The 128,986-nt window shown below is 44.5% G+C and overlaps 2 protein-coding genes across 3 annotated transcripts; both read right to left on the reverse strand.

Annotated features, from left to right (window-relative positions):
• Positions 1–2,762: 2,762 nt before the first annotated feature.
• Positions 2,763–72,797, reverse strand: YPEL2 (yippee like 2). The gene is made up of 5 exons (XM_038758932.1): positions 72,670–72,797; positions 41,932–42,247; positions 12,819–12,862; positions 10,989–11,097; positions 2,763–7,453 (listed from the first exon to the last, which is right to left on the reverse strand). Exons 2-5 carry the CDS (start codon positions 42,046–42,048, stop codon positions 7,364–7,366), a joined length of 360 nt encoding a protein of 119 aa, XP_038614860.1. The 5' UTR covers positions 42,049–42,247; positions 72,670–72,797; the 3' UTR covers positions 2,763–7,363.
• A 20,010-nt stretch (positions 72,798–92,807) lies between these two features.
• GDPD1 (glycerophosphodiester phosphodiesterase domain containing 1) lies at positions 92,808–120,102 on the reverse strand. Of its 2 annotated transcripts, XM_038759115.1 has the most exons (10): positions 119,905–120,102; positions 109,384–109,426; positions 102,537–102,672; positions 101,942–101,987; positions 100,344–100,462; positions 99,707–99,796; positions 97,794–97,927; positions 96,456–96,515; positions 95,083–95,134; positions 92,808–94,007 (listed from the first exon to the last, which is right to left on the reverse strand). In XM_038759115.1, the coding sequence occupies exons 1-10, from the start codon at positions 120,032–120,034 to the stop codon at positions 93,885–93,887; spliced, it is 933 nt and encodes a 310-aa protein (XP_038615043.1). In that variant the 5' UTR covers positions 120,035–120,102; the 3' UTR covers positions 92,808–93,884. The 2 variants fall into 2 exon arrangements, with proteins under 2 accessions (XP_038615043.1, XP_038615044.1); XM_038759116.1 differs by lacking the exon at positions 96,456–96,515.
• Between the last annotated feature and the right edge of the window lie 8,884 nt (positions 120,103–128,986).

Genomic DNA, 128,986 nt, shown 5'->3' on the forward strand with positions numbered 1-128,986 from the left:
GATCATCTTCATTCATTAATGAATATTTGAGGTATCCCTGGGCTCAGTACAGACTATCCAAAGGAGAACCTGGACCGTATTTTCAGCTTCTCCTGGATTCTTTGTGAGAGCACACTGCAACTAGATTGATCAAAGAAGCACAGAGACTAGATTAAGCCAAACCCAACAAACATTCTGGAGGTACACGTTCACTTTGGGAGCCCCCGTTATTCAACTCATTAAACAACCCCCAGGCTGGATAAATGAATATCGCTGGACTTCTGGATGCAGAAACAGAGAAATAGTTCAGAGTAGAGAAGCAGCGTGGCCTAATGCACAGAGCACGAGCCTGGGAGCCAGAAGCAGTATGTTAGAGCTAACTTGCTAATTTTAGGGTTTTGGATGCTAATGCTCATCCAAGACCTAGCAATAGTCACTCCTTATTTGTTGGGTTTTTTAATGGCATTTATTAAGTGCTTACTATGTGCCAGACACTGTACTAAATGCTGGGGTAGATACAAGGTAATCAGGTTGGACCCAGTCCATGTCCCACGTGGGGCTCACAGCCTTTTCCCCAGTTCACAGATGAGGAAACTGAGGTACAGAGAAGTAAAATGACTTGCCCAAGGTCACACAGCAGACCAGTGATGAAGCTTAGAATTTAGGTCTTCTGAGTCCCAGGCCCCTGGCTCTTTCCTGTAGGCCATGCTGCTTTGGTTTTGAGATGAGGACTCAATATGAGGAAAGAGAGACCACACACACAAGTGAGGCAAAAACTTATTTTGAGAGTCAGTTACGCAAAGGGAATCCTCCAGGGGAATATATATATATATATATATATATATATATATATATACTGCATTTTAACAGGGTCAAGTCTTCCCATTATCCTTTGATCCTTTGATTCATGTGGATTCTTTTGAAGGCACTGGTCATACCAACAAGTTGATTCGGAGCATTTGTACCATGATTTCAGTCAACCATGCCAAGGTTAGGACGGATGTGTACATAACCTTAAGCCCACTTTAGCACCAAAATTACTGAGGAAAAGGTATCCATTTTTTTTAAAAAAATTACAATATTCCTATTTGCTATAAAGCTACTTTTTTTTTCAAACCAAAGAATCTTCGCTATTCCTAAGAGGAGGTATGTAGGAGGAGGGTCCCCAGGGAAATCTCCATGAGCTGGAATGTTCACATTTGCTATAAAGTAAATCAGCACCCACAGTCCATTTCTTTCCTGGAAGCGGCCCTGCCTGGAGCAGAACTAGCCATTTGGTGGCCTTGGGCAAACCAGAAATCCATGACTGTGAAAAGGGCTAAATGAGCAGAAATACCTGCCCCTCCAGCAGCTCTGCTCCTTACTTTTTGCCCCTTTCCTCTAGACTACAAGTTCATTGTGGGTATTTTAGACTGTGAGCCCACTGTTGGGTAGGGACTGTCTCTATATGTTGCCAACTTGTACTTCCCAAGCGCTTAGTACAGTGCTCTGCACACAGTAAGCGCTCAATAAATGCGATTGATTGAGTGACTGATTGTGGGTAGGGTACGCGTCTACCAACTCTGCTATGCTGTACCCTCCCAAGTGCTTAGTACAGTACTCTGTACATAGTAAGCGCTCAATAAATACATTTGATCGATTGATTGACTCAGTCCTGGATCCGTCACCCCTGGACATGGAGGAGGCTGTTTAATCAGTCGATGCATTTACTGAGTGCTAACTGTGTGCCGAGCACTGTATAAAGAGCTTGGGAGAGTATAACGGTATTGGGAGGGAGCGTGGGCGGAACCAGAAAGGGACCCCCTCACCAGTGATCAATCAATCAATCAATCGTATTTATTGAGCGCTTACTGTGTGCAGAGCACTGTACTAAGCGCTTGGGAAGTACAAGTTGGCAACATATAGAGACAGTCCCTACACAACAGTGGGCTCACAGTCTAAAAGGCGATCACCTTGCTTCCCCAGCCCCCAAAGCCAGTTTTATGTCTGCCTTACCAATTAATACAGACATTCCTCCCCTTATATAATACTCTTCTCTTAGCATTTTTTTGTGATGGCACTTCTGAGTTGTCATGCCGATATTTCATTACAGTTCTCTTCGCTTACAGAGAGCACTTTGGTTTTCTAGGACACGCGCCGAGCCGTGTATGTGTGTTCTGTGCGTGCATACATGGGCTCACCGGGCAGCGACCCGGCACCGACACATATAGCTTACAGCTGCTCATTGGCATTGAAGTTATGCATATGTTTATTAACATGCAATTACTTAAATTCATAACCTTTTATTACAGGGACAACATATATTGCTATTTGATCGCGTGAGTGAAATGGGTTAAATATGTTGAGCGTTTTTGTCACTGAACATATTTGTACTGTTTTGGTCAATATTTGGGGATCTTGGGAACAAATAATGCACTTGACATTATTTCCTATGGGAAACTATATTTTGTTTAGCACTCCTTTCTCTAAAACTCCATTTCAATATACCAGTTAAAGAAGGCTGAGGTGGATCAGTGTTTTTCGTGTTTCTTCACCTGATTACCCAAATCTGGCCTTGACTAAGATGGAGTTGCTGGTTTTGGAAAATGAAAAACATTCATCTCAATATTCTTCTAGGCTGGGAAACAGAACGACAGAAGAGAAGAGTGTTAGAAGGGGAATATTTCCAGAATAGCAGGATCTAATTTTATTTTCAAACTATCGCATTTCCACGAGGGCTCAGGCTTGCCTTTCTTTCAGAGTTAAGGAGGTCGGAAGATGGACAGACAAGCCAAACTCTCCCCTTAATATTTGAAAACTTTATTTTCTCAAATGAGCACCAACACAGATTGGAACTGACAGAAACAATGCACTTTCCACTAATACTGAATCACTGTGTACCAGTACAGAAAAAGGTGAAGACAAATCATCTGAAAACAATTACCTTTGTTACTGAATCAAGGTGACATGAAAGAATGGCCCCCTCCCCTGCCAACCCCTTAACAATTAACACAATTTGTAAACACAAGAGCATTAACAGATTAAAGAAAATCTCTGAGGGTTGGGAATGGAGAGCGATCCCACTCACCCAAATTCTGAACAAAAAAATTAAAATCGTGAAGAATTTGGTCAGGTGGGAATAATTTATGTCCCCTCCTTCATTACCCCAAGACGCCAACGGGCTTTAATGTATACATTTTAATTTAACCCCATTCCCACTTCTGCAGTGTTTTCTCACTTTGGATAGTGCTGTTAAAGGTGATAGAAGTTCATCGTTTCGAGGATTTGATTTCTCAGGTCTCTTCCTGACCCTGAGGTTTCTGACATTTTAAAAAGCTGTTTACCCGCAGGCATGTGTTCCATAAATGTTCACATAAGGAATACACTCACGGCGCAATTAGAAAACATCTAGGTTTGACTTCTTTGATTTTTACACGGACAACAGATTCCATCATTATGTTTAGAAGTTGTGCACAAAGAAAAAAAGAAAAGAGCGTGCAGCGGCAACGCAACAGAGCAAACGGCTCCACATCCAGCAGAACGCATCCCAATGGTTTGTGCTGTTGGTCCACTTGGAGACAGAGGATGAACAATCAAAAGAGAAAGCAAAAAATAATAATAATAAAGAAAACCTTACTGCTGGAGGTGTAAACTTCACTGTAGCTACCAGAGTGTCCCCTGTGAAAAGGAAAGTGGGAGCCACATCCAAAAATACTTCTAAAACACAGACGGTTAAAAATGAGATTCCAATGTGTCGGAAATTGCCTCAAATAGAGAAAACATTCTGAGTCGCAACTTAATGCATGTCAACAGATTTCATCTTTCTTTGTCTTTTCTAGCCAATCCTGGTGCAAGAGAGAATTCAATGCACAATCTGGCGATGGACCACCGATGTCAGTTCTACTGGAATAAAGAAAGCAGAAGCACTGCTCTTTCGCATCCTCCGAACACAACAACAGCATTAGAGAAAACAGAGTTCACCGGTGGTCGGTGTTTCCCTTAAAACGTCTCTCAAGAAATGCCAAGGATACAGGAGAATTTCAAAACAAAAGAAAAAGTGCTCTCAGGGTATCTGAGAAAACAGCACCAAATATATTATTTAAAAAATTAAATATTATTTACAAAGGTAGATTTCAAAAGCGGGCGTTCCTGTTCTGCACACGTTACCGGCGGAAACTTGCATCGAGAGGACCCGTGTTCGGCAGACCGCTCTCCCAGCACGGGTGACCCGCCTCATTTTAATTTTAGCCCATCCTGTTCCCCTTCGTTTGAGATGCGAGGAGCAGACTCAGGTGACAGGCTCCGGCCCTCAGCGTCTCAGTCCAGGCCGAGGCAGGCCACGAGCGCCCGGTGAACTGAAAACTGGACACTTTTGGTTTGAAAATGAAGGCAGCCATTCCCTTCTTCCCTCTCCCTCCCCTACCTTCCCCCCACAGCTCCACATACTCACTCCAGTGAGCTGGATCTACCAGTGGCCTGTGCGGGTGAGGTCTTTAGTTATACTCTGAGTAGGTTATGGCAGACTGCAAGCTTGTTGTGGGCAGGGAACGGGTCTGCCAACTCTGTTACACTGTACTCTCCCAAGCACTTGGTACAGTGCTCTGCGTGAAGTAAGCGCTCAATAAATACGACTGACTGAAAGAAAGAATGAACTAACTGAGCCCGCCAGCTGATGCCGTTCGATTTCCCGGCTGCGGTCGCCAATGCTTCCTGCACACAGTAATCGCTCAATAAATACGAATGAATGAAGGCTTCCAGACGTTAAATGGAAGGGCCATGGGTGGACCGCGAGTTATAAGAAGCACTTTAGGTTTAGTTGACAAAGGGAAGTAGGCCTAAAGAGGGAGGTTATCTGCATTTGGGACAGAAAGCATCATCCTATTGGCTTTTTAGCACATCGGGCACCCGATAAGCGCTCAATTTTTACAGAATTGGATGGAACAGGAAAGAGAATCTGGTCATTGGCTTGTCAGACTGAAGCAGAAGTCAGGGCCTGCTCCCTCAGGAACTCATGAACAGCAAAACTGGTCTTCCCCTGGACCTCACGGAACTCAAATACACATCCTGACAGCTCCAGTTCAAATTAAATCTCAAAAAATATCCTCAGCTTCCAAACATTTTAACAAAGCAACTCCCAAGGGATCAAGTCCCTTAGGGTTGAGAAAACTCCAGTCCCTGCTTAAGGGAGTCTATGCAAAAGGGATTTTCCTTGAGCAAATCCAGTGGCCCTAATCTATGGGTTGCCCAGTGGGAATAGATGGGGATACGACTAGTTGTGAACGGGGGGGCTCACTCAGAATTGTTGGAGCTTCAAGGGTTTTTTGGATGGGACCGGGGAGCTGATCAGATGGCCAGAAGCTAAAATCCGGTGCCAATCTGTCCATTCTGACAGGATCTACCTCTGGCGGCCAGAACCGACTACTCTCATCTCCCCATGCCTCAGTTTCCCCTGTGAAACTTGCCAGGGCAATTTTGAGACTGGCTGCATTCTGCCCAGTGTTGGAAGAGCACGGAAAGGTGCTGGCATTTTGCTGGGAGCAAATAAGATGCCAGAGACTAAATGCTCTTTCACAAGCCAGCCCAGTCCTACCCTGGAGCAACTCAGCTTCCAGAGCCGATAAAAGTCTCCTTGTCGGTCAGAACTCTATGTTTTCAAATTGATTTTACCACATCTGAGTGAGTGACCAGGGAGACCACCTCCCATTCCTTTACACCCTTCCACTGCCCCCGATCGCCCACCCTGAGTGGAAATCTGATTCCATTCAATCCAGAGTCAATCCTAAAAACTTCTTGAATCCACTGATCTACACATCAGACAGCGGAACATTGGATTTCAGATTCCCACTTTCATCAACACACTATCTGTGACACCGAGGTGGATTTTCCTACTGGATCGATCTACTTGAAGAACGAGATGCTGAGAATCACACGCATTTAAATAATAACAGTAACAAGAACAACAACAGTAACAACAATATTTTTCAAGCTAAGAAACGAACTTAACTCAGTTAAATAAGTTTTATGTCATGCACCAGATTCTGGCTGGATTTGCTGTAGAACAAATTTCACAGTGTTGATAAAACATAACGAACTTCTCTTTCCCTCACGAACCCTCCTCCTCCGTTATCATGGAGTTTGGGGAAAAGATGATATTTGATTTGTTATTTCTAGTTAGTCATCCAACTCACTCACTCTCCTTTGCTGCCCCGATTCACCCGTCTAAATAACAACAAGGGAAATTGCAGGGCTTCATTATTTGATCTTCAATGGCCTGGAAAGACAGGTCTGCAGGCCAAGGGATCCATTCTCCACTGCTGTTTCCATCGAAGGATACCCCACTCTCTGGGAGGAATGCTGACTTCTAGCTCATCCTGGAGTCAACGCTAAGACTAGCTGCTCTCAGGGAGGAACGGGAATGAGAGAACCATCTCCAAATTGGTTTCTCTGACCCCTTTTCGGCCGCGATTTAACCCACCCGAGATCCGAACTGTTCCTGGAGCATCTTCTAAGCTTCCTCTTCAGTCTGGGCTATTCTCTCACCTTCCCTATTTATTGGGCCCCTTGTCCCAGGCTTTGGTCCCCTTCCTTTCTTGGGAAAATTGGGTCTTGGGCGTTTGACGGATGCAAGGCAGTTTTCCCTCTTGCAGAAGGGGCAGAGGAGAAAACAACTCGGGGATTGGTTGAGACGTGAGCAAGTCATCAAAACCCCACGCGCACTCACCACAGCCATTGGTTTCCACCCGGGGAAACCAGCCACCTGCCCCTGAAGCAGGTGAAAGGGACCGGGGCCACAATCGCGCTCAGTTTGATACCCACACACGCCGGTGTCAGGAACAGAAATTTCTGGTCAAAGAGAGAACGTGATCATGAGGTATTTTTTCTTTTGTTGTTTTTTTTGTCCTCACAGACAAGTTGATCTTTTCAAACCTGGACAACCAGGACTTTAGGAGCAACAAAACCTCGTCCTTGCCTCCACCCTCCCACCCCCCAGCCCCAGGATGTTCAGGGGTCTCTTTCCTTCTCCAGTCCCTGTACCACCGCTATCCGGCTCAAATGCTGCCTCCCCCCACCCAGCCCCCGGCGGCCTGTTTCGGTGGGTTCTCACCCCTTCGTCGGAGTGGAACGTGGCCGAGCTTACGGTGCATTCGTTCTTTTTAGCCAACACTAGAACAGAGAGAGAAGCCAGGGTCAACTCACACAACAGACACAAAGCGTAGAGACAGAGAGACGGCAGCTTAGAGGCTAGTCACCAGTCAAGATGGAGTTAGGGTGGGAGGATGCCCCCGGGTGGGGAAAGCCTCTAAATGGGTGGAACCAAACGTTCAGTCACTCTCTCATTCTTGGGTATAATGTTCGGTTGGATGGCATTCGCTTAGACACAGGTTTGGGTGGACTCTGCCTCCGTTCAATCCCAGCCATTATCCTTGATCATGTGCGCTAGTTCAATGATGTATTTGCCTTCTTTATACTTCTGGCTGCTCTCAAAGGCATGTTCCTAGCCAACACAGAGAGAAAAGGGGTTTAGCGACCACAGGACAAGCAGGCTGGAGTCCCTGAGGAGCGGAGGGGTCAAGGAGGTGGTGGGGAGACTACAGTTCCTAGCTGGACCGTGGGCTCGCGGAGAGCTCGAGGCAAATCGCGTCCACCTTTGGGCCTCCGTTGACCGGCTTTTTACGCTCACTGGGCTGGAAATGACTCAGGGCCTGGGACCCTTCCCCTCTACTATCATCATCATCATCAATCGTATTTATTGAGCGCTTACTATGTGCAGAGCACTGTACTAAGCGCTTGGGAAGTACAAATTGGCAACATATAGAGACAGTCCCTACCCAACAGTGGGCTCACAGTCTAAAAGGGGGAGACAGAGAACAAAACCAAACATACTAACAAAATAAAATAAATAGGATATGTACAAGTAAAATAAATAAATAAATAAATAGAGTAATAGATATGTACATACATATATACATATATACTTCCACGGGCCAGTGGGCCTCCAGTGGAGTTCAGTGATGATGATTTGGGATGGATGGAAATGAACCTATTCTATACTACACTAGCCAGTTATATTGTGTCTGGCACTTATTATGCTCATTATCACAGTTGAAACTGCTTTGTACTTCTAGAGGACCAGAATTCATGAAAAAATTTCTGAGGGCTTGTTTTTTTTTAATTATTATTTTTTATGGTATTTGTTATTTGTCAGACACCGTCTCAAGCGCCGGGGTAGGTACAAATTAATTAGGTCGGACACACTGCCTATCCTGCATGGGGCTCAGAGTCAAAGTAGGAGGGGAACAGGTATTTAATCCCCATTTTGCAGTTGAGGAAACTGTGGCACAGAAAATTTAAGTGACTTGGACAAGGTCACATAGCGAGCAATTGGCAGAGCCGGGATTAGAGCTCAGATCTTCTGACTCCCAGGACTATGTTCTATCCATTAGGCTACACTGCTTCTCTTGTTCCCATGAAATGGCCCAGCGTAAGGTCAGTCAGGAGGGCAGGGAGATTTGATGTTTTCTAGAAGGCTGAGACCTTCAGAGGAAAGACACTGACTTGTGATGTAAAGGACTGTGGGAAAATACAATTTGCTAACCATTTCACTTCATTCCTCCTGCCTGGGCCTACCTCTCCAATTCTCCTCTACTGAGTCTCCTGCATCCAAAATGAGGAACTGCCCTATACTAAGAAGAGGGAGAAACTTTCCTGGAGTTTGGCACTGAAAAGTAAGTGTGAGAATAAGCCCATTTTATCTGGACTCTGGAGGGGGAAGAGTCAATTCACAACACCTTACGGATTACTTTCAGAGCTGGGGAGCTTCCTACCGAGAAACTAAGGACTTAACAGTGATTTTATTAATAGCTCATGAAGAATAAAATCTTTGTGGCCTTAATATATACCAGTCGCCAGTTTTTGTGTTTGCCTAAAATCTTAAATTATTAGATCAGTACAATCCCCTCCCTTTCACTCCCTCAGAATTACCAAGGAACAGAATCCCACTGATAATAGGGGGTTGTGAGGGCAGAATTTCTCTGAAATTTGTCCTTTATTCTGGGCCAGGGTGAAGCTGTAGCTCTGGTGCTTTTAGTCTCAGAACAGAATTTCAGGGCTGAGGTGTTTGGCCTTTTGCTTTTAAATCACTTCACAAACCAGCTGGGAAAGCAGGGAATGCTCAGAGCTGGCGGCTTTTTGGTAACTTTCTCGGCCACTCTGCTGTAATAAAGGAAAGTATTAGAGACACAATTGGCTGATGCGTAATTGTGTTTTCAGGATAAAAGGAGGTTACAAAACAAGACCTGGTTAAATGTTCAGGAAGATTTCTCTTTTGCTTTCTCTGACTTTGTTATGCACCCGACATGAAGGAAGTATCAAGGCATAAAGGGTCAAAAAAGGTTGTGAGGCAAAAAATAAAGGGAAAGATTCAGCCATCCTTTATTATTTGTGGTAGTAAGGGAGGAGAAAAACTTCCATAACTGAAATCCACTAATAATTTAAATTTGTGCTAGCCACTGTAGTTTCCCACCACTTACTAAAACCACCAAATTGAAAGACTGTCTCATTTGTTTCGCCTCCTCCTTCTTCGCACATCCCCTGGTTGAAGGTGCTTACTGACAAAGAAGAGATCGGAGGGTGGGAAGGCAGGACAAGTAGTAGGGAACCTGGATAATTCAAAATACCTGGATAATTGAGGAGAGGTTTTATTAAGCTGTTAAGTGGAACAACCAGCATAGGTCTCTTCCACCTCAAGCACTCATCCCATGGGCCGGGTCTGACCAAAGAGACTCAGAACAGATGCCAAGCACCTTGCTCTGTTAACATGGCTCCTAAAATGGGAATTTGTTTCCCCAGTTATTTCAGCGTGGGGTCAAAACATTGATATTTTGCTTGCCGGTGATGCCAATTTCTCAGTCAGTGCTGCTCTGAATAACCCAGTTGGCTTTCACCCCTGTGGCAGACCAAGAGCAATGACTGCAAACTCCCTGAAGGCAGGCCTGTGCCTTTTGCTTCTGATGTACTCTCTTAGGTACAGTGGTATAAACACAGTAGGTGCTCAATGAATGCGTACTATAAATACTGTCTGTACCAAATAAATCAGTGATGTCTATAGACGGGGCCCAGCAGATGCATTGGTGGGATCTGGCTGATAATGGTTCTCTCTTTGGGAGAAGCTCAAAGCACTTAAACACTATAAATCACAGTGGGTAGGAGAGGCTGGGGGAAACAGAGGAATGGGAAGGGTAGGAAAGCTGCTTCTCATACATGCTGACTCCCTCAGAACCCCAGGGGTGTAGGTAGGAGAAAAACATACACAAACGTGCACACATATACACACTCTCTCTCTCTTTCTCGCTGTCTCTGAACATTTGAAACAAATTACTAAAAGTGAGCCAGGAGACATGGGGGAGGGGGAAAGGAAGGGGAATGGTATGATCAAGGCCTCCTCAGACTCAGTTTCCTGCTCCTATTCAGGTTAGATCTACCCACAGAGGTTAGAGGATTCAGCTCTGTCCTTGGCCTCTCCCAATTTGATCCCCCCCAGGATGTACCGGTGGCAACTGCAGCTCAGCTCCTGTCTGAGCCGAGGGGCATGATGACGAGGTGGCCGATCCAATCAATTGCCCCAAGTTCTGCACCTGAGAGGGGGCCTGCCCCTTTCCTGGACTGAACAGCAGAACTCAGACTCTAAACAGTATAAGCTCACTATGGCAGGGAACGTATCCACTAATTCTGTTGCAGCGTACGCTCCCAAGCACTTAGTACAGTGCTCTGCACATAGTAAGTGCTCAAGAAATACCAGTGATCGACTACATTTGCCCTCCGAACCAAAGGTCATGGCCTCAGTTGGAGAGGTGGGAGAGAAAGGGTTGAAGGAGGAGAATTCCTAGAAACTAGTTTCACTCTATAAACTCCCCTCCCTCCCCTCAGTCCAGTGCTATCGGGTTGGATGAGGGAGGAGGGACGGGGAGACACACACACACACACTCACTCACTCTGTTCCTGCCTCCACGTTCAGACTTCACCATACTTACATATTTCCAGCCCAGGGTGGTTTTGCAGTTTTCACAGTAAATATCTGCGACCGCGTGGAGTCCTGTGAGCAACACCCGTTCTTCTGCAGGTCCACAGCCCACATTAACTCTGTGCCAGGGACAGAAAACAGGAGATGGCTGCCAGGTACACGTGACACCCTGAGTCATTCATACTGAGTTGCCAGCAGAAATGAACAGCATGGGTTCTCCAAGAGAACTATTCTGGGGAAGGGATTGGATTCAAACGAGAATAGCCAGAGGCCAATAGTTGAGGCGGCGGTGGGGGCAGGGGGGGAGTGTGGGGAGAAGAAAGGGCTCCATCCACCTGGAAATCTTTCAGGTCAAATGATTTTCAGATCTGCCTATCCTGGACCAACGCTAAAAGGCTAATTTTCTGCCAAGCCTAATGAATGTTTAGAAGGTTTCAGCCTTTTGGGGAAAAAATGATATGTGAGCTGTGAAATCCCCAGCCGAGCAGGGAGCAGCCGGTGGTCAAAGCGGAACTCTACAGATCAAGTCTGGTGGAACGGAGCGGCCCAGATCGCAGGAATGGACTCCGGTCCCCAGGAAGAACAGGGTGCCTGGCTGCCATTAGAAATGGAGAGGCTCCAGTCAGTTCCTGTTCAGGACTCATCTTACCATCCTTTATTCCAGCACTTTCTAAGGAAAATTTCCAATTTTAGAAACATGTCCCCGGGGGGGCCGAGAAAGCTGAGCCTCCGGGAACTGCTGGGTGAGGTGTAAACTCGCAGATACCCTCTCTCTCTTCTTTCTAGCCTTCTTTGCATTACACCCTCTTCAGAACATGCACTCCACCCCAGCCTGGGTCCAGGATTCAGAATCCTCCACTTCTACTCCAATGACAACTCTGAAGCAGTCTTGCTTATTAACAACAATAATAATAATAATTGCAGTATTTGTTAAGGGATTACAGGCATTGTATTAAGTGTTGGGGTGGATACAAGCAAATCGGGTTGGACACAGTCCCTGTTTCATAAGGGGCTCACAGTCTTCATCCCCATTTTATAGATGAAGTAATTGAGGCCCAGAGAAGTGAAGTGACTTACCCAAGGTCACACGACAGACAAGTGGAGCCATGATTAGAACTCAGGTCCTTCTTACTCCCAGGCCCATGGTCTATCCACTAGACCCCGCTGCTTCTCCCACTTATAAACTCACTTCCCCAAAAGAGGCAACTTGGGAGGCTCCCAGCCAGGCAATACGCTAAACTGCACCCTATGGTTACATCATAGTTTGATGGGGAAAGTAGGGAAAGGGTGGGGACGACAGGTGGGATTGTTGTTTTATCCGGGGATAAGAGGGGTCTTGGTTCTTTTGTTAGAAGACCGGCTTCTTAAAAAACCAAAACAAAAACCCCCCACCTGGACCTAACTCCGGAAACAAATCGGAGAATGGAAGTCTGTGGCGTTGGCTTCCTGTTCCCCAGTTTAGGAAACACCCATCAAAAAGGAAGGCAGGTTCTGCTGCTTAATGACTCTCTAGGGTTGCTATCTTGGCCCCCTAAAGCAGCCCCGAACGATCTAATCCCATTTCAGAGCGAGACCACGCACCTAGATCTGTGACCTTTGCACACTGGATAGTCACCCCACCCCTAACCCCACAGCACTTATGTATATATCTTTAAATGATAGATTATAAATTATTTATTTATATAAAAATCAGTCTCCCCCTCTAGACTGTAAGCTAATTACAGGCAGGGAACCTGTCTGCTAATTGTCTCGTATTGTACTCTCCCAAGCGCTCAGTAAAGTGCTCTGCACATAGTAAGCGCTCAATAAATACCATTGAGTGATTGATTGAGACACTCACACTGAATTAAAGAGGTAAGCTCGTCCTTGGCTTCCTTGGAACGACTGAAAAACAAGAAAACAAACCAAACATTAGAGATGAATGGTGCTCCCCCGCGGGGAAACCAGGACCACCTGGACCAGAGGGCACAGAACCAACCAAGTTTAGCCCACTTGGTGTCTGGAGAGGAGGAGGAGGAGGAGAAGGAGGAAGCTCAGTCGAGATCTCATCAAATCCTAGAGCCCTAATGCTAGGAGAAACCCTGAGAGGTCATCAGGTCCAGCCCCCTGCCTCCAGACTGGTCACTGACCAAACCACCCAGGACAAATGGCTAGTACATATTTGAATTTTAAAAAATCGCTAGAGACGGACATGCCACAACCTCCTTCGGTACCCTGCTGAGATATTTTATCACTGCAGTAGTAGAGGACATCTTCGTAAGGGTCCCCTGGGATCATAACTATGTATTCATTTCCTCTTGTTTGGTCCTCAGTGGGCATGGACACGGAAAGAACTAGCTTTTTGTTGTTGTTTTTTTTTTACTGATGTTTATTAAGTGCTTGCTATGTGTCAAGCACCGTTCTAAGCTCTGGGGTAGATACAGGGAAATCACACCAGGTACAGCCCCTGTCCCACATGGGGCTTACAGTCTAAGTAGGAGGGAGAACAGGTGTGGAATTTTGCAGACGAGGAGACTTAGGTACAGAGAAGTGAAGTGACTTGCCCAAGCCAGAACAGCAAGCAAGTGGCAGAGCCGGGATTAGAACTCAGATCCTCTGCCTCCTAGGACCATGCTCTTTCCATTATGCCACGTTGCTTCCCACAGTTAGACAGTTCATGGTGATGGACAGTTCATATTCACTTCATAAAATCCCTTATAAAAACCAAAGACATTCATTAAGGCATCCCTTAACCTCTGCTTCTCTCTAGGCCAAATAACCCTAATTCTTTAACCTTTCTTGGCCGGTTCTGGTTTCCAGCCTTTTATTCATTTTTGACACTGTTCTCTGAACCTTCTCCAGCATCGCTACATCTTTTTAAAAATATGGTGGAGATGAAATTTTTATGAATCTCTGACCAATCTAAGAAGGGTTACTTCTTGACCCTTGTAGGTCACATTCCTTCTGATGGACATTCCACAGCCATGTGGTTTTTACTAGAGGCACAACTATGAAATATTATTTTTCACAGTAATAATAATAATGATGCCTCCAAGTTGTATTCCAAAGTGCCTTCACAATAATTTTCTCATTTTGTTTTCACATCATCTCCGTGAGTGGCTAGCTTTATTAACCCTGCTTGACAGAGGAGGAAAGGCCTAGAGAGGCTAGGCTACTTCCCCAAGGTCACATACCAGGTCAGTGGAAGAGCTGGGATTAGAACCCAGATCCTCCGACACAGACCCGTGCTCGTTCCGTCAGTCCTCAACTGCCTTTGGATGCAGTCTCACATTCGGCTTCTGTTGAACTATGTCCTCCCCCGATCTTTCGGACTATGTTTGATCCCAGCCCATCTTTCTCCATCCTGAATTTGTGCTACCTTGCTTTTTGTCACAAATGGACCATTTGTACTTGTCCCTACAGAATTTGATCATATCCTTGTAATACCATTTTTCCCGGTTTGTCCAAGTCACTCCAAAATCTATCCAGTCTTCCAAAGCGTTTACAGCTCCATCGATCAATTATCTCATCCAGATCATCGAAATGGACTCCGGCTAAGGGCTCCTCCTGGAGAATACTGTTGTGTAGGTGACGTCAGTTGACACCAACGCAATTAGGACTAACCACCTAAGAGTCGTAGATAATCAACGAACCAATGGCATTTTTTGTGGGCAGAGGATTGTTCTAAGTGTTTGGGAGAGTACAATACAATACAGTAGATAGACAGGATCCCTGCTCATCAGCGGCTTACAGAGTAATTCCCAAATTTGGTGATGAGAGTACCCTGAATTTATGTAGCAGTTTTCTTTTCCACAGCCTTTCAGATCACTTTTCTCATTTTATTCTCCTAAGATCCCCATGAGAAAGAGAAAGACAGATATTATCCCTGTCTTTTTAGAGAGACGGGTGACTTCCTGAGGACACGCAGCAGGCCAATGGGTGAACTAGAACCCGAACCCAGGTCTTCTGACTCTCAGATCCAAGTTCCTCTCACTGGGACAGGTTGCCTCCCATGTGGGAAAGAATCCCAAGTTTACTGAACTCTAGCAAGATTGTGTCTATTGTTTCTGTCCTACCTATGGGTTTCTGTCACTCACAAAGAAAAGATTCCATTTGTCTGGCACCATTCGGTCTTCCCACAGCTGTGTTGGTTTCTTCCTAGTACATGGGGCCCTTATTATTACATATTATTAATATATAACAGTAATAATCATCATCATGTTCGTGGTATTTGTTAAATATTTACCACGCATTAAGCACTGTAGTAAGTGCTGAGGTAGATAAAAGATAATCAGGTTGGATTACCCCCTGTCCCGCATGGGGCTCACAGTCTAAGTAGGAGGGATAAGGGGTATGGAATCCCCATTTTACTGATGAGGAAACTGAGGTAAGGGGAAGTTAAGCAACTTGCCCAAGGTCACACTGCAGACAATGGTGGAGTCCCAGTCCCCTGACTCCCAGCTCCGGGCTCTTTTCACTAGGCCACAGTGGTTCCCTTAGATGGTTGCAAATTAATCTTAGTATAGTCATAGTATCATTTATTGAGCGCCTACTTGGTGCAGTGGTTGAGGAGTACCGAATAAAGAAGTGACATGTTCCCTGCCCACCAGGAGTTTATACTCTAAATGGGAAGACAGCCATAAATTCGTTGACTAAAATAGATTAAATATTTGAGTAAGCAGACATGAGTACATATCTATTCTATTTATTTTATTTTGTTAGCATGTTTGGTTTTGTTCTCTGTCTCCCCCTTTTAGACTGTGAGCCCACTGTTGGGTAGGGACCGTCTCTATATGTTGCCAACTTGGACTTCCCAAGCGCTTAGTACAGTGCTCTGCACATAGTAAGCGCTCAATCAATCAATCAATCAATCGTATTTATCAAGAAATACGATTGATGATGATGATGATGACTGTCTCTATATGTTGCCAACTTGTACTTCCCAAACGCTTAGTACAGTGCTCTGCACACAGTAAGCACTCAATAAATACGACTGATTGATTGATTGATGAGAACATAGGCTGCGAGTACAGAAGTTTGCAGATGCTACAGCTGGCTCAACGATTGCTGGGAAATTAATCAGGGAAGGCTTCTTGGAGGAGATGAGATTTGGGGAGAGCGTTGAATGTGGAGAGAGCTAACATCTTCTCCAGTATCACTGTTACACTGACTGGCCTAGAATTAGTGGAGTTTTCCCATTCCTCCTTCCTCCAAGCAGGCACAGTATCTGCCCTTGTCCAATCCTGAGGGTTTTCTCCTTTCTTCCAGAAGCTCTGAAAAACAACAGCTGGCAGGTCCGCAGTGACCCCCAACACTTCCTCTGAGGCTTTTTCCAGTTCCCCTTGGGTATAGATAAAATGAAAGAAAATCTAAACCTTATTAAGGCCTCCTGTGTCTCCCCCGCCTCATCACCAACTCGTCCCTGATCTCATTTCCTTTTCATGTAGCCTGCCAGTGGATTACCTTGTCGCCGCTATACGGGCCAAGGAAACCAGTCGGGTAGTTTCACTTCCTATTTCTCAGACTGCAGCACTTGGAGCCCAGAGCTGCAGAGGAAGGGTTGTTCATTTCCTAGCAGCGTCGAAGTACACTAGCCCCACTATACCCCTTGAAGCCCTTCCCCAACCCGTCCCAAACTGCGGAACAGCCCGTTACAGTGCTGCCCTACGTCCCGACATGTTTCACTTCACCGTGGGAGGTTCTCCCTTGTGGCAGCGGGGAGCTGAAACCAGAGTCTGCAATGCAATTTGGCATCTCCGTCAAATAGCTCAACGTCCTCCTGGTCGGATTACACTGCAACATCTCGCAGCCACAAGCCGGTCAGTGTTCTGCATTGCCGCTTGCATTTTTAAGGACCCGTGACAACCATCCTTTGAATTAAACATTCGGTCCAGCCCAGGGACAAGGCAGACCTGTCCACGTGGCCTCGTTGGAAGGAGCGCTGGGTGATTACCGAATGCCTGGAGGACAATCACTGGCAATCAGCTAATCAGTGGTATTTACAGAGCGCTTACCGTGTGCAGAGCACTGTACTAAGCGTTTGGGAGAGTACGATACAATGGAATTGGCGGGCCCATTCCCTGCCCACAACGAGCTTACAGACCAGAGAGGGAGACAGACATTAATACAAATTACGGACGTGAATGGCTGCACACACAATACTGGGACTGGAGGAGGAGGAGAGAGAGACACGAGTCCTTGCTTTTGAGAAGCAGCGTAGTCTATGGAAAGAGCACGGGCCTTGGAGTCGGAGGGCCTGGGTTCTAATCCCGGTTCTACCACTTGCCTGCTGTGAGAACTTGGGTGAGTCGCTTCACTTCTCTGGGCTTCAATTCCCTCATCTGGAAAATGGGGAGTAAGACTGTGAGCCTTATGTGGGACAGGGACTGTGTCTAACCTGATTATCTTGTATCTAACCCAGTGCTTAGTACATAGTAAGCACTTAACAAATACCGTAATACAAATACAACCCCCGCAGTGTCGCTCAGATATCTACGACAGACTTCCCTTCATCCAGAAGGGAAACAGCTCAGTTAAGGGCAGTAGAGAAGCAGCATGGAGTAGTGGATAAGAGCGTGGGCCCGGGAATCAGAAAATCATGGGTTCTAATCCTGGTTCCACCGCTTGTCTGCTATGGGATCTTGGGCAAGTCCCTTCACTTCTCAGTGCCACAGTGACTTCATCTGTAAAACAGGGATTGAGACTGTGAGCCCACGTGGGGCAGGGACGGTGTCCAACCCAATTTGCGTGTATCCACCCCAGCGCTTAGTACAGTCCCTGGCACACGGTAAGTGCTTAACAAATATCACGGTTATTGTTATTATTACCAAGATCGCTTCTTCAAGAAGGAAGCTCTTCAGCTCCCAAACAGAGGGCATGGACAACACGCAAAGAGTTACCACGGCCATTAGAGCGAACTCTGTCTCTGGGTTTCACAAACTACTTGGGGAGCCAGAGACGCTGGACAATTCCCAAGCGCTTAGTACAGTGCTCTGCACACAGTAAGTGCTCAATAAATACAATTGATGATGATGATGACAAGAACAAGCACCACATCTTCTTTGGAAGCTGGCTAACCAGCTGAGATGGTGCTTGCAAATGGCCTTAAGCAGCATACAATCCCAAAGCCCCAGGGGTAAAGCCTCAACAAATGAGGGGCTCAACTCTTATCAATTAATCAACCAGTGGTACTTATTGAGCACTGCGTTGAAAGCACTGTACTGATCAGTCATGTGACTTGCCCAAAGTCACATAGCTACGTGGCGGAGTCGGGATTTGAACCGACGACTTCTGACTCCAAAGCCCATGCTCTTTCCGCCGAGCCATGCTGCATTAATGTCTGTCTCTCCCTCTAGACTGTAAGCTTGTTGTGGGCAGGGAAATGTGTCTGACAGCTCTTTTGCATTGTACTCTCCCAAGTGCTTAGAGCAGCATAGCTCAGCAGAAAGAGCCCGGGCTTGGGAGTCAGAGGTTGTGGGTTCTAATTCCGGCTCCGCCACTTAAGTGTGACTTTGAGCAAGTCCCAACTTCTCTGTGCCTCAGTTACCTCACCTGTAAAATGGGGATTAAGACTGTGAGTCCCACGTGGGACAAACTGATTACCCTGTATCTACCCCAGCGCTTAGAACATTGCTTGGCAAATAGTAAGTGCTTAATAAATACCATCAGCAGCATCACAGAGTAAGCACTCTATAAATATGAATGACTGACATAGATAGACATGAGGGGAAGCAACTCCTGGATAGTTCTTCTTTCAGGCTGGGCTACTGCCGTTCTGGGGTCATTTGCCAGGGCCACCTGACAGGGGACTTCGGCAATGAGGGAGCCAGCAAGGCCATGGAGAAAGCAATCGGATAGCAAAGCAAACAGAATTTCAGCTCTGGAAATGGCAAACAGACCGGCAAACACATTTGTTTGCTGTCAATACTGCCAGGCAACAAAGGCGGCTCCAATCCCTGTTGTGCATCAACTTGGGCAGGTTTTCAGGCCTCCAGGAAAGGATTTTTTAGACCTTAAAACTTTTTGCCCTTTAAAGTAATAGCTCCTGGCACAGCCCTTCCAACCAACTCAAAGGAATGGAAAGGACTTGGGGTTTCTTGCCTAACAGCCAAGTTGCCTTTTTTTTGGTCATACGGAGCCTGGCTGGAACAAGCCTCTCGAACAGCAGCGGGGTATTTAAAAAGGGTCTGTTTTTCAACTTACAATGATGCGGGTGGGGTGGGAGGGAAGGAGGGGCAGAAAGTGGCGGCCATCCTCTTCCCCGCTAGCAACAGGCACCGCAAACCCTTTTCACGCTTCCACCCCTAGCAGATCCTTGCTCCGAGGAGGCCTCGATCCTGGAATTCCCTGGCTACTTGTCAGTCAGTCAGCCAACTGTATTTACTGAGCACTTACTGCGTGCATAGCACTGTACTAAGCACTTGAGAAGGTACACTGTAACAATATAACAGATACATTCCCTGCCCACAACGAGCTTACAGTCTAGAGGGTGACTGCCAATTAACTCCAGGCCAGGGTCCATTATTCACCAGGGAAGATCAAGAGAGCCCTGCTGCCTGAATAATTAAAATAATGGCATTTGTTAAGCACTTACTATGTGCCAAGCACTGCCTGAAGGCCATTGAAACTAGGCTTAAAGACCTCAGCTCCCAAATCCTCCCTAGAGGCAGGAGGATGGACACAATGGCCACAGTGGTTTCTAACTAGCCTTATGCATTTATGACTGACTCACAGGCTAACTCCAATCCACTAGCCAGATGGTTGGGAAGGAGTGCAATCAACTGATCAATCGTATTTCTTTAGTGCTTACTGGGTGCAAATCACTGAACCAAGCAAGCGCTTGGTGCTTACAAAAGTGGCCGGCACATAGCAAACACTTAAGAAATACCATAATTATTATTCCAATTCAACAGCATTGGTAGATGCATTTCCTGCTGCCATCAAGCTTACAGTTTAGCAGGGAGACAGACAGGAATATACACAAATAAACTGCGGATTTGGGCATAAGTGCTGTGGGGCTGAAGGAGAGATGAATAGAGGGAGGAAGTGCAAGGATGACGCAGAAGGGAGTTGGAAAAAGGGAAATGAAGGGGTAAGTCGGGGAAGTCCTCTTGGAGGAGATGTGCCTTGAATAAGGCTTTGAAGGTGGGGAGAGCGATTGTCAGATATGAGGAGGGAGGATGTTCCAACCAGAGCAGGATATAATAATAATAACAATAATGGCATTTGTTAAGCACTTACTATGTGCAAAGCACTGTTCTAAGCGCTCAGGTTGCCCCACATGGGGCTCACAGTCTTAATCCCCATTTTACAGAAGAGGTAACTGAGGCTCAGAGAAGTTAAGTGACTTGCCCAAGGTCACACAGCAGATATGTGTAGGAGAGGGGATTTGATCCCATGACCACTGACTCCAAAGCCCGGGCTCTTTCCACTGAGCCACGCTGCTATATGGGCGAGAGGTCAGTGGTGAGATAGCCGAGATCGAGGTACAGTGAGTACGTTGCTATTATGATGATGATGTTGGATGCAATGAATAGATGCAATTAATTAGTAGAATGCTTAACCGGACAGTTTCTTCTCATTGGTCATGGAGGCCATTACTTCTTCTGATACCTTTCTTTTTTTTATGGTATTAGTTAAGTGCTCACCCTGTTCCAGGCACCGCACTAAGCACTGAAAGTACATTTGAAAGCACATCATTTCATCGGAAATGCAAGGAGCAAGGGTACTTCTCTTGACAAAACGCTTATACTTCCTTAAAGAACAAGAGGCAGGGAAAACGAGGAGAGATGCTCCAATCTCCTCTGTCCCCTACATCCTGCCTATCAATTCACTGTCTCATACTCAGTTCACTTAGGCAGCTTTAGGCGATGATCACAGCTTTGGGGAAGGCTTACCTAAGTGATGATGAAGGAGAGAGAAAGCAGTCTCAGTCAATCAAATCATATTTATTGAGCACTTTCTACGTGCAGAGTACTGAACTAAGCGCTTCGGAAAGTACGATACAACAGAGTTGGTAGACAAACTCCCTGCCCACAATGAGCTCACAGTCTAGAGGGAGAGACAGATATTAATATAAGTAGAGTACAGTTTTGCATGTCAGTGCTGTGGGGCTGAGGGAGCGGTGAATAAAGGGAGAAAATCAGGGTGATGCAGAGGGGGTGGGAAAAGATGAAATGAGATCTCCTCCAGAAGGATAGGGCCTTTTCCTTGGGTCTGATCTCTTGGCCTCACTTATCCACATAATAATAATAACAATGGCATTTATTAAGTGCTTACTAGGTGCAAAGCACTGTTCTAAGCACTGGGGAGGCTACAAGGTGATCAGGTTGTCCCACGTGGGGTGGGGGCTCACAGTAAATCCCCATTTTACAGATGAGGTAACTGAGACACAAAAAAAGTGAAGTGACTTTCCCAAAGTCACACAGTTGACAATTGGCGGAGCCGGAATTTGAACCCACGACCACTGACTCCAAAGCCCATGCTCTTTCCACTGAGCCATGCTGAAGCTGCTTCATCAAGAAGCAGCATAGCCTAGTGGGTAGAGCAGGGGCTGGGAGTCAGAAGGACCTGGGTCCTAATCCGACACCTGTCTGCAGTGTGACTGATTCATTTCACTTCGTGCCTCAGTTACCTCATCCGTAAAATGGGGATTAAGACTCTGAGCCCCATGTCGGGCAGGGAGTGTGTCCAACCCGATATGCTTGAATTCACCCCGGAACTTAGTACAGTGTCTGGCACACAGTAGGTACTTAGCCAATACCAAAATTACTATTATTATTATCCTCAGTATTTATACTGTGTTACAACCTTAAGGATTAGGGAGATGGGGTTGGGTAGATTGGAGGGGCGGGGGGGATTCTTCAGAATCTTATCCCCCAAAGCAAAGAGGTCAATTAAATTCATGCCCAGGGCCCACTCCCACACGATAGCCCAGGGACCAGGCCTACCTCATCTCCAACTCAGACAACTTTGCCAAGAGCTGAATTGGGGGGTAGGGTAAAACTCCCCCAGCTGCGAGAACCTGGGAGGGAAAACCAGAACAAGCACACAGCCAGCGGGCAAGAGATGGGTCCAAGTCCCTGACCACATTCTGCTCATTCTCGGAGGTCACCAGGTGAGAAAATTAAACAAGGCAGGTGCCTCCCACCAGAATTAAAAGAGAAAAAAATACTCTCACCCCATCAAGAGCCCCTTGAAGCCAGAGAAGAAAGGTGGTTTGTAACCCTTTTAGATGGATCAGGAAGCTATTTATAACAGCTTAATGGAACTGGAAAAAACAAATCGATGCTTGCTGTCGAGTGCTCAGAAAACCCAGCCCCAGATTTGGTTCTGAGTTGGGGAGGCGAAGGAGGAGGGAAGAAACAGGGAGGATCGGGGTAATCATAGCAAGCCAAGAGAAGGAGAACCATCGCTATCTTAAGAAGTAGAAATTACAGGGGAGATTCTGGCAGGGTTATATGTTACTTTGGACAGGGGTGTGGGGAAGGAGGCAGTAAATAAGGTGGGAAGTAGGCTGAAAGGGCATAGGAAGCTGACGGGATTTTATATACACACATATGAATTACTGAGTCAGAATCCAGCCTCTGATCCAACTTAGGTCACAGTCTTTAGAGAAGTGAATGCTTCAGTGAATAGAGATGACACAAATCTTCCAATTCAGAGTGGGGACTCTTCTTGCCTTTTAACACTTAAAATGCTCACCCCACAGGCTGAAACCTTAATTCCCTCCCCATATTATGGGGTTCACTAACTTCCCCACCCTAAGGGAAATGTCAGTCACCCCACCCACCCCCATTATGTGGGCATATGGCTTCCAAGCCTGGAGAGCCAGTAATCCAGAAGAAGTAAGTCTTCTCCCACTACCCTGGCCCTGGTCACACAAGGGTTCCCTTCAGCAGACTCTTTTTGAAAAAGATATTTCTTCCCAAGCTTTCTCTGAGGCAGTGAGGTTCTGCCAACAATAACATTCGGCTGTCCTTCTTCTGGGGTTGCTGGGAACGGCCATGACTGGGCACCTCACTGAGCCAGGACCAGCAGATCTGGACTTCTGAGGGTGGCACTTGACTTGGGGGGGAATTTGGAAGTGAGAACCAGCCGGGCGGATACCCGCACACTCTTTCTCAGTTGCACAGATGTGCTCTCCACGATTGTGGGGTTCACATTTGCTGGGTCACTCGGATCAGACACAATTCCTTGTCCTTCATGGGGCACACAGTCTAGGGAGGAGGAAGAACAGCACTGAATCTTCATTTTACAGGTGAGGAGCAGTGGCCTAGTGGATAGAGCACAGGCCTGGGAGCCGGAAGGATTTAGGTTCTAATCCCAGCTCTGCCACTTGTCTGCCGGGTGACCTTGGGTGAGTCACTTCACTTCTCTGGGCCTCAGTTACCTCATCTGTAAAATGGGGATTGAGACTGTGAGCCCCATGTGGGAGATGGACTGTGTCCAACCTGATTAGCCTGTATCTACCCCAGTGCTTAGTACAGTGCCTGCACATAGTAAGCCCTTAGCAAATGCCATTTAAAAAAAAAAGGAGAAATTGAGGAATGGAGAAGTGAAGTGACTTGCCCAAGGACCCATAGCAGACAAGAGGCAGAGCCAGGATTAGAACCAGGGTCCTCTTTCCACCGGGCCTTGCTGCTTATCACATCCACCACTCCCAGATTTGGGGTCCATGCTGGAAACACTGGCCACACCACTGCCTCTCACTAGTGGTTTGTGGAGGCAGAATCCTGAACCACAATAGGGAGGAGCTGTCTGAGAAGGGAGAGGCTCATTAAGAGTTTCAAAATGAATGGGAAAAACAATTAGTTGTCCCCAAGCAAATCCCAGAACTCTCGTGTGGACGGACTGGCTCGTTGTCAGGGGTCCCTGCTCCCAGCCAAGTATCTGTGATCAGGACTAGAGAAGGAACTCAATTAGCAACGGGGAAACGAGAAGGCCATTTCAGAGAGGAAAGGTCAGCTTCTTGCGAGAGCATTTGCTATCGGCCAAGCAGGAAGTGCTGCTCAGAACTATTTTTAATAAGAGCCTTGGGCTCAGGCTCCAGGGACGTTATTCCAAGACAAACACTTGATCGTTATATTTCTTCTTTTTTTTTTTTAAATAAAGGAAGTCTGCTCCTATGGCTTCAACACTGACTCATGCACTTGGGTTTCTCAGCTATCCTATTCTTGTTAACTCTCTCTTCTGACTATTTGTGAGGGTGCTAATTTTAGATGCCGGGGTTCACTGGTAGGATGGGGGACTGTGGGAGGCTGGAGGTTTAGTGGCACCTCACGCTCCACACTTCCTGCCATTTTTCTCAGCTAAGTCCATCCGTCGCTTTGATCAGCTCGCCCGGGTGTTCACCTGCTGACCGGACGGCGGGGGTCGGCTTAGTGGCCGGGAAATCCTAAGATCAACAACCCACGGTCTGTGGGAGTGGACCGAGGAACACGATACCACCCATCCTGAATCAGCTGCCCTGTCATCTCAGGCCGGGCTGGTGAATGAGGCCTCCATAAATCGGGTGGAAGATGAGCGTGGCCTGGGCCACCTATGAGGATCCAGAGGCTGACCCCATCGGCCCTGGGGGCCCTGCTCCTGACCGCACCCTAAGCATTGTGCTTCCTTGTCACTCAGCACTCGGGAACCTCCTAGTCACACCCTAATCATAATAATACTTGTGGTATTCAGTCAGCGTTCATTATGTGCGAGGCACTGTTCTAAGCACGGGGGTGGATACAGGATAATCGGGTTGGACACGATCCCTGAGCCACATGGGGCTCCATTTTATAGATGAGGGAACACAATAAGTGCTCAATAAATACAACTGAGTGAATGAATGACAAGTGGCCTGGATCCGGGATTAGAGCCCTGGTCCTTCTGACGCCCAGGCCCACGCTCTACCCACTAGGCCACACTGCTCCTCATTAATGTAAAGCTTTGTCCAGGCTCCAATCCTCCAGAATGGAAGCGTCAAGGTCAGCCCTCCACTTGGTCACTTCTCAAATCCCCTGCTGCCACTCACGCCACCCAAGAGAAATGCACAGATCTTCAAGGGCCCCATAGCCTGGGTGACAGTCAGACATCAACTCCTTCCACCCCATTCCTGCCCTAACATGTTACCAGACACCCTCCTGTCTGGTAATACGTGAAGAGCTGAGGCTGATGGACATCTACAGGAACGCTCTGGCCGAGGGCATGAAACAGGAGCAGGGCATTTGGAGTGATTTAGTACCAGGAGAGGTCTGAGTGGAGAGCAATGCCTGGACTAAAGGTCAGAGCCTCGCCTGGGTTCAAGAAGCAGACTGAGAACTGCAGAAAGTTGAGCGGGAGTAGAAGAGGTTGAGGAACTGTAAGTGGAGCCTGAGGAGAAGCTGAAATCTCCCTTTTTACCCAGGAGATCTGGCTTCTTCTGAACTGGGATCCTTGCATCCCTCGAGGCAAAAATTCTTCAGAGAGGGCAGCATCTTAAGCTGTATGTCCCTTTGGGTTCCTCTGTTTTAGGATGAAAGTGAGGTAAAAAGTAAACAGCGAAAAGAATAATTCCAGTGCTGGTCTCCCTCCTCTTCTCCCCACTGGGTGAGCCCTTGAAACTGGAAATCCACGAAGAAACCTTGAGAGGTGGGGTGAAGGGAGGAGGTCCAGACACAAGGGAGGTGGTTCTAACCGAACAGGGAACAAGACCACAGGAAAAAAGAAGTCAGATAACCACCCAGTTTGTTACTTGTCAATTTCAAAGGCGAGCAGAAGAACCAGCCCTGTTAGTTAGGACTTTACAAAAGGACAAAACAAATGACAAAGTGTGGTTGGGCTGGTTTCTCTGCCACTGGTCAATGGGTTTAGCTGATTAAAACCCATCAAGGTCTGTAAGCTTCCCCATTATCAGTTGTTTTTCTTTTTTTGCTAATGGCATTTAAGTGTTTACTATATGCTATGCACTGTACTACGCATTGGGGTAGATAATAAGAATAATAATTAAAAAATTAACCTATTTGTTAAGCGCTATGTGCCACGCACTGTTCTAAGCCCTGGGGTAAATACAAAGTAATCAGGTTGTCCCACGTGGGGCTCACAGTCAGAGAAGCAGCGTGGCTCAGTGGAAAAAGCCCGGGCTTGGGAGAGGTCATGGGTTCGAATCCCGGCTCCACCACTTGTCATCTGGGGAAGTCACCTCACTTCTCTGTGCCTCAGTTACCTCATCTGTAAAATAGGGATTAAGACTGTGAGCCCCATGTGGGACAATCTGATTACCTTGTATCTACCCCAGTGTTTAGAACAGTGCTTCGCACTTAGTAAGTGCTTAACAAATACTATCATTATTATTATTAATCCCCATTTTACAGATGAGGCACAGAGAAGTTAAGTGGCTTGCCCAAAGTCCCACAGCAGACAAGTGGTGGACCTGGGATTAGAACTCACATCCTCTGACTCCCAAGCCCATGCCTTTTCCATCAGGTTGGCTCACAGTATTAGTCCCCATTTTAAAGATGAGGTAACTGAGGCACCAAGAAGTGAAGTCACTTGACCCAGGGCAGTAGACTAGCGGAGGGGGTCAGGATTAGAACCCAAGTCCTTGTTACTCCCAGGCCCACGCACTATCCACTAGCTTTCATGTAATCCCTACTCTGGCAGGGAGTTACTCACGGGGTTAGCTGGTGGCCTAGGAGAGAGGTGATTTCATGCAGGACAAGTTCCAGCAACAAACACTTGCTCTGCCGAATCCCAAAGCTGGGTGTTCTGCCTGCACAATCACCTACTAATGAAAATTTTATGCATCAATCAATCAATCAATCGTATTTATTGAGCGCTTACTATGTGCAGAGCACTGTACTAAGCGTTTAGCATCACTGAGCAAGGCCCTACTGCAACATAAGGGATGCAGAAAACGCATGTGACGCCCTTAGGCTTGCCCTGTCGGACTCCTCCGGGCTACCGTACAGCCAACTTAAATTCCTTCGAACTTGCTTCTCCCTGCAAAAGTAATGGAAACGCTCAAGAAAACGGAGTGGCAGCCGCAAAGCTTTCCCAAATAATAATAATAATTCAGCGAGTTCGCTACGCTGGATCAGTTTGAGAACTGGCTGATGTGATCCACCTCAGGACGAGCCCCGACCGAGGGAAACACCAACAGAAGGGTCTGGGTGGGGGAAACCCCCCAAAAACCTCCCACCACCCCCAGCCTGGAGCTGCTTAGTCTTCACGAGCAATGTGCCTGACACCCTTATTTAGACGGTGAGCTCACAGCTGAGGCATTGAATCAGAATCTAGATTCCATGTGATACCTCGTTGTCATGCTTCTCAAATTCTGACTGGACCCTCCATTGGGTTTGACCGCAGACACTGCTTATCTTTGAAACGAAAAAAAACCAAACCCACAGTCCGCATTGGTTTGGTATTACAGAGTTTTTTACCTCCCGGAAATCACACTACACTACTGTGACACTTTGCTACTCTGTGGGAACTGGCCTCCATCACAAGTTTACAGATGTGTTTTCTGGGAACAGAAGCTGTGAGCCCCGTGTGGGCCAGAGACTGTGTCTCACCTGATTGTCTTTATCTACTCTAGCGCTTGGTACAGTGCTTGGCACATAGCACTTAACAAATACTATCTTAAAAAAAAAAAAATAGCCCAGGGAGGAGGGGAGCAGGAGAGGCTTCCAGACTGCAAGCTTGCTGTGGGCCCAGAATGTGCCTTTTTATTGTTATATTGTACTCTCCCAAGCGCTGAGTACAGTGCTTTGCACACAATAAAGCACTGAATAATAATAATAATAATGGCATTTATTAAGCGCTTACTCCGTGCAAAGCACTGTTCTAAGCGCTGGGGAGGTTACAAGGTGATCAGGTTGTCCCACTTGGGGCTCACATTTAATCCCCATTTTCCAGATGAGGTAACTGAGGCACAGAGAAGTTAAGTGACTTGCCCAAAGTCACACAGCTGACAAGTGGCGGAGCCAGGATTTGAACCCATGACCTCTGACTCCAAAGCCCGGGCGCTTTCTCCTGAGCCATGCTGCTTCTCGAATAAATAAATAAATAAATAATAAAGAATAAATATGTCTGAATGGATGAATGAATGAAGGCAAGACCCTCCCTCCTTCACTCTGCCTTGCTTCGTTTCCCTGATAGCTTGATGATGAGTTCTGAAGGGCCAATGGAGTGACGGCCTGTTGAGGTATTTCACTGGTGCTTGCTGTTCTAAAATAATAACAATAATTATGGCATTTGTTAAGCGCTTACTATGTGCCAAGCACTGTTCTAAGCACTGGGGTAGCTGCAAGGCAATCAGGTTGTCCCACGTGGGGCTCACAGTCTTAATCCCCATTTTACAAATGAGGGAACTGAGGCACCGAGAAGTTAAGTGACTTGCCCAAAGTCACACAGCTGATAAGTGGCGGAGCTGGGATTAGAACCCACAACCTCTGACTCCCAAGCCCAGGATCTTTCCACTAAGCCACGCTGCTGATTCTGATCCTCCCAGACCCTAAATCCAGGAGGTCTTTTTGCTTTGTAGTTTTCGGACTGTGCCTAGAGGTGAAGCAGAGACATGTCCATTCCCTTCCCCCAACCAACCAGGACAAGGGATGATGATGATGATGTTGGTATTTGTTAAGCGCTTACTATGTGCCAAGCACTGTACTAAGCGCTGGGGTAGATACAAGGTCATCAGGTTGTCCCACATGGGGCTCAGTCTTAATCCCCATTTTGCAGATGAGGCCTAGAGAAGTTAAGTGACTTGTCCAACATCGCACAGCTGACAAGTGGCGGAGCCGGGATTAGAACCCACGACCTCTGATTCCCAAGCCCAGGCTTTTGCCACTAAGCCACGCTGCTGATTCTGATCCTCCCAGACCCAAAATCCAGGAGGTCTTTTTGCTTTGTAGTTTTTGGACTGTGCCTCGAGGTGAAGCAGAGACATGTCCATTCCCTTTCCCCATCCCCATTATTATTTATCATTATATTTATTTTATTTTGTTAGTATGTTTGGTTTTGTTCTCTGTCTCCCCCTTTTAGACTGTGAGCCCACTGTTGGGTAGGGACTGTCTCTATATGTTGCCAATTTGGACTTCCCAAGCGCTTAGTACAGTGCTCTGCACATAGTAAGCGCTCAATAAATACGATTGATGATGATGATCCAGGGCAAGGGATGCAAGAAAGCTCTGGTTTCAGTCAATTTCTGGGCTGAGCAGCTCACTGAATTCTCCCACTGGCCCAAAAGCTAGCTGCTGGCTCATTTCAAGGTGACCACGGCTACCCAGGAGTTTTAGGTTCCAGCCCTCTGGATTGCATTTCCAAGCCTTCATCTTATCTCATTCCTTCTGCATGTGTTGACACAGCTCCCTCGGCTCAGTGGATCCGGCAAACCGGCTGGACGGAGTGTGGGGGGAAATTTTGGAAAGGCCTCTTTTCCTAAACTACACCTTCCAACTGCAGCTCTGCAATATCCGGGCTCCTGTCCAATCAGCCGTGACGCAGATCGCAGGGGAATCTCCCCCATTCTCCCCATCACTGGGGAAACTCTCCCCAAGGAAATAATAGTAAACAGTAATACAATCACGGACTTTGCGAAGCACTTGCTGTGTGCCAAGCCCTGTGGTAAACACAAGATAATCAGGTCAGACAGTCCCTGTCCCACATGGGGTGCTCTCAATCTGATGGGGAAGGAGAGTGCATCTAGCTTTATTTCTATTTATTCTGATGACTTGACACCTGCCCACATGTTTTGTTTCGTTGTCTGTCTCCCCCTTCTAGACTGTGAGCCCGTTGTTGGGTAGGGACCGTCTCTGTATGTTGCCAACTTGTACTTCCCAAGCGCTTACTACAGTGCTCTGCACACAGTAAGCGCTCAGTAAATACAATTGAATGAATGAAAGGGATTGAATCCCATTTCTAGACTGTGAGCCCGTTGTTGGGTAGGGACCGTCTCTTATGTTGCCAACTTGTACTTCCTAAGTGCTAAATACAGTGCTCTGCACACAGTACGTGCTCAATAAATACAATCGAATGAATGAAAGGGATTGAATCCCATTTCTAGACTGTGAGCCCGTTGTTGGGGAGGGGCCGTCTCTATATGTACTTCCCAAGTGCTTAGTACAGTGCTCTGCACATAGTAAGCGCTCAAAACATACACTTGAATGAATGAATTTTCCAGATGGGGAAACTGAGACACAGAGCAGTCCCAGCCTGTGTTCCTTCCAATCATCATCAATCGTATTTATTGAGCGCTTACTGTGTGCAGACCACTGTACTAAGCGCTTGGGAAGTACAAATTGGCAACATATAGAGACAGTCCCTACCCAACGGTGGGCTCACAGTCTAAAATAGGCTATGGGATCTGTTTTGGCCCTTAAAAATAAGGTGGGCGGGGGTGGGGGGGGGAAATGACACAAAGCTATGGTTTGATGAGGGACTGGATGGAAGTCCCCATGCGTCAAACCAGTCCCACCCCCTAGGCTCCTTTTTGAGCCCAGAGAGGGTGAGCCTAAATGTCAGCTTTTCCAGGCCAGGGCAAGGGCATTAAACAGGGGGAAGGAGCAAGGGCTAAGAGGCTTTCAGTGTTTTTGATAATAAATGAGCGGCACACCACAGGGGTTGTAAAACAATACTCAAGTGAGCATTGCTTATGTTTTTCTGCACTCGAGGCACTTTTTGTAATAGAGCTGCAGCCCCGGCGGACAGCTCAAGGAGACAGTTCTTGGCCGCCTCAGGATGCACTGCAGCAGTCCGTCTGCCTTCTGGAGGTGCTGGCAGCTCCTGAACCTGCCTACTTCATCATCATCATCATCAATCGTATTTATTGAGCGCTTACTATGTGCAGAGCACTTTACTAAGCGCTTGGGAAGCACAAATTGGCAACATACAGAGACAGTCCCTACCCAACAGTGGGCTCACAGTCTAAAAGGGGGAGACAGAGAACAAAACCAAACATACTAACAAAATAAAATAAATAGAATAGATATGTACAAATAAATAAACAAATAAATAGAGTAATAAATATGTACAAACATATATACATATATACAGGAGCTGTGGGGAAGGGAAGGAGGTAAGATGGGGGGGATGGAGAGGGGGACGAGGGGGAGAGGAAGGAAGGGGCTCAGTCAGTCAGTCAGTTACTTAGCCCTGGCACTAACTAGCCCTGGGACCGTGCAGAAAGGACCTGTGCTGGAGGGGGCACCCTTCTTTTTTTTTTTTTTAATGGAATTTAAGCTCTTCCCAAGTGCCAGGCACTGTATTAAGCCCTGGGCCAGACACAAACTAGATCCAATCCCTGTCCCACATGGGGTTCACAGCCGTAATCCCCATTTTACAGATGAGAGATCCGAGGCACAGAGAAGACAAGTGATCCACCCAAGATCATACAGGAGACAAGGGGCCAAGCCGGGATTAGAACCCACGTCCTTCTGATTCCCAGGCCCGTGCCCTTTCCATTAGGCCACACTGCTTCTCTTCGTCCCATCTACTCTTCTTCCCATCTACTTTAACCCCAGGACCACGTGGTGGTGTGTGTGTCTGGTGATATAATAACCTTGCTTCTCAAACGATGGGGTCAAGCAGGTAGGGTGAAGCAGTAAGGGGGAAGAACTCATGAGACCTGTGGAGGACAGCTCTGGTTTAGTTTAATTTTAAACTGAGGAAGCTCCTTCTAGACTGTAAGCGCTCCTAAAGCAGGGATCATGATTATCAACTCTGTTGATTGTACTCTCCCAAGAGCTTAGTTCAGTGCTCTGCACATAGTAAGCACTCACCACTGATGATGTCTCCTCTAATATAAAGAAAAAGATCACTCACGTCAGCGCTTTCCCTTTCATATATGCTGCCATTTTCCTCATTTGTAATTTATTTTAATATCTGTCTCGCCCTCTAGACTCTATGCTCCTCTTGGGCAGTGACTATGCCTACCAATTCTGTTGCGGTGTACTTTTCAAGTGCTTAGTATAGTGCTCTGCACATAGGTGTTCAAAAATACTATTGATTGGTTACAGTGCTCTGCCCACAGTAGGTGTTCAATATTACTGATTGACTGCATAGAGTAGCTGCTCAATAAGCACTATTGATTGCAGTGCTCTGCTCAGAGTGGGAACTCAGTTCAATTGATGGATGGATGGATGGATGGATGGATGGATGGATGGATTGACTGACTGATTGAAAGAGGTCTTCTCCCCCCATGCCTGGCACGGAAAGTCAGCCTCCGGCATACCCTTCAGCTCGTTCTGGTCTTGCTTCCACAGCCCCAGGATGAGCTGATTTTTACTGTTTTCTCCTTCCCCACCCCACAGCCATCCCACAAGTGAAGGCCTTCTAACGGCAAACATCTCGAACTGGCAAAGTGAAATCCCCGGGTCCTTGTTCCAGCTCAAGGTAACGGTTCCTTTTGGTATTCTAAACCACCAAACAGCTAAGATCAGATTTGAACTGGTTCCTGCTCCGGTTGCTTGCGATCTGCAGCACGAACACAGATGAGTCACCAGCCCGCCCCTGGCAGCTCCCTCGATAATAAATTGGTGAGATATTTCACTCAGGTCCAGATCATTAATTCTCTCCCAGAACATGCAACACGGTGAGACGGTTCCTGCCTTATTCAAAAGGGAACAAAAAAATTTTTTTAAAAAAAGTTTCCAAATCAAATCCACTGCTTTGGAGAAGTGATCTCCATCCAGAATTCATTTCCTCTTATTAGGTAACTAAGGAGACGTAGGGAATTATCTGACGATCAACAAGCCTTTGACTCTGTCTCCCCAAACACCCACTCGACAAAGTAGAGCAAGCCACTGTATAGCCACCTCAACTAAAAGGTTCCTGGTCAACTGGAGTGTCAAGGGACCAAGTCTTCGGCACAATTCGATTCTCCTTCAAAGTGCAGATGCCCTGGCTCTGATGGGGTCAAAAGCACAAATCAACATTTGCTGAGTCTGTGTGTGTGTGCGCGCACATACACATACACACATTGCAGCCTACACAGCACTCAGCACATCCTTAAAGAGATTTCCTTTCATTTACCTTCAGTGACTCCAGGTTGGAGGGAAGGAACTAAAAGATGGAAAGGGCAAACTGCCTAGGAGTAGGAGGAGAAAGCTATTCCTTCATTTGACTCTTTCTCCAGGAAGAACCTTGGATTCACGGCACCGAGAGGCCTCTAGCAGGCTGCTTCCCAAGGGGCTCCCAGACGTGAGAAAGTGGTGGTTTGATTTTGGTTTTAGACTGTGAGCCCACTGTTGGGTAGGGACTGTCTCTTTATGTTGCCAACTTGTACTTCCCAAGCGCTTAGTACAGTGCTCTGCAACAGTAAGCGCTCAATAAATACGATTGATTGATTAATTGATTCACACTCTTAGACTGTGGGGAGAAGGGGGCAGAAGGCAGCATCAACTTCTTCCCCAGCTGCGAGTCAGACTTTTTTAGGATCCCAAAGCAGCATCTCTCTTCTCATTACCCATCCATTCACTGGCCAGGTGAAGTCTAGTAACTGGTGGGTTAGGTTTTTAAAGCTGAAAGCCCATTTGCTTCTACCACCCTAAAATCTGGGCTTTTCTAAATTATCTAGAAGGGATAGAATCAAAGCATTAAAATTATATCAGCAGTGAACTATCTCTCTCCAAGGCAGGGCACAAAACCTTAACTAATCCACCTTCCTGGAAGAGGTATTTTGAGGGGAAGTGACCCATCCCAGGTTATATGCACCTCACTGGCAGAATCAGGAATAGTAATAATAATAATAATGATGATAATAATAATAGTAGCAATAATGAATGGTATTTGTTAAGCACTTACTAAGTGCTAAGCACTGCATTAAGCACTAGGGTAGATACAAGATAACCAGGTCAGAGACAGCCCCGTCCCATATGGGGCTAATAATCTAAGTACAAGGGAGAACAAGTACTGAATCCCCATTTTAAAGATGAGGAAACTGAGGCACAGAAAAGTGACCCGCCTGAGGTTGCACAGCAGGCAGGTGGCAGAGCTGGGATTAGAACCCAGGTCCTCTGATTCCCAGGCCCACGCTCTTTCCACTAGACAAAGCTGATTCCAATCAGGAGAGGATCCAAATGCTAAGAACTAGAGACATTTTAACTGGCGGATTAAAAACAAAACAAAAAACAAAACAGTAATCCTGTCAACACAGAGTCACCGTTCCAAAACCTTCTCTCACAGCTGAACTAAGCGCTGGGGTAGACACAAGCTAATCAGGTTGGACACAGTCCCTTTCCTATGTGGGGCTTGCAGTTTTAACCCCCATTTTTCAGATGAGGTAACCTAGGCACAGAGAAGTTAAGTGCCTTGCCCCAGGTCAATCAATCAATCAATCGTATTTATTAAGTGCTTACTGTGTGCAGAGCACTGTACTAAGCGCTTGGGAAGTACAAGTTGGCAACATATAGAGACGGTCCCTACCCAACAGTGGGCTCACAGTCTAAAACGGGACTGTGGGGGGAAGAGGGCAGAAGGCAGTATCAACTTCTTCCCCAGCTGCGAGTCAGACTTTTTTAGGATCCCACAGCAGACAAGCGGTGGAGTCAGGACTAGAACCCAGGTCCTCTGACTTCCAAGCCTCTAGTCCTTCCACTAGGCCACACTCCTTTTCATGTACTTCTCCCTCCCTCCCATCCCTGTAAATGGCATCTACCTGGGCTGACCAATGGGTGCAGGTGATCATCATCATCTTTGGCATTTACTCATGGTCTGATCTGGGAAGATCACTGTACTGGGCACATACAATCCAGGCTGAAAACCCCTGGGGAATTTTCAGCCTAATGGATGATGGCATGGGGGCCGGTTCCTTCAGCAGCCTGGGGACAGGCAGCCCTGTCAGGCCTGCGGGAGGAAAGAAGGAAGGAGGAGCGAGGTTAAACAAGGAGCTGAGGCAGTTGCCAATCTAGAAACACAGAAAGCTGCCACAGTTCTCTCTTCTGGAATCAACCAAAAGATGATATTTATCGAGTGCTCATGTGTGCGGCGCACCATACAAAGTGCTTGGAGAGCACGATGGAATAAGTAGGCACTTGCGTGGAGCTTACAATCTAGAGGAAGATTTCTCTTCCCAACTAAAGACCAGTAACCCTGCTGTGCTGCCCATTCCCCAGTGGTATGATTCATTTGGCGCAGGGCCTGGGCCAATCGCCCCATTAGCTAACCCCTTCCTCTGGCCTGTGCAACTCAAGAGGAGGAAAAAGCAGTGGCTGGGCCTACATTTTCCCATGGCCAAGCCACATCTCAGGAAAACTTCCAAGCCAGAGGGTTGAAATACAGCAGGTGGACAGACTGCCCCACAGCCCTGAGACAGGCCCTCTCCTGTCAGGAAATAAGGCTGGAGGGCAGCTCCGGTCCCCAGGGCCCAATTTAGGGATACCACACGCTAGCGTTGGGGGCTGAAAATCTGAGGGGGCGGAAAAAAAAAAGACACAAAGGTTGCCTACTGATCAGCTACATTCTCTGCAATGTTCCCGAATTTTTGTCATGTAGAAAGTGAAACTGCCTGCCTCCTGCTTCTCTCTCTCTCTCCCCATCCCAAAACACTTTCCAGCAAACCTGGATGGCAACTGAGGGCAGGGGAGGGACTTAAAAATATCTTGAAGGAAATCTATGGCAGTGGCAGGTTGCCGGGAACCCTAAACAACAAGAACAAGCTACCACACGGCGTAACTTGCCCTGCTTGAAAGCCAAAGCCCCATGTGCAGTAACTAACCTCTGTGGCTGGGACAGTAAGAGACAAAGACTGGTCAACAGACCAGGGTAGCACGTGCGACCCAGGTGGGTGGGTGGGGGGCAGGGGTGAGAGAAAGTCTTTACTTGCCGAATCAATAACCAAACTGTGCTCACTCTTAGAGCCAGCCCTTCTCCAGGGCCACCTGCTTGATGGCAAATTCATGAATATCTATATATTTTTAAATTATGCTAAATAATAATAATAATAATAATAATAATAATGGCATTTATTAAGCACTTACTATGGCAAAGCACTGTTCTAAGTGCTGGGGAGGTTACAAGATGATCAGGTTGTCCCACGGGGGGCTCACAGTCTTAGTCCCCATTTTACAGATGAGGGAACTGAGGCACAGAGAAGTGAAGTGACTTGCCCAAAGTCACACAGCTGACAATTGGCAGATCAGGGATTTGAACCCAAGACCTATGATTCCAAAGCCCGTGCTCTTTCCACTGAGCCACGCCAGATGTTGAGGGTAGCAAGCAAGAGGGCAGCCAACTAAAATGATAGCTAGCATAATTCATGGTCAGAGAAAACCAGTTTCTCCTCACTGTATACAATGGTAGCCAAAGGGATTAACAGAATATTGAGATGGTGGGAAAACTATGGTCAGGGAACCTGTATTAGCCAAAAAGATATATATATTAAAAAAAATCCCAAATCCATTACTCCATATTGTAAACATTAGGAAATAAGACGACACATTAAAGAAACAATTTTGTCAGTTTTTTATGGTATTTGTTAAGCTAAATGACTTGCCCAAGGTCACGCAGCAGACAAGTGGCAGAGTTGGGATTAAATAGCCAGGTAGTTGGCCGGGGGTGGGGAGAAGAGTATAGGTATGGAGTTGAGAAATGTTTGGTAGTATACGACCAGCAAGTCCAGAGAGGTGGCCACCGTTTCTCTGCTACCCGATAACATAGCAGCATTCTTTCTGGCCAGTCTTAGGGCAGTAGGCATAATACAAAGGACAATCTCTTGAAGGGAGGGCATCCGTCCCCAACCCAGGACCATGCGGTTGAATATTGGGGACCATCTACTGTCACTCAGAGGATGGAGCACATTTGTCGCCTACTCAGGCAGTAGAGTGAGGCTCCCTGGATACCACCAAATGAACACTCCCAGCCCAATTAATATCCTCTTGGGAGCAATTCAGGCACAAAAAAGTCAAATAGCTTTCTTCCACAAAGCTCAAATGAGAAGAGACTCACCGCACCTCCAAGCCAGAAACCAGGGAGGTCCCGGAGAAAGGATATTTTTAGGTTGTTACGTCGATAATGAAGATCCAATCGGCTCAACTGGATCCCCGGGGTTTGGGACTTCCCCTCATTGTGTATGTGCCCTGCATGTTACGAAACCATCTTTCCTCCAAGAGCGAAAGTACTAGTCTGGTCTTTGATCTCCTGGAACAGAGTCCCAAAGGCATCGCCAAGCCTCCCTCGGAAAACCGTCCAACCTATTGCATCCTAAAGGGGACACTCCACTGCTCTCCTAGGCTATTTATCCTGAAGCCTCTAAAAGATGCCCTACTGCGACCGGGGCAGGTCTTGGAGGAGGAAAACGGGCGCCAAGTTGAATGATCATGTTTCAGAGTTGGCAGGTCGGGTCCACTGCTATAAGGCTTGTTTAGATTGTTCTACTTACTCTGGGCAGCTGGTTTATCCCGTTGAAGCTATTATTTTAACAATCCTTATATTAGGGCTCACTGTAAAGGAAAAAAAGACCAATGTGAACATTATCTCCTGCCAACTCCACATACCACTGCCCTGCATCGCCTCCAACATGACTACCACAACATCCCTGGAGGAAAGGGCCACGAGACGCTTTCAGCACATTCCCAAAATATTTCCGTCATCAATCCAGGGCAATTGTGCGTTCCCATCAGTTCACCTCTAGACAGACACAGCCGTGGGCCTGAAAGACTGCAGTCATATGGTGGGTTTGGGTCTTTCTTGTCCGTCGGCCTCGGTATACGTTGGCATTGGGGTTGATGGGAAACCTTACAGCTTAGGTGGGATTTCAACATTTTGACCCCTGGAGTGATGGGGCGGGGTGGGGAGGGAACAGACCCTAGTATTATATCTGTGTAAGTTAAACACTTCAGTTACCGGAATGGGAAAGAAGGCTGGAGTCTGAAATCTCTTCCTTGCCGTCTCCTGGGAAAGGACTCCCCATGAGACCTTGAGCTAACGGCTTCGGTTTTTCTGGGCCTCCATTTTCCCATCTGTGCAACGGGCCTACATCAACCAGGTTTTTTTTTTTGGCCAAACAATTTCAACTCCTCAGATGAAAGGACCTATTAAAAGTGCAAGAATTATTTAATTACACTGCTTCAATCACCGGCTTCCCAGCTCCTACCTCCCACAGGACGGTCCGTGAAACCAAGTAGGGGAATAGGAGATGAAGGAAGAAAAGCGGGAGGGGCGTTGGCTAGAAGAGCTTTCTAACGTGGATGAGAAAAGATGCAGGCTTCCCATTTTCTTTCCATGAATTAGATCTGCAGAGGAATCTACGGATTCTGTTCGGCTGGGGGTGGCCATGGAAAGGAAGAAAGGAATCTTTGTAAGATGCCAGGCAGTTTCCTACTCTTTAACAGCCGCCAGGCATTCAACTCGACTTTCTCAAAGTGCGGCTTTAATGCACCCCATCTGTCCACCCTTCTTCGCCCTGGAAAGAGCAGTGAAACTGAAGCATGTGCTAAATTTGGCCCCTGCTTGGGAACGCAGCCTTCTGCGGGGAAGCGAGGAGGAGAAGGAGGAGGAGGGAAGAGAGGAGGCCAGCGGAGCTGAGGTTCAAAGAGCAAAAAAATCTGGGGCTGCTGTAGGGGGTGTGGGCTGCTCACCCCACCTATCCTTGTTCACTCCCTTCCTCCCGAGCCTCAAAGGGAAGAGTTGTGCCAGATGTTAAATTTAGGATTTTTAAAAAATTTTTTTCCAAAACTGTGGTTTCTCCTTGCAATGTACAGGATGCTAGTCTCTCTTTCAGGAAAGGTTGAAGGACACGTCCAGCAGGACACGCCTTGGGAGGTGTGGGGGAGAAGAAGTGGTCTGGAGGAGGCTGGACCACCAGTCCTGTGGCTTCCCTGGCCTTGGGAAGGGAGTTGTTATGGAGCCTTCTGTGGCCAGTCCAGATCCACAGGCCCAGGTTCTTATCTTTGGGCTATAGTTTACTCCCTTATAAAGATCATTGGATCCGGAGTCCCCAACCTTAGTGAGGTTCCTGACCCATCAGCAGAGATACCTGGCATCCTGAAGAGCAGGGGAAACAGTTCAGGTCCTAGCCAAAGAGTAGAGGCAAAGAACCATCTCCATGTTCCTCAAGTGGTAAGGGCCAACACGGTGTCTTCTTTCAAAGCAGGCTGGGGAGCCCATACGTTACAGCCCCCCACAGCTCTGAATTTGGGCAGAGAGGCAGCGAAAACCTGCCAAAAGCCAGATACCACATTAAGCCCTTGGTCGGTTTCACTTGATCTAACTCAAGGTCCAACAGCCGTATTCTCAGTCCACTCAGGCAGATCCCTTGGCTAAAAAAAAACCCCTGCGGCACACGGCCACCGGAAAGGCCGAAGCCACTCATCTAGCTGTGAGGCCATGGTCGGTTTCTCTGTCCCACTGCTGTGGCTGTTGAGGGGCAGGCTGAATCCAGGAGAGAGTCTGCGGGGCATCTCTGGAGAACCTGGTGGTGCCCAAATCCTAGCCCGAATATTTCCCTTCAGGCTGGGAGTTTTCCTTGCAGAGCCCAAGCTGCTCTGGCCTCACCGCCTGCTCCCTTCTCCCTGACCTCTTGTGGCTCTGAGGGCAGAAGAAAAAAAAAGGCAGAGCTTTATCTTTTGCTTCTGAATCCAGGGCTCCTCCAATGTCATGGCCCAAGGATTTCACTGAGAACTGGAAGTTGAACTGGGACAAGTTGGTCTTGGGGGTGGGGGAAGGGATGGGGCCAAAGGCTTGTTAACCACACGAGGAGGAACTAAAGCCAAGAAAACAGTAGCATGGTGGCTGGGGGCAGGGTGGGGGAGAGGGGGAGAAGGGGTGTGGGGGGCAAGAGAGAGAAGACCTGACAGAGGAAGAGCCTAGGAAAAGCCAGAGTGAGCGCTCAAAGGACCAGAAGACAGAAGAGCCTCCAGGCTTAGTGGATAGAGCCCAGGCCCGGGAGTTCTGCTACAGGCCTGCTGTGTGACCTCGGGCAAGTCACTTAACTTCTCTGGGCCTCAGTTACCTCATTTGTAAAGTGGGGATTAAAAGTGTGAGCCTTATGTGGGACAGGGACTGTGTTCAACGTGATTAACTTGTATCTGCCCCAGCATTTAAAACAGTGCTTGGTACACAGTAAGTGCTTATCGAGTACCATAATTATTATCGTTAGCTCCCCTCCCTGGAGATTCCGAGGGACCGGCAGTAGGAAACCCTGCCTCTTCCTATCAGGATGTCACTGGATTTCTCCAACTCAGCGCAGCAGGGACCAGTTACAGGAAGTGACGCCAAGTGCCTGGCCAGGGCCATTTTCCTACCACGGTAATAGCAGAAACCAAGCCCCAGGTTTCCAAGTCCCACCTCAAACCTGTTTTTCCCAACTTCAGCTTCCACAGGACCCACCTTCGCTTCTTGTCAAATACCTGGTGTTCGTGGGGCTGCTCACCGGCTCCTTTGTCCCGTCTCCCCTGTGGCTACACGTCTGCAGAAGGCAGAGTGGGACTCTTTGGAGTGCTTAGTCTTACTTTGGCCAAGAATTTGAACTTCACGATCTGGGTTCCACAGCCCTGTTGTCCCCTCCGAATGGCTTCTACTCTGTGGATCTTAGTTCCATCCTTACTGGGGTTCTGCAGTCTCAGGAACGAAAAGCCCCCCAGACTTCTGCCCAGCTCAGCCACCAAGATCTTCAGGTATCCCGTCCCACCTAGGCCCTGCTCCTGAAACACCATCTCCCGTCTCTCAGAGCTTTTGCTCAGAATCCCCTTTTCTGCCACCACAATCAACCCCCATCATGTGGCTACTAAGCTTCCTCTAGAAGCAGAGGATTTTTCCACCTAGCCCAGTCATAACAGTGAGGCTCTGCTAATCTATCTGACCGTGTTCAAGGAAGAGCTGTGTTTCACAAATGTTCATCCCTCTCTTCCTTTACCCAAAGACTAGCCAAGTCCTGTTCAACATGAAGGACCCTTGGATGAACAGTGCCTAAGTGGAGATCCTGCAATACTTTCAAAAGTTGGAAGAGGTATAGTTGCAGGAGGAGGACAGATTCCTAGAGGAGCAGCATGGCTCAGTGGACAGAGCCCGGGCCCGGGAGTCAGAAGGACTTGGGTTCTAATCCTGGCTCTGCCACATGTCTACTGTGTGACCCTGGGCAACTCACTTCACTTCTCTGGGCCTGAGTTACCTCATCTGCAAAATGGGGATTAAACATGTGAGCCCCAGGTGGGACAGGGACTGTGCCCAACCTGATTAGCTTGTCTCTACCCCCGCGCTTAAAACAGTGCTTGGCACATAGTAAGTGCTTAACAAGTACCACAGTTATTATTATTTTGCAGGGAGATGTTTTGGATTACCTAAATGACCCAGTTCCCCAAGAGCTGCATGCCCCCAACTGGAAGTGGTTCTGCCTTTAGGATCCTCAGCCCCAGTTCGAAGAAGCAGGGCTTCTTGTCATCATCATCAATCGTATTTATTGAGCGCTTACTATGTGCAGAGCACTGTACTAAGCGCTTGTCCCTTTCCTAGACGGGATCAACAGAGGTGCCACTTTCTGGGTGCCTTGGCTCTCCCTGCAGGTGGCCCATTTTGGAAGCTCAATTGCCCCGACGACCCATCCCGAGATCCCCGGAAGCATCAACCTCTTGCTTTTTTTCAGGCCTGGTACATGGAGCAGCCTGGGCCTTTGTAGCCACTATCTGCCAACCCGGCAGAGGTGAGGTGGGAGACTTAATCCCTGCTCCTACCCCTGCCCCAGGGCCTCAGCCAACCCAGAGAAACTCAAGACCTTTCTGTCCGGTCACCCCAAACCTCTGCCTGACTCACAGATCCCCGAGTCTCCCAGGGAAACAGTCTCTTTACGGTCATTCCCCTGGGCTGACACTGAATTTCCAAAGCAACAAATTAAACTCAGAGCACTCCTCCCCTCCCCGCCCCCAAGTTCTCCCTCAGTCAAACCAGAGCGGAAATGAGGATCAGCTTGTTTCCCCCTCCCGCCAACGCCGTGGAGCAGAGCATTCCCCGTCCTCCTGGGTGAATTCCCGGCCGCCCCCGGCACCCCACGAAGCCGACGAGGAGGGGCTGGGGGCAGCACGTACCTTGGAAATGAGTTCATCGTGATTTGCCAGGTGAGCCCTACAGTGGATGCAACTGTAGGTGCGGTGGCAGGAAGGCAGGTAAGCCTGGAAAGTCTTGGATCTCGTCATCTTCACCATTGGCGCCGCCGAATGCTGAGGGAACTCAGGGGCGGCCCAGGAGGCGTTCCCACAGGACGGGTCACACGGGAAACACCGGAAGACGCAGGTAAAGGCCGTGATTTGGCAGGTGGCGGGTGTGGGGCAGGCTCCACACACTGGTTACTTCTTCGGAGGAGACAGATGCCCGGGTGGAAGTCTGGGGCAGGTTCTCAGCAGCCTGTGGTTCCAAGACAGAGAAGAAAAAAAAAAAAAAGAATTAGCTGGGAAACGAGCGCTTCTGACTCATAAGCAAGCGAGCGGCGCGCCAGACACAGATGCCGCCGATGAAGAAATTAGGGCACAGCTGCCTCTCGAACTGAAGAAAGACTTTAAGCCAAACCAAATCTACTGCAGCCCTAAGAGATCTAGTTCCTAAGAGCCAGCCCTGCCCTTTCTGGAAACAAAAATCAACAGGCAAGGGATTTTTTTTTCCCCCTCAGGAGTGATGGGCTTCCTTCTCAGAGGATGAATCATAATAATTACGCTTCTTGTGAAGTGCTTACTGTACTCCAAGTGCTATACTAAGATCTGGGGTAGATATGAGATAATCGGGGCAGACACAGTTCCTGCCTCATAGTCTAAGTCAGAAGGAGAACAGCTATCGAATCCCCATTTTACAGGAGAGGAAACTGAGACAAAGAGAAGTTCAGTGACTTGCCTAAGGTCACAAAGCAGGTGCGCTACGGAGCCTATATTAGAATCCAGATCCGGGCTCTTTCCACTAGGTAACACTACTTCTCAACACCCAAATGGCCCTCTAGGCAAGGTCACAGCTTCCAAGTTTCCCACAGGGAATTCTACATCCAAATTCAACAAGTTGGAACACTGTCACCTTCCCTGCAATGCCATTTCTCCTAAACTGGGAAGGAGTAGCTTGAAGCTAAGGCTTCTCATTGAAAAACTCTTGAGGTGATCTCACAGCCCCATCTCATCGTAGGAGATGGCCCAGAGAGTTGGCTCATCATCATCAATGGTATTGGAGCACTTACTATGTACAGAGAGAGCACTGTACTAAGTGCTCGGAAGGGTACAATACAACAGAGTTGGTAGACACATTCCCTGCCCACACTGAGCTTACAGTCTAGAAGAAGAGCCCCAGAGTGTCGATATACCAACTGATGACAGAGTCTCCTGTCGAGACCATGGATGGCCCTCGTCCTGAGCCTTTAGGAAAGACAACCTGCGGGAAGGAATTGATTGTAGTGCTAATGGTTTGCACACCACTATTTACCACCCGCAGTCCCTGCTAGAAGGATTCCCACTGAGTCACGCAACAGCAGTGAACGAGAAGGCGGGTTGGGTGCAGCAGACTTGGACATGCAGGTACACAAATGTTGTCATGTTCAGGACCCATGTACTGACGCATAATATAGAAACTTCCCTGATTCTGTGCTGAAGGAAACGGTTGGTCTTCCAGGTCATCTTGATGCCTGGCTGCTCAGCTGCCTCTTGTTAAGCAATCCCTGCTGTTCAGGGCAGCATATGATACAAGGGGCTGCATTCCCTTCCTCCTGAAACCCTCACACACACCCAGCCCCCAAAATTGCTGGGTGCTGAGCTCAACACGTAACCTAAAGAAGCCCAGTCTCCTCTTACTCTTGGGAGGCGCAGGGAAAGGAGGTTGTTTAAGGCCGAGTACCTTGGAACACGTCAAAGAGAGAATGTGTATGCGGGACACAGAGATGGAGGTCTCTGGAGTCCTAAACCCAGCACAGACTGGGATTGTCTCTGAGTTCTCGTAAACCATGTGCTAACTGTAACCTGCTTGTTCATCCATTCAATCATTCATTCAATTATATTTATTGAGCGCTTACTATGTGCAGAGCACTGTACTACTACTACTATTAATAATAATAATGATGATGGTATTTGTTAAGCATTTACTATGTGCCAAGCACTGTTCTAAGCACTTGGAAAGTACAATTCAGCAACAAAAAGAGACAATCCCTGCCCACAATGGGCCCAAAGTCTAGAAGCGGGGAGACAGACATCAAAATAAGTAAACAGGCATCAATAGCATCAATATAAATAAAAAGAATTACAGATATATACACATCATTAATAAAATAAATAGAATTCAGGTTTCTTTAATCTCGGGTGCTTTTTTTTTAAAAAAAATGATATTTGTTAAGCACCAAACTACGTGCCAGACACTGTGCTAAATGCTGGTACAGATACTAATGAATCAGGTTGGACACAGTCCATGTCCTGTGTAGGGCTCACAGTCTTAATCCCCATTTTCCAGATGAAGGAACTGAAGCACAGAGAAGTGAAATGACTTGCCCAAGGTCACAGAGCAAACAAATGGGGGAGCTGGGATTAGAACCCAAGTCCTTCTGAGCCCCAAACCCATCAACTAGGAACACTGTTTGTCAAGGGTGTTCTCATTTGCCTACCTCCCAGGAGAGAAGGTAGTGTTAAACTCGTGACTTGCTTTGAAGATAAAGTTATTTCGGGGGCGGGGGAGGAAGACAAACAAAAAAAAATCAAATCTTTACCAAATGATCCATCTGGTGTTTAGAGAAAGCTTACGCTTGTACTCCTTGGGTCCTTGCCAAACCAAATCACGTGAACAACACACTTTTCCAAACAAAGGCGGGCTCCTCCGCCATGGTCCTCGCTCTCCTGGAGCCTGTATAAATTAGTCAAAGGGAGTGATGGATCCGTTTCCACCTTAATGCCAACATCCAACTTGCAGAGAAGCAGTGTAGCCTCATGGCTAGAGCACGGGCCTCAGAGGCAGAAAGACCTGAGTTCTAATCCCGGTTCTGCCACTTGTCTGCTCCGTGACTTTGGCCAAGTCATTTCACTTCTCTGTGGCTCAGTTACCTCATCTGGAAAATAGGGGTTAAGGCTGTGAGCCCCATGCGGGACACGGACTGTGACCAACCTGGTTGGCTGTACTTAACCGAGTGATTAGTACAGCAGCTTAACAACCACCATTAGGAAAAACAAAAAACAAAAAAAGTCTCAACCAGGTTTTTAGGAGCAGAAAACCCTCCCATCTCCTACCTCCATCTCATGTTCCTGAGTAAAGAAAGGCTTGCTACGACTAGGTTGAGGCTTAAGTACAACTGAGCAGAGGGAATGTACGGAAAGGCAGGATTTGATAGAAAAAGGAAGGCTTGCGGTGGGGGGGGGGGGGGTGTCAATCCATCACCCTTCAGGGGTTTTAAAAAATGGTATTTAAGTGCTTACTATGTGCCAGGCACTGTACTAAACACTGGGGTTGATACAAGTTAATCAAGTTGGACACGGTCCATGTCACAATCTTAATCCCCATTTACAGATGAGGTAACTGAGGCACAAAGAAGTGACTTGCCCAAGGTCACACAGCAGACAAGTGGCGGATTCAAGATTAGAACCCAGATCCTTCTGCCTCCCAGCCCTCGGCTATATCCACTAGGTCACACTGCTTCTCTACTCTACTTCTCTAATTAAAACTCATTGTTTTCAGCTGGAAAAGGCCAGTGACCCACTCAACATTTCCCAAGTCCAAACCAAGCCTGCAGCCTTAAAGACCCAGCTTCCAATTCATTCATTCATTCAATCGTATTTATTGAGCGCTTACTGTGTGCAGAGCACTGGACTAAGCGCTTGGGAAGTACAAGTCGGCAACATGTAGAGACAGTCCCTACCCAACAACAGGCTCACGGTCTAGAAGGGGGAGACAGACAACAAAACAAAATCTGAGATTTGGAAGTGAAAGGTCAAGGACCGTTTCCATATGTTGCCAATTTGTACTTCCCAAGCGCTTAGTACAGTGCTCTGCACACAGTAAGCGTTCAATAAATACGACTGAATGAATGAATGAATGAATAGCATCTCCTTCAGTCAAATGCTCCTGAAACCTCCCGGCTCCCACCCAGAACCAAGGTACTCTGAAACTGGCCCATCTTATGCAAACACTCTACGAGGCAGGAGTGGGGAAAAAAGAAAAAAAAGCAAACCTTTTGGCATCAACTCTAGGTTCATACAGCAGACTGCAGAGTCTGTTTTCTCATACACGAGGCATCTAAATTATGCATGCAGCAGGAGAAACAGAATTTCCTCCCTCGCTTCTTTTCTGTAGGGGAAAGACCGACCATAAATCTTCAATCTAAAGGGAGACATATTCTGGTTTTGCTCAGTCTGGGGTCCTAAAGTAAACTCAGTTTTCCCGACCTGAGTGATGGGCCAAGAAAAAGACAGGCTTCTCACTGCAGCATTGGAGGAAAAGCAGCCAGGACTCCGGCACACAAGCAAGGATCACAGACAGCCTTAACTTCTCCAGGCACCGAGTTTCCTCAACTGTAAAATGAAGATACCTGTTCTTCCTACTTAGACTGTGAGCCCCATGCAGGACAGGGACTTTGTCTGACCTAATTAACTCGTAACTACCCCAGCACTTAGGAAAGTGACACATAGTAAGCGCTTAAATACCATGAAGGAAGGAAGAGAGACATTGTTGTGGCCAGGGAAGGTATATAACAACTCGGTTCTATTGTACTCTCCCAAGCGCTTAGTATGGTAAGGGCTTCCCTAAGCCCTCTTTTCCTCTTCTCCCATTCCCTTCTGCCTCATCCAGACTTGCTCCCTTTCTCAGTCCCCCCTCCCAGCCCCCAGCACTTATATTCATATCTGTCATTTATTTATGTCTGTCTCCCCATCTAGACTGTAAGCTCATTGTGGGCGGGGAAGTGTCTGTTTATTGCTATATTATACTCTCCCAAGCACTCTGTTCAGTGTTCTGCACATACTACGCGCTCAATAAATATGACAGATTGATTGCTTAGATAAGCAGCCTTTTCTAAAAGTCACCAGGCACCTTCCAGCCCCTATTCAGGTGTCAGGAGCCCAAACTGTTCCTGAAATCCATTCCCGGGTACAAAAAAAAACCCAAACAAAAAACCACTGGTATCTGTCCTCAAGGAGAAAAATAAGGGGCAAGATAATTTTTTGTGCTGAAGAGCAGAAAGCTGCCCCAACCCTACTGTTTGGCCTGGAAGGGGAAAAGAGGAAAGAGTTACGAGTAGACTGTGAGCCCACTGTTGGGTAGGGACTGTCTCTATATGTTGCCAACTTGTACTTCCCAAGTGCTTAGTACAGTGCTCTGCACACAGTAAGTGCTCAATAAATACGATTGATTGATTGATTGATTGAGTAGGCCTGTTTGGTTAGAAGACAAAAAAGTGAATAGGTGAGGTGTAAAAAAACACCTCAACAAAAGGCCTGCACGGAGTAGTGGATAGAGCACAGGACTGGGAGACATAAATCATGGGTTTTAATGCCGGCTCCACCACTCGTCTGCTAGGTGACCTTGGGCAAGTAACTTGACTTCTCTGTGCCTCAGTTACCTCATCTGTAAAATGAAGAGCGAGACTGTGAGCCCCACGTGGGATGGGGACTGTGTCCAAACCAATTTGCTTGTATCCACCTCAGTGCTTAGTATAGTGCCTGGCACACTGTGCTTAACAAATACAGTTATAATTATTATTACTGCAAAGGATCTTCCTTTTTCATGGGGCTTTGGGAGGGATAGAGAATTATCTGGATTGTGCTAAAGGATTTTTTTTATAGAGAATTATCTGGATTGTGCTAAACGATTTTTTTTTTGAAATCCCTTTCTGGAATGTAATTCCATCCTCCACCATGACCATGTATTAGAATCTGACTTGCAGTGCTGGGAATATCACAAATGTGATACAGAAGTTAGAGGGAGAGGGCAATAAGTGTCTTATTGCAAATACAGCCTTTCCGGGAACAGAAAGGTTTCCACAACCTAGAAAACCGAAGCCCGAGGGTCTCTCTATTCCAAATCTGAACCTTTTACACTGCCTCTTTTGACTTTTGAAAAAAGAAAAACCAAAGACAATGGTACGTTCTTTTTTTTTTCAAAAGATAAATTAATCATTTATTGAGTGCTTACGTTGTTCAGAGCACTGTATTAAGCACTTGGGAGAGTACGATGTAACAGAATTGGTAGACATGCCCACAAAGGGCTTACAGTCTAGAGGGGAAGATAGACATTCATATAAATAAATAAAATATGAATATTCCTTCATTCATTCAATTGTATTTACTGAGCGCTTACTGTGTGCAGAGCACTGTATTAAGCGCTTAAATACTATGTTCTTAAATACTATTCTCAAAAAACAAGAAACCACCTCAGAGGAAAACATTTAACTCAGGAAATAAAACAGACCCACTCATCCCTGAATGGCATGAGACTTGGTCTCCGTTTCCACAAAAGTCCCCAAATCCATCACAAAGGGATTGATAACTCTGCCACCTAAGTCCGAGGCCGTGTATCCAGCTGTGAAATCTCATTTCCGAAAGGCCCTGGTTTTCAGGAAAAAAAGAAAAAGTATCGGGAGCTGAATCCAGCCAGCTCGATGCAACCATGGCACAGGCAAAGAGCTATTGCAGACGTGTTTTCTGGCCACCGATTAGTCAGCCCGGGGAAGTGAATGTGTTTACTCCATGCCTATTCAGTCACTGATTTTTCCTGGGACATCCTCCCACCTGTGGCTTGCAGCAGTCAATCAATCAATCAATCGTATTTATTGAGCGCTTACTGTGTGCAGATCACTGTACTAAGCACTTGGGAAGTACAAGTTGGCAACATATAGAGACAGTCCCTACCCAACAGTGGGCTCACAGTCTAGAGGGGGGAGACAGAGAACAAAACCAAACATACGAACAAAATAAAATAAATAGATATGTACAAGTAAAATAAATAAATAGAGTAATAAATATGTACAAACATATGTACATATATACAGGTGCTGTGGGGAAGGGAAGGAGGTAAGACGGGGGGGATGGAGAGGGGGACGAGGGGGAGAGGAAGGAAGGGGCTCAGTCTGGGAAGGCCAGTGATTGATTCCCCGGAAGCACCCAATGCCTGCATCTAACAGAAATATTCGAATTGTTTATTCGTGGCTCACTCTGGTGGTTTGTTTTTATTTGTTGTTTTGTTTTTAATTGTATTTGTTTTTGTTGTTTTTAATTGTATTTGTTAAAAGCACTTACTATGTGTCAGGCACAAGCCCCGGGGTAGATCCAAGTTAACTGGACTGTGTCCAATGTCCCACATGGGGTGCACCGCCTTAATCCCCATTTTACAGATGAGGTCACTGGCACAAAGAAGTCAAATAATATAATAATAATGATGGTATTTGTTAAGCGCTTACTATGTGCAAAGCACTGTTCTAAGCGCTGGGGAGGTTACAAGGTGATCAGGTTGTCCCGGGGGGGCTCACAGTTTTAATCCCCATTTTACAGATGCAGTAACTGAGGCACAGAGAAGTTAAGTGACTTGCCCACAGTCACACAGCAGACCAGTGGCAGAGCCAGGATTAGAACCCAGATCCTCTGGCTCCCAGGCCTGTGCATTTTCCACTAGGCCCCTCTGCTTCCCTGGTGGTTGCTGGAAGGCCGCTGTGACCTGAGATTTCTCCTCTGTTGGTTTTGAAGCTGTAGAGAGGCTACACTATTTTACGAAGGACAGGGCTCTGGGACCCCAAAATGGTTTCTGGCTAGAGAGGCTATCTTTCTTATAATAATAATAATAATAATAATAATAATAATAATAATGGCATTTATTAAGCGCTTACTATGTGCAAAGCACTGTTCTAAGCGCTGGGGAGGTTACAAGGTGATGAGGTTGTCCCACGGGGGGCTCACAGTCTTAATCCCCATTTTACAGTTGAGGTAGCTGAGGCACAGAGAAGTGAAGTGACTTGCCCAAAGTCACACAGCTGTCTAGTGGCGGAGCCAGGATTTGAACCCATGACCTCTGACTCCAAAGCCGGGGCTCTTTCCACTGAGCCACGCTGCTTCTCTCTAATCTCCTTACCTAGTCAGTCTCCGCGTTTACTGGAGCAAAATTGGGAGTGTGTGGAAGATGCATATCGTTAGCCCTTTCTAAATGTTAAACACCACACGACTTCCTGCTAGTAGACCCAGCCTGGGGTTGGTGATCTGGAATCACCGAGATCGGCAGATTGTGCCCCTCAACACGGAGTTGAATAAACAATCTTTACTCAGCTTTGCAGGTACATCATCCTTTTTACCGCCACCGAGATCGTCGTCATTCAGCTCTGCAAGAGGCCTGATCACTGCAACTAATCTTTGTGGCTTGTAGGCAACCACTGCAGTGGTGGTAATAATACCAAAAATAATAATAATGATAACAGTACTTGTTAGGCGCTTACTATATGCCAAAGCACGGTTCTAAGTGCTGTTGGTAGATACAAGTTAATCAGGTTGGACACAGTCCCTGTCCCACAAGAGCCTCACACTCAATCCCCATTTTCAGATGAGGTAAAAGGGGTCCAAAGAAGTGTAGTGACTTGCCCAAGGTCACATAGCAGACATATGGCGGAGCATGGATCAATCAATCAATCAATCGTATTTATTGAGCGCTTACTGTGTGCAGAGCACTGTACTAAGCGCTTGGGAAGTACAAGCTGGCAACATAGAGAGACAGTCCCTACCCAACAGTGGGCTCACAGTCTAAAAGGGGGAGGCAGAGAACAAAACCCAACATACTAACAAAATAAAATAAATAGAATAGATATGTACAAGTAAAATAAATAAATAAATAGAGTAATAAATATGTACAAACATATATACATATATACAGGTGCTGTGGGGAAGAGAAGGAGGTCCTTCTGACTCCCAAGCTCATGCTCTATCCACTATGCCACGCTTTACTTTCTGGGAGACCGGTTTCTGGGAGTCTACTGGGACTTCCTGAAAGACGCTAAGGTTCTCCAGATTCCCTTCGAATAGGTGACTCCTTTATCCGTCCTTGATTGACAAGGCAGAAACAGCTCTCGTGATCTTCCCGGGCCTCCTGGTCTAGGAAAGGCCAAATATTTAACCTTGGCTCAGGCTGGGCATAAGAGGAAAGCCTCGTCCCCCTTAACTCTGTGTTAAAAGGAGCACTGACACTTGTCTGCTGTGAGAACTTGGGCAAATCACTTCCCTTCTCTATGCCTCAGTTACTTCATCTGCAAAATGGGGATTAAGACTGTGAGCCCCATGTGGGAAAGGGATTGGGTCCAACCTGGTGAGTTTGTATCTATCTCTCTGATTACTACGGTGCCTGGCACACAGAAAGTGCTTAACAAATACCCTAAAAAAGGAGGGGGCCAAAGATATAGTTTTCATTTACAATTATATTCTCCAGTTCCTTTTTGCATAGGGCCAAAGGGAAGCCAAGATCAAGATGATTTTTAATGGGGGTTGGTTCAATGATCAGAGAGGTGAAAAGGGCCCTACATCATTGAGTTTATCCTAGGACAAGCCAAAGTGAACAAAATAAGCAGTTTCAAAGAATGTCAGAGAAGAGAATCTTCAAGAGTGGAATAAAAGGCAGCACTCAGTCACCCTCTATAGCTAGAGGACCACCATAGATTTTATTTTTATTAGATTTATTAGATTTAGATTAGATTAGATTAGATTTATTAGACTCGGTGAGGCCGAAACCGGGCCGGGGCTGCCGGGGACCCCAATTAATCAGAAATTAATCAATCAGTAGAGAAGCAGCGTGGCTCAGTGGACAGAGCCCGGGCTTTGGGGTCGGAGGTCATGGGTTCGGATCCCGGCTCCGCCAGCTGTCAGCTGGGTGACTTTGGGCAAGTCACTTAGTATGTCTGGTTTTATTCTCTGTCTCCCCCTTTTAGACTGTGAGCCCACTGTTGGGTAGGGACTGTCTCTATAGGTTGCCAACTTGGACTTCCCAAGCGCTTAGTACAGCGCTCTGCACATAGTAAGCGCTCAATAAATACGATTGATGATGATGATGATGATTTTTTTTAAGCACTTGCTACATGCCAGGCACTAAACACTGGGGTAGACACAAGATTGTCAGGTTGGACGCAGTCCCCGTCCTGCAAGGGCCTCACAGTCTTAACCCCCACTTTCCAGATGAGGTAACTGAGGTCCAGAGAAGTGACTTGCCCAAGGTCACACAGCAGACAAGTGATGGAGTCAGGATTAGAAGCCAGGTCCTTCTGACTCTCGGACCGGTACTCGTATTCACTAGGCCACACTGCTCATCTACCACGATCTACCCGGGGAGACAGACATTACAATAAATTACAGACAGGGAAATGGCAAAGTGTAAGGATATATACTATTAACAAGGAAGAGAAAAAATCTAATTGATTGGGAAGGAAGGCAGGTCAAAGGCTAGTCTTTTCGGTCACGGATACCTTCAGCAAACTCTTTAAACACAAAGGATCACAATATAGATCGACAAAAAACTACTGAATCAGCCGCCGGTCTTCACTGTACCCCCTGTCCCTTTCCCCTCAGTCCACCCTCCATAATGTTTTGTTTTGTTGTCTGTCTCCCGCTTCTAGACTGTGAGCCCGTTGTTGGGTACGGACCGTCTCTATAAGTTGCCAACTTGTACTTCCCCAGCGCTTAGTACAGTGCTCTGCACACAGTAAGCACTCAATAAATATGATTGAGTGAATGAATGAATGAATGGTTGGCAATAACTGAGGGTAATGCTGTGATACCACGAAATGAGCCTGGGAAAAAACCACTCCCTAATGCAGCCCAAGCAAGTGGCAATTTCTCTGGGAAAATGGACCAAATGTTGAGTCCATTCTCCTTGCCACTAATGGGGAAAGTGAAGTAGGAGGGACAAATGGGTGAGCAGGTAATTTTTTTTTAATAGGGGCAGCTATTTAATGAGCTTCCAGTCAATAATTAACGATAATAATTATGGTATTTGTTAAGTACTTAGTATGTGCCAGACACTGTACTAAGAGCTGGGGTGGATACAAGCAAATCAGGTTGGACACAATCCCTTCCCCCCAGGGGTTCACAGTCTCAAACCCCGTTTTCCAGATGAGGTAACAGGCACAGAGAAGTGAAGTGACTTGCCCGAGGTCACACAGCAGACAGGTGGCAGAGCTGGGATTAGAACCCACGATCTTCTGACTCCCAAACCCGTACTCTATCCAGTATGGCATGTGGCAGATGAGAGAGACAAGGGACCAGAAGTTGGGAGCCGGTACTTGCTACAATCTTGAGAAATGCAGATACTCCACAGGCTCTGCTGAGAAGCCATCCGCCCTGAATCTACCGGCACAACTGAATTAAGCAGGTGTCAAAACCCATTTTGCACATCAGCAAGTCACACTGGGCATATTGCTCCACTTCAAAGAAACCAAAAAACAGCAAGACAAGGAGAGACACAATGGTACGTGTACCCTTTCCATAAATGCAATCTAGAGTTGAAAGATTAAGACAGAAAAAATAAAAGGGAGAGGAGCAGTCCACCTTTAAAAATGAGGTCTTTGCCTAATCTTTCAACCATCTCACATGCCTAATGGCTTATTTAATGAGCACTCACTGTGTGCAGAGCACTGTACTAAGTGCTTGGGGAGTACAACAGAACAGAGTTGGCTAAGTTCATTCTTTCATTCAATCGTACTTATGGAATGTAAAGTGCTGTACTAAACGCTTGGGAGTGTACAATACAATAAACAGACGCACTCCCTGCCCACAGTGAGTCTACAGTGAGGCTTACAGTCTAGAGGGGGGGTTCCTGCTGTTATTGACACAAACAAGGAGGTTTGACAAAGCATTTATCTTGGTTTCCCCTCTCTGCCTAAGATGGGCAGACGTCACTGTGGATAAAAGTATTTTGTCTTTTCACACAAGCTCTTGCAGGTTTTGGCAAATCTCCACCGAGCTACTGCGCCAGAAACACACACACACAAAAACAGCTGCCACGCTCCTACTAACGTGCGTCCGGAACAATACCAGAATTGCAGGTGTCTAGGACGTGGGGTGACTGTCCCAGGATCTTTGTCCTCATGGGGATCGCCTGTGGTCAAAGGTCCGTCCCCAACCAACAGTTGCCAAAACTAAAGCCCTGCCTCAACCACTGCTTTGGGTGCAGAATTACCCCAAAAGTTTAGGGAAGGAATGTGCAAACCACCTGCCTTTAAACATATGGTCCAAGAAGGGTGGGGGGAAACTGTTAGCTGGCTGTGGGCAGGGAATGTGTCCGTTTATTGTTGTATTGTACTCTCCCAAGCGCTCAGTACAGTGTTCTGCACACAGTCAGTGCTCAATAAATAGAACTGAATGAGTGAAATGTTTTTGACGTGGGAGCTCGTGTTGGGCAAAAAACTAAAAGGGGTTATTGCTCCCACAGCCACCAAATGCAGTTGAATTAGTCCAATCAGAGTCATTCCTGGGTATTTCTGGCCCTGCTGAAGCGATGAACGAACCTCCAATTAACTGACCCAAGAAGGGCTAGCTAGTTCAGGCAATGGGAGCTAAGGCCACCAAGAAGCAGCACAGCCTAGGCTTGGGAGTCAGCAGGTCATGGGTTCTAATCCTGACCCCACCACTTGGCTGCTGTGTGACCTTGGTCAAGTAACTTCACTTCTGTGAGCCCCAGATACCTCATCTGTAAAATGGGGATTGAGGCTGTGAGCCCCACGGGAGACAGGAACAGTATCCAACCTGAGTTGTTTGTATCTACCTTAACGCTTAGAACACTGCTTGGCACATAGTAAGTGCTTAACAAATACCACAATTATTATTATTACTCAAAGAGCGGAGGTGGTTGGGGAGCCTCTCTTCCACCCCTCTAGACTGTAAGCTCATTGTGGGCAGGGAACATGTCTACCAACGGTTACATTGTACTCTTCCAAGCGCTTAGTACAGTGCTCTACATACAGTCGGCACTCAATAAATACCATTGGTAGACTGATGCCACTCTCTCCTATTACTGCCCTTTCTACTCAGGGAGTGATGGAGAGCAACAGCTAGCGAGTCATACTGTACTCTCCCAAGCGCTTAGTGCAGAGCGCTTAGTACAGTGCTCTGCACACTGCAGATGCTCGATAAATACCACTGACTGATTCATATCTCTTTCCAGCTCCCTTTCTCTCCTCCTCTGGGTCTCTGACTCGCTCTCTCCTGAGTCTTTTTGGCCTCACTCCCAGGCCACCTTGAGGACCAGAAATCTGGTTACCGTGGGGGTGAGTAGGACACAGAAGTAGAAACTTGAACCACAAGGAGCTGGAAGAAAAATAAATTCTTCCAGCTGTATTTACCATCCTCTAGAAACCTCCCCCTAAGGTCTTTTGCTCAAGCCAGAAATCCAAACCGTATATACCTGTTACCCCTCGTTTCTGCAAATCCCTCTCCAATCCCGCCGTGACGTGTCAGCAGTAAATGCAGCAGAAGGGACAAGGTGTATATGGGCCTTCCCTGCTCTGAAGTCTTTTAAAAGACACATTAAACTGGAGTTTGAGAAGCAGCATGGCCTAATGGAAGAAGCCCGGGCTTGGAGGGCAGAGGAGTTGGGTTCTAATTCCAGCTCCACCCCTTGTCTGCTGTGTGACCTCGGACAAGTCACTTCACTTCTCTGTGCCTCAGTTCCCTCATCTTTAAAATGGGGATTAAGACTGTGAGCCCTAAGTGGGCCAGGGACTGTATCAGACCTGGCAGACTTGGATTCACCCCAGTGCTCAGTACAGTGCTTGGGATGTCGTAAAGCGCTTAATACTAGAACTATTATTATTGTTATTTTTATTAGAATTGATTCTGCTACTGGGTCCAAGGGGAAAGCTCACTGGGTGGAAATTTTACTTATAAATGACTTTGATGCAGAGATATTTTACTGGCTAAAGATGGGTAAATACCAAAAGCCCCAACCAGCCTGAGCGCCTCAAAAAGGAAGCAGCAATTGGGTGATGCTACTGAAACGGTAATTACTTTCTGATACCGATCACAAAGGGCTACTGTTCCAGCTGAATAAAAATCATCTTCTCCAAAGCAAGTAGTTCTGTTCCCTACTGGCATTAAGAAATTCCCGACTTCCCTGAAGCCTGGAGAATTCAATTCTGGACTAAAAACTACACGCTTGGTGCTGATCATTTGCCTCCCTAGTCATCCCATTAGTGGGAAGGATGAAAGAGGGAGATAAGTGGACAACCACAGCCTGGTTTCAGCCTAGGCAGGAGGCCGGAAAGACAGATCAGTGACATTCTCTCAGGACCCTGGACAAGATCTAAGTTCCCTCCCTGCCCATGGACCTCTCTCTAATCCCTACAGGATCACGGAACACCACTGATCTGACTGGAGTTTGGGGGAGACTTTCCCAGGTTGTGACCATTTCTCTCTGTCCACTCAAGCAATGTCACTGTCCTTGAGCAAATCAAAGTCAACATCCCAGCAGCGGGGCCTACTGGATAAAGCACGAGCTTGGGAGTCAGAAGGACCTGGGTTCCAATCCTGCCTCCGCCACTTGTCTGCTGTGTGATCACTTCACTTCTCTGGGTCTCAGTTACCTCATCTGTAAAATGGGGATTAAGACTGTGAGTCCCATGTGGGACTGGGATTATTCCCTATCTGATTTCCTTGTATCCACCCTAGAGCTTAGTACAGTGCCTGGCACCCAGTAAGCGCTTAACGAATACCACCATTACCACATTATTTAGGCCAGAGGATCCTGGAGGTGAAGTCGGAGAAGGAGGCAGATCCTGCCTCTGCCATATTAGCAGTAGGATGAGAAGTATATATATATATATATATATATATATATATATAAGAAGTGTTATGTTGCCAATTTGTACTTCCCAAGCGCTTAGTACAGTGTTCTGCACATAGTAAGCGCTCAATAAATACGATTGATGATGATGATGATGAAGTATTTATTGAGCACCCACTACATGCGGTGCACTGTACTGAGTGCTTGATAAAGTACAACATGAGCACTGGGCATGTTCCTTGCCTGCAAGAAGCTTACATTCCTTTGGGGGAAAAATAGGCTAAAAATATCGACAAATGTACTACTAATAATTAATAAGCTGAGTGGACCATCCTACATACGTATACATAAGTGCTGAGGGAAGGTGTAACTAACATGAAAGTAGTAGAGATGACAAATGGGTTAATGTGATTTGGATTGTTGGAGTTAACTGGGGAAGGCTTTTTGGAGGAGGTGGGATTTTAGGAGGACTTTGAAGGTGGGGAGAACTATGGTCTGTCGGATTGGGGTCGGGGGTAAGGGAGGAAATTCCAGGCGGGCAGAACAGGGCGAGGAGGGGACAGAGTCAGGAGAGTCAGGAGTGAAGTGCAGCCTAGAAGGGATACAGACAATGAGATAGAGAGTAGCAGGTGAAGAGAGCTGAAATGTAAGGTGGGTAGAGTTGAAGGAAGAGTTTTTACTTGAGAAGAAGGGACATGGGAAGCCATCGAAGGGATCTGAGGAGAGGGGAGATGAGGGAAAAGCAGCGCTTCAAGTTGCGACTAGTGTATATTGGCCAAGGGAGAGGCTGGAGGCAGGGAAACTAGCAGGAAGGCCGATAAAAATCACCCAGACATGATAGGACAAGAGTTTGGACTAATGTGGGTTGATCTGGGAAGAGAGGAATGGAAGGATGTGGGAAATGTGTGGAATAAACCGGCAGGCTTGAATGTGAGAGTTGAAAGAAAGTGAATCCAAGATTACGCCAAAGGTGTGGGCTTTTGGTGGGGTCATAGACAGAGATGGAAAAGTTGGGAGAAGACGGTTTACAATAGAAGATGAGTAGCTCAGTTTTGGAAGTGTTAAACTTGATGTGCCAGCAGAATACTCAGGTGGGGATGTCCTAGAAGCAAGAGGAAATGTGAGATTGTAGGTAAGGTGAGAGGTAGATTTGGAAGGCACTCACACAGCACGGTGGCTGAAGCCTCGTGAATGGATGTTGTGTTAAAAGAATACAAAACAGAGCACTTAGTAAGTGTTCTGCACACAGTAAGCCCTCAAAAATACCACTGATTAATAATAATAATAATTACAGTATTTGTTATGCGCTTACTCTGTGCCAGGCACTGTACTAAGCGCTGAGTGGATACGAGCAAATTGGGTTGGACACAGTCCCTGTCCCACGTGGGGCTCACGGTCTCGATCCCCATTTTTCCAGATGAGGCAGCTGAGCACAGAGAAGTGAGGTGACTTGCCCAAGGTCACCAGGCAGGCAGGTGGCAGAGCCGGAATTAGAACCCATGGCCTTCTGACTCCCAGTTCCGTGCTCTGTTAGGCCACGCTGTTTCTCCAACAGATCCAACAGAGCTCGGAGCCGCGAGGCAGAAGAGGAGCTAGTGAATGGGAGTGAGAAGGAGCAGAGAGAGAGGATGGAGCCAGGTTAGTACGGTGTCAGCTAAACCAAAGCCTGATAGTGTTTCAAGGAGGAAGGAACGGCTCACTGTGTCAAAGGCAGCCGAGAGGTCAAAGAGGATTTGAGCAGAACAGAGCCCATTGGAATTGGCCACAGGGAGGTTGCTAGTGACCTTAGAGAATGCAGAACTGGGGAATTTTAAACCGTTTTTTCCTAAGGAAATATGCTTGCCTACGGTCCTGCTTTCTAGTACAGCACAAAGCCTTCTCCAGTATCACTAGCCTAAACTACTTTCCTTTGAGTCTGGATCTTTGCCAACATCCTAAGAGCAGAAACACCCTTGACAAGTGTGAGACTCTCGGTCCGATTTCATATTGGGAAAGCTAGGGTAAATGATCTTGTTTTTGAGAGAGTGCTTTTGGGGTGGGTGTGGAAACCAAAAGGCTGTGCATTTACTTATGTGTTGTCCCGCAATGAGCTACAGCCTGAAGCCAGCAGGACACACTCCGGTGGATCTGGATACAGAGCGGGGAATGAAAGCTTCCAAGTGGTTTGGGGGGTTTTTCTGGGGACTTTCCAGACAGAATTGCTGTCTTCCTCTCTTCCTTCACCGCTTCCTTAACTCTCAATCCCTTATCTATCCAGCCCACCCCTCTAAAAACACATCTGTTTGGAGTCAGACGGATAGAATGGGTTGAGTAGGGGGCTGGGGAAACAGCAGAGGGAAGCTAGGGAGGACCCAATTCAGTGAGGAAAGTTCCTAAAAACAGAAAAAAAAAAAGGAACCCTTCAAATTTTAAATTTAAAAAAACAACAACAACCACACCCCTACACAAGTAAATGCCCTTTTCTAACTTTCTCTGGGCAAATCTGTCATGAATCTTGGGTGTTCAAGGCCTCGATAGGACAAGCAACCTCGGCTATGTTGGATTAGCAACGGGTAACCCTTGGAATCCAGAAATTCATTCATGCATTCAATCGTATTTATTGAGCACTTTCTGTGTGCAGAGCACTATACTAAGTGCTTGGAAAGTACAATTCGGCAACAGAGACAATCCGTACCCAACAACGGGCTCACAGTCTAGAAGGGGCGAGACAGACAACAAAACAAGTAGACAGGCATCAATAGCATCAATATAAATGAAAAGAATTATAGATATATACACCTCATTAATAAAATAAATAGAATAATAAATATGTACATATACACCCAAGTGCTGATCAGAGGTCAACCCACACAGTTGAGTATTCCGGTTTGCACACTCATCTCACACACAAATTGGGGCCCAGATCATTGTCAATCAATCAATCAATCGTATTTATTGAGCGCTTACTGTGTGCAAAGCATTGTCAGGGAGTACCAGGTCACCAGTAAAAAGGGAGCAGAGGAGGAGATTAATCCTACGTGAGTTTCCACTCACATAAGGCAGTGGTCAGGTCAGGGAAAACTCACTCAAATTAAAATGCAGGGTTTGAGAGAAAAATCACCTCAGTCCCAGGCCCTGAAACACTGCTACATCCTGCAAATGTAAACGCACAGCCTCCCATCCCCTCAGCACATATGCATATAGTTGTCATTTATTTATGTACATTAATGTCTGTCTCCCCCTCTAGACTGTGAGCTCATTATGGGCACGGAATGTATCTGATTAGTGTCACTGTACTCTCCCAAGCGCTCAGTACAGTGCTCTGCAAATAGCAAGCGCCCAATAAATACAACTGAATGAATGAATGCTACAGAGAAGAATACAGAGGACGGCTCCAAGCTAAATGTGGATTACAGCAAAAAGCAAACCTAAGAGGCCTCTGGGGAATCCTCTCCTTATCCCTTCCCCAGGTTACAGAGTCTAGAACACATATTAAAACATACCAAGCCAACATTCTTCCAGAAATTGTTAATAGCCCTTGGCATATCATTATTTAAACAACCGGCTTCCTGCCACAGATGGTGGTGTTACAGAAGACGATACAGAGTGGACAAGCAAGCCAACCAGGTGTACATGCTATGTATTATATGGGGATTAAGACTGTGAGCCCCACGTGGGGCAACCTGATCACCTTGTAACCTCCCCAGCACTTAGAACAGTGCTTTGCACATAGTAAGCACTTAATAAATGCCATTGTTATTATTATTATCATTATTATTTAGGGCTCTGGGCAGCCACATTGTTATTATTATTATTATTATTTAGGGCTCTGGGCAACTTCACTGTAAACAGTGCCACATGCTCAGACCAAGGGGTAACAGCAGAGTAGTGAAGCGTAACCACAGGCCACAGACCTTGGTTTTCTGGATTCATTTTCTTTTTTGGCGGGGGAGGCACTCCTGTGTCCGACTCAATAAATGAAAGGCCATAGGTCCGGCCTTTTGAGAAACAGCGTGGCCTAGTCGATGGAGCCCAGCTTAGAACAGTGCTTTGCACATAGTAAGCGCTTAATAAACGCCATCATTATTATCATTATTATAAGGACCTGGGCTCTAATTCCAGGCTACTCCGCTTGTCTGCTGTGTGACCTTGGGCAAGTCGCTTCACTTCTCTGGGCCTCATAATAATAATAATAATAATAATAATAATGGCATTTATTAAGCGCTTACTATGTGCAGAGCACTGTTCTAAGCGCTGGGGAATTTACAAGGTGATCAGGTTGTCCCCCGTGGGGCTCACAGTGTTAATCCCCATTTTACAGATGAGGTAACTGAGGCCCAGAGAAGTTAAGTGACTTGCCCAAAGTCACACAGCTGACGAGTGGTGGAGCCGGGATTTGAACCCATGACCTCTGACTCCAAAGCCCAGGCTCTTTCCACTGAGCCACGCTGCTTCTCTAAGCAGAAGCAGCTTCTGCTTCTCCTCATCTGTAAAATGGGGATAAAGACTGTGAGCCCCGTGGGGGACGGGGACCGTGTCCTACTCGATCTGCTTGTATCCACCCAAGCACTTAGGAAGAGCTTAACAAATACCGCAATTATTATTAGGAGTGATCGTCATACCTCCATGATCATGAAGTTCAAGCTTTTTCACCTCCTCAGTCCTAACCCCCAACAAAGGAAGCCAGAGAGACATCCGTCCTCACAACTACTTTTACAACCAGGGAAAATAAAAATAAAAAAAGACCTTTCGGAGACAACTGGCTACAGGGCCAAATGAAAGAAAGAAAACATACCTTCTCTCCCCCTCCCACCGCCAGGTCCACCAGATTTCACTCTTAGGTTCAGGGAAGGCCTAGATTTTTGCAAAGAAAGGTCATGCCCGGAAAGCACAAGATTGCCTTTCCCTTCCCCACCCAAGAAGTGGCTCCTTTGGCATTAGATTAGAGGTAAGCAGACCACTTCATTTTTAGCAGAAACTTCCTCTTCCCTCTTGGTGGAGTGACAGCCCAGGAGAGGGTGGGAAATGGTGTGGTTTAAAAAAAAAACAAAACAAAACCACAACTAACCCCGAATGTTGGGAAACTTTAGTTCCAGAATGCTCTAGGACCTAAATCGAGCATGGACAAAGGCACGCTCCAGTACAAACGTGGAAATCTGAGAGTTCAAGATGAAAAGCACAACAGCAGTTTCAGCCACAGGATGAGTGGGCTGACCAAGTCATCTGGAACATTTGTGCTCAACTCAGTTACCAAAAATCCAGGATCCTAACAAAGTTAGGATGTCGGTGGGCAACGGAGGAGGAAAGTGTTAATAGCGATTTTCCACATTAGGCTGTCGCACAAAGAAGGAATTTCAGCTCCCAGAACTGTCACAGGAAGTCTGGCTGCCCCAGAACCAGACACGAAGAGCAAAATGAAGTTAAGTTTTCTCCCTGGAAGGGCAAGGCTAGCAACCCATTACCACCAGGAAAAAACCCCCCACAGAAACAAAAACCTTCTACACAACCAAAGCTAACGGAATGTTGGCACTGAAACCCGCCCAACAACAATACATAAATAGCCCAAGTGAAAAAGCGTATTAAGAAATCCAAGAAGTCCACACATAAGGGGTGGTGACAATGGGGATTGAATCTCTGTACCAAAAGAAAGGGCTATGAAACTGTAGCGGGGCTAAGAGTGAGACGGGGCTTGGCCCAAAAGGCACTTCTGACTTTTCCGGGTGTTTCGTCGGGGTCACCTACAAGTCGGGTCTTAACCTTAAACACCACTTTCGCATTTGAAGACAGGCAGAACAGACAATGAGGGCCTGCACTAGGGACTATGGACCAGCACCAAGGAAAGGATGACCGCAGCCGGCATTACTGGGTAGGATAAATGAGGAGAAAAGACAATGAATAGGAGGGGAGCCAGTCCGCTCCCAGAGGGTAAAATGGGGCATGTGGAAGCAGGAAGAGCAGGAGGACACTTTAAGGCAATAATAATAATAATAATGGCATTTGTTAAGCGCTTACTATGTGCAGAGCACTGTTCTAAGCACTGAAAATGGAGCATTGTCTTAAAACTATGTGATATGTAAGCTCCTTGAGGGACAGGGTTCATGTCTGCTTCCCACCTGAACACTCTTTCCCGGCACTTAGTACAGTTCTCTGCACACAGTAGATGCCCATTATGTCCCATTAAAACTATTTACTGGTGAGAGGATGTAGCCGGATGATGCAGAGCAAACTGCAAATCATATTTATTGAGAGCTTACTGTGTGCAGAGTGTACTATGTGTACTATTAAAGAATACATCATCATCATCAATCATATTTATTGAGCGCTTACTGTGTGCAGAGCACTGGACTAAGCGCTTGGGAAGTACAAATTGGCAACATATAGAGACAGTCCCTGCCCAACAGTGGGCTCACAGTCTAATAGTACACTATTGTGTACTGTGGGGCAGTGGATAGAGCACAGGCCTCAGAGTCAGAAGGTCATGGGTTCTAATCCTGGCTCTGCCACTTGTCTGCTGTATGACCTGGAGCAAGTCACTTCCCTGAGCCTCAGTTACCTCATCTGTAAAACGGGGATTGAGACTGTGAGCCTCACGTGGGACAGGGACTGTGTCCAACCCGATTTGCTTGCATCCACCCCGGCGCTTAGTATAATATTTGCACATAGTAAGCGCTTAACAAATACCAGTTATTTTTATTATTAAGCACTTGGGAGAGTACAATAATCCAGCACTTAGAACAGTGCTTTGGCACAGAGTAAGTGCTTAACAAATACCATCATTATTATAATGGAGTTGGTAGACATATTTTATTACTAAAAAACATAATAAGAATAATAATAATGGCATTTATTAAGCACTTACTATGTGCAAAGCACTGTTCTAAGCGCTGGGGGCGATTTAAGGTGATCAGATTGTCCCACGGGGGGCTCACAGTCTTCATCCCCATTTTACAGATGAGGGAACTGAGGCCCAGAGAAGTGAAGTGACTTGCCCAAAGTCACACAGCTGACAATTGGCGGAACCGGGATTTGAACCCATGACCTCTGACTCCAAAGCCCGGGCTCTTTCCATTGAGCACAGGTCCTGCTTCCCTCAAATGGCAGGGAGAGGGAAAAGGGGGACCACTTGGTTAGCTTCATGGGTATAGTGTGCAAGACAGTCTCTTGGTAGAATTCACCCTCATCCCCTCTCTCCCTAGCAATCATCAATCAATCAATCATATTTATTGAGCGCTTATTATGTGCAGAACACTGTACTAAACGCTTAGCAGCAGCAAGTTCAAACCAAAGAGTAGCAGTCTCTAATGGATTGCTGAAATAACAGCAGCAGGAGCAGACCAGCTTTGGGTTTGGCAGTGGGAAGCCATATGGCTTTCCTTACCTACAGGTTAAGGAAAGATAATAATAATAATAATAATAATGACATTCATTAAGCACTTACTATGTGCAAAGCACTGTTCTAAGCACTGGGGAGGTTACAAAGTGATCAGGTTGTCCCACGGGGGGCTCACAGTCTTCATCCTCATTTTACAGATGAGGGAACTGAGGCCCGGAGAAATGAAGTGACTTGCCCAAAGTCACACAGCTGACTAGTGGAGGAGCCGGGATTTGAACCCATGACCTCTGACTCCAAAGCCCAGGCTCTTTCCACTGAGCCACGCTGCTGCTCTGTGTCTCTAATGACACCAAGAGACCCATTCTATATATGTTCTCTCTCCTACTTAGAACCAGCGCTACCAGCGCCTAGAACAGTGCTTTGCACATAGTAAGCGCTTAATAAATGCCATTATTATTATTATTATTATTATTATTACTATTACTTAGACTAGGAGCTCCACCTAGGACAGGATCTATGTCCACCCTGCTGGTCTTGGTTCCACCCCAGTGCTTAGCACCTAGAAACACTTAAAAACACCACAATCACGACAAACACAGAGTGTGGAGGCAGTGGTGGTCCTGAAAGGATACAATTTCAGTCAGTAGGATTAAGAGAGACTGTTGTGGATTCATTCATTCAATCGTATTTATTGAGCGCTTACTGTGTGCAGAGCACTGTACTAAGCACTTGGAAAGTACAATTTGGCAACAAATAGAAACAATCCCTACCCAACATCGCAGGTCGTAAAAAAAACCCCTCTGCCCAGACAACATGGAGCTAAGAGTGGTAACCACAATCTTCCCTTTTACTGTAAACTCCTTGTGGGGAGGGACTGTGTCTACCCACTCTCCAACTGTACTTTCCCAGGCGCTCAGCACACAGTAAGCGCTCAATAAATACCAGCGATTGATAGAGGAAATATTAAAGTTCTCTCAGCCCTGGGATTCCCCATCCATCGCTCTTCTTCCCCCACAACCAAACGCTCCAGGAGAACAGAGAAAAGCGTGGCTTCCCTTCTTCCCTGTTTTTTGAGGGGACGTTTTTTTGCCTACTGTAATAATAATGGTATTTGTTAAGCGCTTACTGTGTGCCAAGCACTGTACTAAGCGCTGGATAGCATCACAGTGAATAAACAAGCAAGTTGAAGCAGCAAGGGGATGAAGAAAGTATAGAAAGCAATGGAGGAGGGGATGGAGGAAGAAGGGAGATGACCCTTTGCCATTGCCAATTTGTACTTCCCAAGCGCTTAGTACAGTGCTCTGCACATAGTAAGCGCTCAATAAATACGATTGATGATGATGAGGAGGATGATGATGACCCCAGCCCCAGGCTGAGCTGGTGGGGAGGCTCGGGGGGACCCAGGAAGGCCCGGGCTCCATCCCAACTGCAGCAAGCCGGACAGAGGAGAGACTCCGAGGCCTCAGGACCGGCCGGCGGCCGCAGCTGAGCCTCCGGGGAGGAACCGTCCGAGGAGGCTCCGGGCCCGGCTCGGGGCAGAGCGGAAGCCTGAGGATGCATGGATAATAATAATAATAATAATGTTGGTATTTGTTAAGCGCTTACTATGTGCCAAGCACTGTTGTAAGAGCTGGGGGTAGATACAAGGCCCTACTGAGAGCTCACCTCCTCCAGGAGGCCTTCCCAGACTGAGCCCCTTCCTTCTTCTCCCCCTCGTCCCCCTCTCCATCCCCCCCATCTTACCTCCTTCCCTTCCCCACAGCACCTGTATATATGTATCTATGTTTGTACATATTTGTTACTCTATTTATTTATTTATTTTACTTGTACATATCTATTCTACTTATTTTATTAGTATGTTTGGTTTTGTTCTCTGTCTCCCCCTTTTAGACTGTGAGCCCACTGTTGGGTAGGGACCGTCACTATATGCTGCCAATTTGTACTTCCCAAGCGCTTAGTACAGTGCTCTGCACACAGTAAGCGCTCAATAAATACGATTGACGATTTATTTATTTTACTTGTACATATCTAGTCTATTTATTTTCTTTTGTTAGTATGTTTTGTTTTGTTCTCTGTCTCCCCGTTCTAGACTGTGAGCCCACTGTTGGGTAGGGACCGTCTCTAGATGTTGCCAACTTGTACTTCCCAAGCGCTTAGTACAGTGCTCTGCACACAGTAAGCGCTCAATAAATACAATTGATTGATTGATACAAGCAGCGTGGCTCAATGGAAAGATAGAGGGCTTGGGAGTCAGAGGTCGTGGGTCCTAATCCCGGCTCCGCCACTTGTCAGCTGTGTGACTCTGGGCAAGTCACCTCACTTCTCTGGGCCTCAATTCCCTCCTCTGTAAAATGGGGATGAAGCCTGTGAGCCCCACGGGGGTCAACCTGATCACCTTGCATCTACCCCCAGCGCTTAGAACAGTGCTTGGCACATAGTGAGCACTTAAGAAATACCAACCTTATTATTATTTATTATTATTACAAGGTGATCAGGTTGTGTCCCACGATGGGCCCACGGGCTTCATCCCTATTTTCCAGAGGAGGGAACTGAGGTCCAAAGAGGATGCATGGATGGATTTCCGCACTTAGAACAGTGCTTGGCACACAGTAAGCGCTTAACAAATACCAACATTATTATTATTTATTATTATTACAAGGTGATCAGGTTGTCCCACAGGCTTCATCCCCATTTTCCAGAGGAGGGAACTGAGGTCCAGAGAGGATGCATGGATGGATGCATGGATCTCAGAGCTTAGAGCAGTGCTTGGCACATAGTAAGCGCTTAACAAATACCAACATTATTATTATTTATTACTATTATTGCAAGGTCAACAGGTGGGCCCACAGCCTTCATCCCCAGCGTGGCTCAGTGGAAAGAGCCCGGGCTTGGGAGTCAGAGGTCATGGGTTCAAATCCCAGCTCCGCCAACTGTCAGCTGGGTGACTTTGGGCAAGTCACTTCACTTCTCTGGGCCTCAGTTCCCTCATCTGTAAAATGGGGATGAAGACTGTGCGCCCCACGGGGGACAATCTGATCACTTTGTATCCCCACAGCGCTTAAAACAGTGCTTTGCACATAGTAAGCGCTTAATAAATGCCATCATTATTACTTCACTTCTCTGTGCCTCAGTGACCTCATCTGTAAAATGGGGATGAAGACTGTGAGCCCCACAGGGGACAATCTGCTCACCTTGTATCCCCCAGCACTTAGAACTGTGCTTTGCACATAGTAAGCGCTTAATAAATGCCATCATTATTACTTCACTTCTCTGTGCCTCAGTGACCTCATCTGTAAAATGGGGATGAAGACTGTGAGCCCCACAGGGGACAATCTGCTCACCTTGTATCCCCCAGCACTTAGAACTGTGCTTTGCACATAGTAAGCGCTTAATAAATGCCATCATTATTATTACTTCACTTCTCTGTGCCTCAGTGACCTCATCTGTAAAATGGGGATGAAGACTGTGCGCCCCACGGGGGACAATCTGATCACCTTGTATCCCCCCAGCACTTAGAACAGTACTTTGCACATAGTAAGCGCTTAATAAATGCCATCATTATTACTTCACTTCTCTGTGCCTCAGTGACCTCATTTGTAAAATGGGGATGAAGACTGTGAGCCCCACAGGGGACAATCTGCTCACCTTGTATCCCCCCAGCACTTAGAACAGTGCTTTGCACATAGTAAGCGCTTAATAAATGCCATCATTATTATTACTTCACTTCTCTGTGCCTCAGTGACCTCATCTGTAAAATGGGAATGAAGACTGTGAGCCCCACGGGGGGACAATCTGCTCACCCTGTATCCTCCCCAGTGCTTAGAACAGTGCTTGGCACATAGCAGGCGCTTAACAAATGCCATCATTATTATTTTGCAGAGGAGGGAACTGAGGTCCAGAGAGGCTGCATGGATTGATCTCAGCACTTAGAACAGTGCTTTGCACATAGTAAGCACTTAACAAATGCCATCATTATTATTATTATTATATAATAATATATAATTATTAGTAGTAGTAGTATTATCTTCTAGACTGTGAGCCCACTGTTGGGTAAGGGCTGTCTCTACATGTTGCCAACTTGTACTTCCCAAGCGCTTAGAACAGTGCTCTGCACACAGTAAGCGCTCAATAATTACGATTGATTGATTGATTATTATTATTTTGCAGAGGAGGAAACTGAGGTACAGAGAGGCTGCATGGCTGGATCTCGGCGCTTAGAACAGTGCTTTGCACATAGTAAGCACTTAACAAACGCCATCGTTATTATTATTATTTTGCAGAGGAGGGAACCGAGGTCCAGAGAGGCTGCATGGCTGGATCTCGGTGCTTAGAACAGTGCTTTGCACATAGTAAGCGCTTAACAAACGCCATTTATTATTATTTTGCAGAGGAGGGAACCGAGGTCGAGAGGGGCTGCACGGCTGGATCTCGGCGCTTAGAACAGTGCTTTGCACATAGTAAGCGCTTAACAAACGCCATTGTTATTATTATTATTTTGCAGAGGAGGGAACCGAGGTCCAGAGGGGCTGCGTGGATGGATCGCGGTGCTTAGAACAGTGCTTGCACGTGGTAAGCACTTAATAAATTCTATCATTATTAGTTATGCGACCCCCCGATAGCTCTCTTCCTCCTTTCAAAGCCCTACTGAGAGCTCACCTCCTCCAGGAGGCCTTCCCAGACTGAGCCCCCTCCTTCCTCTCCCCCTCCTCCCGCTCCCCATCCTCCCCGCCTTACCTCCTTCCCCTCCCCACAGCACCTGTATATATGCATATATGTTGGTACTTATTTATTACTCTATTTATTTTACTTGTACATATTTATTCTATTTATTTTATTTTGTTAATATGTTTTGTTTTGTTGTCTGTCTCCCCCTTCTAGACTGTGAGCCCGCTGTTGGGTAGGGACCTTCTCTATATGTTGCCGACTTGTACTTCCCAAGCGCTTAGTCTAGCGCTCTGCACACAGTAAGCGCTCAATAAATATGACAATGAATGAATATTTATTCTATTAATTTTATTTTGTTAATATGTTTTGTTCTGTTGTCTGTCTCCCCCTTCTAGACTGTGAGCCTGCTGTTGGGTAGGGACTGTCTCTATATGTTGCCGACTTGTGCTTCCCAAGCGCTTAGTCCAGCGCTCTGCACACAGTAAGCGCTCAATAAATACGACTGAATAAATGAATATTTATTCTATTTATTTTGTTAATATGTTTTGTTTTGCTGTCTGTCTCCCCCTTCTAGACTGTGAGCCCGCTGTTGGGTAGGGACCGTCTCTATATGTTGCCGACTTGTGCTTCCCAAGCACTTAGTCCAGCGCAATGCACACAGTAAGCGCTCAATAAATACGACTGAATAAATGAATATTTATTCTATTTATTTTGTTAATATGTTTTGTTTTGCTGTCTGTCTCCCCCTTCTAGACTGTGAGCCCGCTGTTGGGTAGGGACCATCTCTATAGGTTGCCGACTTGTGCTTCCCAAGTGCTTAGGCCAGTGCTCTGCACACACTAAGCGCTCAATAAATATGACAATGAATGAATATTTATTCTATTTATTTTACTTTGTTAATATGTTTTGTTTTGCTGTCTGTCTCCCCCTTCCATCATCATCATCATCAATCGTATTTATTGAGCGCTTACTGTGTGCAGAGCACTGAACTAAGCGCTGCGGAAGTCCAAGTTGGCAACATATAGAGACAGTCCCTACTCAACAGTGGGCTCACAGTCTAAGAGGGGGAGACAGAGAACAAAACCAAACATACTAACAAAATAAAATAAAAATAGAATAGATATGTACAAGTAAAATAGAGTAATAAATATGTACAAACATATATACATGATTCCGCTGATGGGTAGGGACCGTCTCTATATGTTGCCGACTTGTACTTCCCAAGCACTTAGTCCAGCGCTCTGCACACAGTAAGCGCTCAATAAATACGATTGAATGAATGAATATTTATTCTATTTATTTTGTTAATATGTTTTGTTTTGCTGTCTGTCTCCCCCTTCTAGACTGTGAGCCCGCTGTTGGGTAGGGACCATCTCTATAGGTTGCCGACTTGTGCTTCCCAAGTGCTTAGGCCAGTGCTCTGCACACAGTAAGCGCTCAATAAATATGACAATGAATGAATATCTATTCTATTTATTTTATTTTGTTAATACGTTTTGTTTTGCTGTCTGTCTCCCCCTTCCATCATCATCAATCGTATTTATTGAGCGCTTACTGCGTGCAGAGCACTGAACTAAGCACTTGGGAAGTACAAGTTGGCAACATATAGAGACAGTCCCTACCCAACAGTGGGCTCACAGTCTAAAAGGGGGAGACAGAGAACAAAACCAAACATACTAACAAAATAAAATAAATAGAATAGATATGTACAAGTAAAATAAATAAATAAATAGAGTAATAAATATGTACAAACATATATACATGATCCCGTTGATGGGTAGGGACCGTCTCTATATGTTGCCGACTTGTACTTCCCAAGCGCTTAGTCCAGCGCTCTGCACACAGTAAGTGCTCAATAAATACGACTGAATGAATGAATATTTATTCTATTTATTTTGTTAATATGTTTTATTTTGTTATCTGTCTCCCCCTTCTAGACTGTGAGCCCACTGTTGGGTAGGGACTGTCGCTATAGGTTGCCGACTTGTGCTTCCCAAGCGCTTAGTACAGTGCTCTGCACACAGTAAGCGCTCAATAAATACGATTGAATGAGTGAATGAATGAAGAGTGAATGAATGAATGAATGAATGAATGAATGAATGATGTCAGCCGTCCGCCGGCGGCCCGTGTTTGTAAACAAGCCGGTCACGTGGCGCTGCGGCCGGGCTGCGGTCCCTCCCCTCCCCGGTGTTAAGAATAATAACAATAATGATAGCATTTATTAAGCGCTTACTACGTGCAAAGCACTGTTCTAAGCGCTGGGGAGGTTAACAAGGTGATCAGGTTGTCCCACGGGGGGGCTCACAGTCCCCATTTTCCAGATGAGGTCACTGAGGCCCAGCGAATAATAATAATAATAATAATAATAATAATGGCATTTATTAAGCGCTTACTATGTGCAAAGCACTGTTCTAACCGCTGGGGAGGTTACAAGGTGATCAGGCTGTTCCACGGGGGGCTCACTGTCTTAATCCCCATTTTACAGATGAGGTCACTGAGGCCCAGAGAAGTGACTGTGAGCCCACTGTTGGGTAGGGACTGTCTCTATATGTTGCCAACTTGTACTTCCCAAGCGCTTAGTACAGTGCTCTGCACACAGTAAGCTCTCAATAAATACGACTGATTGATTGACTGAAGTGGCTTGCCCAAAGTCACCCAGCCGGGATTTGAACCCATAATAATAATAATAATAATAATGATAGCATTTATTAAGCGCTTACTATGTGCCAAGCGCTGTTCTAAGCGCTGGGGAGCTTACAAGGTGATGAGGTTGTCCCACGGGGTGTGGGCTCACAGTCTTAATCCCCACTTTACAGATGAGGTCACTGAGGCCCAGAGAAGTGAAGTGACTTGCCCAAAGTCACCCAGCCGGGATTTGTTGTTGGGTAGGGACCGTCTCTATATGTTGCCACCTTGTACTTCCCAAGCGCTTAGTACAGTGCTCTGCACACAGAAAGCGCTCAATAAATACAATTGATTGATTGATTGATTGAAGCCACGACCTGTGACTCCAAAGCCCGGGCTCCTTCCACTGAGCCACGCTGCATCGCGGCCAATCAATCAATCAATCGCATTTATTGAGCGCTTACTGTGTGCAGAGCACTGTACTAAGCGCTTGGGAAGTACAAGTTGGCAACATACAGAGACAGTCCCTACCCAACAGAGGGCTCACAGTCATCTCCCTCCTCCATCCCCTCCCCACAGCACCTGTATATACGTTCGTACGTATTTATTGCTCTATTTATTTCTTTTATTTGTCCATATTTATTCCATTTCTTTTATTTTGTAAGAGAAATAAATGTTTTGTTAAGTGTTAAATATTTGTTAAATATTAAATAAATAAATGTTTTGTTTGTTTTTACACTGTGACCCCACTGTTGGGTAGGGACCGTCTCTATATGCTGCCAACTTGTACTTCCCAAGCGCTTAGTCCAGTGCTCTGCACACAGTAAGCGCTCAATAAATACGATTGATTGATTGATTTGATTGGTTTTGTTGTCTGTCTCCCCCTTCTAGACTGTGAGCCCGCTGTTGGGTAGGGACTGTCTCTATATGATGCCAACTTGGACTTCCCAAGCGCTTAGTCCAGTGCTCTGCACACAGTAAGCGCTCAATAAATACGACTGATTGATTGATTGATTGGTTTTGTTGTCTGTCTCCCCCTTCTAGACTGTGAGGCCGCTGTTGGGTAGGGACTGTCTCTATGTTGCCAATTTGTACTTCCCAAGCGCTTAGTCCAGTGCTCTGCACATAGTAAGCGCTCAATAAATACGATTGATGATGATGATATTGGGTACGGCCCGGCTCTCTAGGTTGCCCACCTGGACTTCCCAAGCGCTTAGTCCGGTGCTCTGCACACAGTAAGCGCTCAATGAATTTATTTTATTTTGTTAGTATGTTTGGTTTTGTTCCCTGTCTCCCCCTCTTAGACTGTGAGCCCACTGTTGGGTAGGGACTGTCTACGTTGCCAATTTGGACTTCCCAAGCGCTTAGTCCAGTGCTCTGCACATAGTAATTGCTCAATAAATACGATTGATGATGATGATGATGAATAAATATGAATGAGTCGCCCTTCGCCCCCCCCGGGGGGTGCGGCCCCCTCGCTCACCGTGCGCCTGGTCCTGCGGCTGCGTTGGCTCGGGGTGGGTGATGGGGGGGTGATGATGATGATGATGATGGTGGGGGGGTGATGGTGGGTACCACCAACTCTTCTTCCTCCTCTTCCTCCTCTTCTTCCTCCTCCTCCTCCTGTCCGTCCTCCGCGCTGCGCAGCGCTGCGCTCCCGGGCCCAGCCGGGGCCCGCGCCGCCCCGTGATGGACAGCCCGCTCCACCAATCCCCGCCTCTCCCCCCCTCCCGGGCCCTAGCAACACGCCCGCCATTGGCTACGGCCGGATACACCCATCCAGGACCGGCCAATCAGAAGCCAGGACGGAGCCACGCCCCCCCCCAACCCGCTCCTCCGCCCCGCCCCGGCAGGACCGGCCCCTGCGTGGAAACGGAGGCTCGGGGGCTCAGTAATAATAATAATAAAATACTACTACTAATAATAGCAGCATTTATTAAGCGCTTACTATGTATATATGTTTGTACATATTTATTACTCTATCTATTTATTTATTTTACTTGTACATATCATCATCAATCGTATTTATTGAGCGCTTACTATGTGCAGAGCACTGGACTAAGCGCTTGGGAAGTCCAAGTTGGCAACATAGAGAGACGGTCCCTACCCAACAGCGGGCTCACAGTCTAGAAGGGGGAGACAGAGAGCAAAACCAAACGTGCTAACAAAATAAAATAAATAGAATAGATATGTACAAATAAAATAAATAAATAGAGTAATAAATATGTACAAACATATATACATTTATACAGGTGCTGTGGGGAAGGGACATATCTATTCTATTTATTTTATTTTGTTAGTATGTTTGGTTTTGTGCTCTGTCTCCCCCTTTTAGACTGTGAGCCCACTGTTGGGTAGGGACTGTCTCTATATGTTGCCAACTTGGACTTCCCAAGCGCTTAGTACAGTGCTCTGCACACAGTAAGCGTTCAATAAATACGATTGATTGTTTGCTTGATTCATCCTCCAGGAGGCCTTCCCAGACTGAGCCCCTTCCTTCCTCTCCCCTTCGTCCCCCTATCCAGCCCCCCATCTTACCTCCTTCCCTTCCCCACAGCACCTGTATATATGTATATATGTTTGTACATATTTATTACTCGATTTATTTATTTATTTTACCTGTACATATCTATTCTATTTATTTTATTTTGTTAGTATGTTTGGTTTTGTTCTCTGTCTCCCCCTTTTAGACTGTGAGCCCACTGTTGGGTAGGGACTGTCTCTATATGTTGCCAACTTGTACTTCCCAAGCGCTTAGTACAGTGCTCTGCACACAGTAAGCACTCAATAAATACGATTGATTGATTGATTCATTCATTCATCTCCATTTTACAGTTGAGGGAACTGAGGCCCGGAGAATAATAGTAATAATGATGATAGCATTTATTAAGCGCTAACTATGTGCAAAGCACTGTTCTAAGCGCTGGGGAGGTTACAAGGTGAACAGGTTGTCCCACGGGGGGCTTACGGTCTTCATCCCCATTTTACAGTTGAGGGAACTGAGGCCCGGAGAACTGAAGTGACTTGCCCAAAGTCACACAGCTGACAGGTGGCAGAGCCGGGATTTGAACCCATGACCTCTGACTCCAAAGCCCGGGCTCTTTCCACTGAGCCACGAAGCGCTTAACAAGTACCATCATTATTAGAGAAGCAGCGTTGCTCAGTGGAAAGAGAATGGGCTTTGGAGTCAGTGTTCATGGGTTCATTCAATCGTATTTACTGAGCGCTTACTGTGTGCAGAGCACTGTACTAAGCGCTTGGGAAGTCCAAGTTGGCAACATAGAGAGACGGTCCCTACCCAACACTGGGCTCACAGTCTAGAAGGGGGAGACAGAGAACAAAACAAAACATATTAACAAAATAAAATAAATAGAATAAATATGTGCAAATAAATAAATAAATAAATCCCAGCTCTGCCATATGTCAGCTGTGTGACCTTGGGCAAGTCACTTAATCAATCAATCAATCGTATTTATTGAGTGCTTACTGTGTGCAGAGCACTGGACTAAGCGCTTGGGAAGTCCAAGTTGGCAACATAGAGAGACGGTCCCTACCCAACAGCGGGCTCACAGTCTAGAAGGGGGAGACAGAGAACAAAACAAAACATATTATCAAAATAAAATAAATAGAATAAATATGTGCAAATAAAATAAATAAATAAATCCCAGCTCTGCCATACGTCAGCTGTGCGACCTTGGGCAAGTCACTTAATCAATCAATCAATCGTATTTATTGAGTGCTTACTGTGTGCAGAGCACTGGACTAAGCGCTTGGGAAGTCCAAGTTGGCAACATAGAGAGACGGTCCCTACCCAACAGCGGGCTCACAGTCTAGAAGGGGGAGACAGAGAACAAAACAAAACATATTATCAAAATAAAATAAATAGAATAAATATGTGCAAATAAAATAAATAAATAAATCCCAGCTCTGCCATACGTCAGCTGTGCGACCTTGGGCAAGTCACTTAATCAATCAATCAATCGTATTTATTGAGCGCTTACTGTGTGCAGAGCACTGGACTAAGCGCTTGGGAAGTACAAGTCGGCAACATATAGAGACAGTCCCTACCCAACAGTGGGCTCACAGTCTTAAAGGGGGAGACAGAGAACAAAACAAAGCATATGAACAAAATAAAATAAATAGAATAAATATGTGCAAATAAAATAAATAAATAAATCCCAGCTCTGCCATACGTCAGCTGTGCGACCTTGGGCAAGTCACTTAATCAATCAATCAATCAATCGTATTTATTAAGCGCTTACTGTGTGCAGTGCACTGTACTAAGCGCTTGGGAAGTACAAGTCGGCAACATATAGAGACGGTCCCTACCCAACAGGGGGGAGTGATTGACTATAGACAGTGCATGAGCTTGGCCACCTTGTCCAGATCATACTATTCATTCACTGATTAAGTCGTATTCATTGAGCTCTTATTGTGTGCAGAGCACTGTCCTAAGCGCTTGGGGGAATACAATATAACAATAAACAGACACATTCCCTGTCCACAAGGACACAGTAAATCCACAGTAAGTCCACAAGGGCTTACTGCACACAGTAAGCGCTCAATAAATACGATTGACTGATGATTGATTACAGTCTACAGGTGGAGACGGACATTAATCTAAATAGGATCATGAGCCCAAAGGTAGAGTCCACTGTATTTTCTGCACTATTTCACAAGGGTGAAAAACTCTTGTCAGCCCAAGCCCCATCTCTAGCCCAATCTTAAGAGCTGACCAGGGCAACGATGAATTCAAAGTCAGAAATGGCTAAAATGGAGGCTCTTTGGGGAGTTAACAATCCTTTGGGGGGTTCAAACCGATTACAAAGCTTGAAGACCCTTTTTGGTCATAAGGAGAAGCCAGAGAGGAAAGCACATTAGAGAAGCAGCGTGGCTCAGTGAAAAGAGTACGGGCTTTGGAGTCAGAGGTCATGGGTTCAAATCATTGTCAGCTGTGTGACTTTGGGCAAGTCACTTCGCTTCTCTGGGCCTCAGTTCCCTCATCTGTAAAATGGGGATTAAGACTGTGAGCCCTACGTGGGACAACCTGATCACCCTGTATCCGCCCCCCAGCGCTTAGAACAGTGCTTTGCACATAGTAAGCGCTTAACAAATGCCAATTATTATTATTATTTGGGCAGGTCACAACTTCTCTGAGCCTCAGTTACCTCATCTGTAAAATGGGGATGAAGACTGTGAGCCCCCCGTGGGACAACCTGACCACCTTGTAACCTCCCCAGCGCTTAGAACAGTGTTTTGCACACAGTAAGCGCTTAATAAATGCTATTATTATTATTATTATTATTATTATTATTATTATATACTAGGTAGCGTGAAAACAACAGCAACAACAAAACCCACATTAGTGTTATTGTGTAACAAGATTTGTTACAGTTTCCAGCCCGGGTTGTTTCTCCAAGAGAGCTCTGGAGACCCCTAGAGGTCAATCGTGGTAATCAGAGAGGTTCGGGGAGAGGATCAATCAATCGATCAATCAATCGTATTGATTGAGCCCTTACTGTGTGCAGAGCACTGGACTAAGCGCTTGGGAAGTCCAAGTTGGCAACATAGAGAGACGGTCCCTACCCAACAGTGGGCTCACAGTCTAAAAGGGGGAGACAGAGAACAAAACCGAACAATATTAACAAAATAAAATAAATAGAATAGATATGTACAAGTCAAATAAATAGAGTAATAAATATGTACAGACATATATACATATATACAGGTGCTGTGGGGAAGGGAAGGAGGTAAGACGGGGGGATGGAGAGGAGAGTGAGGGGGAGAGGAAGGAGGGGGCTCAGTGTGGGAAGGCCTCCTGGAGGAGGTGAGCTCTCAGTAGGGCCTTGAAGGGAGGAAGAGAGCTAGCTATGAACTAATGGAAAATGCCTGGACCTGGGAATCGGAGGTCCTGAGTTCTAATCCGCAAACTGCCAATTAATAGTAATAATAATAATAATAATAATAGCGTTTACTATGTGCAAAGCACTGTTCTAAGCGCTGGGGAGGTTACAAGGCCTATTGCTTCTAGACTGTGAGCCCGCTGTTCGGTAGGGACCGTCTCTATATAATAATGATGGTATTTGTTAAGCGCTCACTATGTGCAAAGCACTGTTCTAAGCGCTGGGGTGGTTACAAGGTGATCAGGTGGTCCCATGGGGGGCTCACAGTTTAAATCCCCATTTTCCAGATGAGGGAACTGAGGCCCAGAGAAGTGAAGTGACTTGCCCAAAGTCACACAGCTGACAATTGGCGGAGCTGGGATTTGAACCCATGACTTCTGACTCCAAAGCCCGGGCTCTTTCCACTGACCACACTGCTTCTCTATATGTTGTCAACTTGTACTTCCCAAGTGCTTAGTACAGTGTTCTGCACACAGTAAGCGCTCAATAAATATGATTGAATGAATGAATGAAAGTGTCAGCTTCTCAGGGCTTGACTTTCCTCAACTGTAAAATAGGGATTCAATACTGGTCCTCCCTCCTACTTAGACTGTGAGCCCCACTTATTATTATCGTTACTATTAATCGTATTTATTGAGTGCTTACTGTGTACAAAACACTGGACTAAGTGCTTGGGAGAGCACAGTATAACATCAACATCGAGTTTTACTTCTATTTATTCTGATGACTTGACACCTGTCCACATGTTTTGTTTTGTTCATTCATTCATTCAATTATATTTACTGAGCGCTTACTGTGTGCAGAGCACTGTACTAAGCGCTTGGGAAGTACAAGTTGGCAACATACAGAGACGGACCCTACCCAACAGCGGGTTCACAGTTTTGTTGTCTGTCTCCCCCTTCCAAAATCCTGAGAGTTTCTGCAGAGGAAAAGCAATTTCTTCTGCTCCAACACCTCTTTCCTAAAAATCACGAATAATAATAATAATTATTATTATTATTATTATTATTGGGGCTCACAATCTTAATCTCCATTTTACCAATGAGGTCACTGAGGCACAAAGAAGTGAAGTGATTGCCCAAGGTCACATAGCAGACAAGTGGCAGAGCAGGAATTCGAACCCACATCATCTGACTCCCAAAGGCCGTGCTGAATTAGCAGTGTGGGATTCTTTGGCAGCAGTCAATTGTAGATGACACCTGACACAAGGTCATTGCACAGTGTCAATCTATCAGTGGTATTCGCTGAGCATTTACTGTGTGCACAGCACTGTACTGAACGCTTGGGAGAGTACAACAGAGGTGGTAGACATATTTCCTGCCTACAACGAGTTTACCATCTATAGGAGGAGACAGACATTAATATACATAAATTAAGAATATGTACAATATAACCAGGGGCATGGTAATGATTAGGGAATCAGGGGCAGAGTAGTAGTAGCAGCAATAATAGTAGATTGCCTATTTGTACTTCCCAAGCGCTTAGTACAGTGCTCTGCACACAGCAGACGCTCAATAAATACGATTGAATATGTATTAAGTGCTTATTGTGTGCAGAGCACTGTACTAAGGAGGTGTGAGAACCCGACATGAATATACATAAATTAAGAATATGTACAATATAACCAGGGGCATGGTAATGAATAGGGAATCAGGGACAGAGTAGTAGTAGCAGCAATAATAGTAGGTTGCCTATTTGTACTTCCCAAGCGCTTAGTACAGTGCTCTGCACACAGCAGACGCTCAATAAATACGATTGAATATGTATTAAGTGCTTATTGTGTGCAGAGCACTGTACTAAGGAGGTGTGAGAACCCGACATGAATATACATAAATTAAGAATATATACAATATAACCAGGGGCATGGTAATGAATAGGGAATCAGGGACAGAGTAGTAGTAGCAGCAATAATAGTAGGTTGCCTATTTGTACTTCCCAAGCGCTTAGTACAGTGTTCTGCACACAGCAAGCACTCAGTAAATACGATTGACTGAATGAATACGTATTAAGTGCGCTCAGTAAATACGACTGACTGAATGAATATGTATTAAGTGCTTATTGTGTGCAGAGCACTGTACTAAGGAGGTGTGAGAACCCGACATGAATATACATAAATTAAGAATATGTACAATATAACCAGGGACATGGTCATGAATAGGGAATCAGGGACAGAGTAGTAGTAGCAGCAATAATAGTAGGTTGCCTATTTGTACTTCTCAAGCTCTTAGTACAGTGCTCTGCACACAGCAGGCGCTCAATAAATACGATTGAATATGTATTAAGTGCTTTTTGTGTGCAGATCACTGGTACTAAGGAGGTGTGAGAACCAGAAGGGAAATGAGTATAGATTCAACCCGGGGGGAGGGAGAAGGGACAAAGGTGAGACAACAAAAAGAGAAAGAGAAAGGCATTAGCTGCCTCAAAGCTTTCCAGTAGAGGGGAGGTGGTGTGGGTTAGGTTAGCAAGGGTAAGAACCTGTGATATTTTTTTTAAATGGGTACAATAATCCCGGAAAACCGAGTTGCACGGTCCCTCTAGCCGCTGTTAACCCCCACAACTGAAATTATAGGCTTCCAGACCCCACTGGTGACATTCTCTATTCATAACTCTATTCATAACTCATATTGGAGGCCTTCCCAGACTGAGCCCCTTCCTTCCTCTCCCCCTCATCCCCCTCTCCATCCCCCCATCTTACCTCCTTCCCTTCCCCATAGCACCTGTATATATGTATATATGTTTGTACATATTTATTACCCTATTTATTTATTTATTTATTTTACTTGTACATATCTATTCTATTTATTTTATTTTGTTAGTATGCTTGGTTTTGTTCTCTGTCTCCCCCTTTTAGACTGTGAGCCCACTGTTGGGTAGGGACTGTCTCTATATGTTGCCAACTTGGACTTCCCAAGCGCTTAGTCCAGTGCTCTGCACACAGTAAGCGCTCAATAAATACGATTGATGATGATGATTCTCTATTCATAACACTATTCATAACTCATATTAGAGGCCTTCCCAGACTGAGCCCCTTCCTTCCTCTCCCCCTCGTCCCCCTCTCCATCCCCCCATCTTACCTCCTTCCCTTCCCCACAGCACCTGTATATATGGATATATGTTTGTACATATTTATTACTCTATTTTGCTTTTACATATCTATTCTATTTATTTTATTTTGTTAGTATGTTTGGTTTTGTTCTCTGTCTCCCCCTTTTAGACTGTGAGCCCACTGTTGGGTAGCGACCGTCTCTACATGTTGCCAACTTGGACTTCCCAAGCGCTTAGTCCAGTGCTCTGCACACAGTAAGCGCTCAATAAATACGATTGATGATGATGATGATAACTCTCACTTTCTACAACTAGAAATGAAGGTGAAGCTGTTTTAGAAAACAAGCAATAGCGTGGTTGAGTTTGGTCACCGACTGTTCTCCCTCCATTTCTGGGAAGAAGGAAGCATTTTGTTCGAGTGGAAAGAGGCCACGGTTGAGTCAAGAGACTGGGTTTCTAATCATTCATTCCCGGCTCTCCCATTTGCCTACTCCGTGACTCTGGACAAGTCGACAAGCAGCGTGGCTTAGTGAAAGCAGCACAGGTTTAGGAGTCAGAGGTCGTGGATTCTAATTCTGCCTCCGCCACTTATCAGCTGTGTGACTTTGGGCAACTCACTTAACTTCTCTGTGCCTCAATTCCCTCATCTGTAAAATGGGGATGAAGACTGTGAGCCCCACGTGAGAGAACCTGATCACCTTGTATCCTCCAGAGCGCTTAGGACAGTGCACATAGTAGGCACTTAACAAATGCCATTATTATTATTATCTGTGCCTCAGTTTCCTAAATGGGGATTAACACTGTGAGCCCCACGTAGGAAAACCTGATTACCTTGTATCTGCCCCGTTTTCTAGAACAGTGCTTGGCACATAGTTAGCGCTTAACAAATACCATTATTATTGTTCTCTTTGTCTCGGTTTCCTCATCTGTTAAATGTGGATAAAAATACTTGTCCTCCCTTCCTCTTAGACCGTGAGGCCCAGGAGACAGGGACATTGTCCAATTTTATTCACTCCTGTCTTCCCCAGCGCTTAGGACAGTGCACATAGTAGGCACTTAACAAATGCCATTATTATTATTATCTGTGCCTCAGTTTCCTAAATGGGGATTAACACTGTGAGCCCCACGTAGGAAAACCTGATTACCTTGTATCTGCCCCGTTTTCTAGAACAGTGCTTGGCACATAGTTAGCGCTTAACAAATACCATTATTATTGTTCTCTTTGTCTTGGTTTCCTCATCTGTTAAATGTGGATAAAAATACTTGTTCTCCCTTCCTCTATATATATGTATATATATATATATATATATGCATGTATATACATATACATATACATATGTATACATATATACGTATATATACATATATATGTGTATATGTTTGTACATATTTATTACTCTATTTATCTTACTTGTACATATCTATTCTATTTATTTTATTTTGTTAGTATGTTTGGTTTTGTTCTCTGTCTCCCCCTTCTAGACTGTGAGCCCGCTGTTGGGTAGGGACTGTCTCTATGTGTGGCCGACTTGTACTTCCCAAGCGCTTAGTACAGTGCTCTGCACACAGTAAGCGCTCAATAAATACTATTGATTGACTGATTGATTCCTCTTAGACTGTGAGGCCCAGGAGACGGGGACAGTGTCCAATTTTATTCACTCCTGCCTACCCCAGCGCTTAGCACACGGTAAGTACCGAATGTCCCAATTATGATTTGCATTTTGCATTTAGCAACACGGTCTTCGCTTTGAGGGCTCTTCCGTGTGTCAACCCCTTGTCTTAAACCCCTTGCTATGGTCAAATGGATCATCAATCAATCGCTCGATGGCATTTGTTGAGCACGCACTGTGTGCAGTGCACTGTACTGAGCACCGCCACGGAGAATAATAATAATAATATCATGAGGATAGTCTATTGCTCTGCACTTGCAGCTTCCATTTCTGCTCCTCTCCTGCATTTGCAGCTTCCTCCTCATTGTCATCGAGGCGAGCACATCCTCAGGGATGGCGACCACTTTAGTCCCCATAAAAAGGATTAGAGCACCTTCTTCTGGCCACCTGAAATAGAATCTGCCAGGCCTATTTTTGCTTCCCACAACATTGATAATAATAATAATAATAATAATAATAATAATAATAATAATAATGGCATTTATTAAGCGCTTACTATGTGCAAAGCACTGTTCTAAGCGCTGGGAGGATTCAAGGTGATCAGGTTATCCCACGTGGGGCTCACAGTCTTAATCCCCGTTTTACAGATGAGGTAACTGAGGCCCAGAGAAGTGAAGTGACTTGCCCAAAGTCACACAGCTGACAAGTGGCAGAGCCAGGATTTGAACCCATGACCTCTGGCTCCAAAGCCCGTGCTCTTTCCACTGAGCCATGCTGCTTCTCTATAATAATGGTATTTGTTAAGCGCTTACTATGGGCAAAGCACTGTTCCAAGCGCTGGGGGGGATACAAGGTAATCAGGTTGTCCCACGGGGGGCTCACAGTCTCAATACCCATTTTACAGAGGAGGTAACTGAGGCACAGAGAAGTGAAGTGACTTGCCCAAAGTCACACAGCTGATAAGTGGCAGAGTCGGGATTAGAACCCATGACCTCTGACTCCCAAGCCCGGGCTCTTTCCACTGAGCCACGCTGCTTCTCTGTTATCCACGGTTATTTGTGCAGACACTTTCATTTGGGAAAGAGGATAATAATAATAATAATAATGTTGGTATTTGTTAAGCGCTTACTATGTGCCAAGCACTGTTCTAAGCGCAAGGGGTGGGGGGGTGGGGGGATACAAGGTAATCAAGGTCGTCCCACATGGGGCTCACAGTCTTCATCCCCACTTTACAGATGAGGGAACTGAGGACCAGAGAAGTGAAGTGACTTGCCCAAAGTCACACAGCTGATGATTGGCGGAGCCGGGATTCCGAAATAGCTGGCAATTGCTTAGAGAAGCAGCGTGGTTCAGTGGAAAAAGCATGGGCTTTGGAGTCAGGGGTCATGGGTTCAAATCCCGGCTCCACCAACTGTCAGCTGTGTGACTTTGGGCAAGTCGCTTCACTTCTCTGTGCCTCAGTTACCTCATCTGTAAAATGGGGATTGACGGTGAGCCCTCCGTGGGACAACCTGATCACTCTGTAGCCTCCCCAGCACTTAGAACAGTGCTTTGCACATAGTAAGCACTTAATAAATGCCATTGTTGTTATTATTATTATTACTAGAGAAGGAGAGCTGCTAGACACAGCTTCAAGAATGTAAATGACAATGGCAATAGCAGCATTTATTGAACACCTACTGCGTAAAGAGCCCAATTAAGGTCATTCATTCATTCAGCCGTATTTATTGAGCGCTTACTGTGTGCAGAGCACTGTACTAAGCGCTTGGGAAAGACATGTTGGCAACATATGGAGACGGTCCCTACCCAACAACGGGCTCACAGTCTAGAAGGGGGAGACGGACAACGAAACAAAACACGTGGACAGGTGTCAAGTCATCAGAATAAACAGAAATAAAGTTAGATCATTAACAAAATAAATAGAATAGTAAATATGTACAAGTAAAATAAATAGAGTAATAAATCTATACAAACATATATACAGGTGCTGTGGGGAAGGGAAGGTGGGGAGGTGGGGCGGGCCATGACTTTAGGGAGTTTACACTCTAGTGATGAAAGCAATCAGGTCAAGGCAAACATGCAAAAAGTTAAAGGAGGAAATTCAAGATAATAGATACAATTCTGTAGCTCTCTGGGGTTTGTTATAACAAGGGTTTTCTGCACTCCCTAGTTTAGGAACAGGTAAGGACTCTGACTTTAAAAAATCATCGATGGTATTTACTGAGCGATTCCTGAGTGCAGAGCACTGAACTAAGCTCTTGGAAGAGTACACTACTACAGAATTGGTAGGCATGTTCTCTGCCTGCAATGAAAAAAATGTTCTAAAAGTCAAATTTGGTTTCGTGACAGGGGTTTAAATGAAATTTGATTGTGAATCCTTGCATTTAATTGCTAAAGTGTTCCTTCCTTGCATTCACACAAGAAGGTCAGTGGTCCAAATGGGACTAAAACCCAGGGCATCTGAATTCCAGCTCCAGGATTTTGGCTACAGTAATTAATTTTAATTCATTATTGTCATGAATCAGTGTGCAGTCACACGGTAGATTACGTGAGCTCCTTGTGATAGGGAACGTGTCTCCCAATTCAGTTGTATCATGGTGCCCTTACATTTCCCACCATAAGTGCTCAAAAATTCCATTTATTGATATAGCAGAAGATTGCAGAAAGCAACTAGCGTGACTTGGTGAAGAACAAAGTGTGACATATCATTTAATTTCCTTTTAATAATAATTATTAATCATTATCATCATTATTTTATTATGGAGAAGCAGCTTTCCCTAGTGGTTAGAGCACGGGCCTGGGTGTCAGGAGGACCTGCGTTCTAATCCTGGCTCTGCCACTTGTCTGCTGTGTGACCCTGGGTAAGTCACTTAACTTCTCCGGGACTCAGCGAGCTCATCTATAAGACAGGGATCATCATCATCATCATTAATCGTATTTATTGAGCGCTTACTGTGTGCAGAGCACTGTACTAAGCGCTTGGGAAGTACAAGTTGGCAACATATATAGTCCCTACCCAACAGTGGGCTCACAGTCTAAAAAGATTAGGACTGTGAGCCCCATATGGGACAGGGACTGTGTCCAGACTGATTTGCTTGTATCCACATTAGCGCTTAGTACAATACCTGGCACATAGTAAGCTCTTAGTACAGTGCTCTGCACACAGTAAGCTCTCAATAAATATGATTTGATCAATCAATCAATCAATCAATCAATCGTATTTATTGAGCGCTTACTATGTGCAGAGCACTGTACTAAGCGCTTGGGAAGTACAAATTGGCATCACATAGAGACAGTCCCTACCCAACAGTGGGCTCACAGTCTAAAAGGGGGAGACAGAGAACAGAACCAAACATACCAACAAAATAAAATAAGTAGGATAGAAATGTACAAGTAAAATAAATAAATGAATAAATAGAGTAATAAATATGTACAACCATATATACATATATACAGGTGCTGTGGGGAAGGGAAGGAGGTAAGACGGGGGGATGGAGAGGGGGACGAGGGGGAGAGGAAAGAAGGGGCTCAGTCTGGGAAGGCCTCCTGGAGGAGGTGAGCTCTCAGCAGGGCCTTGAAGGGAGGAAGAGAGCTAGCTTGGCGGATGGGCAGAGGGAGGGCATTCCAGGCCCGGGGGATGACGTGGGCCGGGGATAAATACGACTGAATGAACAAATACCATTAAAAAAGGATCTGATTCAGCAATATCGGGCGGTTATTTAAAAGCCTGTTCAGTTCAGTACTGTTACAGGACTGTGACACGTAACAAAACGGTCAGGCCCAGGAGGTCTTGCAGTCTTTTAGTGGCCAAATGAAGCCAACATCTGTTTTCTTCAGAAAAAACCTAATTTGTACTGCCAATCAATCAGTCATATTTATTTGTTGATCTCCTCTCTTGGATGTCTGGGTAAAGATTGTCATAACCACCTTTGGTGTGGACAGATGAGGCCAGTGTGAGTCACAAGCCCCAGAGGATTACTCTAATAAAGAAAAGTAAAGGATGCCATGAAGCAGAAGGTGGGGGGAATGTCACCCCAAGCACACCAGAGTGGGACAAAAGGGATCCATCAGAAAGACAAAAGACAACTGAAGAGCCAGTAGAGAAGCAGACTTTAGAGTCAGAGGTCATGGGTTTGAACCCCAGCTCCACCAATTGTCAGCTGTGTGATTTTGGGCAAGTCACTTCACTTCTCTGTGCCTCAGTTACCTCATCTGTAAAATGGGGATTAAGACCGAGAGCCCCCCCATGGGACAACCGATCACCTTGTAACCTCCCCAGCACTTAGAACATCATCATCATCATCATCAATTGTATTTATTGAGCACTTACTATGTGCAGAGCACTGTACTAAACGCTTGGGAAGTACAAATTGGCAACATACAGAGACAGTCCCTACCCAACAGTGGGCTCACAGTCTAAAAGGGGGAGACAGAGAACAAAACCAAACATACTAACAAAATAAAATAAATAGAATAGATATGTACAAGTAAAATAAATAACATCAGATCAATCAACCACAGCACTTTTGTACAAACCGTAGGTTCTAATTCCAGCTCCGCCACTTGTCTGCTATGAGGCCTTGGACAGTACTTTGCACATAGTAAATGCTTAATAAATGCCATTATTATTATTATTAGGTTGTCAGAGAGTAACCCTTTCCAGAGGATCAGGACTAATAATTATTGGGTTGACCTGCAGACCTTTCAGATCCTCTAGACTGTAAACTTATTGTGGGCAGGGAATGTGTCTGTTTATCGTTGTATTCTCCCAAGCTCTTAGTACAAAGCTCCGCACACATAAGCGCTCAATAAATATGATGGAATGAATGAATGACCTAAGGCCAGTACTGCTGAAACACTCGACTTACCACCAGATGGAGACCTGCCATTGTTTAATTTCTCTTGTATTGTAATAATAATAATAATAATAATAATAGTATTTGTTAAGCACTTACTATGTGCAAAGCACTATCCTAAGCACTGGGGGATACAAGGTGATTAGGTTGTCCCACGTAGGGCTCACAGTCTTAATCTCTATGGTTCCCTCATCTGTAAAATGGGGATTAAGACTGTTAGCCCGCCGTGGGACAACCTGAACACCTTGTAACCTCCCCAGCACTTAGAACAGTGCATTGCACATAGTTAGCGCTTAATAAATGCCGTTATTATTATTATTATTATTATTATTATTATTATTTTACAGATGAGGTAACTGAGGCACAGAGAGGTGAAGTGGCTTGCACACAGCTAAGTGGCAGATCTGGGATTCGAACCCATGACCTCTGAGTCCCAAGCCCAGGCTCTTTCCACTGAGCCATGCTGCTTCTCTCTCAAGCACTTAGAACAGTGCTCTGCACACTGCAAGCACAATTAATACTGTTAATTGATCACGGAGACCTTTCACTAGCCCAAACAATCAATTGTACTTATCCGATGCCTACTTTGCGCAGAGCACCGTGCTGAGCGTTTGAGAGAGTACCGCACAATCAATCGTATTTATTGAGCGCTTACTATGTGCAGAGCACTGGACTAAGCGCTTGGGAAGTACAAATTGGCAACATATAGAGACGGTCCCTACCCAACAGTGGGCTCACAGTCTAAAAGGGGGAGACAGAGAACAAAACCAAGCATACTAACAAAATAAAATAAATAGAATAGATATGTACAAGTAAAATAAATAAATAAATAAATAGAGTAATAAATATGTACAAACGTATATACATATATACAGGTGCTGTGGGGAAGGGAAGGAGGTAAGATGGGGGGGATGGAGAGGGGGACGAGGGTGGAGGGGGGACGAGGGAATATAACAGACAATATAACAATATAACAATAATACACAACAATATAACAATAATGCACAACAATATAACAGAGTTGGTAGACCCGTTCCCTGCCCACAGCAAGCTTACAGTCTAGAGGAGGAGCACTCACAAGGGTTCCAGAGAAAGGTGACCAAAGTTATTGGAAGGATGGAAGATTGACCCTGGGGCTTTCTGACCTAAAGAAGGGAGGATTAAGTGCGTGTCCGACCGTTTAATTTAGGATATAACCCAATGAGGAGGTTGCAGGGGTTGACTAAGCGCAGAAGTAGAGATAAAATAATCAGATTGGACACAGTCCATGTACTACAAGGGGCTCTTAATCCCCATTGTACAGGCGAGGGAACTGAGGCCCAGAGACGTGAAGCGACTTGCCCAAGGTCACAAAGCTGACAAGAGGTGGAATCAGGATTAGAACCCAGATCCTTCTGACACCCAGGCCTGTGTTCTTCCCATTAGACAACACTGCTTCCTTTGAAGCAAAACTGTTTTATAGCGATGGTTGGCCAGCTGCATTAAACTAGGGATAAGAACAAAAAGAAACTGAGGATCATCCTTAGGTATAAATCACCTTTTTTGAAGAGGTCAAGACTGTAGAAACATTACACTCCTGAGAAGTAAAAAGGGGATACTCTGGAAAATAAGGAGAAATTATCCAATTTCTATTGAGACCTACTTTGGGGAAACTGTGGTTAGGAATTAGGATAACACCGTGTGGAGTATACTTGATTTCACAATAATAACCAGAGTTTGTGCTTTTGAAGACTCTGGTTATTATTGTGAAATCAAGTATACACAAGTATACACAAGGTCAGAGGAAGACATTTGTGATTCATTGTTTTTCTCTCCCGTACTCATTTCTATCAGCATTACAATTTGTGCTTCTAAAGACTCTTTCTCTAAACACACAGGCATTAACATACTCATCATTTGTTTTTATGGTATTGTTCAGTCCTTAGTCTGTGCCAGGCACTATATTAAATGGGGGGTAGATACAAGCTACAGTCCCTGTTCCACATGGGGCTCCCAATCTTAATCCCCATTTTACCGATGAGGCCACTGAGGCACAGAGAATCAATCAATCAATCAATCGTATTTATTGAGCGCTTACTGTGTGCAGAGCACTGTACTAAGCGCTTGGGAAGTCCAAGTTGGCAACATCTAGAGACAGTCCCTACCCAACAGTGGGCTCACAGTCTAAAAGGGGGAGACAGAGAACAAAACCAAACATACTAACAAAATAAAATAAATAGAATAGATATGTACAAGCAAAATAAATAGAGTAATAAATATGTACAAACATATATACAGGTGCTTTTAGACTGTGAGCCCACTGCTGGGTAGGGACTGTCTCTATGTTGCCAACTTGTACTTCCCAAGCGCTTAGTACAGTGCTCTGCACACAGTAAGCGCTCAATAAATACGATTGATGATGATGATGATGCCGTTGGGAAGGGAAGGAGGTAAGATGGGGGATGGAGAGGGGGACGAGGGGGAGAAGTGAAGTGACTTGCCCAAGGTCACACAGCAGCAGAGCTCGGTTTAGAACCCAAGTCCTTCTGACTCTTAGGCCCATGCTCTACCCACTAAACTACACAGTTTCTCATGTGCCAAGCACTGTACTAAGCACTGGCATAGGTACAGCATTGAGAAGCATGACATGGTGTAGAGAAGCAGCATAGCCTAATGGCAAGAGAAGGGCTTGGGAACCAGTGGTCGTGGGTTCTAATCCCAGCTCTGCCACTTGTCTGCTGTGTGACCTTGGGGAAGCCACTTCACTTCTCTGTGTCTGTTACCTCATCTGTAAAAATAAGGATTAAGACCGTAAACCCCATGTGGGACAACCTGATTACCTTGTATCTACCCCAGTGCTTAATATAGTGCTTGGCATATAGTGTTTAACAAATACCATAACTATTATTATTATTACAAGATAATCAGGTTGGACACAGTCCATGTCCCACCTGGCCTTCACAACTTTAACCCCATTTTATAAATGCCTACTTTTCTTTAATCATTTGCAACGATGCTTTCACTCTTTTACCTACCGGTGATTTATCATTTGTGCCTGCCTGTCTCCCTACTTATATGATCTCTCCCAGGTGACTTTTATTTCTCCTTAAGGCTCCCAAGAGTCCTAGTGCTGTGCTCTCCACTCAGCAGACCCTAAATAAATGATTTGATTCACGGTGATAAAGACCACAACACATTAATTTTGAAAGAACCCAAGGAGAACACTGGAGACTCCAGTTTATGGCCCAACAACATCTTATTCATGTCAATTTCGTAATGGACGATCAGCCTGAGAAACGATGTATTTGAGAAAGGGTAGCCTTGTGTTGAAAAGAATGTGTCTCTTGTTCCGCTTCTTTGCCTCACTAGCTGTTAAATTTACTTCTCCAATTTAAATGAATGAACCTGCCCCATCCAAGAAGTCATTGTTGCAACCTTATTGCCTCTGCCCCTACTGTGTTTAATTCCCACCTGTCTATTCTTTCCCAGTGCTCAATATAGTGCTCCACACATAGTAAGCCCTTAATAAATACCATAATACCATGATTACTTATGAAGTAACCAATGTAAAGATTTGTGGCAGAGCTTTGTGACTTCAAAGTATGCTACTTTGGAGCTAAAGAGATGGGAGAGGGAGAGAGGCAGGGAAAGAGACGGAGAAAGAGAGTATGTGTACATTATATAATACAATGACTTTTCAAAAATGTCTTTAGGACATTCGGGCAAGTCACCAACCTTTAAGGTACCTTGACAATACTTTGTATTTCTAGTCAAATTCCAATTTTTCTTACCTTCCAGAGTAGTACTGAATTGTAACGCTGACAGAAATGAGTACGGGGAGAGAAAAACAATGAATCACAAATGTCTTCCTCAGAACTTGTGTATACAAAATATCTACAAATTTATATATGCAATTCTGTTATTGAGCTTTTGCACTTTATAGGAATGTTGATCTTCTCCCTTTAGAAGGCAGGCCCCTGAACTTGTCTTTTCCTCCTTCTGTGCCTGCAAATCCTCTCATGCTATGTAGTAGACTAGACACCCCCAAAGGTGCTCAATTTAGACTTATGATAATGATGAAAATAATGTGGATAGAAATATCTGAAACAGCTAAATATCATGGACGAACACCCCTCTCTTCACACTCACACATCTTATTTTGAGGTATTTATACCTCATTTGATACTGCGCTATGATCTAGTTTTCACATTTCCACTCAGGTATGTGTCTTTGCCCCTCAAATTTTCAGAGTTTTCACCTCCTAAAACCCAAGTTTAAATGAAACTTTCGAAGGATTATTTCAGAAACAGAATTATGATGTCCATTTTTAATCTGTGGGTCATAAAGTACTTTTTTTCCAATTTAAGAAATCAAGGGAGAGATAGCCAGGAACTTTCTAAGGGGATAAAGAATACAATAAAGGTAGCGATTCTTTAAGTTTTACCATTGAGCAATTAGACTACACCAGTGGTTTAATCAGAGCTAGTAGCATTCATTAAGCAAACCATAATGTCTTTCAATGATGAGAAATAAGAAACTATTTGACTACAGTAAAGGATAAAAACCAAGCCTTTCATGACTTTAGGGTTTTATAAGCATAATGGATTCACTATGAACATACATGTTTCCACTACCCAAAACATTTAAAAGTAGAAGTTTTAAAGAAAGAAGTCTCTTTTGCCCATCTAACTCCCGCCCCAGCCCCAATTCATCTTGGGCACTTGAACTCAACCGGCAGCTTTTCAATAATCTGTGATTTGCGGCTTTCTCTTTTCCTCCAAACCTGCTGTGAGGTCCAGAACATGCTGCCAGTCAATTCCAAAGGATCTACAACCTCTTCTGCTATTGCCATTTATTCATTCATTCAATCGCATTTAATAGGCGCTTACCGTGTGAGTACAATATAACAACAAACACATTCCCCGACCACAACGAGTTCCTTAAGGGCATAGATCATCTCTCTTCTATGTTCCCCAAATCCCGGTACATTGCTCTACACACAATACCAGTCCTAGAAACAGAGCAATCAGTTTCACCTATGAATTAAGACGAGATTGGGCAATATGGCACGTAAACTACGGCCATTATTTGTGTTCTATGTGCTTTGCCTATTTGGGCTCAGCCTGCCTCTTGATTGGGAGAAACTGCTCATATTCACGTGTGTGACATCAGAACAGACGAGTGTTACAGTGCAGATTTTCCTTAATGCAGAACTGGTCTACCTTAATCCACAATTAGTCTTCTGAGAGCAAGATTTTCACTCGAAGTTGGACTATGGTGTTATGAAACTATGGACTATGGACTATGAAACTACCCAGTTTCAAAGACGGATGAACTCTTGGAGTCACGAATCAACTTCTTACTTGATAACCACCCAGCAACATCATTAAACAGAACCTTGCAATGCCGACTGGCTTTTAGTAAAATAGAGAAAGTTCAGTGGGTTATGTGTACTGAGCCATCCTCTTTTCCTTTCCTAATTCCTATTCTTCCTGATAGCTTCCAACTCAATTTTTAAATTGATTAATCTACCTCTGATGTTTTCAAAGCAGTCTCTACTTCTCTAAACAACACCCACCTCAGCTTTTTTTTTGTGGTGTTTGTTAAGCCCTTACTACGTGCCAGGCACTGTACTAAGCACTGGGGTGGATATCGAGTTGGACACAGTCCCTGTCCCATGTGGGGCTCACAATCGTAATCCCCATTTTACAGATGAGGTAACTGAGGCACAGAGAAGTGAAGTGACTGGCCCAAGGTCACCCAGCAGACAAGTGGCAGAGCCAGGATTAGAACCCAAGACCTTCTGACTCCCAGCATAATCTATCCACTATGCCATGCTGCTTCAATGAATGAGTGACCATAGGTACTCTACAAGTCACAGTGTGAAAACAAATGGTTTAGTGGATAGCAGAAAAACCTATTTGTGGACGTACTAACATGTCCACCCAACCAATGGCAATTTTCTCCATCAAAATTTAGTTTCAGTACTTCTTTCTTTCCTTTCCCTTCCCCCAAAATAAATGGTTTGAATAGCACTGGTTCACATGTTTAACTAAGGAACTGGAAAAATTGATTTAAAAGCCCAGAGCGTACTTGGATTGGTCCAAGTGTAAATATTACTAAGAACCATGTACCTTCACCTCTGAAGACTTATTTCCTAGGAAATGCAAAACTCAAATGCTATTAAAACCCACCCAGCCCAGGGGCAAATGGAGACTCGGCAACCTCTAAGGTAAAATAACTTTATGTGGGCCAAATTCAATGAGAAATCTCTCTTTGGGAGTCTGTATCTGCACAACCACTTCAGACAATGATGCCCAAACAGCTCAGGTGGTCTGATGATGACAGTTCTTGTCATTTAAATTAGAAAAAGTGAGAAACTGTATTTCACACACTGTAGAGGACATTTGTTTCCCAGCTATCCCTCAAAAGAGATTACAAGGTTAGCAAGACAAAGTCTTGAAAATGTTCAGATTTAGGGGGCTTATGCCAGAAACCCTGGAAACGGGATAGCTACCATTTTTATTATTATGAAGAGTCATAGCAACACTGCATTCTCCTTATTCCATTTATAGCCTCAAAATAACAAAAACTAGGCATTCGTGTTGCCAATCGGAATTGTTCATCTCTTCAGAGGGACATAAAAACAGGAACCCTGAGTTCTGACCTCAGTTCTGATTTACATGTCGATTTTGTGTGTTTACCAGGTCATTTTTATTACATACAGCACAAACACAGTAACTAAATCAATAATTTGGTCCCGTCAACAAATTTTACATCTGGCCAAATTTTACATCTGGTCCAGTCATAGTACTTATCTGGCTCTCAAATGACATCACAGATTTTAGATTTCTCTTGCCATTGGCTTTTTTTTTTTCCAGTATGCAGGTTAGACTGTAAACCCAAAGCAACAAAAATATTTCTCAGTGTAGTTTAGTTAGCTGGAGCTCAACTCAATATAAGATGAAATGAATTCCAAAGATGGAAAGTTCTTAATTAGGCTGATTCAGAATAACCAACAGCAAAAGTACTGTCTTTTTTACAGAAATCTTATTCCATAATTTTCCACCTTCTTTGCACAATTTGTACCCTCCTATCAAACTATTTACAGATGTAAAGTATGTGATACAGTTTAAAATAAATATACTGTTTACAATTTCTACATTGTGAAACAGACTAAAGAATGAGGTAATAAAATTCCTTTGATTACACTTTCACCATCCTGGAAATTGCTTATGCGTATGAATTTGAAAGAACCCTCTTCCTTGGAGTGTTTCCTTGTGTTCTTTCTGTGCAATTTCTTCTTTATGCTGAATAATTATGTAAAAATTCCTTAAGTTTTGTTGGATAGTCTGTCATCACTCCAGTTGCTCCCAAATCGAAAGCTCTTTTGTATTCCTGCTCTTCATTTAACACCCAAATATAAACCTATAAGAAAAATAAAAAAAGATATTGCTACGGAAATGGACTCAGTTGAAGTTGCACCAGGGTCTCAAAGCACATCACCACAGCCTGCAAATATTCAAAAACCAAACCCACAATTGTCAGTATTTGTCTCTCTTCTTTTTCATTCATTCAAATACATTTATTGAGCGCTTACTGTGTACAGAGCACTGTACTAGGCGGTTTGCTCACCCTCCCCTACCTTTGCCACATTTTTCTATCACTCGTATACACTTGTACAGATTTATTATTCTATTTATTTTACTTGCACATAGTTACTGTTCTATTTATTTTGTTAATGATGTGCATATAGCTATAATTCTATTTGTTCTGACGATTTTGACACCTGTCTACATGTTTCGTTTTCTGTCTCCCCCTTCTAGACTGTGAGCCCGTTGTTGGGTAGGGACCATCTCTATATGTTGCCGACTTGTACTTCCCAAGCGCTTAGTACAGTGCTCGGCACACATTAAGCGCTCAATAAATACGACTGAATGAATCAATGAATGAACTCCCCACGCAAAATACAAGCATCTGTCTTGTGCTCGTACACCCACGGAGATTTCCACGAAAACCAAACAGAAAGGAATGAGGAGAGAGATCGAGCTGACTGAATTGTTCACTGTTTCCTCACTGACTCTCTTAGGGAGGCATATTTTTCAGACCACAGGCTCCCTAGGCCGGAATTTCTTTTCGTCTCTCCTGCACTTCATTAATTTTCTCTGACTTATTTCTCTCCTACAGTGTTGGCTAATGTTATAGGTGATCTTACAAAGAAGAAGGACCCAAAATACAGTGAGTCAGTGACAATCAAGAGCCCACTTTTAGACTGTGAGCCCACTGCTGGGTAGGGACTGTCTCTATATGTTGCCAACTTGTACTTCCCAAGCGCTTAGTACAGTGCTCTGCACACAGTAAGCGCTCAATAAATACGATTGATGATGATGATGATGATAAATCAGACACTTCAGCCATCTGCCTCTTTGCTCAAACCAGTTGATCACTGGCTGGCTCCAGGATGCCACCCAATTAATTAGTACATAGTTTTTCAGCACCATACCTGAATGCCTCGGGCGGTGAGGTGGTCAAACAATGCTTTCCTCATTAGCAGCCTTCAAAGGAGAAAAAAGAACTAAATTTAATTGCCCCCCCTCCTTCAGCATCCTCCTTGAGCCCAAACTAACGAATTCTGGTTAAATTCGATCTTGGCACCTGGGCCCTAGCAACTCCAGAAAGCACGGACTCGGATTCTTGGGCCCTGTGAATTCATCAGAATGTCAAAAACAGGACGACCGCTTATCCCATTAGGACAGAAGACATGGGAGATGGGGACAGGGGCATCAAAGCAAGAAAGGAGCTGATGCCCTACAGAGATTAGCAGTTCCAGGGAGGTACCACTTTAAGTTTGGGCAGGAACATTTATTTAAGAGAAGCAGCAGGGCCTAATGAAAAGAGCACGGGCCTGGGTATCGGAGGTCCTGAGTTCTGATTCCGGCTCTGCCTCTGGTCTGCTGTATGACCTTGGTTAATCACTTCACTTCTCTGTGCTTCAGTTTCCTTATTTGTGAAATGGGAATTAAGACTGAGTCCCATGTGGGACAGGGACTGTGTCCAACCTGATCAGCTTGTATCTACGCCAGGGCTTAATACGGTGCCTGGCACACAGTAAGCACTTAACAAATGCCATTAAGGGAAAAAAAATAATTGGAGCACTAAAATGGCGGAGCACTTTTTGTGCAAGTCCTACAACCAATCAAATCTTGCTCAAAATGAAATTCAGTGTTTCAGAGCCAGAAGAAGGGATATTAGAATACAGGTTGACAGGAGAGTTGGAGAGTTTCCCAGGACTGCTTGAAAGACCAGCCAGACAAATAACAGTGGACGGCCTATTGGGGCTTGGTGTTATTAACATATCTAAACACCTCAGGGACCATTTTAAAACAACACAATAGCTTAGTCATCTGTATCCAAAGTGAAGCCACGCTGAATTAGAAGTTATGGGCTTATCTTGAAAAACTGTGATTTGAGATGGGTCTTTCTAGCCACCCACATCTAATTAATTCAGAAAATGTACATTTCAAGCACCCATTCTTTTCGCTTGCTATTCACTATTACCAATATTTCTTTAAAACAAGCTGACAATGCTTCTAACAAAAAAAATCAGCCAACCATTTAGTACTAATTTGATCAAAAAAGCATGTTACTAAATTATTCAAATTCACATGAAATATGATTATCAGATTCACTCAACCTTGATTACAAACTATACATTCATTCATTCAATCACATTTATTGAGCTCTTACTATGTGCAGACCACTGTACTAAGCACTTGGGAGAGTACAGTCCAACAATAAACAGACATATTCCCTGCCCACAGTCTAAAGCGGGGAGACAGACATCAATACAAATAAATCAGTTACAGATATTCTTACATATCGGCAAGCCAGATGATAAATTTTTGGCTTCGTGACATCTTCTGAGGTTCTTTCAGCCTAAAGGTAAAATTCAGTTATAAGCAACTCAAGAAACATTACTTGAAAGATCATTAAACGGCTGCATACACTAGCAATCCCACCTATTAGAACAGTGCTTTGCACATAGTAAGCACTTTATAAATGCCATCATTATTATTATTACTATTAGAAGAGAAGAACAAGTCCCAAAGTCATTTTGGTTACTCAGGCTTATGGAAGTCACTTTGCACATCAAAAGAAACCACTTTGGGGGCAGAAGGGATGGAAACAATTTTTATTAGTCTCTCGCTCTCTCAATTAAAAAAAAAAGTCCACACATACCTCTGGAAGGCTGTGGCTCACCTTTCAGGAAAGATGTGTTTTGGAGAAGTGGCTAAGAGCAAGAAACCTGTTCCTGAGCAGGACTGAGTCCCATCTTATATAAAAAAAAATCCAAACCATTCAAACTTGGAAATAAAAGCTGACCACAAACTGACCACCACATGGAAATTTATGGTGTTTACGGAACCATAAAATAAACATGAGGTACTAAGGTTTCAGCATGAGGTACCAAGGTTTTGATATTTCCAACTTAAGTGTTATTAAAAAATACATCATCTGAGGTGAACATACAGTGGAGAGGATGAGGGTGAGCCCCAAGATTGTACTCTGGTGATTTCACTCTACATGCAGAGTCTGCCCTCTGGGATTGGAGCCCCATGACAAATGGAATAAACCTGGCTAAAACCCCAGTACTTACCGATGAAAAATCATCTTGTGTCAACCTGAGGCTATAGGGTTTCCTTGGGAGGCATCCTGTTTGGCAAGGAGCCATGTTCTTGGGGTTCCCAATTGAGGTTTGTTGCTATATTGTACTCTGCCAAATGCTCAGCTCCCGATTGAAGTTTGTTGTTATACTGTACTCTCCCAAACGCTTAGTATAGTGCTTTACACGCAATAAGCACTCAATAATTATGATTGAATGAATGAGTGAATGAAAGGAGGCTCCAACGGATGGCCTAAAGACTGGGGAGGGGGTTCAGTTAGGGTCACCCAACTTGGCTGACAGTCCCGTTATCATAGTCAGCATCCCAAGTCATCAGTTCTACCACTGGAGCACAAAAGGCAACCCCACTTTTCCCCCTGGTAATAGTGCAGACTGGAATCAAATAAATAGGGATGCGATAATTATAGACATACACATAAACAGTACATAGCCTTCAGCTTATTTCTCCCTTTAGTACCAAAAATGCTTATTTTAATCACACTAGAAATATGACACTAATGTATGATAAAAAAAATAGGGTGATTGCTTACTTCATTATGATGGAAGGCATGGGGATTTCCAAAAACTGCTCACGAATGGGCACAAAGGGTAAGAGACCAGTGTAAAACAGGCCGACGAGGAGCAGAACGCGTTGTAGGCAGAAGAGGATAGGGATATCTGAATTCTAGGGAACAAACACATGACCCAAACGTAAATTTATTTCACCCAGGTGCTTAGTACCTGCAACAGACTCCGTGAATACTCAACTAGCACCCCATGACTGCTGTAGGCCTTACCAAACTAAGGTTCAAATTCCAAGAGTCACAAAGAACCTTGTATTCGTTTGCAATTACGGGAAATGAACTTGTGGGGAAAAACAGAAGGAAATATTACACAGCAGTTATTTGTAAGAGCTCTGTGAGTCCTTTTACCTGAGAAAGTTGTTAATCTCTTCGTGACTGATAACCTCAACATTTTTCAAAACAGATTTTGGGGTTTGGGTTTTTTTTTTCAATGAAAAAGGGGAGGAGTACTGAAACCCACACTTGGCATAACAATTAAAGGATTAATTATGAAATTCACAATCCTTCTAATGTGAGCTCCTCTTTAGAATGCTACCGCCTCTCACTTTTCAATCGCGGAGAGGAAAGGGCACATCTGTCATTCTGTTGGCCAGTATGTGGCTTCTCTGTGCCTCAGGTTCCTCACCTGTAAAATGGGGATTCAATGTCTGTTCTTCCCTCTACTTACCGATTTATTCATTCATTCAATCCTATTTACTGAGTGCTTACTTGGACTGTGAGCCCCAAGAACAAAGTGACAGCAATGAAGAGAACTGCATGGCCTAGTGGAAAAAGCATGGGACCGGGAGTCAGAGGAACTGGGCTCTAACTGCTAACGGCTGGCTGTGTGACACTGGGCAAGTCACTTCACTTCTCTGTGCCTCAGTAAAATGGGGATTGAATAACTGTTCTCCATCTTAGACTGTGAGCCCCAAGCAGGACAGGGACTGTGACTGACAATTAACCTGTACCTACTCCGGCGCTTAGAACAGTGACTGACACATAGTGAGTGCTTAACAAATACCACAAAAAACCCCCAAATCTGCTGAAGAGAATATTAGATGAAAATGCTACAGGGAGTTAATAGGTGGGAAAAGTCAGCTAAATTCTATGTTCCTTTAGGGCAAGGATCATACCTACTCCCTCTCTTGTAATCAATCCATCAAGAAATCATATTTATTGGGCGCTTACTGTGTGCAAAGCACTGTATTAAGTGCTTGGGAGAGTACAAAATAACAGAGTTGGTAGACACGTTCCCTGTCCACAATAAGCTCACAGCCTAGGTGGAACTTTATTTTCCAAAATGCTTAGTACAGTGTTCAGCACGGAGGAAGCAATCAATAATTACTATTACTTGGAAGCGATGTAGCCTAGTGGAGAGAGCGGGAGGGAGACTGGGAATTAGGAAATCCAGGCATTTAGTCCCGGCTCTGCCACTTGCCTGCTCTGTGACCTTGGGCAAGTCACCTAACTTCTCTAAGCCTCAGTTCCCACATCAGTAAAATGGGAATAATATGCATTCCTCCTTTTAGACTTTAGGCCCTATGTGAGACAGTATCTGTGTCCGATCTGGTCATCTTGTATCTACCCCACTGCTTGCCAGTAAGTGCTTCAGAGGGACCATCATTATTACCTGCACTAGGGAAATTAGGTAGCACATCCATAATCAGGAGGATGGCTGTCAAGGGAAGCAACTATTTCCCTTTTGCTCTAAGCATCCTGTGGCTGCATGACTGGACGGAGTCAACTATTGGCCCAACTTAGTAATGGGACTATTTATGGTCTTAAGCTATGATTTACAGTAACAGAAAAGGAAATATACTGCTTGAGTTACTCACAGATTAGAATTAAAAAGAAAACTCATTTGCTGAAACAAAATTGTGCAGTCTTCTAAAACATACCTCTCTGTGACACTTTTTTACGATCTCGTAATTTGCATTGCCCCACACGGTTATATGTTCTCTTTTGTACTGACTCACCAACTCTGAAACCTGCAATTAAGAAACCAAAATCTCACTCAGACACTTTTGTCCATTAACTTATCCATGAACAGTACTTAACGTTTATAAGTGGGTTCAAAACTGACCTAACTCCTAGGCTTTCGGCTAATTATAACAAATGAATAATCCAAAATTACACTTCCAAGAAAACCCAACCGATAGCTTCAGATTTTTGTAGACAAACAGAAAAAAATTCACACTTTACCACTTTTCCTAGTAGTGAATTACAGAACCACACCCCTGCGTAGAATGGGAAACAATGAAAGCTGAATTCAGTTGAAACTGGAAGCCAAATCACTTCGATTGGGAGACGTTAATTACTTGAACAGAAATATGGCTGGTGCACGAAGGTGACCACTTTCAGTGGCAGGAATATTTGTTCCACAGCTTACTCAGAAGATAAACTCTCTATTGGTTAAGTGCCCTAAAATCTGCGGGAATTTGTTAAAATGGTAACTTGGGTCACCATCCATCCACCCAGGCACCTGGTTGTGACAAGGCAGCTCAAGGAATAAAACTGTTGGTGACGGTTAAATACCTTTTTAATCAGTAGACTGTTGTTAACTTTGATGTCGATGTTGACCGGCGTGTGGGGAAATGCCTCAAAAACTTCCTTTAGCAGAGGGATGCGGTTATCTTCTCCTTCACACTGGCATGCTGAGAAAGAAAGGTTTGTTTTGAAACATAGCAGACCTGATCCTGCTTATGAGCAAGGAATGAACTGGGTTGTTATTATTTGTTACGGGCTTACTGTGTGTCAAGTGCTGGGGTGGATGCCGGTTAACCAGATAGATCACAGTCCCTGTCCTGCACGGGGCTCACAGTCTAAGTTCCTTGCTTTATCTAGCAGCTTTGGCAAATTGTGAAGGGAAGAGAGCCACTAAATCGTTACGAGCACGGAATGTGTCTGTTTACTGTTACACTGTACTCTCTCAAGCACTTAGTACAGTGCCCTGCACACGGTAAGTGCTCAATAGCTGTGGGAAGTTATCAGGCACGGCACTTCACCCCCTCACCTGTCCTCCCCCTTTCCTTTCCCAAAAACGCTTAGCTGGGAGGGGTTCAGTCCCCCAGCTGTACCCAGAGAAAGCACCTTTCCCAGGGCTGAACATTCCACTAGCCCTATTAATTAGGAAATGTTAATTAATGGAGGATTAGCAATTGTTCAATTTGGCATGGGAACCAAGTTGGGGAGCCAATCAATTGGACTTATTGAGCGCTTCCTGTACGCAGAGCACTCAGCTAAGCACTTGGGAGAGTATAACGCAACACAGATGGTAGACTTGCTCCTGCCTACAAGGAGCTGACAGTCTAGAAGGGGAGACAGATGTGAAAATTAATTACAGATATGGACGTAAGTGCTGTGGGACTGAAGGAGGGGCAAATAAAGGGAGGGGGGGAATTCTTCACAACTCCAACATCATAGTATTGCAGTGGGAAGGAATGACTTACATGGAGGAGTGGTGGGAGACAGCAAAATTAATTAACCCCGGGCTAATTATTTATTCGTACTAATGTCTGTCTCCCCCTCTAGATTATAATCTTACTGTGGTCAGGGAACGTGTCTACTAATTCTATTGGACTGTGCTCGACCAAACGCTTACTAAAGTGCTCTATCTACAGTAAGTGCTCAATAAATACTACCGATTGATTAACAGATCAAATTTCACTTGATTCCGGACTGGCCCTTTCCACCAGGTCACACTGTTTTCCAAAACGGATACCAAAGAGCTGAAGAAAGAGCTCATTGAGCAAGAAACCGCTGCTCTCCCTAACCTTGGATTGTCCCAAAGCTCTGCCTCCCAAATAGCAGGTAGGCTCTAGGCCAGCCCGATGCCAAGGAGATTTGTAATTAATAAAGTCAATTTGCTCTGCGATAATCTCCACTCACTAGGGTGCCATTCTATGCTCTTAAGAATAGCAGCGGGTGAACGGGCAGATTTCTAGGCACTGGGGCAACTGGCAGGAAAGTTCTCCACTGTGCTCTGGTTCACTAAAATCTTCAATTAAGTCTCTTTCTAAAAACGGAACATGCGAACAGAATCCCAAGTGTGGTTTTTTAAAAACATGTTTTTCATCATGAAGGAACCCTCGTTTTAAACTGCAAATACTTCATCTGGTAATGGGAAACAATACCTTTTTGAAATGTGACATCCAGTTTGCACAGGTAAGGTGGGAGTTCCTGTAAAATATTGGACAGAGAACATTAGCTCCAAATAAAAGCAAGAATTGGTGCTTTGAAGTCAAGGTGGGATTCATGTGAATTCAAAAACGCAAGTAATCTTTAAAAATTAGCAATGCAACTCACTTTGTGGTTCAGTCTTACACTTCTTGGTGGTTTTTTTTTTTCTCCAAACTATTTCCTACTTAGGCATTTTTGCCACTTACTTTATTTTTTCCCCTGTAACTATAAAAGACTATCTTAATAATTGGTCATTTTTCTGTTTGAGAACTAGAATGAAGCAACAAAAATATTTTTTAGGAAGCCTTTCTTAAATAAATAAAACAAGCCTAAATTAATTGGCATTACAATTTACACTTCAGCACTTCAAGGCACAACTCCAACTGTGGAAAGATGCCTGTTTTCCCATTTATTGTGCAACCAATTTACAGCTACTTGCTCGCAGTAAACAATAACTTCCGTTGACGGATTCCTCTTTTACTGTAGCAACACCCAACTATCACTGTTGCTATAAACCTGTAAGCCTGTGTACTACACAATTATACTTACGCAGTACTTGAGATCAGAGATGTTAACATTGACCCCAGTTGATCTCTTCAGATTTTCGTCATGTGACACAACTACTTGCTCATCTTTTGTAATATGGCAATCCAGTTCCAACATATCGGTCCCCACATCGACTGCACTGGAGCAAATAAAAAGAAAAAAACAGCTCTTATCCCAGTCTGAGCCTTAGGCAACTATGGCCAATCCCTTACTGAAAAGGCACCAACCAAATTCAAGAAAGGGATTTGAAAAATGAAGTATTTTCTTTCAAAACGATTCCAAAATTCAACCATCTCTCCCCTGTTGCCAGTCAGGCATATGTACATTTGACGGAAAGTGAAATTAGGGAAATATCTAGTCTTCTTCCATCTCTGTATGTGTCACCATGTTTGAGGATCAACAGAAGAAAACTTGAAATTGGAATCAGAATCTCCTCCTAAGTCACCAGAAAACTTTTCCAATTCAGCAGGCTATGAGCATCACCAAAAGTCTTTGTCATCCAGTAATTGCTGTTGGAATGTCAATATTCTCGAGGCGCAGAAAGGCACAACAAGACACAAAAAATGTGAATCATTATGTAGGCATTGCATATTGGGAATAAACCTGAAGAAATCGGAGGCCTACACCCAGGAATGCAATCAAAGATATTTTTAGGCAACACAGAACTTAATAGAAGCAGCATGGCTTAGTGGAAAGAGCACGGGCTCTGGAGTCAGAGGTCATGGGTTTGAATCCCGGCTCCGCCACGTGTCTGCTGTGTGACCTTGGGCAAGTCACTTAACTTCTCTGAGCCTCAGATACCTCATCTGTACAATGGGGATTACGACTGTGAGCCCCACGTGGGACAATCTGATCACCTCGTAAACTCCCGAGCTCTTAGAACAGTGCTTTCGTCATCATCATCATCATCAATCGTATTTATTGAGCGCTTACTGTGTGCAGAGCACTGTACTAAGCGCTTGGGAAGTACAAGTTGGCAACATCTAGAGACAGTCCCTACCCAACAGTGGGCTCACAGTCTAAAAGACTGTGAACATAGTAAGCGCTTAACAAATATCATCATTAACAAATATCATCATTAATACTGCCACGAGGTTCTGATATTTATGCAGCACACTCTCCAACAATGTCCAAATACTCACCATGCAAATATCCAACAATACCCAGATAGGAAGAAGTACAAAACAATCAGAAAGTTCAGCAATATCTAACCTTCAGGTTTCCATGCTTCTGTCCTGCTTATCCCTACCCCATTCTCTTCAGCCTTTTTGCGGTATTTCTTAAGCGCTTACTATGTGCCAAGCAGTGTGCTAAGTGCTGAGGTAAAGATGTTAATCAGGTTAGATACAGTCCATGTCCCACGCAGAGTTCACAGTCTTGATCCCCATTTTTTTCTCTCTCTCTTTTTTTTTTTTTTTAAAGATGAGGTAACTGAGGCCCAGAGAAGTGAAGTGACTTGTCCAAGGTCACACAGCAGACAGGTGGTGGAGCTGGGATTACAATCCTGGTTCTTCTGGATCCCAGGCCTGTGTGCTACCCACTAGGCTGTGCCGCTTCTCTCCCAGGTGGTATGGATCCTGAAGGGAGCCTGGGAAAGTGGCCAAGGCAGGGCAGCGTGGAATTCTGACTAAACAGTGCCTGTCCCAAGGCTGTAGCTTCCATAGCAAACTGGCACATTCTCAAGGCCTGATCAGTAGCAAAATTGCATGTAAAAGAAAAACAAGATTATAGGGAACACACCCACAAGAGCATCCTCCATTTAGCAGCCTTCAAGGCTACACCTTATCTCACTGATTTAATCTCACAAACATCTCCAACTGGGCTTCCCACTCAATCAATCGTATTTTTTGAGTGCTTACTGTGTGCAGAGCACTGTACTAAGCGCTTGGGAAGTACAAGTTGGCAACATATAGAGACAGTCCCTACCCAACAGTGGGCTCACAGTCTAAAAGTGGGCTCACACTCCATCCAGGAAGCCTCTTTGCTGTAGCCATCAGTGCTCCTCCCTCTTCCAAAGATAAACTTTTATCCAGTTTCAGCAGGGGAGCAGTGCAGATAAGAAGGCAAGTGTTCTGCTCCTAAAATTTTTAGGGAGAGCTACCCTCAGCTTTTCATTTCTTTCTGAAGAGAGAGGATGGGGCTCTTCTGGGAGAAAAATATAAATTTCTATACAGGCCTACCAGGGATTCCGAGCACCCTACAATATATAAGACCCAGGAATCTGTGCTATGTCTTTTTCTGATGTAGTTATGCAGATACATAAACTCAACCCCCGCTCAGGTATCTGACAATCACTGGGTAGGAGGCCTTCCCAGACTGAGCCCCTTCCTTCCTCTCCTCCTCGTCCCCCTCTCCATCCCCCCCATTTTACCTCCTTCCCTTCCCCACAGCACCTGTATATATGTATATATGTTTGTACATATTTGTTACTCTATTTATTTATTTATTTTACTTGTACATATCTATTCTATTTATTTTATTTTGTTAGTATGTTTGGTTTTGTTCTCTGTCTCCCCCTTTTAGACTGTGAGCCCACTGTTGGGTAGGGACTGTCTCTGTATGTTGCCAATTTGTACTTCCCAAGCGCTTAGTACAGTGCTGTGCACATAGTAAGCGCTCAATAAATACGATTGATGATGATGGGTATACCAATTCCTTCATTTTTCCACCCCACTCCACCCACCCCCGGCCCTTTCCTGCGATCCCTCTGAGCCCTCCTTGGGGCCACGCTGTGCTGAGTGATAGGCTTTTTTGATTCTCTCTCTCCCTTTTAATTCCCACCTCACTGACAACCACCCCACCCCTCTACTTCCCATTTGCTGTCCCGAAAACCTGCTTTGCTGTCCCAGCCAGGACCACGGAGAAGCAGGCAGCAATAGATGGATGGGAAGCGGTGCAGCCTCGTGGATACAGCACGGGCATGGAAGACAGAAGGACCTGGGTTCCTCTGCCACTTGTCTCCTGTGTGACCTTGGGCAAGTCACTTCACTTCTCCGTGCCTCAGTTACCTCATCTTTAAAATGGGGTTTAACCTGATTAGCTTGTCTCTACCCCAGTGCTTAGTATGCTGCCTAGCTCCAAGTAAGCACTTAATAGATACCCTAAAAAAAAATGGGGGTTGGGGGAGATGGTAGTGGCTGGGAATGGGGGAAGTCACCAGATCCCATCTTATCCCAATCCTTTGCTGTCTCCATTGCCCTGCTTGGCTGGGGAAGAGAAGCAGAGCTGCAAGCCAGTGAATGGGAACAATAAACGGTCAATAAATCCCATCGATTGACCGATCAATGGAAACAATGCTAATGTTGGGATTTAATGCTCTGAATTACTTTAGCAAAGATTAAAAATGAGTTTAGTGAGGCTTAGCATCAGATGTATATTGCAGGTATATAGTTTTCCAGGACTTCTGGATCTTTAATGCAGGAAAATGACTACTCAGTAGTAGTTATTCATTGCCTAGGAGCACTGTACTAACCATATAGGGGAAGATATGATACTTGTCCTCAAGGAGCTTATAATCAAGAGGGGGAGGTAGAGCTAAAATAAATCACAGATGGAAGGAAAAAGGAAAAGGATCCGTGTTTGTGTCTAATGGGAAGCAGCGTGGCTCAGGGGAAAGAGCCCGGGCTTTGAAGTCAGAGGTCATCGGTTCAAATCCTGGCTCTGCCACTTGTCAGCTGTGTGACTTTGGGCAAGTCATTTCACCTCTCTGGGCCTCAGTTACCTCATCTGTAAAATGGGGATTAAGACTGTGAGCCCCACGTGGGACAACCTGATCACCTTGTAAATTCCCCAGCGCTTAGAACAGTGCTTTGCACATAGTAAGCGCTTAATAAATGCCATCATTATTATTATAATGTTTAACTGTGTATTTTCCCCCAGGCATTTAGTTCATAAAATAAAACACGGATGGGAGGAAAAAGGAAAAGGGTCAGGGTTCGTGCCTAATTCTTCCCTGTATATATTTTCCCCTAACATTTAGTTTAGTGCTTAGCATACAGCATGCACTTAATATATACTATAACTTGTACTGATTATATAAGATATGAACATAAGAACTAAGAAAGGTTTTGAGTGCATAACTGCTTAAGGTTGCTCAGAAGTGCTACAAGTGACAGCTGGGGAAATATAAAATGGAAGGGGAATAGAAACTAGTTGGTAAGGCCTCTTGGAGAAGATAAGACTCTGGAAGCAGCATGCCTACTGGAAAGAGTACGGGACTAGGAGTCAGAGGACTTGAGTTCTAATCTCAGCTCTGCCACTGTCTGCTTTGTGATCTTGGGCAAGTCACAAATTCTCTGTACCTCAGTTACCTCATCTGTAAAATAGGGATTAAGCCTGTGAGCCCTATGTGGGAGAGGGGCTGTATCCAACCTAATTAGCCTGTATCTACCCCAGCGCTTAGTATGGTGCTTAACACACTTGTCACAGCACTTTTGTACATATCTGTAATTTATTTATATTAATATCTGTCTCCTCCACTAGACTGTAAGCTTGCTGTGGGTAGGAACATTTACACCAGCTCTGTTATAGTCATTATATTTTACATTATATTCTCCCAAGCGCTTAGTACGGTGCTCTGAACACAGTAAACACTCAGTAAATATGATTGGCACATAGTCAGCACTTAAATACCATAAGAGCTATGAAGAGCTATGGTAGATGGATTTTAATGGGAAGGGAGTTTCGGGTAGGGGGATAGTGTGACATAGGATATGACAGACAACCTATACTTCCAAAACATATGTTTGACAAGCATTCTACCGAATCTTAAAGCAAACACGGTTGCTGGTAGGACATGAAAAGAAAGAGGAAGTAAAGTAGTCTGTAACAGAGATCAAACTTCTCAAATCCAAAGAAAGAGTGCCATGAAAAATACCCAAAATGAATGGAAAATTGCAGTGCAAACCCATTGTATTCACTTGTTCTTGTAATACATCAGAGAGTCAAAAGCTTCAATCAAAACTAGATCCATAAGCGATTTAAAATGACAAATAAAATTTCCTTTAAAAATATAATAATCTGAAAACACTAAAAAACTTCATTAAACTCTCATGCTGATGAAGGCGGCAGAGGCCCCCTTGGATTATTGCTGTTTGTTCAGAAGAAAATCAGCACTGTAGAAAAGGGAAGGGGAAATTCATTCTTTTGAAGAAAATACACAACTCCAACACTTTGTATAGCTCCAAGAAAATAAAGACCATCCAAATTTTTGCTGCTCCTTGTTGGCTCTCAGGAATTCATTTTTTTTCCCCCAAACATAAAAAGCACGCCAAAGAATGGCAACTTTTACCATTTTTTAAAACCTGCTGTCCTTTTCGAATCAATCAGTGGTATTTATTGAGTGCTCCGTGTACTGCTTGGGAGAGTACAATACAACAGAGTTGGTAGATATGTTCCCTGCCCATAACGAGCTTACAGTCTAGAGGCAAATAGCTTTATGGCTTCAAGGTTTACGTATTATTGCATAAATACATATCATTGGTAAGAATTCTGCAGAAACTAATATTTAGAGGCTTTAAAAAATAAATTACAATGGTGAGATCGTGTAAACCTTTTAGACTGAGCCTTTTAGACTGTGAGCCCACTGTTGGGTAGGGACTGTCTCTATATGTTGCCAACTTGTACTTCCCAAGCGCTTAGTACAGTGCTCTGCACACAGTAAGTGCTCAATAAATACGATTGATTGATTGATTGATTGAAATACCATTCCAAAAAGCACCTTTCTCCTACTTTTTGACTCAAATGACAATCTGTGAACTAATGGTGGAGGGCTACATCTTTGATAACTTGCAGGGCTTTGCCTTAAAGCCTGTGACCAAGCAAAGGAGAAAAAAGAATTAAAGGAGAGGAAACAAAGAAAAGTGGGTTTTCAGAGGAACTACAGAAAATTGGAGAAGCAGTGTGGTCCTGGATCAGATGAGGAAACAAAGAAAGGGGAAATGACTTGCAAAATGTCACCAAGTAGAACAAAAGGCAACCCAAACAAACCCCTTGATTTCCAAAACGGAGATAAACTCTGCATTCACCCCATATAGTAAAAATAGTTATTTGATAGGCATCTATAGAGGGCACATCCTCTTCTTGGATTTTCCTTTCAAAATATATTTTGTTTAGTTTATACCGTAATAGAGTATTGATGGACCTGTCTGCCACACAACAAAACTAACCACTCACTCCAAAGGCAAGGAGCAAAATATAATCGCTCAGGCCTCTCTTCTGTCTTTTTTTTTTTGCTCCCTTCTGCGAGCTGCTTTAATGACCACGCTGGTGATGAGCGCTGTGAGACTTTATAAAAAGATAAAATAAAACACTCGCATTAGCTGTATCACAAGGTCTAGAAGAGTGGGCTTACAACAAGACAAAGGCAAGACCTGTCCAGGAGAAAGCCGCCTTGTAAAAACCCATTGAGTTGAAAGACTCATACAGCATTACCGTGTTAAAACAAACAAGCCTCTAGTCAATGTCCTTTCATTTTCTCTTTCTCTCTCGAGATTAATTAGCATTAAACACAATGAATTCTTTGATTTGAACTTCTCCTTTCAGCACCTTCCACTTGCAGAAAACTCTCCTCTAGTTTCCCAGTTGCCTTGGAAGTCAAACGCTCTTTAGAAGACATGCTTCCCACTAAACAGAAAAGCTGCTCTACAAAAAGGAAAGCACAAATGGACACCTTTATTTGCCCTACTTTTCCTTATTTATTGAACTGTTAACAGATGCTCTGAGAAGCCCGTATCTTCCAACTCTGTTATGTTGAACTCTCCCAAGTGCTCAGTACAGTGCTCTGCACACAGTAAGCGCTCAATAAATATGAAGGATTAATTGAAGTAGCAGGCCCGTTTTATATACTTACTGGTGAAAGGCTGTCATTGTGTTTTCCAAGTTCTCTCCAGCACCTGTGAACACATAAGGAATTTCTGAAATTCATTTTCTTCTCTCTCCTACTTTGTGGTGAAAGTGTCATCGGAAAAACTGAACTGGGTTTTAAAATGAAATTATTACAGAGCCAGCGTGTGTTTCTTGTGAAAACACAATGTGTGGACACTAAGTGCAATCTAACCACGGATAGTCAAAAATATTTTCACACTATAAAAATTTTTTTTTTCAGCTCTCCTGGGACCAAAGAGCTAAACAGACACCCAAGCAACAACAGAGCCGATAGGACAGATTAAATAAAGAGCATCTAGCAATTCAGATAGCCAACACAGGAAATGGCTAAGGGTGCTAAACTTAGACAAGGATCACATGCATAAAACTACAAAAATGCTTATGCAAATACCATATAGAAGCCTTCCCTCTACACTAGAAGCACGTTAGGGGCAGGGAATGTTTCTGCCAATTCTGCTGTACTGTACTCTCCCAAGTGCTTAGTACAGTGCTCTGCACACAGTAAGCGCTCAATAAATGCCACTGATTGATTTTGATGAAGAATCAAAAAACAAATTGGAGCCAACTTGTGTATCGGCCAAATTTTTATTCTACACAGAGGGGAGGCACGTAAAAAATGCAAGTGTTTTCAAATTGATGGATTAGGACGGACTTCAGTAGTTACTGAAGAAAAGCACTTTGTGGAAAACCGCGTGGCTTAGTGGAAAGGGCACTGGCTTGGGAGTCAGTGGTCATGGGTTCTAATCCAGGCTCCGCCACTTGTTAACTGTGTGACTTTGGGCAAGTCACTTAACTTCTCTGGGCCTCAATTCCCTCATCTGTAAAATGGGGATTAAGACTGTGAGTCCTATGTGGGGACAACCTGATTACCTTGTATCTTCCCCAGCGCATAGAACAGTGCTTGGCACATAGTAAGCACCTAACAAATACCATCATTATTATACCAGACCTCTTGAACACACTATTTCTCTAGCCTGGTACGTCTTCTCATCCACCCCATGAATGCCAAACCTCACCTTTCTCCATCTACAAAGTTCTCCTACAATCCCACACCCCCAGAAAGTCTTCCCCTCCTAATACCCCAGTGGTATCAATGCAATAACCATCCCTGATACTTTTGTGTTTATAGACCCATCCCTAGTCCATATGCATACATATAATCAATTACACTCCCTCTCCCATTACATTGTAAACTCAATGAATCCCATAATTACTACCACTACAAAGCCACTTCTATCAAAGCTGGAATAGGCAGTTCAGGTGTGGAAGCTCTTTGAAGTGGGTTCCTAAGCATGGGAAAAGGCTATATTAGATTCCTATTACAGAATTAGAGCTCCTGAGCACATCTGCAAGTACTTTAAAGTCTACTCCTGGCCTGACAAAATAAACCATTAACATATAAAATAATTATCAATGTTCTGAAAGTAAAAGGTGCCAGTGAATCTGTCAGCAGGAACGTCAAAGTCTGGGGATGGAAGGCTTCCCGGGCTATCAAGCAGCGTGGCTCAGTGGAAGGAGCCCAGGCTTTGGAGTCAGAGGTTATGGGTTTGAATTCCGACTCCGCCACATGACTGCTGTGTGACCTTGGGCAAGTCACTTAACTTCTCTGAGCCTCAGTTACCTCATCTGTAAAATGGGGATTAAGATTGTGAGCCCCACGTGGGGCAACTTGATCACCTTGTATCCCTCCAGCGCTTAAGACAATGCTCTGCACATAGTAAGTGCTTAACAAATGCCATTATTATCATTATTATTAAAGACCCACCCAGTCAATTAACCGTGGCATCTGTTAAGTGCTTACTAAGCACTGGGGAGGATACAAGCAAATCGGGTTGCACACAGTTCCTGACCCTCCCTCAAGGCCTCAGTCTGAATCCCCATTTTACAGCTGAGATAACTGGGGCACAGAGAAATTACGTGACTTGCCCAAGGTCACACAGCAAACAAGTGGCAGAGCCAGGGTTAGAACCCAGGTCCTTCTGACGCCTCAGTTTTGTTCTATCCACTAGGTAATGCTGTTTTTCTATTTCCCAACCTATTACTTAACCTCTAAGCACTTAGTCAATCCACCCCCACTCACCACTTAAATACACAGCTTTATACCCTTCCCCCATCTGAAATTTATATTAGTGCCCGTCTCTCCTGCTAGACTGTAGGTTCCTTGAGGGGAGGAATCATGCCTACTGGTTTTCCTGTCTTTTCCCAAGCCCTCTGCCCATTGCTTTGCACTGAGTAAGCATTCAATAAAGAGGTAGAGAAGCCCCAGGACGGTTCTGGACTCACTTTCTCTTTAAGGAACTGGTTAACAGCATGTCAATAAAGGGCGAGGCAGCCAAGGAGAACTTACACTGAGATAGAGAAGATGGAGACTCAAAGTACTGAGTTTCGCCATTTAACAAAGATGACAGTGTACTCTAGAGACAGGGTTCAACTGTTTACTGTTATAGCAATTGTTCTAAGGAAAGGATCATTTTTAAAGTCTCACGGGATCTGATGGCTGATGTACGTCTCTGTTTTGGCTCCTTTAGAGCCTATTTCGACCCCATGTTGGGCAGGGACCGTGTCTGACCTAACTTGAATCAATTAATGGTATTTCTAAAGCATTTACTATGTGCAGAGCTCTTGTACTGAGCGCTTGAGAGAGTACAATACAGAATTGATGGACACGCTCCTGGCCTACAAGGAGCTTACAATCTACAGGAGGAGCTTACAGTCTTGTATCTACTCCAGTGCTTGTCTCATAATAAGCACTTAAATACAGCAATAATAAAAATTTCTGTTATTATTATTGTTAAGGGCAAGGACCATTTTGGTCTGTATTTAAGTGCTTAATAACTAGCTGACAATACCTTTGGAAACGAACCCATATTCATCAGAGGTAAAAGCCAGGGAAAGAGAGGGATACAGTGGTTAAAAGACTTAGGAAAATCAGCAGTGGGAACGAACAAAGGACTGAGAGTCATGACACCTGGGTTCTAATCTTTGCTCCACAACTTGTCACTTTGTGACCTTGGCAAAGTCTCTGGGCCTCAATTTCCTCAGCTGTAAAACTGGGATTAAATACCTGTTCTCCCTCTTAGTCTGGGAGCCAAGTGCGTGGGACTGTTTCCGACCTGATTTTCTTGAATCTACCCCAGAGCTTAGTAGTGTTTGGCACCTATGAAGGATTTAATAAATACCACTATGACTAGTATTCATAAGATTAGGATAACCTTTCCTTTGCCTGACTCAAAACTCTTTTTAAAGTTAATAAGGGCATCTGAATTTCTGAATTTAATCTGAATTTAATAAAGGCATCTGTAATTATCTTCCTGAAACACTTTTCAGCCAACACCTCCCCTCTTCTCAAAACCCTCCAATGGCTGCACACCTCCCTCTAGAGCAAACAAAAACTCTTTATCATTGAATTTAAATTTCTCCTCAGCTCTCTCCATCTGATTCCCTAACAATTTAGGGTCTCTCTTTCTCCCAATCCTACTTCTCACTCACCTCCATCTCCTCCAACATAATGGTAGTATTTGTTAAGTGCTTACTATGTGCCAGGCACTGTACTAAGTGCTTGGGGGTGTGTGGGGGGCGGGGGAAACACAAGCAAATCGAGTTGGACGCAGTCCTTGTTCCTTGTGGGGATCACAGTCCCACATTTTACAGATGAGATACCTGAGGCACAGAGAACTGAAGTGACTCTCCCAAGGTCACACAGCAGACAAGTGGCAGAGCTGGGATTAGAACCCATGACTTTCTGATTCACAGGCCTGAGCTCTACGTACTGCACCATGTTCCCAACATCCCATTACGTGAACCCTAGCACATAAGGATTTATTTAAACCCACCTTCAGCACTTGTGTATATAGGTAAATTGGACTGAGTATTCACTATATTTATTCTGAGTCTCCCATTTGTAAATATTTTTATGTCCATCTCCCCCTATAGCATGTTAGCTCTTTAGGGGTTGGGAATGTGGTTTGTGCTTCCGCAGTATTTTTCCAAGTGCTTAGTTCAGTGCATTGCACCCAGGGGGTGCTCAATAAATACTTTTTATGATAGCTACTATTACTAACTAGCGAATAAAATTACACTCTGAACCGCTTTTAACATTTTTTGTGACCTTAAAGAAATCTATTATCTGGAGCTGCAGAGCTAATGCTCCACAAAGAACACCGAAAATGAGCCCAAGGTTATTTTTAGATGATTTATCTATCTTCCTTAGCTTCTTCCATTTCAAACTTTTGGAGCTCCTTTTAATAATTGGACCATTTCCTGACACCTTTATTTTCAACTGCCTGTTAGATTCAGATTGTTTACTGAGATTGTTTCCAAGATATCCAAGTCTGGATTTTAACTGGGAGGGGGGCTAATTAAGGGCTATGTTATTTCTCTCCAAGGAACGACTTAGTGGCAGTTTGAATTCCATGAAGTAATTTCTACTTATCCCTAGAAGCAAGAGCACGCTCACAAACAGTTGCTGTACGAGTTTCACCACAGAGAGTGAATATTTCAAGAGAGTCACATTAGGGTGATGGCCAAGCTAAGCAACACTGGAGTGAAAAAAGGATCTTCCATATTAAGTATGGGACATCAATATAGAGAGAACAAAGTCATGTGAAAGAAAGAAAGGAGCTCTAAAAGAATACTTCCTCGTTTCTATTTAAAATGATATAACACAAAACTTTAAAAAAAAACCTCAAGGTTTTTACTCATTTTAATCCTTCCAAGTGAAGATTTATTCTTGGGAAAATCCTTGGAGAATAGAGGGGAAACAAGGACAGCAAGTTCCTAGTGGATAGAGCACGGGTCTAGGAGTAAGAAGGACCTGGGTCCTAATCCCGGCTCTGCCACTTGTCTGCTGTGTGACCTTGGGCACATCACTTGACTTCTCTGTGCCTCAGTTACCTCATCTGTAAAACGGGGATTAAGACTGTGAGTCCCATGTAGGACAGGGACTGTGTCCTGATTAGCTTGTATCTACCCCAGTGCTTAAAACAGTGCTCGACACACAGTCAGCACTTAGATACCATCGTTATAAATCTTCTAAAACTTCAACTGAAAAAAAGGGGAATTCATAGTAGAAGTAATATACCATGAGGTTAGTTTTAGTCCTCCCATTGAACTCAAAGGGCTTGTTTATGAGTTTATGAGCCCATAGTATCCCAGATGAGGGTTTGGAAAACGATTTCAGACTACTTGGGTAATAATAATAATAATGATGGCATTCATTAAGCGCTTATTACATGCAAAGCACTGGGGAGGTTACAAGGTGATCAGGTTGTCCCACGGGGGGCTCACAGTCTTAATCCCCATTTACAGATAGGGGAACTGAGGCACAGAGAAGTTAAGTGACTTGCCTAAAGTCACACAGCTGGCAATTGGCAGAGCTGGGGCTTGAACCCGTGATCTCTGACTCCAAAGCCCGGGCTCTTTCCACTGAGCCATGTTGCTTCACTGTAGAGAAGAAATGACAAGAGTCGTGCATGAAGAAATGGTAATTACACTTTAGAAATGACCAGATTATAGATATATGTACATATAATTATTGCTCTTACTCAGACACTGCCACTGAAAGGAAAGCACACCAGATTACAGTCAGACCATAACTACCAAAACATGTACGGGGATTTTTTTGCATACTATTAAGGCAGACATCGCAAAATTTTCATATTTAAAGACAAAGATATTTTTAGAAGTCATTTGCAAAATAAGAAGATCTTGAGAGATCTGCAATTTTGTCACCAAATTTGTAGCAGCAATGATAGATGGTGGGACATCATCTTAGACACTCAAAAATGAGGCATCTATTTAACTAGGACTAGACCTGTCTTTCCACTATTTCCAAAGTTTTCAGTATGCAAATTGCTGCTCTTACAACTGTTCAATTATTCCGAAGTCTATCGCTTGCCCCAGTGGCAACCCAGCATGAAGGAATTTGGGTCTATTAATTTAATCACAGTTGGTGTGTTCACAAGAAGACAAAACCACCAAATTTAAAACTTCTTGTTTATTAAATCACTAAACTCCCTACTACATCCCTCCTTCTAGACCGTGAGCCCACTGTTGGGTAGGGACCGTCGCTATATGTTGCCAACTTGTTCTTCCCAAGCGCTTAGTACAGTGCTCTGCACACAGTAAGCGCTCAATAAATATGACTGAATGAATGAATGAATGCTTTTCCCACGTCATTAATGTTAAATGATCCAACATCTTTACTTTAAAGACAGGTGTAACATGCCCTGAACCTTTTATAACAAAAAGAGAAGCAGAGTGGCTCAGTGGAAAGAGCACGGGCTTGGGAGCCAGAGGTCATGAGTTCAAATCCCAGCTCCGCCGCTTGTCAGCTGTGTGACTTTGGGCAAGTCACTTAACTTCTCTGTGCCTCAGTTACCTCATCCGTAAAATGGGGATTAATCTTGTGAATCCCACATGGGACAAGAGCCCGGCCTCTTTCCACTGAGCCACGCTGCTTCTCCTGAAGAGGGGATGAAGACTGAGAGCCCCCCGGGGGACAACCCTGATTACCTGTATCCCCCCCAGCGCTTAGAACAGTGCTTTGCACATAGTACGTGCTTAATAAATACCATCATTATTATTAGTAGTAATCCCCTTTTTCCAGATGAGGGAACTGAGGCGCAGAGAAGTGGAGGGGAGGAAGACTGAGAGCCCCCAGGGGACAACCTTGATGACCTGTATCCCCCTCCAGCGCTAAGAACAGTGCTTGGCACATAGTAAGCATTTAATAAATAATACCATCATTATTATTAGTAGTAACCCCCAGTTTCCAGATGAGGGAATTGAGCCACAGAGAAGAGGAGGGGATGAAGACTGAGATCCCCCCGGGGGGCTACCTTGATGACCTGTATCCCGCCCAACGCTAAGAACAGTGCTTGGCACATAGTCAGCGCTTAATAAATACCATCATTATTAGCAGTAGTAATCCCCATTTTCCAGATGAGGGAACTGAAGCACAGTGAAGTGGAGGGGGTGAAGACTGAGGGCCCCCGGGGGGCAACCTTGACGACCTGTATCCCCCTCCGACGCTTAGAACAGTGCTTGGCACATAGTAAGCGCTTAGTAAATACCATCATTATCAGTAGTAGTCATCCCCATTTTCTAGATGAGGGAACTGAGGCGCAGAGAAGCGGAGGGGATGAAGACTGAGAGCCCCCCGGGGGGCAACTTTGACGACCTGTATCCCCCGTAGCGTTTAGAACAGTGCTTGGCACATAGTCAGTGCTTAATAATAATAATAATAATAATAATAATAATAAATAATACCATCATTATTGTTAGTAGTAACCCTCATTTTCCAGATGAGGGAACTGAGGCACAGAGAAGTGGAGGGGATGAAGACTGACAGCTCCCGGGGGGCAACCTTGACGACCTGTATCCCCCTCCAGCGCTTGGCACATAGTAAGCGCTTAATAATAAATAATATCATCATTATTGTTAGTAGTAATCCCCATTTTCCAGATGAGGGAACTGAGGCGCAGAGAAGCGGAGGGGGTGAAGACTGAGGGCCCCCGGGGGGCAACCCTGATGACCTGTATCCCCCTCCGGCGCTTAGAACAGTGCTTGGCACATAGTAAGCGCTTAGTAAATACCATCATTATCAGTAGTAGTCATCCCCATTTTCTAGATGAGGGAACTGAGGCGCAGAGAAGTGGAGGGGATGAAGACTGAGGGCCCCCCGGGGGGCAACTTTGACGACCTGTATCCCCCGTAGCGTTTAGAACAGTGCTTGGCACATAGTCAGTGCTTAATAATAATAATAATAATAATGATAATAAAAAATAATACCATCATTATTGTTAGTAGTAACCCTCATTTTCCAGATGAGGGAACTGAGGCACAGAGAAGTGGAGGGGATGAAGACTGACAGCTCCCGGGGGGCAACCTTGACGACCTGTATCCCCCTCCAGCGCTTGGCACATAGTAAGCGCTTAATAATAAATAATATCATCATTATTGTTAGTAGTAATCCCCATTTTCCAGATGAGGGAACTGAGGCGCAGAGAAGCGGAGGGGGTGAAGACTGAGGGCCCCCGGGGGGCAACCCTGATGACCTGTATCCCCCTCCGGCGCTTAGAACAGTGCTTGGCACATAGTAAGCGCTTAGTAAATACCATCATTATCAGTAGTAGTCATCCCCATTTTCTAGATGAGGGAACTGAGGCGCAGAGAAGTGGAGGGGATGAAGACTGAGGGCCCCCCGGGGGGCAACTTTGACGACCTGTATCCCCCGTAGCGTTTAGAACAGTGCTTGGCACATAGTCAGTGCTTAATAATAATAATAATAATAATGATAATAAAAAATAATACCATCATTATTGTTAGTAGTAACCCTCATTTTCCAGATGAGGGAACTGAGGCACAGAGAAGTGGAGGGGATGAAGACTGACAGCCCCCGGGGGGCAACCTTGACGACCTGTATCCCCCTCCAGCGCTTGGCACATAGTAAGCGCTTAATAATAAATAATATCATCATTATTAGTAGTAGTAATCCCCATTTTCCAGATGAGGGAACTGAGGCGCAGAGAAGCGGAGGGGGTGAAGACTGAGGGCCCCCCGGGGGGCAACCTTGACGACCTGTATCCCCCTCCGACGCTTAGAACAGTGCTTGGCACATAGTAAGCGCTTAGTAAATACCATCATTATCAGTAGTAGTCATCCCCATTTTCTAGATGAGGGAACTGAGGCGCAGAGAAGTGGAGGGGATGAAGACTGAGATCCCACCCCTGGGGGCAACCTTGATGAGCTGTATCTCCCTCCAGCCCTTAGAACAGTGCTTGGCACATAGTCAGCGCTTAATAAATACCACCATTATTAGTAGTAGTAATCCCCATTTTCCAGATGAGGGAACTGAGGCGCAGAGAAGTGGAGGGGATGAAGACTGAGGGCCCCCCTGGGGGCAACCTTGACGACCTGTATGCCCCTCCAGCGCTTGGCACATAGTAAGCGCTTAATAATAAATAATATCATCATTATTAGTAGTAGTAATCCCCATTTTCTAGATGAGGGAACTGAGGCGCAGAGAAGTGGAGGGGATGAAGACTGAGGGCCCCCGGGGGGCAACCTTGACGACCTGTATCCCCCTCCGACGCTTAGAACAGTGCTTGGCACATAGTAAGCGCTTAGTAAATACCATCATTATCAGTAGTAGTCATCCCCATTTTCTAGATGAGGGAACTGAGGCGCAGAGAAGTGGAGGGGATGAAGACTGAGATCCCACCCCGGGGGACAACCTTGACGACCTGTATCCCCCTCCAGCCCTTAGAACAGTGCTTGGCACATGGTCAGCGCTTAATAATAAATAATACCATCATTATTGTTAGTAGTAATCCTCATTTTCCAGATGAGGGAACTGATGCTCAAAGAAGTGGAGGGGATGAAGACTGAGGGCCTCCCGGGGGGCAACCTTGACGACCTGTATCCCCCTCCGGCGCTTAGAACAGTGCTTGGCACATAGTAAGCGCTTAGTAAATACCATCATTATCAGTAGTAGTCATCCCCATTTTCTAGATGAGGGAACTGAGGCACAGAGAAGCGGAGGGGATGAAGACTGAGAGCAACCCGGGGGGCAACCTTGATGACCTGCATCCCCCCCTCCGGCGCTTAGAACAGTGCTTGGCACATAGTCAGCGCTTAGTAATAAATAATACCATCATTATTATTAGTAGTAATCCTCATTTTCCAGATGAGGGAACTGAGGCGCAGAGAAGTGGAGGGGATGAAGACTGAGGGCCCCCCGGGGGGCAACCTTGACGACCTGTATCCCCCTCCGGCGCTTAGAACAGTGCTTGGCACATAGTAAGCGCTTAATAATAAATAATATCATCATTATTAGTAGTGGTAATCCCCATTTTCCAGATGAGGGAACTGAGGCGCAGAGAAGCGGAGGGGATGAAGACTGAGGGCCCCCCGGGGGGCAACCCTGACGACCTGTATCCCCCTCCGGCGCTTAGAACAGTGCTTGGCACATAGTAAGCGCTTAATAATAAACAATATCATCATTATTAGTAGTGGTAATCCCCATTTTCCAGATGAGGGAACTGAGGCGCAGAGAAGCGGAGGGGGTGAAGGCTGAGGGCCCCCCGGGGGGCAACCTTGATGACCTGTATCCCCCCCCTCCGGCGCTTGGAACAGTGCTTGGCACATAGTAAGCGCTTAATAATAAACAATATCATCATTATTAGTAGTGGTAATCCCCATTTTCCAGATGAGGGAACTGAGGCGCAGAGAAGCGGAGGGGATGGAGACTGAGGGCCCCCCGGGGGGCAACCCTGATGACCTGTATCCCCCCCCTCCGGCGCTTAGAACAGTGCTTGGCACGTAGTAGGCGCTTAACAAACGGCATCATCATTATGATCCCGGGCCGGGGAAGGGATGGGCCGGCGTTGCCCCCGGTGACGATGATGGAGATGATGGAGATGATGGAGATGGAGAGAGAGAGAGAGAGAGAGAGAGAGAGAGGGAGAGCGATGCCCCCGCTGACCTCCGCGGTGGGAGATGTGCCTGCAGCGGAACCGCTGCCTCTTCTTCGGGTGCAGCAGGGTCGGGCACTTGAGCAGCAGGACGGAGGTGAGCAAGTAGCCGCCCAGGGTGGACAGCACGTAGAAAGCCATGGCGACCGGCTGGACCACTCCCCACCCCCACCGCGGGAGCGCAGCGCTTCGCACAGCCCCGCACCGCCCGCCGGCTGCGCCGGGCTGCGGCGGCCCCACTGCGCAGGCGCCGCCGAGCCCCGCCGCCCGGCCCGCGCAGTGCGCAGGCGCGCCCCGCAGCGCCGCCCCGCGGTGGCGCCGGGGAACGGCCCCCGGCTCCCTCAGCGGCCCGACAACGGCCGACACCACCCATAACTGGGGGCTTTGTAATAATAACAATAATAATAGTAATAATAATAATAATTGTTAAGCGCTTACTGTGTGCCCAGCATAATGATAATAATGATGATGATGGTATTTGTTAAGCGCTTATTATGTGCCCAGCATAATAATAATGATAGTGATGATGGTATAATAATGATAATAAGGAGAGTATTTGTTAAGCGCTTACTATGTGCCAAGCATTCTACCCTATTTATTAATAATAATAATAATGACGGCGTTTGTTAAGCGCTTACTATGTGCCAAGCATTCTACCCTATTTATTAATAATAATAATAATGACGGCGTTTGTTAAGCGCTTACTATGTGCCAAGCATTCTACCCTATTTATTAATAATAATAATAATGACGGCGTTTGTTAAGCGCTTACTATGTGCCAAGCATAATGATAACAATGATGGTATTTGTTAAGCACTTGCTGAGTGCCAAGCATAATAATAATAATAACAATGGTGGTATTTGTTAAGCGCTTACTATGTGCCCAGCATAATAATAGTAATGATGATGATGGTATTTGTTAAGCGCTTACTATGTGCCAAGCATTCTATTCTATTATTTATTAATAGTAATAATAATGATGGCATTTGTTAAGCGCTTACTATGTGCCAAGCATAATGATAACAATGATGGTATTTGTTAAGCACTTGCTGAGTGCCAAGCATAATAATAATAATAACAATGGTGGTATTTGTTAAGCGCTTACTATGTGCCCAGCATAATAATAGTAATGATGATGATGGTATTTGTTAAGCGCTTACTATGTGCCAAGCATTCTATTCTATTATTTATTAATAGTAATAATAATGATGGCATTTGTTAAGCGCTTACTATGTGCCCAGTATAATAATAACAATGATGGTATTTGTTAAGCACTTGCTGAGTGCCAAGCATAATAATAATAATAATAACAATGGTGGTATTTGTTAAGCGCTTACTATGTGCCCAGCATAATAATAGTAATGATGATGATGGTATTTGTTAAGCGCTTACTATGTGCCAAGCATTCTATTCTATTATTTATTAATAGTAATAATAATGATGGCATTTGTTAAGCACTTACTATGTGCCAAGCATAATAATAATAATGATGGTGTTTGTTAAGCACTTACTATATGCCAAGCATAATAATAATAATAATAATAATAACAATGGTGGTATTTGTTAAGCGCTTACTATGTGCCCAGCATAATTATAATAATAATGATGATGATGGTATTTGTTAAGCGCTCACTATGTGCCAAGCATTCTATTCTATTATTTATTAATAGTAATAATAATGATGGCGTTTGTTAAGCGCATACTATGTGCCAAGCATAATAATAATAATAACAATGGTGGTATTTGCTAAGCGCTTACTATGTGCCCAGCATAATAATAATGATAATAATGATGATGATGGTATTTGTTAAGCGCTTACTATGTGCCAAGCATTCTATTCTATTATTTATTAATAGTAATAATAATGATGGCGTTTGTTAAGCACTTACTATGTGCCAAGCATAATAATAATAATGATGGTATTTGTGAAGCACTTACTATGTGCCAAGCATAATAATAATAATAACAATGATGGTATTTGTTAAGCGCTGACTATGTGCCAAGCATAATAATAATAATTATAATGATGATGATGGTATTTGTTAAGCGCTTACTACGTGCCAAGCATTCTATTCCATTTACTATTAATAATAATAATGATGATGGTGGTTGTTAAGTGCTTACTATGTGCCAAGCATTCTATTCTATTTATTAATTATAATTATAATAATGATGGTATTTGTTAAACACTTACTATGTGCCAAGCATTCTATTCTATTATTTATCAATAGTAATAATAATGATGGCATTTGTTAAGCACTTACTATGTGCCAAGCATAATAATAATAATGACGGTGTTTGTTAAGCACTTACTATGTGCCCAGCATAATAATAATAATAATAATAATAACAACAATGGTAGTATTTGTTAAGCGCTTACTATGTGCCAAGCATTCTATTCTATTATTTATCAATAGTAATAATAATGATGGCATTTGTTAAGCACTTACTATGTGCCAAGCATAATAATAATAATGACGGTGTTTGTTAAGCACTTACTATGTGCCCAGCATAATAATAATAATAATAATAATAACAATGATGGTATTTGTTAAGCGCTTACTATATGCCCAGCATAATAATAATAATGATGATGATGGTATTTGTTAAGCGCTTACTATGTGCCAAGCATTCTATTCTATTATTTATTAATAGTAATAATAATGATGGCATTTGTTAAGCACTTACTATGTACCAAACATAATAATAATAATGACGGTATTTGTTAAGCACTTACTATGTGCCCAGCATAATAATAATAATAATAACAATGATAGTATTTGTTAAGCGCTTACTATGTGCCCAGCATAATAATAATAATAATGATGATGATGGTATTTGTTAAGCCCTTCCTATGTGCCAAGCATTCTATTCCATTTATTATTAATAATAATAATGATGATGGTGGTTGTTAAGCGCTTACTATGTGCCAAGCATTCTATTCTATTTATTAATTATAATAATAATAATGATGGTATTTGTTAAGCGCTTACTATGTGCCAAGCATTCTATTCTATTTATTAATAGCAATAATAATGATGGTATTTGTTAAGCACTTACTATGTGCCAAGCATAATAATAATAATAATAATAATAATAATAATGACGGTATTTGTTAAGCACTTACTATGTGCCAAGCATAATAATAATAATAATAACAATGATGGTATTTGTTAAGCGCTTACTATGTGCCAAGCATAATAATAATAATAATAACAATGATGGTATTTGTTAAGCGCTTACTATACGCCCAGCATAATAATAATAATGATGATGATGGTATTTGTTAAGCCCTTCCTATGTGCCAAGCATTCTATTCCATTTATTATTAATAATAATAACGATGATGGTATTTGTTAAGCGCTTACTATGTGCCCAGCATAATAATAATGATAATGATGATGGTATAATAATGATAATAATGATGGTATTTGTTAAGCGCTTACTATGTGCCAAGCATTCTATTCTATTTATTAATAGTTATAATACTAATGGTGTTTGTTAAGCACTTACTATGTGCCCAGCATAATAATAATGAGAATGATGATGGTATAATAATGATAATAATGAGGGTACTTGTTAAGCGCTTACTATGTGCCTAGCATTCTACTCTATTAATAGTAATAATAATGATGGTATTTGTTAAGCACTTGCTATGTGCCAAGCATAATAATAATAATAATGATGGTGGTATTTGTTAAGCACTTACTATGTGCCCAGCATAATAATAAGAATAATAATAATAATAATGACGGTATTTGTTAAGCACTTACTATGTGCCAAGCATAATAATAATAATAACAATGATGGTATTTGTTAAGCGCTTACTATATGCCCAGCATAATAATAATAATAATAATGATGATGATGGTATTTGTTAAGCGCTTACTATGTGCCAAGCATTCTATTCCATTTATTATTAATAATAATAATGATGATGGTATTTGTTAAGCGCTTACTATGTGCCCAGCATAATAATGATAATGATGATGGTATAATAATGATAATAATGATGGTATTTGTTAAGCTATTACTACGTGCCAAGAATTCTATTCTATTTATTAATAGTAATAATAATGATGGTATTTGTTAAGCACTTACTATGTGCCAAGCATAATAATAATAATGATGGTATTTGTTAAGCACTTACTATGTGCCAAGCATAATAATAATAATAATAATAATAATAATAACAATGATGGTATTTGTTAAGTGCTTACTATATGCCCAGCATAATAATAATAATAATAATAATGATGATGGTATTTGTTAAGCCCTTACTATGTGCCAAGCATTCTATTCCATTTATTATTAATAATAATAATGATGATGGTATTTGTTAAGTGCTTACTATGTGCCCAGCATAATACTAATGATAATGATGATGGTATAATAATGATAATAATGATGGTATTTGTTAAGCGCTTACTATGTGCCAAGCATTCTATTCTATTTATTAATAGTAATAATAATAATGGTATTTGTTAAGCACTTACCATGTGCCAAGCATAATAATAATAATAATAATAATAATAACAATGATGGTATTTGTTAAGCACTTACTATATGCCCAGCATAATAATAATGATGATGGTATTTGTTAAGTGCTTACTATGTGCCAAGCATTCTATTCCATTTATTATTAATAATAATAATGATGATGGTATTTGTTAAGCGCTTACTATGTACCCAGCGTAATAATAATGATAATGATGATGGTATAATAATGATAATAATGAGGGTATTTGTTAAGCGCTTACTATGTGCCAAGCATTCTATTCTATTTATTAATAGTAATAATAATGATGATATTTGTTAAGCACTTACTATGTGCCAAGCATAATAATAATAATAATAATAATGATGGTATTTGTTAAGCACTTACTATGTGCCAAGCATAATAATAACAATGATGGTATTTGTTAAGCGCTTACTATATGCCCAGCATAATAATAATAAAAATAATGATGATGATGATATTTAAGCGCTTACTATGTGCCAAGCATTCTATTCCATTTATTAATAATAATAATAATAATGATGGTATTTGTTAAGCGCTTACTATGCACCCAGCATAATAATAATGATAATGATGATAGTATTTGTTAAGCGCTTACTATGTGCCCAGCATAATAATAATGATAATGATGATGGTATTTGTTAAGCACTATGTGCCCAGCATAATAATAATAATAATAATGATGATATTTGTTAAGCGCTTACTATGTGCCAAGCATTCTATTCTATTTATTAATAGTAATAATAATGATGGTATTTAAGCACTTACTATGTGCCAAGCATAATAATAATAATAATAATAATAATGGTATTTGTTAAGCACTTACTATGTGCCAAGCATAATAATGATAATAATGATGGTATTTGTTAAGTGCTTACTATGTGCCAAGCATTCTATTCTATTTATTAATAGTAATAATAATGATGGTATTTGTTAAGCACTTACTATGTGGCAAGCATAATAATAATAATAATGATGGTATTTGTTAAGCGCTTACTATGTGGCAAGCATAATAATGATATTATGATGGTATTTGTTAAACGCTTACTATGTGCCAAGCATAATAATAATGATGGTATTTATTAAGCGCTTACTATGTGCCAAGCATAATAATAATGATGGTATTTGTTAAGCATTTACTATGTGCCAAGCATTCTATTCTATTCTATTTATTAATTATAATAATAATAATGATGGTATTTGTTAAGCGCTTACTATGTGCCAAGCATTCTATTCTATTCTATTTATTAATAATAATAATAATGATAATAGTATTTGTTAAGCACTTACTATGTGCCAAGCATCATAATAATAATTAAGATGGTACTTGTTAAGCGCTTACTATGTACCAAACATCATAATAATAATGATGGTACTTGTTAAGCGCTATGTGCCAAGCATCATAATAATAATAATGATGGTATTTGTTGAGCGCTTACTATGTGCCCAGCATAATAATAATAATAATAATGATGGTACTTAAGTGTTTCCATTGTGCGAAGCACTATTCTAAGCACTGGCATAGATACAAGGTGATCAGGTTGTCCCATGTGGGGCCCACAGTCTTCATCCCCATTTTCCAGATGAGGGAACTGAGGCACCGGGAAGTGAAGTGACTTGCCCAAGGTCACACAGCTGACAAGTGGCGGAGCCGGGATTTGAACCCACAACCTCTGACTCCCAAGCCCACGCTCTCTCCATTAAGGCAAGCTGCTTCTCCTAATGATTAAGGTACTGTTAAGGCTTACTATAATAATAATAATAATAATAATGGCATTTATTAAGCGCTTACTATGCGCAAAGCACTGTTCTAAGCGCTGGGGAGGTTACAAGGTGATCAGGTTGTCCCACGGGGGGCTCACAGTCTTCACTCCCATTTTACGGATGAGGGAACTGAGGCCCAGAGAAGTGAAGTGACTTGCCCAAAGTCACACAGCCGACAAGTGGTGGAGCCGGGATTTGAACCCATGACCTCTGACTCCAAAGCCCGCGCTCTTTCCACTGAGCCACGCTGCTTCTCAGTGCTTACTATGCTCTAAGCACTGGGGTGGAAACAAGTAAATCAGATTGGGCGCCGTCCCACATTGGGCTCACACTCTTCATCCCCATTTTTTACAGATGAGGGAATTGAGGCCCAGAGAAGTGAAGTGATTTGCCCAAGGTCACACAGCAGACAAGTGGTGGAGCTAGGATTAGAACCCATAACCTTCAGACTCCCAAGCCCGTGCTGTAGCCATTACCCCCTGCTGCTTCTCTACCAATCAATCGTATTTACTGAACGCTTATTGGGCGCAGAGCACTGTACTAAGCACCTGCAATGGCACAATATAATAGAATCATCATCATCATCATCAATCGTATTTATTGAGCGCTTACTGTGTGCAGAGCACTGTACTAAGCGCTTGGGAAGTCCAAGTTGGCAACATATAGAGACAGTCCCTACCCAACAGTGGGCTCACAGTCTAAAAGGGGGAGACAGAGAACGAAACCAAACATACCAACAAAATAAAATAAATAGAATAGATATGTACAAGTAAGATAAATAAATAAAGAGTAATAAATATGTACAAACATATATCCATATATACAGGTGCTGTGGGGAAGGGAAGGAGTAAAGATGGGGGGATGGAGAGGGGGACGAGGGAAAGGAAGGAAGGGGCTCAGTCTGGGAAGGCCTCCTGGAGGAGGTGAGCTCTCAGTAGGAGCTAATTAGTGCCCACACTAATAATGATTATGGTGCTAGTTAAGCGCTTACTATATGATGATGATGATGATGATGATGATGGCATTTGTTAAGCGCTTACTATGTGCAAAGCACTGTTCTAAGCGCTGGGGAGGATACAAGGTGATCAGGTTGTCCCACGGGGGGCTCACAGTCCTCATCCCCATTTTCCAGATGAGGTAACTGAGGCCCAGAGAAGTGAAGTGACTTGCCCAAGGTCACACAGCTGACAATTGACGGAGCCGGGATTTGAACCCATGACCACTGACTCCAAAGCCCGGGCTCTTTCCACTGAGCCACGCTGCTTCTCTGCTATATGCTAAGCGCTACTTAGCCACGCATACTATACGCTAAGCACTGGGGTACGTACAAGTTAATCAGATGGGACACAGTCCCCGTCCCACTTGGGACTCACCCTCTCAGCTCCATTTTACAGATGAGGTAACTGAGGCACGGAGAAGCTAAGTGACTGAGGTAGATGCAAGATAATCGAGTCCCCCATGGGGCTCACAGGAGGGAGAACAGGCTCTGAAATCCCCATTTTGCGGATGAGGAAACTGAGAAGTGAAGTGGCTTGCCCAAGGTCACACAGCAGGTAAGTGGTGGAAGCAGGATTAGAATCCAGGTCCTCCGACTCCCAAGCCCTTGCTCTTTCCACTAGACCACGTTGCTTCCTCAACCAGAAGTAACAGAATAATAATAATAATAATTGGCATTTGTTAAGCGCTTACTATGTGCAAAGCACTGTTCTAAGCGCTGGGGAGGATACAGGGTGTCCCACGTGGGGCTCACAGTCTTAATCCCCATTTTACAGATGAGGTAACTGAGGCCCAGAGAAGTTAAGTGACTTGCCCAAGATCACACAGCAGACATGTGGCAGAGCCAGAATTCGAACCCTTGACCTTTGGCTCCCAAGCCCGTAATCTTTCCACTGAGCCACGTAACTATTACATTCATAATGAAATGTAATTTTTGTAATTTGCCCTGCTTTTTTTTTTTTTCCTGTGAGAGCTATCTGAGCTTAATACTTGCCTGGGATGTTTCTGGTGCAAGAGGATTCATTCATTCAATCGTATTTATTGGGCGCTTACTGTGTGCAGAGCACTGTACTAAGCGCTTGGGAAGTACAAATTGGCAACACATAGAGGCGGTCCCTACCCAACAGCAGGCTCAGTCTAGAAGGATGTTTCTAAATGTTTCCCCAGTTACTGAAGCCCCGTGCTTATAGCTATTAAAAGAAGAATAATTGCAAGGGCTGTAGTGGAACAAAATACTCTGATGACTTTATTGATGAAATTAAGGTTTTACTTGAATGAGAACAAATCCCAAGCTCATTTTTTTTGTAGTCAGGTGACCAAATAATGTTGTGAACAGCAGTAAAGTCACATAATTATGTGACTACATATCAATTCTATTTATTTACATATCTATTCTATTTATTTTATTTTGTTAGTATGTTTGGTTTTGTTCTCTGTCTCCCCCTTTTAGACTGTGAGCCCACTGTTGGGTAGGGACTGTCTCTATATGTTGCCAATTTGTACTTCCCAAGCGCTTAGTACAGTGCTCTGCACATAGTAAGTGCTCAATAAATACGATTGACGATGATGATAATTAACTCAAGAGATCCAATGGGATGGGCAGAATATGGTCTGGAGGCTGAATCCAGCCTCGCTGGAAACTAGCCACTTCTGACCCCAATCAGTGGGATTTATTGAGGGCTTACTAGGTGCAGAGGACTGTACTAAGCGTTTGGGAAGAGTACAAGACTACAGAATGGACAGACTTTCCCTTCCACCCAGACCTTAGTTGCAGAAAGAGAGGACAGCCTCCAAACGCAGAGAGGTAGCGAGAC

The sequence above is a fragment of the Tachyglossus aculeatus genome, chromosome 17 (assembly GCF_015852505.1).
Source record: "Tachyglossus aculeatus isolate mTacAcu1 chromosome 17, mTacAcu1.pri, whole genome shotgun sequence".
Classification (NCBI taxonomy): Eukaryota; Metazoa; Chordata; class Mammalia; order Monotremata; family Tachyglossidae; genus Tachyglossus; species Tachyglossus aculeatus.

Coding starts and splice junctions, on each gene's coding strand:
- GDPD1 (XM_038759115.1), bottom strand. CDS start 120,034: ATGGCTTTCTACGTGCTGTCCACCCTGGGCGGCTACTTGCTCACCTCC. Junction 101,988..102,536: donor TCTCTGATCTCAAGTACTGC/GTAAGTATAATT, acceptor AATATTTTACAG/GAACTCCCACCTTACCTGTG. Junction 95,135..96,455: donor ATCATCTGGCTTGCCGATAT/GTAAGAATATCT, acceptor TCTCCTTTGAAG/GCTGCTAATGAGGAAAGCAT.
- YPEL2 (XM_038758932.1), bottom strand. CDS start 42,048: ATGGTGAAGATGACGAGATCCAAGACTTTCCAGGCTTACCTGCCTTCC. Junction 12,863..41,931: donor ACGATGAACTCATTTCCAAG/GTACGTGCTGCC, acceptor CTTGTTTTTCAG/TCGTTCCAAGGAAGCCAAGG. Junction 11,098..12,818: donor GCTTACCTCTTTAATTCAGT/GTGAGTGTCTCA, acceptor TCCCTGGCACAG/AGTTAATGTGGGCTGTGGAC.